At 42.1% G+C, this 135,911-nt stretch overlaps 2 protein-coding genes across 3 annotated transcripts; one reads left to right on the plus strand and one right to left on the minus strand.

The window, feature by feature from the left end:
- Nucleotides 1-29,997: 29,997 nt before the first annotated feature.
- Nucleotides 29,998-32,120, plus strand: LOC125384305 (glutenin, low molecular weight subunit-like). Its single transcript, XM_048403189.1, has 2 exons — nucleotides 29,998-30,090; nucleotides 31,530-32,120. The coding sequence occupies exons 1-2, from the start codon at nucleotides 29,998-30,000 to the stop codon at nucleotides 32,118-32,120; spliced, it is 684 nt and encodes a 227-aa protein (XP_048259146.1).
- Nucleotides 32,121-53,442: 21,322 nt separating this feature from the next.
- Nucleotides 53,443-121,385, minus strand: LOC124140702. Of its 2 annotated transcripts, XM_046508395.2 has the most exons (5): nucleotides 121,012-121,385; nucleotides 120,195-120,267; nucleotides 108,448-109,001; nucleotides 94,648-94,710; nucleotides 53,443-59,381 (listed from the first exon to the last, which is right to left on the minus strand). In XM_046508395.2, exons 1-5 carry the CDS (start codon nucleotides 121,273-121,275, stop codon nucleotides 59,259-59,261), a joined length of 1,077 nt encoding a protein of 358 aa, XP_046364351.1. In that variant the 5' UTR covers nucleotides 121,276-121,385; the 3' UTR covers nucleotides 53,443-59,258. The 2 variants fall into 2 exon arrangements, with proteins under 2 accessions (XP_046364351.1, XP_046364352.1); XM_046508396.2 differs by lacking the exon at nucleotides 94,648-94,710.
- Between the last annotated feature and the right edge of the window lie 14,526 nt (nucleotides 121,386-135,911).

The raw sequence follows: 135,911 nt of genomic DNA on the forward strand, positions 1-135,911 counted from the left end.
ATATGGACATTAACGACAACCATTAACTCCAATGATAAATATTACCTTCACAAAGTACACAGAATTCAGGGATAGATTTCAAAGATGAGTTTTGACTTCAATGAAAAGCGTAGACAGCAGCGATTTTCATAGCTTCAGTGACTATCCTATAATGCCGAAGATTTCAATGACAATAATAAACTTTAAAGTCAACATTTTACGGCTTAATAACGTATATTCTCATACCTAGTGTATGATGGTTTTATATCATGCCATGACAGATTAACCATAGTAATATGAATATTACTGCATCCATATCGGCCTAGGTACTGATGATGTCGGTCTGTTTGTAGTTTATGGTGCATTACAATGTTGTAGGGCCAGATTCTTTTAAAAGGCTAAGAAAAAAAATGTTAAAAAATAATGAAAAGCAGTGAATTTTTTATTCCGCCTACCAGCAATAAACAATCCGTTTCTGTTCCCCACCTTTATGAGGAAATACAAACATATTTGAAATTGGAATTGTTTTATTTTAAACTTTTTTTCCACCTAACAACCTGATTTTTTGGACCAAAATACGTCCACCAAAAAATAATTCTGGCCTTTGTGAAATATGGTCCTGACACGACGGTCTGAGAGTGCTGCAATGTGTCTTGTGTCTTACAGCGAGTGATCGCTGGCCTGAAACAAAAATGGAAGTGTACAATGACCTCCACACATTTAATTCAATTGAATATGATATTCATTGTTGTTCATGTCTTGGTAATGTAGCGTGTACTAAATAATGACACTATGGTATAGAGTTTCAGTTTTTCTGCTGTCTAATAGCCAGTGAAAGTATTCCTTACACATGGGTCAACTTTACAGTTTAAATTAAGACACGAATATATGGTGCCATACGGATCTATGACAACTACCCGTAGATCCCTATTATGTACACATATCCGTAGACCCTTATCGTGTATACCCGTAGACCCATATCCCTTACCTTAACAATATCGGAAATGCATCATATTACTGCGCCGTAATGACTTCGTATCCCCTCCCAATGCTGATCCGGGGTAGAATAGGTCTTCAGCAACCCATACTTGTCTCCCCCCATGCAGATCCGGGGTAGAAAAGGTCTTCAGCAAACCATACTTGTCTACCCACATGCAGATCCGGGGTAGAATAGGTCTTCAGCAACCCATACTTGTCTCCCCGTGAAGATCCGGGTTAGAATAGGTCTTCAGCAACCCATACTTGTCTCCCCTCATGCAGATCCGGGGTAGACTCGGTCTTCAGTAACCCATGCTTGTCGTAAGAAGCGACTTACAGGATCGAATGGTCAGGCTCGCTGACTTGGTTGATGCATGTCATCGTATTCCAATTGCCTTAGATTGATGCTCATGATGTCAATCACTGGATTGTCTGATCCAGGTTATTTACAGACCACCGTCATACAGCTGGAATATTGCTGAGTGCGGCGTTAAACAACAAACACACACATCGTATCTCCTGATGCTGCTTCGCATACGATGGACAACGTCGGGTTTCATCCACCGGTACATCCGCAGAGGTTTGCATTCCCGGGCAAAAGACCCCGTTAAAACTATTACATTGGAATCAATTCTATGGAAAGACTTTCTTTGATTCTGAGTACTTTTTGTCCTAATTCTAAGTTGTAAGCTGACCAGGCTGCAGTTCCTGGCAGAGCTGCAGCTGACGGACAATGTAGCTGGGAGGCATCAGGTCGCTTGTTTGAACGCTGACAGTTTTTTGTAGACATCGATGTCAGCTCGTCATCGCAGCATATAAGCATGTCAAGGCCGGTGTTGAGATTAATCCATCCCTCCCTTCAAGGCGCTATCAGTGGGTCGCATTCAGCAGGCACTGACTAACACTATGTTTATTTTATGTCATGCCGGCGAGTAATTGCCCAGAGCTGTGGGGAGGTCTCAGAGGATCAACCTCAGAAACCGTTATCTGTCTTTCTTGAAAGTTAAAGTCATTCGTGCAAATGTATCTCACAGTTGCTGTAAGAAAATGGAAATTGAATTTGACATTTGATTCGAGGAAGCAGATGTGTGGATTACAGCGAAATAAATTTCCATGGAGGAGAAGAAGAGTTTTTAGTGGACAAAGAAGAAGGAAGATGAAGCGAAATCCGAAACTGATGCAGGGGAGGGTTTAGATCATACTTGAAGAACTGGGGCAGGAAGGGAGAACAGATTCGGAGTGAGTGAGTGAGTTAAATTACGGCGTGTCAGTCGATGTGGAAAAACAGCAGATGCGGAAGAGGGAGGGAGGGAGCCAATATTGACGGAGGTCACATTATTTAGGGTCAGAGAAATAGAGATGAAGGAGGGAGAGGTAGGATTACATATTGAAACAGAGAAGGAAAACTAGACCTGCACAAGTCTCTTAGGCAGTAATTATTAGTTTAAATCATAATTTCGAGATTATGTTAATAGTAAGAACAAGTTGTCTATTAGAGGATAGAATTACTTCACATCCATGGACTTTTCTTTCAGTACAGCTTTGGAGGAAGGCTAAAGGAAGACAGGAACATGCGGATCCGATTCAGGATGGGGATGGGTATAAAGTTGGGGATAGATGAAGAGAGGGAGGTGTCTTAGCTTCATACGAGACCGGCAAAAATGAAAACAAAAGCGCTTCTGGTACTGCAAGGATTCTGCACATAGCAGAATGATGGGATGTTAAGAGAGGTAATATTGTGATTATGATTATGGCCAAAGGAAAATAGTTAATACAACGTTCCAAAAGAACTCCAACACAATAACAATTTCTTCTGGCAGGTCTTTGCCCTGTCACGTGTGTGACGCAACCCATGTGTGGCACGCAGTAGAGCGAACAGTGTAACGATGAGAGTGTATACACGACCTGCTGAACACCTTAAATATTGATAGTGACGGGATAATCAACGCGGCCAATCTCCGCGGTACTGGCCGCCGTGAAGATCACACCTCGGTTCACGTGCTAGGCTGTACCATTGTAGCAGTGCTGCCTAAATATCAACGTTGAAAGGAAAACATTTAATTTCTTCTGCAAATGATTCCATTTAGTGATAGACTTGTTAACATTTCCCAACATAAAAGCAGCTTCGATAGACTAAACACTGCCACTACACACCAAGCGGGGAGTTTACCCAGCTGCAATAAGTGCATGAATGTTCTAATGGTATTACCATATTGAAGATTTCATATTTTGCAGATTCAATTTAGTGGCTGATAATTAACTTCTCAGCTTATATAAGTTTTCAAGATTTCTTCTTCAGTCTGTCAACATATATTCTCCGTTAAACGTCAATGTAATTACACTATGATGAGGGGCTGGTGTAGATGTTCCTAGTTCCAGTTCCTATGTACAAGCTATGTGGAGCGGTGGGGTAGCTAAGTGGGTAAAGCGTTCGCTCGACACGCCGAACACCCGGGTTCGATTCCCCATATGAGTACAATATGTGAAGCCCATTTCTGGTGTCCCCTGCCGTGATATTGCAGGAAATTGCTACAAGCGGCGTCAAACGTTACCCATTTAAGCAATGTGACTCTCAAACACCGTGAACAGAGGGATTAACGGGGTAAATTTGACTTGAAAGGAAAGAAACAATCGCATTTTATAAACATGCAAGAATTGAACACAACTGTAGCCGACGTGACCTTATTCAGTAATGTAAACCTAATCAACATCCCCGCTGACAAAGTAGAGACAATTAATGGATGCCAACTTGATGCGACGTTTTGGTTTTGATCCTTATACCGTTGTCAAGCAAGGCTGTTGTCATTATGATGTTAGATTTTGTCATCAGTAAACTCCTAATTAAGTAATGCCGATCAAACAATTCAACGTCCGCATTGTTCTCTGGTGTCAACCAACTTGATGTTTTCTGTTGTTGTTTGTTTGTTTGTTTAACGCCGCACTCAGCAATACTCCAGCTATATGACGGCGGTCTGTACATAATCGAGTCTGGACCAGACAATCCAGTGATTGACATCATGACCATTGATCAAAGCAATTGGGATAAGATGACATGCATCAACCAAGTCAGCGCGCCTGACCACCCGATCCGGTTAGTCGCCTTTTACGGCAAGCATGGGTTGCTGAAGACCTGTCGAAATTCGAATAATGTCTATCGCCAACCATGAACCCGCTTATGGAACTGTTGATGTTTCTTCATTCATTATATCACCCTACTGATCGCCATAACCCGAAACCCACAGCGATACAACACGCTACAGGCCGCGACTCCACCAGCAAGATTCCCACGGTCCTGTGTTGACCAGCATCTCATCCGGGGGGTTGTCCATCTCTCCATCAAGTCCCCTCAATACATCCATGACTTCTTGAATACGAACACCGCCAACCCTCTTCCGTGGCCAGCACTCTCACCCAACTGAACCCAACTGAACATTTGTAGGATCATCTGAGGCGTCAGACCCGAAGACGTCCACACCCACCAGCAAACCAGCAACAGCTTGCCGACGCTGTAAGAATTGAATGGAATCGGATTCCCGATTACGTCATCAGGCGGCTGACAACATCAATGAGGCGGCGAGTTTGGGCGTCCATTAGTGCTCACGGTGGTCATACTCGTTACTTGGCGTACCAGGTATCCGTTAAAGACTACAAACGTATCAAGACAGTACCTGGTTGACTCTGGTCATCCCTATGAACTGTGATTTGCCTACCCTCATGTTCATGCTAACGTCATGAACACGTCACCTGTTTTGAGTTTCGCACTGAAATTGTGCATGGACCATCGCATGTGACCCAATTAGCGAATAAACTATCATTGAATAACATCGTCTTGTTTGTTTTCATTTTATTGACCACCATCATGGGTGTATACTTTCTTTTGACCACTAGTTTAATACACTATTGGACCCGTGAAGATTCCGGGGTAGAATAAGTCTTCAGCAACCCATGCTTGCCGTACAAAGGTGACTATGCTTCTCGTAAAAGGCGACTAACGGGATCGGATGATCAGGCTCGCTGACTTGGTTGATGCATGTCATCGATCCCAATTGCGTGGATCGATGCTCATGATATTAATCACTAGATTGTCTGGTCCAGACTCGATTATTTACAGACCGCCGTCATATAGCTGGAATATTGCTGAATGCGGCGTTAAACAACAAACAAACAAATAATACACTATTGAAGCCGTGGCGGAACCTGTATCTAGAAGGGTCAGTATTTCCTAGTTCACACTTGCTGTTACCCCAGTGCACTGGACGTGCTACTGATATAATTAACGATGAGTTATTTGGTAGGTAGTTTCAAAACTGCGTTAAGTTTATGTTACTAGCACCCTCTGATATATTTGTTCAAACACAGCGTTTTAACATCGAACACTGAACATTTACTGAACCTTTAAGTGTTTGGTTTAAGTTTGCTGGAGTAGTCTCCGTTTTGTCATACACACATGAAAATAGAGTCGGAATTTGTCTTAAATACCGTAGACTGTTAACTAAACCTGCCGGTCAAACGAAAGTACACATCCATGTTTGATGGTGGCTAAACTGAAACAAACAAGAAATGGTTGTTCCATGGTGGTGTGTGATATACGGGTATCATAGTTGTGTAGTGAACCTGAAGTTTGCAGTGTTCGGCGACTGTTTTCAACCTAGTGACGTTCATCTTCCCGAGGCAAGGGCGTTAACTGACTATAAAAGTCCAGTTTCCATCCTTGCGTGGAAACGGGACTTTTACAGTCAGTTAACTCGGGAAGTTGAGTGGCGTTTAGATAACGTTTGTAATCTTTTGGTCAAATCCAATTTTCAAATGTACACATATCTTTTGCCTGGTGATTTTTATGCATGGGAATAAAACAGTATTTTCGATTTTTTATATTATTTTGTTTATTTTACATTGGAAACATGGTCTGGTGCCAGTGTAGGGATAGTGTAGTTGGCGAATTTGTCAGGACATATCATTAGAACCACGCACTACAGCGCTGATGAATGCCATTTTGAACAGCATTTCGGTATTTTCATAGTGTTTCAGATTAGGGAGGAACTTCGGAAGAAAGGCAAGATGCAGACGTTTACCACTCGAGTGGTGCCGAAAGACCATGGATCATTTTCGGGGAGAATGTGGGATTCGAACTAAAGTGAGCCCAAAGATGACGTATTCGACGTTGTAAGTCAGCGATGGCGTCGAGGGCTCAATGAAGACGAATGACGTTACGTGGTCACTGATGACGTCGAGTGGATAAAATATGTTTAAAGTTCCACACACAATGACAACAGCAGACCTCCTAAGAAAAGAACAACGCTGCTCCTGTTATTTAATGGAAAAAATCGGTTTGGACAACACATGCGATTACAAACCCAAGTCCGTCACACCGAACAGGTGCAGCTGTTGAAGGCATTAACGAAGTCATCATAGTGGGACATTGGACACATTTTAATGACAGCTTTGTGAATATTTGATTTTTCTGTTAGATATAGATCCTATTATAAATACGCGATAATGTCTTAATGAAAACTGACGTAGAACAAAACCATCCATCTCCCCGGCGAAAACCCATATTGCCATCAATAGGGCGGCAAAGATATATATTATTAAACATCTCGTTTCGATTGATTTACATCACGTCAGAACTCCTCGTTAGTTTCCCAAATGAATTCATTAGATTCACGCCATAAGTAGCATCAATAATAATTGACCTGGTTAGAAATAATACATATATACCCCATGGAGCCTCCGTGTAAATATATACCATCTGTGTCACAGAAATCCAGTAATTCAGCATTAGAATCCGGATGGAATGTGGGTCATCCTGGCTTAATAAGCCGATGACCGACAACGACGGTCGTGGTGAACGACATCGCCTCCGCTGACACGCATAGTGGTCACTTACAACTAGCACGATCTTCGGAATATGTTGCCGGAATCAACGGCAAAACTCCCGGAAATCCAATTAACGGAAACTTTAATCTCAGTTGTGACTTGAGTCCGCAGTGTCACTGAGTCCGGTGTGACCCCAACCACACAACGTGTGTGTTAAACCTCACTACTGGCTAGTGGGTAGATGGCGACACAGAGGGACATGCGCATCAAATTGATATATTGAGTAGTGGTGTATATGGACAGTTATTATGCTTCATCTTTAATTTAGAGTGACGGTAGTCGCTGCATCATCATCATTAGCTGCAGCATCTGGGCTGTAGTAGAGGGCGGGGTGCTGGCGTCCACAGTAGCGGTATGAGAAGGGACCTATCTCCTGTATGTAATGGGGAACGAAACAGCTGTAGAAGTGGTGATAATGATGATAATGCTTTCACTTTGGTCTAGTACTATTATCAGTGCTAGAAGTAGTAGTGGCATTAGTAGCATTAGTAGCATTAGTAGTAGTAGTAGTAGTAGTAGTAGTAGTAGTAGTAGTAGTAGTAGTAGCAGTAATAGTAGAAGCAGCTGTAGCAGTAGCAGAAGCAGTAGTAGTAGCAGTAGCAGTCGTAGCAGCAGTAGCAGTAGCAGTAGTAGTGCTAGTAGTAGTAGTAGTAGTAGTAGTAGCAGCTGTAGTAGTAGCAGTAGTAGTAGCAGTAGTAGTAGTAGTAGTAGCAGCTGTAGTAGTAGTAGTAGCAGTAATAGTAGTAGCTGTAGCAGTAGCAGAAGCAGTAGTAGTAGCAGTAACAGTCGTAGCAGCAGTAGCAGTAGCAGTAGTAGTAGTAGCAGTAGCAGTAGTAGTAGCAAAAGTAATAATAGCAGCAGTACTAGTACTAAAGAAGTAGCAGTGGTAGTAGTAGTAGTAGCAGTAGTGGTGGAAGCAGTAGTAGTAGTAGAAGCAGCAGTCAGTTTCGATCGTCACCTGCTGTCTTTTCATATGGCATTTACTAGTATTCAAAGTGACAGCATCATTAAAATGCTTTCAAAAGTGAAGTATACCCGTGTATGCGCCTATCGCTGTTCAGCAGCCCTCACGAAACACCACCTTGTCCCAATTGACTAAGACAGGAAGAAGAAGGCCGCCAGAATTACTCATTAGTTGAATTCTCCACATAACGGTACTACACGGCCTGCACGTGCTACAGATAAGGGGCCCTTTCATGTTGCCCTTACAGTTTGCGTAAAACAAATACTTATATCTTACACGTATATTACGTCACTGGTGTTCAAGCCTTCTCATCAAGGCTCATCAAGCGTTACTTCTAAATATTAATGTGTTTCAATCTATATTTAGCACATTAGTATCTATATTATCTGTCGGTAGAGCACATTTGGCTCACGCCCTTGCAATAGCGTACAGGCCCAGTCAAAGTGGGCAATAGTGATCGGTTCAATGGTATTCCAAACGATCTGAAGTGCTCTCCAGTAACAGAGGTGAAGGAATACAATCATTCAAACGTTTGTATTCGGTCAATTTGTGTTAACAAGAGCCGCGCCAGGCACAATATGCCACCCTACTCACCCTTTGTCTGACGTATATAGAATAGTTTACCATATGATCGTTGTGATACTATTTCTTTAACAATAATAGCAATAATAATAATGATGATCAAAAGATCAAAATATGTCAGTGTTGAAAAGGGAACAATAATCTGGAAATAAATGAAAGCCACAAATAAATACTGAACCGCAAAAGAAACGTCACCATGGATAGATATATGAGAAACCTTATTTGTCCAAACACTGTAAAACATACTTTGACATATTAAAAAGATGAAACTTTGCAAAGCTGATCATCAAGGTTGAAATTAAAGTATCAAATGTTCTTAAAGTGAAACACAACACTGGTCGCTGAGAAAATGGAATCACAAGTCAGTATCTCGTGTGTCCGCCATGTGCATTGATGACTGCCGTGCAACGTCTATACATGGAATAGATGAGGCGGTTGATGAAGGCCATAGGCACTTGAGCCCACACTCTGCGGAACGCCTGACGCAGTTCAGCTGCAGTCATTCGTCATTTAGCCGTCTTTGAATCTCGTCCCACAGGTGCTCAATGGGATTTAAATCGGGACTGAGGGCAGGCCACAGCATGGTTCTGATGCCATTCTGCTGGAGGAAGTCTCTCGCAGTGTCGGCACGGGACCAGTGGGGCGACCCTCTGTTCAAGACCAATTCCACCCCACACCATGATGCTCGGACCACCACCCCACGAGTCTCTCTCAACAACACAAGCATCCGAATAACGTTCACCACGACGGCGTCAGACTTTGTTGGCGCAAAATCTGACGATCCTGACGTCGGGTGGTGACCCTTGGTCTTCCACTACGTGAGTGGTTATCTGTAGTGTTGGTGGTCTGGTACCGTTGCTGGAGCCTGTATATGGTCCTTACGTGCATTGGCTATTTGCCGGACTGTTTGTCCAGCTTGCAATCGTCCAAGGGCTTGGTGTCGCTGATTTCTTGTCAATCTTGGCATGTGGTAGCAATTCAATAACGAATGAATGTTATCCGATCTGGGTGGATTTTTATAGGCAAGAAATGGGGGAACGCATGTGCATTTCAGTATGCACGGAACTCACGTGCATCGGGTTACCATAGCCGTTGTCGTGATGCGTTTGGGCGATCGGTTTTATTGTCATCTGCTTTGTTTCTTTATCATCAAATTTCATTTTTCCGGACAAGGTAATGTTAAATTTTGGAACCTTTGACAAAAATTACCAGATGTTTAAATGACAACTTTTCGTGCAATGTTACTTTGGGTGACGTTTCTTCTGCGGTTCAGCATATATCTATAAGAGTCCATTACGCGATTCCGACTATGAATCACTGGCGGCACCCACCACAAGCACATGCATGCATGTCGAAAGTTCACATGAAAATATACAGGATCAAATGGTACAAGTCAGAATAGGGAAATGCATCGGACATAATTTTTATCACTGATGGGTCAAGTTTAGAAATTTCCTTCACATTTGTTCCACGTTTTAAAAGCTTCACTGGGGTCTTGAACGTTGTAACGCTGATCAAGCAACGTTTGAGCAAGAGTCGTATGACGATGCTTCAAATCATCGTAGAAAGAGCATGCTCGGTTGTATCTGGCAGGCATATGTAAACGTATACGTTAATCAAGAGGTATGTTTTACAAAGCTTGATATTATCTCTGAGCACGGCTGGAACGCTGATCTGCATGGGTGTTTGGCTGTGAAAACATTTCAGGCAGCAAGAATGAGATCAGTGTGATAGTATCAGTTCTCAGTGCTTGACGACCAGTGGTTCAATACAATGGAAATATTCTGATGACAAAACACATTAATAAATGGAGTTTTTGGAATTGATTCTACAGTAGTGAGTGATTTCCGTATTGTCATCAAATGACACATATTCTCTAAAGTTGCCATTAGCATTTTGCCAGGCACGTACATGACAGAATATTTGACAGACAGGAATCTTATTGTCGTATTATCTGGATATGAAAAAAACCCAACAGAATTATAGCGGTTATATCTGGTGCGAGCTCCCCCAACTATAACACCAGGTCACAAATACACTATCTCGCTAGCCACAATCTACTCGCTCTATATCCTCAATACGCTATCTCGCTAGCCACAATCCACTCGCTCTATATCCTCAATACACTATCTCGCTAGCCACAATCCACTAACTCTATATCCTCAATACACTATCTCGCTCCCCACAATCCACTCGCTCTATATCCTCAAAACATTATCTCGCTAGCCACAATCCACTCGCTCTATATCCTCAATACACTATCTCGCTAGCCACAATCCACTCGCTCTATATCCTCAATACACTATCTCGCTAGCCACAATCCACTCGCTCTATATCCTCAATACACTATCTCGCTCGCCACAATCCACTCGCTCTATATCCTCAATACACTATCTCGCTAGCCACAATCCACTCGCTCTATATCCTCAATACACTATCTCGCTAGCCACAATCCACTCGCTCTATATCCTCAATACACTATCTCGCTCCCCACAATCCACTCGCTCTATATCCTCAATACATTATCTCGCTCGCCACAATCCACTCGCTCTATATCCTCAATACACTATCTCGCTAGCCACAATCCACTCGCTCTATACCTCAATACACTATCTCGCTAGCCACAATTCGATTTATCTATAATCCTTGTCAACTATCTCTAAATCCACAATCCATGTTCATAATCCACTAGAACCACTGGGGCCACAATCTACTATCTTTCTATCTTTACGTAAGAGGTAACTATTCATGCATTTCATCGTATCCCAATTGCATAGATCGATGCTCATGATGTCAATCACTGGATAGGCTAGTCCTGACTCGAGTATTTACAGATTGCCGTCATATAGCTGGAATAGTGCTGAGTGCGGCGTTAAACAAGAAGAAAACTAACTCAATTATCATCACATGCACATTCCACTTGCACTCGACAGTCACACTTCGCATTCACTACGTTACAATCCACAATATCAAATTCACAGTGACAATCATCTCCTTCTACAATCACAATCTAAACTCTCTTCCGTCGCAAAACACAAGCCACTATCCACTGACTCTCAGTCTAGATTGTCTCAGCTCTAGTATTAAGCATTGTTCTTGGATCCATTTGGAATTTACTTCCAATTTTGTAGATATATATTTATAAATATGATATCTTTATTTCTGGGACAAAATGTCTAGCGCCATACCCGTTTTCGTGGTAAATTTCTACTCGCAGAGTCCTTTAGGGATTCGTCGATAATGAAACTGATATGAATTAACTATTTCCAAAACCGTAGTAACACACAACTCACTCACTCACTCACTCACTCACTCACTCACAAACTCACTCACTCACTCACTCACTCACTCACTCACTCACTCACTCACTCACTCACTCACCCACCCACCCACTCTCTCACTCACTCACTCACTAACTCACTCACTCACATCATATTAGGTCGGGGGGTGAGGGAGTCGAGGTTAAGGGGATGTATCGTCGGGACACCCAGGAATGATTTCAGCATTCTTGGAATACCAGGATTCAGGGAGTGTTGGGGGCGGAGACAGCTTCCCGTTGTTTCTGGTAATTTGTCAATTCGTGCATGTGCTGCACGTGTTCCTAGGTGGGAAAAACATGAGGCGAAGAGAATACTTCCTCTAGCAGTGAGATGATATTGTCTGAGGTGGTATTGTCTTGGGTGGCATTGTCTGAGGGTTGGTATTGTCTGAGGGTTGGCCATGTCTGGGGTGGCATTGTGTGAGGGTTGGCCTTGTCTGGGGTGGCATTGTCTGAGGGTTGGTATTGTCTGGGGTGGCATTGTCTGAGGGTTGGTATTGTCTGAGGGTTGGTATTGTCTGAGGGTTGGCCTTGTCTGGGGTGGCATTGTCTGAGGGATGGTATTGTCTGGGGTGGTATTGTCTGAGGGTTGGTATTGTCTGGGGTGGTATTGTCTGAGGGTTGGTATTGTCTGGGGTGGTATTGTCTGGGGTGGCATTGTCTGAGGGTTGGTATTGTCTGGGGTGGTATTGTCTGAGGGTTGGTATTGTCTGGGGTGGTATTGTCTGAGGGATGGTATTGTCTGGGGTGGTATTGTCTGAGGGTTGGAATTGTCTGGGGTGGTATTGTCTGAGGGTTGGTTTTGTCTGGGGTGGTATTGTCTGAGGGTTGGAATTGTCTGGGGTGGTATTGTCTGAGGGTTGGAATTGTCTGGGGTGATATTGTCTGAGGATTGGTATTGTCCGGGGTGGCATTGTCTGAGGGTTGGTATTGTCTGGAGTGGCATTGTCTGAGGATTGGTCTTGTCTGGGGTGGTATTGTCTGAGGGTTGGTATTGTCTGGGGTGGTATTGTCTGGGGTGGCATTGTCTGAGGATTGGTCTTGTCTGGGGTGGTATTGTCTGAGGGTTGGTATTGTCTGGAGTGGTATTGTCTGAGGGTTGGTATTGTCTGGAGTGGTATTGTCTGAGGGTTGGCCTTGTCTGGGGTGGCATTGTCTGAGGGTTGGTATTGTCTGGGGTGGCATTGTGTGGGGTTGTATTGTCTGGGGTGGTATTGTCTGAGGGTTGGCCTTGTCTGGGGTGGCATTGTCTGAGGGTTGGTATTGTCTGGGGTGGCATTGTGTGGGGTTGTATTGTCTGGGGTGGTATTGTCTGATAGATTGTATTGTCCGTTGGTTGGTATTGTCTGATAGATGGTATTGTCTGTTGGTTGGTATTGTCTGATAGGTGATATTATCTGAGAGTTGGTATTGTCTGGGGTGCCATTGTCCATTGGCTGGTATTGTCTGATAGATGATATTGTCTTTTTGTTGGTATTGTCTGATAGATGGCATTGTCTTTTTGTTGGTATTGTCTGATAGATGGCATTGTCTTTTTGTTGGTATTGTCTTATAGATCGTATTGCCTGTTGGTTGGTATGGTCTGATAGATGGCATTGTCTACATGGTATTGTCTGAGAGTTGGTTTTGTCTGATAGATGTTGTTGTATGTTGGTAGGTATTGTCTGAAGGATGGCATTGTCTGAGAGTCGGTATTGTCTGGGGTGGCATCATCAAAATATTTTGGTTTCTTCAGTGTTACATTTCAAACATAGGTTTTCTGCAGCCCCAGACACCAGGGGATGTGTGTCGAGGCATCCATGGCTTTAAACATACGGTGTGCCGGTATGAAGTGCGTGGGACCGTGGGGAACTTACATGATAGCTCGAGATTGAGGAGTTAGCACATGATCACTGGAAGGTGATCTGTTGATCTGTGGAGCTGGCGGCAGGGTGAATAGACCCTGATAGAACTAGATTTTGTTTAAAGTTATAACGTCAGCATAAAAACCCACGTCACGTGTCACTGCGATCCTAGCGGTACATTCGTCACCCCTCTCCCCTTTACATACAGACTTACTCCAACAGCTGTGTGCGTGCATTCGGGCTGCAGGGACGGGGTTTTGTCACTTCCATTTTTCTTGCCAGAGATGAGATTTTAAATATCTCCATGGCACTGGCGGATAGATTCCGAGATATACAAGCACGGCATTATTTGGTAGATTGTTTTGTCAGCCACACGGGTCCTAATTAGCAAGCCGTGGATACCACGGACGCATATTCGTGCTGGTGACGTCACGTTTTCCACTGTCAACTGGTTGCCACTGATGGGGGGTGGAGGTGATAGGGGGTGGGGGTGGTGGGGTTATGACATAAACAGATCTGGATACACACTGCTGAGCAGATCCAGGCTTGCATTGCAGGGGGGTGAGGGTGGAGGTTGGGGGTGGGGGAGTGTACTGCTGTTAATGGTTTAATATTGTGTTTCTTGAACTCCCATATATCAAAGACTCGCGACACAAGTGCGACTCTCACTCTCGCTGATTTTCCAAAGGCTCCAGATGAAGGACCTCGCCGACATTTATATTGATGTACACATCTGGAGATGTCATTGTCTGTGTGTCGCTGTACTTTTAACAGTCTCGACACATTGCACTTCTGGAATGAGGAAATTATCATCAAGTGTTTTACGAGACCAAATCGGACAAAAAGGTTGTTCAAACAGAAATCTTAACGGTATCGCATCAGGATTTAGGGTTCTTTAGATAGCACAAAAAACATCAGGCCACGTGTATGTATAAGTTACGAGGTTTGTGGCTGGGTTCGCGGCAAACAAGACCCACGTGGGAGGGGGTGGGGAGGGATGGGTGCAGTTGGTGCGCACCGCCATTTTTGTCAACCTGGAAGAGTCAAGCCATTTTGTTAGAGTGATTGCGTGATAGGTTCTACGCCGCCTTTGACAATCGGCCAGAGATATGATGTGAATGAGGTTCTATACGGGTTTACCATAATCTAACAGTAAGTTTTTTTTATTACGGTACGGCTGTAATACAAAATACAGACACCAACATACATGCATTACGCTATGACGTCGAGCAACACGGAGGATAGTCTTGCATCATGACTGTAGAATATATTTGTTTATTAAAAAGAAAATCTAAAGAGGTATCCAAAAGCAAGTCTAGTCAGCTAAAGCTAGTTCTAGTCTATGAAATCAGCATCGGGAAAAGTATTTGTTTAATTTTAGATGCGTGAAGAGTGTTGTGTTATATAAGATTTCATGGACTAAATGTTAGTTTACACGGAGGAGTGATATTGCTTGTAGTCGGAACCGTCCAATGGACTCTGCCTTCAGCAGATATGTGTAATGAGTATGGAAATAGTTTTGTTAAACATTAACCACATATTATTCAAACATTAACCAATGTCGGAAGTCTTTGACGTTAAGTGAATGCGCTTTGACAGTTGCCCCTTAAAACTGAAGCTCCATTACCGAACACTGTACACGGCATGAGGAATGTACACACGAATACTGACTGACCGACGTTCGTGTTGGTTATATGAAACATTGGTTCCTGCAGAATGCCCAATGTATTTTGACTTTTAAACATTCGAATCTGGACAAACGTTTGATATATAAAATATTAAAGGAGACATTTGTTGCTTTGTCGTCAAGACAAGCAGAACTAGCTAATGCGCTTCACGGCTGCTGTCGTCAATTCCATTCAACTGTTATATGGTTTCATGTAGAAAGAAGGTTTTTGAAACTCCTGTTTTCAGCGAATGATAACGATATGTCTGTTTTTCAAGCTGTGAAGCAGTATATTATCATAACGTAACACATGTAAGTGCACGAGCTACACGGGCAGCACGTGCAGACCTGTGTTTCCCGCCATCATTGCATCCTGCCAGATGGCATTCTCGCAACTAATCTTACAACCCTGTCCTGGCGTCTCGCTTCAAACACAAAGTCTTCTGATGACTCAGCAGAAAAAGGGAGCCTCTTTCGTGAAATGTCAGTTCGTCGGCCTGCATACCCGAGGAGGTCGCGCTGACCCGTTACGTAATACATGCACCAGGTCAGGCCATGTGTCCTTTAACCAGGGCGGCACCCTTAAACACTTACATCCTCCCAGCATTCAATACACACGTGTATACTACCATGGCATTCAATCTCAAAGCTTTGTAGACAGCACAGGCGAGGAGATTGGCCTCGGGTTATCTCGAGAACACATGTGTGAGCATGTTCCATTGTAGCTGGGGAGGCACATCTGCAGGCTCCATATCTTGCTGCTGATGCAAGGAATCGAAAAGGAACGGCATTCTCTAAGACTGTGTCATTGTACGGTCTCTGACACAACTCAGTGTGTCACATTTTGTAATATTCCCGCTGTATGACGGCGGTCTGTAAATAATCGAGTCTGAACAAGACAATCCAGTGATTGATATCACGAGCATCGATCCACCCAATTTGGATGCGATGACATTCATCAACCTAGTAAGCAAGCCTGACCACCCGATCCCGTTAGTCACCTCTTACGACAAGCATGGGTTACTGAAGACCAACGCACTTCTAACCAAGATCTTCTTGGGGCGTTAATTGTATCTCTGCTGGGAATATGCAGTGTGTGAATTACTACCAGTCATTAAGCCATTTCTAACCAGCCTCGATTATGCAGCGTATATGGTGATATAATGCAGATATGAAACAACAGACAATCCATGATGTCTTGGACCGTCATGATAATTATCACGATGACGTCCTGACATGGTAGTTCTCATTCAAAACAACTCAATTCCATAACACAAAGATAGCAAAGACATGGGTTAACACATGACAGATAAAACCCTTAAGCACAAAGGGCGAGCACACGGTCGACAGTGCCACCCAGTCATCAAGCACCTTGATTTTGTTATCCTACTGTCACGCTGCAAGGCATGATTCAAAACCATTCTTGGAAATCTGTCCATTTAATGCCTCAAAGCGATGCCAGCCTATTATATACGATGGACGAGATATCAGTGACAGTGACCACTGTCTTATGGTCTCGGTGGAAAAAGCTCACCCATTGTCCGCGATGTCCAGTGCGGACACTAATGTCCAGCAGATCCAATCAAGTAGGCCCCAAGAACATTGAGTAGCAGGTTCATTATACGTCTAAGGTTGGACTAAATAGTGGCTTGTGGAATCAATCTTCCCCATCGCGGATCTATCTCGCTATAGCCCGGTAATCCAGGCCTCAAAGAGCTGGGTAATCCTGGTAAGTCAGGAGATGCAAGTGCTTGACTATAAGGGGCGAGCTGAACCAAACACGCTCTCCCGCTGATGCTGGCTGATGAAGATTGCGTGTAACGCTGGAGAATTGAACGCAGCGTCCGTAGCAGAGACATGGTAGACAAGAAACAATATGTGTGAAAACGTAATTTATCGCATTGTAACAGGAATTTAAAGTGAACACAATTAAGACTGAAATGTACTCTAAATACGTATTAACCTTTTTGTACAATTGAAAACGCGAACGCCTCAGAATAATCAGTCTCGATTATCCACCCAAACAGATTCCTTTGAACGCAAAAGGCAAAACACTGATGAAAGTTATATGAGTGAATCACTGAAAAATAGTCTTGACACCAGGTGTTCGCGAAAAGGGTGAGCGTGTCCTGCGCTCTGTAACACAAATGAATCCGGCTTTACGCAAGCCTGGGTTGCTGAAGACCTATTCTACCCAGGATCTTCACTGGTCCCTCGCCTAGTGGATGGTACTTATTGTTACCCTGGCTGTCGGCATTAAGGGAATAGAACAAATACTTGTAGGATTGATAAGGTGGGCTAGCACTATAAGCGCACACACACACACACACACACACACACACACACACGCACGCACGCACGCACGCACGCACGCACTGTCAAACACCGTTCACCTCACCGCCACCGATTTTATAACAAGGAATCTTCAAGTGTAAACTGTAAAAGACATGTCAATATCAAAATTCAATATCTTGTATTGTATTTTGAGCTTCGTTGTATTTGCCGACCTGATTTGATTTGAAATGAGTTTTCCTCTTGACGTGGTAATCACATGATCTTATTGTGTGCCTGTCAAACCTCGCGTCACAGATAGCGGTCAAAGCAAGACCATTTCCCATTTGAAGTTGGATTTAGATGTGGAATGACTACTAGAACATCCCACACAACCTAGACTTCTATACACCTACATTCTATCCACATGAAAGTACATCACGGTCGTGAAAAGGATGAAGAAAGAATCGGCCCACAACGCCTGGACTGCCATCACGAGTTGTGCTCCTGTGACTCGGAAGGTTAAAATGAAGATGTTTTGACATCTTCCATTGATAAACGTGGTCGACGGCTGTGACGGGGTAGTTGGGGGAGATGTGGCCGCCGACCATCTGTCCTGAACACCTCACGCTCAGCCAGGCGACACCACAAGTATCTCTGATATCAAGCATCTTTCGGAATCGTCGGACTGAAACTCGGGGAAAGTGGTTGAGGTCGTCGGCGTCAAGGACGTGGGCGTCAACCCTGGCACCTGAATGTGTGAGAGGTCTCTGAGGCGGAGTATGTCGTACAGTGACACTGAGTGTGACAGGCGGCTGTGGGGGTGACCATGCATCACGTGACACATTCATCAGGCACCACGGGGTGGCAGGGTGGAATGTGCCCCACGTACACCGGGAAGAAGAGATTCAGCCGGGTCACAGGGTGTATGGGTGCTACATAACCAGTGAGGGTGGCGCGTCTGTGTCTGTGTGTATCTATGTGTCTGTCTCTCTGACTGTTTGTCTGTGTGTGTGTCTCTGTGTGTCTCTGTGTGTGACTATTTGTCTATGTTTGTGTGTCTGTGTGACTGTCTGTGTGTGTTTCTATATTTGTGTTTGTGTGTGTGACTGTGTGTCTCTCTCTGTCTGTGTGTGTGTTTGTGTGTCTGTCTGTGTATGTGGCTGTGCGTGTGTCTGTGTGTGTCTGTGTGTCCGTGTATGTGAGTGAGCGGGATTCATTCTCTCTCGGATTCATTCTCTCTCTCTCTCTCTCTCTCTCTCTCTCTCTCTCTCTCTCTCTCTCTCTCTCTCTCTCTCTCTCTCCCCTCTCTCTCTCTCTCTCTCTCTCTCTCTCTCTCTGATAGGCTGGGTAAACATATGGAGCAGTGTGTTTTACACAGTGTGGTAGATATACTCTGATAGATACAGGGTGGGTAGACATATGGAGCAGTGTGTTGACGCAGAGGGATATACTCTGATAGATTCAAGGCCGGGTAGACATACGGAGCAGTGTGTTGACGCAGAGGGATATACTCTGATAGATACAGGGTGGGTAGACATATGGAGCAGTGTGTTTTACACAGTGTTGTAGATATACTATGATAGATTCAAGGCCGGGTAGACATACGGAGCAGTGTGTTGACGCAGAGGGATATATTCTGATAGATACAGGGTGGGTAGACATACGGAGCAGTGTGTTGACGCAGAGGGATATATTCTGATAGATACAGGGTGGGTAGACATACGGAGCAGTGTGTTGACGCAGAAGGATATATTCTGATAGATACAGGGTGGGTAGACATATGGAGCATTGTGTTTTACATAGTCTGGTAGATTTACTCAGATAGATACAGGGTGGGTAGACATATGGAGCAGTGTGTTTTACACAGAGGGATATACTCTGATAGATTCAAGGCCGGGTAGACATACGGAGCAGTGTGTTGACGCAGAGGGATAAACTATGATAGTTTTGAGGCTAGGTAGACATATGGAGCAGTGTGTTTCACACAGTGTGGTAGATATACTCTGATGCGTTTCTCGCTATGAACTGATGCATGTGTTCGACCAGCTGCCTTGCCGAAGCTTAGTCAAATATAAATATTGATACCATAAATCCGGGCTAGCGCAAAAACAGGTGTCTGTCGAGGTATTGAATTATTAAGCAGTAATTAATGATACGCGTTACGCAAATAGCTCGTGGCAGCAGGAGGAGGCAGCGAACTGTGGCCATGTAGGATGCTGGTTTTCTCAGTAAATACAGCGACGAGACTCATGTTGAACAGATTGTTCTGCCACAGCTAGACTGATCTTAAAGTTACATCATCCTCTGAGTGTTATACAGACATCGGGGAGATTGTACTGCCACAGCTATAATGAATGAGCTTAAAGTAACATCATCCTCTGAGTGTTATACAGACATCGGGGAGATTGTACTGCCACAGCTATAATGAATGAGCTTAAAGTAACATCATCCTCTGAGTGTTATACAGACATCGGGGAGATTGTACTGCCACAGCTATAATGAATGAGCTTAAAGTAACATCATCCTCTGAGTGTTATACAGACATCGGGGAGATTGTACTGCCACAGCTATAATGAATGAGCTTAAAGTAACATCATCCTCTGAGTGTTATACAGACATCGGGGAGATTGTACTGCCACAGCTATAATAGACTGACCTTAAAGTTACATCATGCTCTGAGTGTTATACAGACATCGGGGAGATTGTACTGGACCGTGTGCGAAATACGCATCAGTCGGAAAGCGCACGTTAAATCTCCAAAGTAAGTAAGTGGACATCTCGGTGAGCTGGGGTACGGTATTGGGAAGTTAAGAAATCTGCTGCTGCTGGGTGAATGTTGTTTTGTGGCGGCCTGAAAACAACCGAGACTGGAACATACAGACCCGTGATAACAAAGCAAACAACCGAGACTGGAACATACAGACCCGTGATAACAAAGCAAACAACCGAGACTGGAACATACAGACCCGTGATAACAAAGCAAACAACCGCATGGGTGGTGGGTGATGGGTGTAGGGTGATGGGTGATGGGTGATGGGTGATGGGTGATGGGTGATGGGTGTAGGGTGATGGGTGATGGGTGATGGGTGATGGGTGGTGGGTGGTGGGTGATGGGTGATGGGTGATGGGCGATGGGTGGTGGGTGATGGGTGATGGGTGGTGGTAGGTGGGTGATGGGCGATGGGTGATGGGTGATGGGCGATGGGTGGTGGGTGATGGGTGGTTGGTGGTGGGTGATGGGTGGTTGGTGGTGGGTGATGGGCGATGGGTGGTGGGTGATGGGTGATGGGTGGTGGTAGGTGGGTGATGGGCGATGGGTGATGGGTGATGGGTGATGGGCGATGGGTGGTGGGTGATGGGTGATGGGTGATGGGTGATGGATGGTTGGTGATGGGTGGTGGGTGGTGGGTGATGGGTGGTGGGTGATGGGTGATGGGTGGTGGGTGATGGGTGATGGGCGATGGGTGATGGTGATGGGTGGTGGGTGATGGGTGATGGGTGATGGGTGATGGGCGATGGGTGGTGGGTGATGGGTGATGGGTGGTGGTAGGTGGGTGATGGGCGATGGGTGATGGGCGATGGGTGATGGGTGATGGGTGATGGGCGATGGGTGATGGGTGATGGGTAATGGGTGATGGGTGATGGATGGTTGGTGATGGGTGGTGGGTGGTGGGTGATGGGTGGTGAGTGATGGGTGATGGGTGGTGGGTGATGGGTGATGGGCGATGGGTGATGGTGATGGGTGATGGGTGGTGGGTGATGGGTGATGGGTGATGGGTGATGGGTGATGGGTGATGGGCGATGGGTGGTGGGTGATGGGTGATGGGTGATGGGTGATGGGTGATGGGCGATGGGTGGTGGGTGATGGGTGATGGGTGGTGGGTGATGGGTGATGGGTGATGGGTGGTGGGTGTAGGGTGGTGGGTGGTGGGTGATGGGTGATGGGTGATTGGTGATGGGTGATGGGTGGTGGGTGATGGGTGATGGGTGATGGGTGATGGGTGGTTGGTGATGGGTGGTGGGTGGTGGGTGATGGGTGATGGGTGGTTGGTGATGGATGATGGGTGGTTGGTGATGGGTGGTGGGTGGTTGGTGATGGGTGGTGGGTGATGGGTGATGGGTGGTGGGTGGTGAGTGATGGGTGATGGGTGGTGGGTGATGGGTGGTGGGTGGTGGGTGGTGGGTGGTGGGTGATGGGTGGTGGGTGATGGGTGATAGGTGATGGGTGGTGGGTGGTGGGTGATGGGTGGTTGGTGGTGGGTGATGGGTGGTGGGTGATGGGTGATGGGTGATGGGTAATCTAGTCTAACCCTCACGGGAGACAAACCCAGATGGACGATTTATATAAATGATACCTCATCATAAACGTACGTGATCGTTGAAATCCATCTGTATATGGTGACCGGCCTCTCTATTTTCAATCACCAGTGACGGAAACAGGGAATAACCGTACTTAAACCTATATGATGACGTCACGCTATTGTTCTTATAGTTGTTTAAGAGCCAGGAGCTCACTGGCAATTCTGGCAGTGCATTTTGAGCAAATAAACTAACGCAACGAAATGTCATTATTCAAAATCATAGAGAAACTGTATATCAGCATATTAGTATGTGTCGATTCCGGAAGATGAATCAACGAGAAATTTCTTCATGGCTGCAACCACATCATGGCGTCGATTTGAGCATCGAACCCGGGACTGCTGCGAGGCGGGCGAACACTTTAACCACCGTGTACCCTGTGGTACATTTTAAGCTGGTCCCCGATGGGCGGATTAACGGCTTTTTGTCCTGTGAAAGATGTTGGCAGCAATGACTGACAAGTTCCGCCTGCTAGCTCGGTTGACATTTCTGAAAACAGCTTCATCTGTGGAATGAGCAAAGTTGGAATCCTATTCTTTTTATCCAGTGTTTACAAATGTTTTGTCAATCTCTTACAGCAATACATTCTGTGAAAGCAATTGTCTCATTTTTGTTAGGTAAAATACTTGACACTCTCGGAAAACACCCAGGTTTATGTCTTATGGGAAAAAACTCGAGGAACACACATATGAATTACTCCCGCGTGCTGTGTCATCTGCATGAAGGAGTTGTTGCCGAACCCCATCACATGAACAACGTTGTACAATGCACGGAGGAGACAATGGCGTTACGGATGGATTCGTTATAGACGTATTAGCAGACTTCGGGACATCCGGAATTGTTTATTATGTACATAGATGACGTCAGAGCCATTGTATGATAGGTGGTTCTAACACGGAATCCATATACGTGGTACAATATAGAGATTACGGGGCCTGGGGAGTCGTGTATTGTGACATACTGTGGAAATGCATTAGGATCATTAGTAATATTTCGGAATAATGCTAACTGTTGCGGTCAATCATATGCAATAACAGACCTAATTATGTCAATGCGTGTTTTTATGGACCCAACAAAATCAATATTGACCGAGGACGGTGTCCATAAAAAAATGTGTTGACTTCCATAATTGTTTTATTATATACTTTTATTATATACTTTATTATTAACAAGTACGGGAACACCCATTTTTTAGTATGGGACACAAAACGACAAAATACAATCGACAGAAAGTCATGATTATAATAGAATATACATCGAAAAGCGAACAAGTATGGACGTCGGGTGGTCACATCTGTGTACAAGGTAACAAGGTAACCCAGATGACGCATTAAAACGCATTAGTGTCATTTCATAAAGTCACAAACCTGACAAGGGTGTCAATAATGTACACACCACTGGAATGGACGCAGTCTCTGCACCGCTGTCTCATGGACCTGCCAAGAGTCTTGGAAGTGGCCTGAGATATTGCTTGCCACCCAGTGTGCTGGTACTGGACGAGTTGTTTGAGGTTGACAGGACGTCGTCCCAGTTGGTTGCCAGATCTGGGGATCCCAGCTTGGTTGATAAGGATTGGAGAAAACACGCTCACGAGGTTTTGGTAGACAGAGCATGCCCTGGGGAGAGGGAAAAACCAAGGGGGCGAAGGGGAGCGACGACGACTTACATTTTGTTACCCAGTCTTCATTCACTGTACACATGACATTCAATTTTAATTACTTGTAGTCATTTTTTCAGTTACTTGGTTAAACCTGGGATTTGAGGTTTTACATTCAAAGTAAAACCTCCAGAACGAAAATAAAACCTCATAATAGGTTTTACTTTGAAAGTAAAACCTCTTAATAGGTTTTACTTTGAAAGTAAAACCTCACAATAGGTTTTAATGCCTATAGAAAGAACTCTCTTACTTAATAGAGATCCCAATGAATAGGCTTATAAAATCAGTAACCACGCGGACTCTGCGGGGCCGAGCATCAGCAGGGAGAACAAGTGGCCAAAGAATTTCGTCACCATAGTGAATACCTATAAGATTTTCAGGTGGGCTTCTGTGTTTGTTTGCTTTTGTTTAACGCCGCACTCAGCAATATTCCAGCTATATGACGGCGGCTGATTCAAACTGAAGTCTCCCATACCTTCACCGAGCCTCCACCAAACCTGTCCCGTTCCCTGACTGTGGCATCTTGAAACTGTAGGTTTTCCTCAGCAGTGAAACACTCACGCGACCAATGAACTGCATGCAGCAATGTGACTCGTCTGTGAACAAATCATGCGACCACTGCTGCCTGTCCAGCTGCGATGACCTGGACACCATGCAACACGTGAAGTTCTGTGACGTGCGAGTAGAGGTGGTCTTCAGCTGGACGCCAGGAGTTGATACTAGCTGCTCTGGGGCGGTCCCTGATTGTCTGTGTATTGACATTCGTATGCGTGGCAGTCCTCAGTTGAAGTCACAATGCCCCTGCTGCTGTGAACCTTTGGCGTAAAGTTGTCCGAATAACGGTCCCCAGCTCTGGTGGTTGATCTTGGTCTGCCTGAACGAGGTCCATCCTTGATGATTTCTCCATGGTTCTGGAACCTGTGCCACAGACGATGGATAACAGATGGTACCTTTTGGAGCCGTCTGGCAATTTCACAGATGGCTATTCCATATTGTAGCTATGCGATGTCCTTTCCTCCGTCCACTTGGCGTGACGGTCGTCTTGGTGCCATGGTGATTAAACCAACCCAAAGACAGGAATCAGCAGTGTCAACCTGTATACCACTGTGTGCAGCACATTCACAGACATAGAAAGCATGTACATTGCTGCATTTAGGTGATGCTTCCTCCTCCAAACACTCCCCCAAACACCCCATCAAAATACTGGCCAGTCAACAATCATATAGGATTTTGAGGCATGTGACGTCCAGTGTTCGATATGTTACCTTGTGTTTATTTCAAGAAATACAGCTACGTGAATGTAGTATGGTACAATGTGTAGCTGTTTGAATACGTGTTTGAATACGAGGATTTCAGTGTACATGGAAACATATTGAACCAATTAAGCAATTTCGATAAATGAAGTTTTGTATGAAAGTGAGTGAGTGAGTGAGTATGGTTTTACGCCGCTTTTAGCAATATTCCAGCAATGTCACGGCGGGGGACACCAGAAATGGGCTTCACACATTGTACCCATGTCGGGATTCGAACCCGGGTCTTCGGCGTGACGAGCGAACGCTTTAACCACTAGGCTACCCGATCGCCCCTTATATGAAAGTATTGAAACGGGTTGCTCTATAACACATATATAAGAAAGCCACAAAGGCTGATTCAACATATCCAAATATGTTAGCGACGTTAACTTTAGGAGGTTCCAACAAACAGAGACATCTTATTGGCCACGGTTTGAGGAACACTACTCCCATGTAATACTCATTCTATTTTTAGTAACTCAAGCCAATACCGTAAATCATCAGACCTGACCTTAAGTAAATATGCGTTTCTGTCGCATAATTTCTCGGCCAATGAATATTGCGGAAGTATTTGCATTATAAGGAATACCGAATAATGCTTACTGCTGTGATTAATAACACTTCATATACACATTGATGAAATGAAGCCATTTTATAGACATAGACAGTTTTCAAAGCCCATATCACAGGGATATGATAACTAGAGCCCCATTAAACCTATTGGCTGTATCATGTTTCCTTTACTGGTATCGGTCCGGTCATTCAGAGTAATCTCCCTTGGTTGCACAGTACTGTGATCGTCTGCTTGCGGAAGTCGGAAGTGTCGCTATGAGCGCCAAAGAAGGTGACATAGACGTCTCGGGGTGATATAGGTGTCTTGGGGTAATATAGGCGTTTCGGGGTGTTCGAGGTGTCTCAGGGTGATATAGGCGTCTTGGGGTGATATAGGTGTCTCAGGGTGATATCGGCGTCTCAGGATGTTGTAGGTATCTCAGGGTGATATAGGCGTCTTGGGGTGATATAGGCGTCTCAGGTTGATATCGGCGTCTCAGGGTGTTGTAGGTATATCAGGGTGATATAGGCGTCTTGGGGTGATATAGGCGTCTTGGGGTGATATCGGCGTCTCAGGGTGAAATAGGGTGTCACAGGGTGATATAGGCGTCTTGCGGTGATATAGGTGTCTCAGGGTGATATAGGGTGTCTCAGGGTGATATAGGCGTCTTGGGGTGATATAGGTGTCTCAGGGTGATATAGGCGTCTTGAGGTAATGTAGGCGTCTCGGGGGTAATGAAGTGTGTGGTTTGAAATTTGACAGCTATGGCAGGGTAAAAAGGTTGAAAGTACTCACCCATGGTTGATAGTAGTCTCCATTATCTCCGTAATCTCCAGTAACCTGAAAATAGTGTCGCAACTTGCCCTAATTACCTTACACCGTTAACTAACAACCCGCCAGTCAAACAGAAGTACACACCCATGTTTGATCGTACATAAAATGAAGCAAACAAGAAATAGTTTAACGATGCTGGTGTATACACGGGTATCATATTTGTGTTTCAGACGTAACTTTGCAGTGTTTCGCAGACTGTTTTCAGCTTATTAACTAGTTGATAACGTTCGTATTTTGGGGTCATATCCAATTTTAAAGTGTGTACTTTCTTTTGTCCGTTTATATGACCTTTAACTATCTTGAAAAAAATATAATCGATGATAATATGTGCGTTGATCAACATTTACATTTTTGTGTATTTTCAGTGTTTAAACGAAATCCTGCCACGCAAAATGCCGCCCCTCTATATGTTTCCGGCAGCATCTCTGGTAGATATTTGCTGCTGATGATACAAGAGGGTATCGCTACATATCAATATTGTCTGGCACCAGTGACAGACCCGGGTTGCCCAGGGGGAAGTTTTTTGTAGTTCCAGATTGAAGATAGCGCCGTCGATTAGAAATCCGATACAGTGATTTCTATGAGTGTCTACCTAGCGCCTTCGCATTGTAGACCAGTCAACTACTAGGTTGATATAAAAGTGGGAATACGTCTTCAAATAGACCACTGCAGTTATTTACGTTCGGTTTATTTTAGGATGCGTATTTTGGTTGCTAATTATTTCGAAGGTAAAAAGTACCAAACTCATTTCCAATTACTACATACTTGAAGGTGGCAGGCACGTGGAAATCACATGTAGCCAAGGTGTAAATTATTCAAGGTTGCTGTAGTACCTTGGACATTGACACACACGTGGGGCTGCTCCAAGGGTCAGCGTGACCTTTCAATCCATCACGTGACAGTATCCATAATGAAGGATTACCAGTTCTACATACTCGGCAAGAAATATTCAGACGGGTTCATTTTAAATACAATCGTCATGGCCTTGGTATTGGTTCCATTAATATTCCATGTCACTCTTTATGCACCCGCAGGCATGATTAGATATTAAGATTATCCTGCGCCTAATCACCCTGATCTCGCTTTGGGAAAACGATACGATTGTTGTAAGTCGGCCAGGTGTGTGATTCTTAATGATCCCTTTAATAATTAACCTATTATCTTAAAAGCCATGTTGAAGTAAATAGGATTCGATTGCCACGTAGTCTATTTTCAGAGTGACGTAGACCTTAGTGTTTCCGCTCGGGTCTCTGGGCCCAGGTAGGAGGACGTGGTCAGCCACTACACGACACCTGGCAACGTTGGGTCAGGCCCCCTCTGACGACAACAACCTTGGGGATAACAGACACGTCATTAAACATGGATATATGACCCCGTGTTGTTGCCGTATGTTGGCCGGCGAGCTGTGTTCATTGTGTTGTTATTATCAGGTTACATACTTATTATTATTAATCGCTAAAAGTGGACCTGATTGCACCTTTTGACCAGTTATTATATTTCCTCGAATCTGTTATAAACCTTTTATAGTTTTATGGTCTGTGTACCTGAGACAGAATGTAGATATTTGAGACATGCATACAGAGATCTGAGACATTGAAACATGCATACAGATATCTGAAACATGCATACATATATCTGAAACATGCATACAGGCATCTGAAACACGTAGACAGACATCTGAAACATGCATACATATATCTGAAACATACATACAGCTTATCTGAAACATGCATACAGATATCTGAAACAGGTACACTGGCATCTGAAACATGCATACAGATATCTGAAACATGCATACAGGCGTCTGAAACACGTAGACAGACATCTGAAACAGGCATACAGAGATCCGAAACATGCATACATAGATCTGAAACATGCATACAGAGATCTGAAACATGCATACATAGATCTGAAACATGCATACAGAGATCTGAAACAGGCATACAGACATCCGAAACATGCATACAGACATCTGAAACATGCATACATATATCTGGAAATTACATACAGCTTATCTGAAACATGCATACAGATATCTGAAACAGGTACACTGGCATCTGAAACATGCATACATATATCTGAAACATGCATACAGCTTATTTGAAACATGCATACAGATATCGGAAACAGGAACACTGGCATCTGAAACATGCATACAGATATCTGGAACATGCATACAGATATCTGAAACATTCATGCAGACATCTGGATCATGCATGCAGATATCTGAAACATGCATGCAGATATCTGAACCATGTATACAGACATCTGAAACAGGCGGAGAGACATCCGAAAGAGGCACTCAGAGATCTGGACCAGTCATACCGAGATCTGCAACAGTTATACAGAGATGTATGTATAACAGTTGCGGGTGAATGACCACAGACACTAAAACTACTCAATGGTGTACAGAATCAATTAATACTCCCTAATTGTGCAGGGTCAAAGTACAATGTTGCGCGATGCGGCCCATGATGACGTCAGCACTGAGGACGTGTGAGGCGGCACAGTCGATCGAGTGATATACTTACAGGTCTATGTGGAGATCAATACCGCGGGCGATGTGACGATTAATGTAAGAGGGACAGAAGCTGTTTACAACCTCGTGTCAGGTCGTGCCCTCAGATTCCTCCATTTATGTGATTGACTATTGTAAATCTCCGTTAACAGACTAACTAGTGTCACAGCAAAACGCATTAGTCAGAGAGAGCCCCTGCACTCTGTCCATCCCTCAATATAATCTAACAATTTATAAGCTCTACTTTAAACGTTTCATTCTCACTGTCAATATTGTGGCGTCGCCGTCAACAGCACTTTCGGGTGATTTAAACGCGTAACGACCGACTTGAACCGGCATCAGATGAGATAGCGCCGATTTAATCCAAGGCCAGACGATCAAGGAGATGGTCCAGGAGATGTAGTGTCAGGTTTGTAAAAGTAATTCCTTTGTCTGGTTAACGTCCTATGTTTAGAATGTTTGGAATATTGTCCGAGTTTGGGTTAGGTGAGACTCATTCCTTGTACATTCGAGGAGAGGATGATGAAGCTATGTTGCACAATGTTACACACATATGATACAGTGGAACCCCTTAACTCGAAGCATGGTGACCAGAGATTCTATAACGTGGTATCCGCAGTGTGACTGACTGAATATGGTTTTACGCCGCTTTTTAGCAATATTCCAACAATATCACGGCGGGGGACACCAGAAATGGGCTTCACACTCCGCAGTGTGAGGCAAACGGAGTGCCGGTATTGGGCTAAGGGAGTTGATGGAGTTTCATGTGTATTTCAGATGGCGTTGCCAAAGACCATTGGTGCTGGTCTCCGAGGCTGATTTATCTCTATTCCATTCTTCTACACTCTGGGTCATCGGAGGAGTTATGCGCATGTACGGGCTCACACCTAGGCATGGCGGACATTTTGTACATTGCAGTAGGCTTTACTCTCATAAAGCGATTTGATGCTCCGGTTATCGTTTCCCTCAATGAGGATATATATCTTCTTCTGCCCCGTGCTTAGTCATAATACATCAGACGTAGATTGCTCTGTTGTAGATGATCATGGAAAAATGACCTCGACTACATGTCTGACGAGCCAACGGTCATACCCAGGGCAGGGCAGTGCACGGCAAACTGCAGTGCTTAAGGTGACAGGGCTACCCGTGCCTTTTTTAGACACAGGTCACTATCCGGTCATGACAACAGGATTAACTGTCATCGCCCAGTGTTTGGCATCACATGAAATGAGGAAGGAATGGCAGCGTCGTCGTAGGTGCAAGCAGTTGCGCCATCGGCGTCACGCGATGTTATTTGGCGTATGGAGGTTTCTTCTCGACTTCACAGATGGCTGGTCGTGTTTGGAGACGTGTTCTTGAGCGCCATCAGCATTGACCGATGTGGTGGGGACTCGGTGACTGCACGGGCTGGCATCACCTATAGCAAAGACGTGTATAGATCTATATACGCCTTTGCCTATAGCTACAGGACAGGGATTTGTGATATGCTGCTAAAGTTTTAATGTATCTATATACGTAATGTTTCCACAGAGGGTTACACGTTCCGCAAGTTGTCCATTTTCCAAAGGGCATAGAACCCTTACTGACTTTTCACAGCGAAATCATTTACTGAGTTGGCTTAAGTGTTGGTAGATATACCTCTATGACATCATGTAATGTCAACATCAGAAGGGTTCACCATAACGTAATTCCTTGTAAGTGAGGCTTAGAACTCCATCAACCGTCGCACTCTCGTTCAAGGGGGTGAACATATCTATAACGGATGGCATCCATTTATTACTATTCTGTTTGGATTGCTATCATCGCGGATTAATAAGTTAATGTTGACCATTTTGTGGAATTTCTTTGAAGGACTAGCCCAAAAACTTTATTATTTAATTCGCACTTACACAGTACTGATTACCAGAGACGTTTCAAAATTATCCATATCTCACAAACGGTTACTTCTTAGTGATGTTAAAAAACCACAGGATGACAAAGCTAAACAAATAAAAGTGTTAAGGTGGAATCAAGTGGAATCAGTGAAGTATTCTGGAGATTAACATGAAGTGAAATACAATCTCTTCACACGTATACATATTAATGATATATATATTAGCTCTGTAATTTGACTCACTGTCATCAATTTCTAAGTATGTCATTGGACTTGCTTATTGTGGAAGGGTGCAATATAGAGACATACTGGCCTGTAGACAGTCAGAGATGAAGCGACCGAAGTGATGCAGATCCGAGGCGATATCCGACGATAGCAATGAGGCGAAACTAAGAATCGAACAACGACTGTGGGAATGCGGCCCCTTGGACAGTAAGCAACGCCTAATCCATGGACGGCCAGCAACCCCCCTCCCATTGACAGCACAACCCCCCTCCCATTGACAGCACAACCCCCCCACCCACCCCCACCCCCCACCCCCAATTGACGGCCAGCAAACCCCCTCCCATGGATGACCAGCAAACCCCCTCCCACTGACGGCCAGAACCCCCCCCCCCCCCCCCTTTGACGGCTAGCAAACACCTCCCATTGACAGCAACCCCCAACAATTGACGGCCAGCAACCCCCCTCCCATTGACAGCAACCCCCTCCCATGGACGTCCAGCAAACACCTCCCATGGACAGCGACCCCCTCCCTGTGACAGCAAACACCTCCAATTGACAGCAACCCCCTCCCATTGACGGCCAGCAAACCCCTCCCACTGACAGCAACCCCCTCCCATTGACGGCCAGAAAACACCTTCCATGGACAGCAACCCCCTCCCACTGGCGGTCAGCAAACCCCTCCCACTGACAGCAACCCCCTCCCATTGACGGCCAGCACACACCTCCCATTGACAGCAACCCCCTCCCATTGACGGTCAGCAAACCCCTCCCATTGACGGTCAGCAAACCCCTCCCACTGACGGCCAGCAACTCCCTCCCATTGACTGCCAGCAAACCCCTCCCATTGACGGTCAGCAAACCCTTCCCACTGACGGTCAGCAAACCCCTCCCATGGACGGTCAGAAAACCCCTCCCATGGACGGTCAGCAACCCCCTCCCATGGACGGCCAGCAAACCCCTCCCATTGACGGTCAGCAAACCCCTCCCATTGACGGTCAGCAACCCCCTCCCATTGACGGCCAGCAAACCCCTCCCATTGACGGTCAGCAACCCCCTCCCATGGACGGCCAGCAAACCCCTCCCATTGACGGTCAGCAACCCCCTCCCATTGACGGCCAGCAAACCCCTCCCATTGACGGTCAGCAAACCCCTCCCATTGACGGTCAGCAACCCCCTCCCATTGACGGCCAGCAAACCCCTCCCATTGACGGCCAGCAACCGCCTCCCAGGGACCGTCAGCAAACCCCTCCCATTGACGGTCAGCAACCGCCTCCCAGGGACCGTCAGCAATGCCCCTCCCATTTACAGCAATCCCCTTCCATTTGAAAGATGTGACCAGTCCATTACATCAAACTAAATATCAGAACGAGCACAACATAACTATATAAAATATATAATAGATAATGATCGAGTTGTGATGTTGTGGTGGCAACACAGAACTTGACATCCACCCCACCCCACCACACCACACCCCACCCCACCCCACCCCACCCCACCACACCACACCACACCACACCACACCACACCACACCCAGTTGTGATGATTACTGTCACTTCATGGTGGCAACATGGCTTGTACCCGCGTGAAGACGATAGGTGTGAATATAATGTCTGTATCAGCCGAAAGACTGGTGTCACAACAGCACTGAGCTATATAGAGACTGTACTTTAGTGCCGTTATAGTTATCTACTTAAAAAAGAAGTAACTGTTCATTCCGACAGGTTTCTCAGCACAGAGCAGCAACACCTAAAAACTACTCAACTATTTCCTGCGAGGTTCTCACGAAGAATCCATTGGAAATCCTCATTTTGATGTATTGCAACAAACAGACTCGTGTTTGTTCAAGTCACGTTAACAAAACCATGCAATGTTGCTTAAACTTCCGCGCATCACCTTCCAACGGTGAGACATTTCTGTGTATCATTATACTCTAAGCAAAACCGACAGTTGAGTCTTTTTGTATGCTCTGTGATTGATGGAACAGTTTTACAAGCAAAGCCCTTCTAGTGCTACCCAAACTACCTGGAAATGGATGAAGATTCTCGTTGTGGTCCATTGCCCATTCTACATGACCCCTGTCCGTACAGTAGAAATCTGTCAAAGTATTTATGGGAAGATAACCCTACCTTGTACCTAGCACTATACGACCCAAATACCCACCTGGCACAATCCGTCAAGATAATCCTAACTTGTACCGAGCACTATCCCTCACAGACAACGCTACCTGACACTATCCCTCACAAACAAACCCTACCTGCCACTATCCCTCTCAAATAATCCTACCTAGCACTATCAGACCCAATACCCTACCTAGACCTCGCACTATCTCTCACAGACAGTCCTACCTAGAAATATCCGTCCCAAATATCCCTACCCAACACTATCCGTCACAGACAACCCTACCCAACACTATTCGTCACAGACAACCCTACCCAACACTATTCGTCACAGACAACCCTACCCAACACTATTCGTCACAGACAACCCTACCCAACACTATTCGTCACAGACAACCCTACCCAACACTATTCGTCATAGACAACCCTACCTGACACTATCTGTCAGACAACCCTACCCAACACTATCCGTCACAGACAACCCTACCCAACACTATTCGTCACAGACAACCCTACCTGACACTATTCGTCACAGACAACCCTACCCAACACTATTCGTCACAGACAACCCTACCAAACACTATTCGTCATAGACAACCCTACCTGACACTATCTGTCAGACAACCCTACCTGACACTATCCGTCACAGACAACCCTACCCAACACTATCCGTCACAGACAACCCTACCTGACACTATCCGTCACAGACAACCCTACCCAACACTATTGGTCACAGACAACCCTACCTGACACTATTCGTCACAGACAACCCTACCTGACACTATCCGTCATAGACAACCCTACCTGACACTATCCGTCACAAACAACCCTACCTGACACTATCCGTCACAGACAACCCTTCCTGACACTATCCGTCACAGACAACCCTACCCAACACTATTCGTCACAGACAACCCTACCCAACACTATTCGTCATAGACAACCCTACCTGACACTATCCGCCATAGACAACCCTACCTGACACTATCCGTCACAGACAACCCTACCTGACACTATTCGTCATAGACAACCCTACCTGACACTATCTGTCAGACAACCCTACCTGACACTATCCGTCATAGACAACCCTACCCAACACTATCTGTCATAGACAACCCTACCTGACACTATCCGTCACAGACAACCCTACCTGACACTATTCGTCATAGACAACCCTACCTGACACTATCCGTCACAGACAACCCTACCTGACACTATCCTTCACAGACAACCCTACCTGACACTATTCGTCATAGACAACCCTACCCAACACTATTCGTCACAGACAACCCTACCCAACACTATTCGTCATAGACAACCCTACCTGACACTATCCGTCATAGACAACCCTACCTGACACTATCCGTCACAAACAACCCTACCTGACACTATCCGTCACAGACAACCCTTCCTGACACTATTCGTCACAGACAACCCTACCTGACACTATTCGTCACAGACAACCCTACCCAACACTATTCGTCATAGACAACCCTACCTGACACTATTCGTCACAGACAACCCTACCTGACACTATCCGTCACAGACAACCCTACCCAACACTATTCGTCATAGACAACCCTACCCGACACTATCCGTCACAGACAACCCTACCTGACACTATCCGTCACAGACAACCCTACCTGACACTATCTGTCAGACAACCCTACCCGACACTATCCGTCACAGACAACCCTACCTGACACTATCCGTCAGACAACCCTACCCGACACTATCCGTCACAGACAACCCTACCTGACACTATCCGTCACAGACAACCCTACCTGACACTATCCGTCACAGACAACCCTACCCAACACTATCCGTCACAGACAACCCTACCCAACACTATCCGTCACAGATAGACCTACCTTGTACCCAGCTGTATCGCGTATTACCTAGTAGTAGTATTAGTAGTAGAAGTAGTAGTAGTAGTAGTAGAAGCAGTAGTAGTAGTAGTAGCAGTAGCAGTAGTAGTAGTAGTAGTAGTAGTAGTAGTAGTAGTAGTAGTAGTAGTAGTAGTAGCAGTAGTAGTAGTAGTAGTAGTAGTAGCAGTAGTAGTAGTAGTAGTAGTTGTTGTTGTTGTTGTTGTTGTTGTTGTCACAGATCATCTTATACCTTACACAGAAAACCCGTTTCTTTGGATACGTTGAAATGTCGCATGCGCAATTCAGTTAATGCTTGAAAAAAAGTGCAATTACTTCATGACGCGACCGATCGATATTCTAATTGATACCGATGTCAGTGTTAGCGGTCGTAAAGCATGGATTACCATGCATGCAGTGAAGTTTAATTAAACTAATGTTTTGACATTTTACTTGATGAAGGACGACGTAAATAACATACAAACACAGTACCAGTCAGATGTGAATATACTTGAATTCACCTGTTTGAGTTGACCACGTAGTATGCAAGAAATAATAGTTTACTGACTTGCCCATCAAGTCAACTCCCCATATTAAGGAGTCGGATACAGCGAACATCTACCATAAACGTCAAAATTCTGAAAAAATAACGAAACGATTCTGCAAACGACACTGCAACAGCAGCAGCAGAAGTAGTAGTAGTAGTAGTAGTAACAGCAGTAGTAGTAGCAGTGGTAGTAGTAGTAGTAGTAGTAGTAGTAGTAGTAGTAGTAGCAGTATAGAAGTGGAGGTAGGAGCTGTAGAAGCGGTAGTAGTAGTAGTAGTAGTAGTACTTGTTGTTGTAGTAGTAGTAGTAGCAATGGTAGTAGTTGTAACAGTGGTAGTAGTAGTAGTAGTAGTAGTAGAAGTAGAAGAAGTGGTAGTAGTAGCAATGGTAGTAGTTGTAACAGTAGTAGTAGTGGAGTTAGTAGCTGTAGTAGTAGTAGTCGTAGTAGAAGTAGAAGAAGTAGTAGTAGTAGCAATGGTAGTAGTTGTAACAGTAGTAATAGTAGTAGTAGTAGTAGTAGTAGTAGTAGTAGTAGTAGTAGCAGTATAGTAGTGGAGGTAGTAGCTGTAGAAGCGGTAGTAGTAGTAGTAGTAGTAGTGCTTGTTGTAGTAGTAGTAGCAATGGTAGTAGTTGTAACAGTAGTAGTAGTAGTAGTAGTAGTGGTTGTTGTAGCAGTAGTAGTAGAAGTAGTGGTTGTAGTAGTAGTAGTAGTAGTAGAACTTACATTTGCACTGACCTCAAACACACTTTTTTTAAATCCCTGTCTATACAATACATATGCATATATTTGGACGTTTTGAAATGGACTATTGCAGCGTACATTTCTTGTGTGCAGTCGAATCTACATGTGCAGGGAGCATAGCAAAGCTTCAATGATGTTGATGACGATACTTCGCAATATCGGGGAAGTAAAAACTTGACAAACTACGCATGATAGACACAGCGGGCCCAGTATCAAGTAATCAGGCCATATGCAATTGTACATCAGCACTGCCGCAGCCTGTGGGGGATGTTTTTTCCGTTTACATTGGAGTAATTTATTTAAAACAAAGCAGAATATACAATATACATATGTTACCAACATGTTTTCTTTGTGCATCTATGTACTTATGTTGTTTTTATTTCATAAATAAGGTAACATAATTATTACCTGAATAATACCTGTTTAGTGTCTGTATTTCCAATATATGTTTATTTTGTCTAGATGTTTGTTTGTTTGGTATTTCACGCCGCCCACAGCAATATTACAACTACATGACGGCGGTCTGCAAACAATCGAGTCTGGACAAGACAGTCCAGTGATTGACATTATAAACATCGATCTACGCAGTTGGGATACGATGACATGCATCAACCAGGTCAGCCAGCCTGACCACATTTTTTCACATCCGAGTCGCGTTTCACTGCTAGGGATTGGACTTAGTCGTTTTTTCGACGAAAAATGAAAATCACGGAGAGTTTGGATGCAGCCCCTGTATTCTATATGCTCCGATGCGTTTCCTATGAATAATCTGAGTATTGTATAGATGTTGCCACTGTATTATTTACTATAACCTCCAGATACAATACACACTGGATGTAGACATGGATGAACTTCACAGTTTTGTATCCGATATTCACGTTTCATGTTCATCTCGTGTAAACGTGACTGATCTTGGCAATGTAATGTGCAATGGAATCCCCTGTATTGATAAGCCAGGCTAATCTGTGGGTGAGGGGACGAGTGTGTGTGGTGCCCCCCACGTGGTTATATCTAGAACCCCGGAGGAGGTGGGGTATAACGTCAGGCGGAATAACAGTAAACATACACATGGTGTATATCTGCACGTGGTCTCATGTTTGTAATTGCACAATCGAGATACGCACATTTTTTTCTTTCTTTGAAACGACACACAACTGTCATCGTCGTATGATGCACTGCAACTTATCTATTTATTGCGCTCCGTGAGAATCTGTTCGTGTCTGGAACAGTGCACACCTACTGAGCACTAGGCGTATCACAGTGGGGGTAGGAGCAGTATTTGGGGCGCTTCACAGTAGGGACAGACGCAGTACTGGGGGCGCATCACAGTAGGGGTAGACGCAGTAAAGGCGGCGCATCACAGTGGAGGTAGGCGCAGTACTGGGGGCGCATCACAGTAGGGGTAGACACAGTACGGGGTGGGGTGCATCACAGTAGGTGTAGACGCAGTACTGGGGGCGCATCACAGTTGGTGTAGACACAGTACGGGGTGGGGTGCATCACAGTAGGTGTAGACACAGTACTGGGGGCGCATCACAGTTGGTGTAGACACAGTACTGGGTGGGGTGCATCACAGTTGGTGTAGCGCAGTACTGGGTGGGGTGAATCACAGTAGGTGTAGACACAGTACTGGGTGGGGTGCATCACAGTGGGGGTAGACACAGTACTGGGTGGGGTGCATCACAGTGGAGTAGACACAGTACTGGGTGGGGTGCATCACAGTTGGGTTAGACACAGTACTGGGTGGGGTGCATCACAGTGGAGTAGACACAGTACTGGGGGGGGGGGGGTGCATCACAGTGGAGTAGACACAGTACTGGGTAGGGTGCATTACAGTTGGGTTAGACACAGTACTGGGTTGGGTGCATCACAGTGGAGTAGACACAGTACTGGGGGGGGAGGGGGGGGGGGGTGCATCACAGTGGAGTAGACACAGTACTGGGTAGGGTGCATTACAGTTGGGTTAGACACAGTACTGGGTTGGGCGCATCACAGTGGAGTAGACACAGTACTGGGTGGGGTGCATCACAGTTGGTGTAGACGCAGTACTGGGGGCGCATCACAGTTGGTGTAGACACAGTACGGGGTGGGGTGCATCACAGTAGGTGTAGACACAGTACTGGGTGGGGTGCATCACATAGGGGGTAGACACAGTACTGGGTGGGGTGCATCACAGTGGAGTAGACACAGTACTGGGTGGGGTGCATCACAGTGGGGTAGACACAGTACTGGGTGGGGTGCATCACAGTTGGGGTAGACACAGTACTGGGTGGGGTGCATCACAGTGGAGTAGACACAGTACTGGGTGGGGCGCATCACAGTTCGGGTAGACGCAGTAAAGTCGGCGCATCACAGTTGGTATAGACACAGTACTGGGTGGGGTGCGTTACAGTAGGGGTAGACGCAGTACTGGGTGGGGTGCATAACAGTAGGGGTACACGCAGTACGGGGGGCGCATCACTGTGGAGTAGACACAGTACGGGGTGCGCATCACAGTTGGTGTAGACACAGTACTGGGTGGGGTGCATTACAGTGTGGGTAGACACAGTACTGGGTAGGGTGCATTACAGTAGGTGTAGACACAGTACTGGGTGGGGTGCATCACAGTGGAGTAGACACAGTACTGGGTGGGGTGCATTACAGTAGGTGTAGACACAGTACTGGGTGGGGTGCATCACAGTGGAGTAGACACAGTACTGGGTAGGGTGCATTACAGTAGGTGTAGACACAGTACTGGGTAGGGTGCATCACAGTGGGGTAGACACAGTACTGGGTAGGGTGCATTACAGTAGGTGTAGACACAGTACTGGGTGGGGTGCATCACAGTGGAGTAGACACAGTACTGGTTGGGGTGCATTACAGTAGGTGTAGACACAGTACTGGGTAGGGTGCATTACAGTAGGGGTAGACGCAGGACTGGGTAGGGTGCATTACAGTGGGGGTAGACGCAGTACTGGGTGGGGTGCATCACAGTGGAGTAGACACAGTACTGGGTGGGGTGCATCACAGTGGAGTAGACACAGTACTGGGTTGGGCGCATCACAGTGGAGGTAGACACAGTACTGAGGGCGCATCACAGTGGAGTAGACGCGGTACTGGGTGGGGTGCATCACAGTGGAGTAGACACAGTTCTGGGTAGGGTGCATCACAGTTGAGGTAGACGCAGTACTGGGTGGGGTGCATCACAGTGGAGTAGACACAGTACTGGGTTGGGCGCATCAAAGTGGAGTAGACACAGTACTTGGTGGGGCGCATCACAGTAGGGGTAGACGCAGTCAAGGCGCCGCATTGCAGTTGGTCTAGACACAATACTATCTCGGACGTATCACAGTAGGGGTAGACGCAGTACTGGATAGGGCGAATCACAATAGAGTAGACGTAGTACTGGGGGCGCATCACAGTAGGGGTAGACGCAGTACTGGGTGGGGCGCATCACAGTGGAGTAGACACAGTACTGGGTGGGGCGCATCACAGTGGAGTAGACACAGTACTGGGTGGGGTGCATCACAGTGGAGGTAGACGCAGTACTGGGGGCGCATCACAGTGGAGTAGACACAGTACTGGGTGGGGCGCATCACAGTAGGGGTAGACGCAGTAAAGGCGCCGCATCGCAGTTGGTCTAGACACAATACTATCTCGGACGTATGACAGTAGGGGTAGGCGCAGTACTGGATAGGGCGAATCACAATAGAGTAGACGTAGTACTGGGGTCGCATCACAGTAGGGGTAGACGCAGTACTGGGTGGGGCGCATCACAGTGGAGTAGACACAGTACTGGGTGGGGTGCATCACAGTAGGGGTAGACGCAGTACTGGGGGCGCATCACAGTGGGGGAAGGCGCAGTACTGGGGGTGCATCACAGTAGGGGTAGACGCAGTACTGGGGGTGCATCACAGTAGGGGTAGACGCAGTACTGGGTGGGGCGCATCACAGTGGAGTAGACACAGTACTGGGTGGGGCGCATTACAGTGGAGTAGACACAGTACTGGGTGGGGTGCATCACAGTAGGGGTAGACGCAGTACTGGGGGCGCATCACAGTGGAGGTAGACGCAGTACTGAGGGTGCATAACAGTGGAGGTAGACGCAGTACTGGGGGGCGCATCACAGTGGGTGTACTTGAGTGAGGATAAGTTTCATTCCACACAATGGAACCATAGCACATCTACTTTAGTGTGTAGACGACGTACATTAATACCTGCTTCCTGAATTGTTGACTGCATGTCAGTGAAGTGAGCGCTATCGTCACGTGGCCCCATTAGGACTTTATTGAATCTTGGGGGAATTCGTAATTTTAATGAATGTTCAATGTACGTCTGTTGATTCCCTTTGTGGGTTGGCAAATAATTCCAATAAGACATTGATCCTTGTTTGCTGATAGGATGTTTAGATATTTTATATGTTATTATTCATAAGAATTGGTAATTAATTCACATAGAAACAAATTCAACCCATTTAAACATAACACAAACATACGCAGGTCCCCTGGCGTGACACAGGCTGGCGGGCAATGAAGCATATGCGGTAAACTGTGAGGTGAGGAAAGCTTGTGCCTTTATTAAACCAGATTAAAGATGCTATCCTGTTTCAAAAATAGGAAAAGGTGAGAAACAGCTGCGGCAAATGAGGAAATAAAATCAGCACGACAACATATGTGCAAGGAAATATTAAGACGCGTGTGTGACAGTCGCTGTTGGCGGGGAAGCGGAGGGCTGACAATGCTAATGCAAAATGGCTTATACCACATGTACCCTCGTGTCGATTTCAACAAGTCACGGAGGCGCTCTAATTAGATCCACTAGACTGCAATTACGCCAGTCACATTTGAAATAATTGTCACAACCAAGGTTTATGAATGCCATTTTTTAACATGGACGCAAATGTTTCGGGGCGTGTTCGTACTGTTTCAACTCTTCCAACCAACGTTTTTTAATGCAAGCAATTAGCATTACATGAATGATCCATGGTACGATGACTGTTTTAACATGTCCTCTTTACATGCATGTTCTTTAATGTATTTTGTTCTCGGTCATACAGACACGTGGTCATCATTGGTGATGGTGGGGGAGGGGGTGGGGGGCGGGGGCACCATCCTTCAAACACATGGTCATCAATGGTGAGGGGGGCACGATCCTACAGACACATGGTCATCATTGGTGTGGGGGGCACGATCCTACAGACATCTGGTCATCGTTGGTGTGGGGACACGATCCTACAGACATCTGGTCATCATTGGTGAGGGGGGCACGATCCTACAGACACATGGTCATCACTGGTGAGGGAGGCACGATCCTACAGACATCTGGTCATCGTTGGTGAGGGGGGCTCGATCCTACAGACACATGGTCATCACTGGTGAGGGGGGCTCGATCCTACAGACACATGGTCATCACTGGTGTGGGGGGCACGATCCTACAGACACATGGTCATCACTGGTGAGGGGGGCTCGATCCTTCAAACACATGGTCATCAATGGTGAGGGGGGCACGATCCTACAGACACATGGTCATCACTGGTGAGTGGGGCTCGATCCTACAGACACATGGTCATCACTGGTGAGGGGGGCACGATCCTACAGACACATGGTCATCACTGGTGAGGGGGTTCGATCCTACAGACACATGGTCATCATTGGTGTGGGGGGCACGATCCTACAGACATCTGGTCATCATTGGTGAGGGGGGCACCATCCTACAGACACATGGTCATCACTGGTGAGGGGGGCTCGATCCTACAGACACATGGTCATCACTGGTGAGGGGGGCACGATCCTACAGACACATGGTCATCACTGGTGTGGGGGGCACGATCCTACAGACACATGGTCATCACTGGTGTGGGGGGCACGATCCTACAGACACATGGTCATCACTGGTCAGGGGGGCACGATCCTACAGACATCTGGTCATCGTTGGTGAGGGGGGCTCGATCCTACAGACACATGGTCATCATTGGTGTGGGGGGCACGATCCTACAGACATCTGGTCATCGTTGGTGAGGGGGGGCTCGATCCTACAGACACAGGTCATCATTAGTGTGGGGGGCACGATCCTACAGACACATGGTCATCACTGGTGAGGGGGGCACGATCCTACAGACACATGGTCATCACTGGTGAGGGGGCACGATCCTACAGACACATGGTCATCACTGGTGAGGGGGGCTCGATCCTACAGACACATGGTCATCATTGGTGAGGGGGGCACGATCCTACAGACACATGGTCATCATTGGTGTGGGGGGCACGATCCTACAGACACATGGTCATCATTGGTGTGGGGGGCACGATCCTACAGACACATGGTCATCACTGGTGAGGGGGGCTCGATCCTACAGACACATGGTCATCATTGGTGTGGGGGCACGATCCTACAGACACATGGTCATCATTTGTGTGGGAGCACGATCCTACAGACACATGGTCATCATTAGTGTGGGGGGCTCGATCCTACAGACACATGGTCATCATTAGTGTGGGGGCACGATCCTACAGACACATGGTCATCATTAGTGTGGGGGGCTCGATCCTACAGACACATGGTCATCACTGGTCAGGGGGGCACGATCCTACAGACACATGGTCATCACTGGTGAGGGGGGCTCGATCCTACAGACACATGGTCATCATTGGTGTGGGGGGCACGATCCTACAGACATCTGGTCATCATTGGTGAGGGGGGCACGATCCTACAGACACATGGTCATCATTAGTGTGGGGGGCACGATCCTACAGACACATGGTCATCACTGGTGAGGGGGGCACGATCCTACAGACACATGGTCATCACTGGTGAGGGGGGCTCGATCCTACAGACACATGGTCATCACTGGTGAGGGGGGCACGATCCTACAGACATCTGGTCATCATTGGTGTGGGGGGCACGGTCCTACAGACACATGGTCATCACTGGTGAGGGGGGCTCGATCCTACAGACACATGGTCATCACTGGTAAGGGGGGCACGATCCTACAGACACATGGTCATCACTGGTGAGGGGGGCTCGATCCTACAGACACATGGTCATCATTGGTGTGGGGGGCTCGATCCTACAGACACATGGTCATCATTAGTGTGGGGGGCACGATCCTACAGACACATGGTCATCACTGGTGAGGGGGGCACGATCCTACAGACACATGGTCATCACTGGTGAGGGGGGCTCGATCCTACAGACACATGGTCATCATTGGTGTGGGGGCGCGATCCTATAGACACATGGTCATCACTGGTGAGGGGGGCACGATCCTACAGACACATGGTCATCATTAGTGTGGGGGGCACGATCCTACAGACACATGGTCATCATTAGTGTGGGGGGCACGATCCTACAGACACATGGTCATCATTGGTGAGGGGGGCACAATCCTACAGACACATGGTCATCACTGGTGAGGGGGGCTCGATCCTACAGACACATGGTCATCATTAGTGTGGGGGGCACGATCCTACAGACACAGGTCATCGTTGGTGAGGAGGGCACGGGTGGCCCAGCTGTCAATGGCGCCACGATTCGCTGTGCAGAGTTGTGGCCATGGGCACACCAGAAACCAATGAGAGTGGGTTTGAATCCCGGTTCGCCCCGTTTATGTTTCTAGGTTTCTCAGCACCATACCCGTGCTCGTGGGTTTCACCGAAGTTGTAAACGTCTGAGACCTGCATCACTTCGGGCTTTCCTTCAACATCAAGCTGACACGCCGTGATATAACTGGAATACTGTTAAAAGCGGCGTTAAACCAAATTCACTCACTGAGTCACTCATCGGTGAGTGAGGTGAGGTGAGGTGAAATGGGGTTTAACGTAGCGTCCAAGATTATGGCTGCTTGTACTAGTCCGGACTGATGCCGATTTATAGTGCTAGTTCACTGAGATACCATGCCGCAGTTTAACGGGAATACCCCACTCAGACACAGTATACTGACTCCGAGCCGACCAGACCTTGTTTTAGCCCCTTAATGCCGAGCGCCAGACAGTGTAACAACAAGTACCATCGTCTTTTGGTATGACGCGGCCGGGGATCGAACCCCGGGCCTTCCGCTCTCCGGGCGGACGCTCTACCACTAGACCACGGAGGCGGTCCATTAGTGAGTGAAATGAGTGATGGTTTGTTTTACTCCATTCTTAGTAATATTGGCAGTGGGGAATGGAAACCGTGGTGTGACAATCAAGCTACCGGGATCACTGGAAACTACAGCCACAAGCAGAGACTTCCCCTTGCAGCACTCAGCCACTTGTTAATAACCTCGTGATGATCGTCTTTATGTCAGTACACCAAAATTGAACTGACCCAAAGAATGGTTTTAGGGTTTTGTATGCTTATGAACTAAAAAAAGTTAATCCAAACAACATTTCTTACATCACACACGCTATCTTCCCTTCTCAAGCTCTGATGAGAAACCCATAGATGTGGATTGGTAAGAAGCTTAACGAAGAACGCCTTGACACCCGTACACACGGTGACAACTGAAACAACATGCTTGCTCCTTCTGAAGCTGTTCTGGCAGTCATACATCAGTGCATCTGCATATATTCCCACTCAGCGAACGGGACGACGCAGATCTACTGACCCGTGGACGCTGAAGAAGCGTGGACGATGTAGCCGCAACGTGGGTGTAGAAAACATAATGAACCAAACACACACTCATGGGGAAATGATTATCAGGAATAAACGCTGTGTTGTCTGTCTTTATGGAATATCTATCTCAATCATCTTAGCATGGTAAATGCTTTTCGAGTGCCTATCTTGCATTTCGGTGAGAACCGAGGTTTGTTTTGGCAACACGGTGAGCTTTGGCATTAATAACACAGGTTTTTCGTCAGCTTCGTTGCAGCATGAAGATAGAGCAGCCATACTCCCGTCATATCATAACAAGAATGTTTTAAGCATGTTCATCCATACGGTAGATACAGATAAATTTGTTATTTCTTTTCAGTTCACAGTGATGGTGTATATGCTGCACTGGCGTGGGTCGAGACTTGTGTTAACATGACAGGGTGATACCAGCCCGGGGGTAGTCCAGACGTCCCCACCATCACAACGAGAGCCCCTAGATGAGTCATTAACCTGCAGATCCCCCCCATCTCCACCTGACGATAGGCTGTCTAACAGACCCTGATACAAATATATATCAAATACAGCCCATGCAAGTCTATAATGTTTGGCAAGTCTAGATCACTGCAGTATGAAAATGAAGAGAGTCACTGGGCTCCTTTTTATTATATTTTTATTAAGATAACTGAACAACTGTTTTTTTATGTACGATATGTTCATTTCAGAGACTAGATGTTAGTCTACACCTGACGACTGTATAGTGTGTTAGAGTCTCCATCCTCCTATTACCATAGGCACGATTGTGTTGGGATAATAAAAGCGACAAAGCCCTTTCCATAATCAAAAGGAGTCTCTGCTACAAGCAGAGTCCACGCTACGATTCCCACTATACCATCAGCATGTGCCTTTGAATCACATATAACGGATCAATTGAACCACTGATGTGCAAACTGTATGAATCCACGTGGATTCAAACAAAACTTTGTACGGCAAGAGGCGCAACTGCAACTGTTCCGAATCAGAACAAATAGGTCAGGGAGAAGGCGGCCGTTTCAAATGACATGGCCAGTAACCGCCAGGTTCAAACATTTGTTTTCTGAGAACTGGAAGATAGAGTTGGAAAATGAGTTGGAAATGAAATTCGATGGCATGAAATTTGTGGAACTTAGATTGTACGATGCCGGTGTTTGTGCAGTGCGTGGGGAAGACAGCAATATTGTTTTGTTGTTGGTGTGTTTGATACCCCAAAAAAACACTAAATATTACTAGTCCTGTTAACTTCTTGATGATACAGGTGACAGAAAGATGTTTCACTCGACTGCTATAATCAGTGGAATTCCCGACATTCCGTACGGCGGCGTATGTAGTGATGAGGTGAGGTGAAATTGGGTTTAACGTCGCGTCCAAGATTATTGCACTTATATAGCGACGTGCATGCACGTGTGTGTGTGTGGCTGCTTGTACTAGTCCGGACTGATGCCGATTTATAGTGCTAGCTCACTGAGATTCCATGCCGCAGTTAACATGAATACCCCACTCAGACACAGTTTACTGACTCCGAGCCGACCAGTCCTTGTTTTAGCCCCTTAAGGGCGAGCGCCAGACAGGGTAACAACAAGAACCATCTTTTAACGTCTTTTGGTATGACGCGGCCGGGAATCAAACCCCGGACCTTCCGCTCTCCGGGCGGACGCTCTACCACTAGACCACGGAGGCGGTGCGTATGTAGTGATGAAAGTAGTCCGTTGGCGTGGCTTGTATTTTATATGTATTGGGAAATGAGTGCATTAACTCGTGACGTATTCACCTGACCAGAATGCAGGAATTACAAGGAACACAACGAAATTTTAATATCAAATAGTGATCATACGAGGTGTTTGCAAAATGGGAGCGTATCTCACCGGTTGTCCCCGTTACAAACACATGCAAAGGCACGTCAATAGTTCACTTGAAACATACACGTCAAGTCAAAATAAGGAATTGCATCAGACATCAGTTTGTCTCTGATGCGTCAATTTTTGAAATGTCCTTCACATGTCTACATAACAACAGAAACAAAAAGGTTTTCGTCGCTGTGTATTTACTAACGCCTTGAGTGTTGTAACCCTGATCAAGCAACTTTTGAGCATGAGTCATATGCTGTTATTTTAATTCTTCATAGAAAGAGCATATGCTCGACTGTACCTTCAAAATTGTGAAATGCATGCACCAAAGGCTGGAGTATATTGCACGGCGTAAAGGGCAGGCTGAAGTCATCCTTGTGGTCTCTTGTCATACAGACATAAGCACAACCAAACACTAGCGTTGGGTGCACTATACTCTGAGAGCATAAAGACACAAGGGGTATGTTTGCTTTCCTGAGTGATTTCTCAGATTCAGATTCTATGTCAAGTGCCGTCGACATTGAGATCACTCCATCTGGCTGCTGAGTGCGGTGGGGCCCAATGCATGCATTCAGTAACGGGATAGGTGTCTATCTGTGCATGCCCATTCTTCATTTCGGGTGGAACAAGTTCAAACGTAGAGGTTCGATATTTCCAGGCCACGTTTGCTTGTCTAGATTTCAGGTTAAGCAATTAAGAAGGACGTTTCCACGCGCTTCCACAGCCCAGACTTCAGCTTCATCATCGTGTTTCAGACAAAAAGCATGAGATGTCGTTGTTGGTGGACACACCAGTCATCAATTGCGAATATTGAGTTTAAGCTATTGCGTCACAAGATTTTCTGTACAATCACTTGATTGTCTGGTTTGACGACAGGCCGCCATCGCCAGGCAGGAGTACTGCTGTTTGGCAACTTACACATACTGTTTATTGTAAATTGTGAGGTGAGGTGAGGTGAAATTTGGTTTAACGTCGCGTCCAAGATTATTGCACTTATATAGCGACGTGCATGCACGTGTATGTGTGTGTGTGGCTGCTTGTACTAGTCCGGACTGATGCCGATTTATAGTGCTAGCTCACTGAGATACCATGCCGCAGTTTAACATGAATACCCCACTCAGACACAGTATACTGACTCCGAGCCGACCAGTCCTTGTTTTAGCCCCTTAATGCCGAGCGCCAGACAGGGTAACAACAAGTACAATCTTTTAACGTCTTTTTGTATGACGCGGCCCGGGATCGAACCCTGGACCTTCCGCTCTCCGGGCGGACGCTCTACCACAAGACCACGGAGGCGGTCTTGTAAATTGTGAGGGGCGGGTGCTGCCGGTAGAGCAGGACATGATTATCCTTCTCACGAACACCTGGTGTCATCACTCAAGTTTAATGATCCATTCATATAATTTTCGCTGCTACTTTGCCTTTAAGCCCAATGGAATCTGCTTCGGCCAATAATTGAGAGTTTTTATCATCTGGCGCTGACGTTATATATTAAGTTTGATTGCATTAATCAAAGTAGCTAACGGAAGCACGCCGGTATTTTAAGTCACTTAGTCATCTTTAATACTTCGACTTTCTCCCCTGACCCGTGAAGATCCGGGGTAGAATAGCTCTACAGCAACCCATGCTTGCCGTTAAAGGCGACGGTGCTTGTCATGTCGTAAGAGGCGACTAACGGGATCGGGTGGTGAGGCTCGCGGACCAATTACGTCGATAGATGCTCATGATATCAATCACTGGATTGTCTGGTCCTTACTCGATTTTTTACAGACCGCCGTCATATAGCTGGAATATTGCTGAGTGCGGCGTAAAACAACAAACCAATCAACTAACCTTCTCCCCTACAGTTATTGCTCACATATTAACTATACCAGATCATAGCACAGAGACACACAGTATGTACTGTATGTTCTTGCAAAGAGTATGGTGAGGTAATATAACTCATATTACTACGAGTTAGAACGTCGCTTGAGGCGATCTGTGAGGTGTTCTCATACATATTACTACGAGTAAGGGCGGCCGGGTAGCCTAGTGGTGAAAGCGTTGGCTCGTCACGCCGAAGACCCGGGTTCGATTCCCGACATGGGTACCACTTCTGGTGTCCCCCGCCGTGATATTGATTGAATATTGCTTAAAGCGGCGTAAAACCATACTCACTCACTCACTTACTACGAGTAAGCACATCATTTGAAGCGATAAGGGAGGCGTTACCGCATATTTTACCATGAGTAAGCACATTATCTGAGGCGTTCTAGCTGTGACGTATTATCACAGATTTTACTTAGAATAAGCCCATCATTTCAGAGACATTGTGTAACAAATGTTATCACACGTTTTACGGTAAGCCTACCAATCATTTGGTCTATCAGATTACATAAAGTGTAACATAAAGACTACATACCTCAATGTCACACACTTGGTACAAGAAGTATGAAATAATGCATCTATCATTTTTTGTTGGTTAATCAACGTGTTTGAATGTTTATGCTTTTCTACCGCATCCTTGTATACATAATATTTATTGAATGTATTGATACAATATAACCGATTGACCCCGGTCAACTAGATTTTATTGGCTTGATATCATATGACATTATAGCGTTTATTCCACCTGGATGGTCACATTGAGTCGTCAATAACACCACGTAAAGATTACAATAGCTCGTGTTTAACTGCACTCCCTCAGCAGGGAGCGGCACCTGGCCTAAATAGCGATAAACCTGTCCTCCTAATTATAAAATCGAAGTCCTTTCACGTGATACCACAGTATGCTATTTGGACACAATGGGGATGAAAATAGCCCTTATTGTCTACAAGCGTTCTACTTGGAACGGCTAATAAAACATTACTCCTCATCGGTTTATTCTCCAAATACTGAATAATTGTGATGGCGACTTGTTCCTAGATTCGGAACATTGGTGACCGATACTTGTCATTTGGCAAAATTGACCATGTGCAGCGGGCCAGACTAACATCTAGTCTCTGAAATGAACATAATTTTCAGAAAAAAAGACCGTTGTTAAATTATAGGTATAAAATATAATTAAAAGGAGCCCAGAGACTTTCTTCATTTTCAGACCTGATATTGCAGTAATCAAGACTTGCCAAACATTATAGACTTGTATGGGCTGTATTGGATATGTTTGTTTCAGGGTCTCTATGACAGACTAGCAGCGGGCCAACGCAAGTGTATCTGTTCCTGTACAGAAACGTGAATGGTGCTACGGGACGTTCCCCCACAGTATCCAGCACATCATCGTGACGTAAGTACCGAAGGTGCCAGGGCAGAGTGCCATACAAAATTATATAAAATAAGGTGGGTTAAAGAGAAAACGGTTCAAGTAGAAAATTAGGCAATGAATAAATATAATATAGTGTGACGGAAAACATAGCTACAAGTTATAATCAAAGTCAAAACGGTTGCAGAAGTGACACAGTCGTTCTTCTTCGTCTTCCTGTTTCGATCATTAAGTTCTGACAGCCACAGCCGAATCTGATAAATGTCTACGCATATATCGTCACTTGGCCAATGGTATACACATGCATAGGACCACCTGTTAGAATAAAGAAAACTACACATATATGGACAATGACACCGTGTATACAGTGCCTGTGGCCCATAGAAGACCGGCCCATGAGCGTCGTGTATACATTGCCTGTTGTCAATAGAAGGCCGCCAATAATACTGCGCCGTGTATACAGTGCCTGTGGTATATAGAAGGCCGCCAATAATACTGCGCCGTGTATACAGTGCCTGTGGTATATAGAAGGCCGCCAATAATACTGCGCCGTGTATACAGTGCCTGTGGTATATAGAAGGCCGCCAATAACACTGAGCCGTGTATACAGTGCCTGTGGTATATAGAAGGCCGCCAATAACACTGCGCCGTGTATACAGTGCCTGTGGTATATAGAAGGCCGCCAATAATACTGCGCCGTGTATACAGTGTCCTTGGTATATAGAAGACCGGCCCATGAGCGTCGTGTTTACAGTGCCTGTGGTATATAGAAGGCCGCCAATAATACTGCGCCGTGTATACAGTGCCTGTGGTATATAGAAGGCCGCCAATAACACTGAGCCGTGTATACAGTGCCTGTGGTATATAGAAGGCCGCCAATAACACTGCGCCGTGTATACAGTGCCTGTGGTATATAGAAGGCCGCCAATGACACTGCGTCGTGTATACAGTGCCTGTGGCCCATAGAAGACCGGCCCATGAGTGTCTACAGTGTCCTTGGTATATAGAAGACCGGCCCATGAGCGTCGTGTTTACATTGCCTGTGGTATATAGAAGGCCGCCAATAATACTGCGCCGTGTATACAGTGCCTGTGGTATATAGAAGGCCGCCAATAACACTGCGCCGTGTATACAGTGCCTGTGGTATATAGAAGGCCGCCAATAACACTGCGCCGTGTATACAGTGCCTGTGGTATATAGAAGGCCGCCAATGACACTGCGTCGTGTATACAGTGCCTGTGGCCCATAGAAGACCGGCCCATGAGTGTCTACAGTGTCCTTGGTATATAGAAGACCGGCCCATGAGCGTCGTGTTTACATTGCCTGTGGTATATAGAAGACCGGTTTATGACAGTGCGTCGTGTATACAGTGCATGTGGTCCATAGAAGGCCGCCAATAATACTGCGCCGTGTATACAGTGCCTGTGGTATATAGAAGGCCGCCCATGACCGGCCCCATGAGCGTCGTGTATACATTGCCTGTTGTCAATAGAAGGCCGCCAATAATACTGCGCCGTGTATACAGTGCCTGTGGTATATAGAAGGCCGCCAATAATACTGCGCCGTGTATACAGTGCCTGTGGTATATAGAAGGCCGCCAATAATACTGCGCCGTGTATACAGTGCCTGTGGTATATAGAAGGCCGCCAATAACACTGAGCCGTGTATACAGTGCCTGTGGTATATAGAAGGCCGCCAATAACACTGCGCCGTGTATACAGTGCCTGTGGTATATAGAAGGCCGCCAATAATACTGCGCCGTGTATACAGTGTCCTTGGTATATAGAAGACCGGCCCATGAGCGTCGTGTTTACAGTGCCTGTGGTATATAGAAGGCCGCCAATAATACTGCGCCGTGTATACAGTGCCTGTGGTATATAGAAGGCCGCCAATAACACTGAGCCGTGTATACAGTGCCTGTGGTATATAGAAGGCCGCCAATAACACTGCGCCGTGTATACAGTGCCTGTGGTATATAGAAGGCCGCCAATGACACTGCGTCGTGTATACAGTGCCTGTGGCCCATAGAAGACCGGCCCATGAGTGTCTACAGTGTCCTTGGTATATAGAAGACCGGCCCATGAGCGTCGTGTTTACATTGCCTGTGGTATATAGAAGGCCGCCAATAATACTGCGCCGTGTATACAGTGCCTGTGGTATATAGAAGGCCGCCAATAACACTGCGCCGTGTATACAGTGCCTGTGGTATATAGAAGGCCGCCAATAACACTGCGCCGTGTATACAGTGCCTGTGGTATATAGAAGGCCGCCAATGACACTGCGTCGTGTATACAGTGCCTGTGGCCCATAGAAGACCGGCCCATGAGTGTCTACAGTGTCCTTGGTATATAGAAGACCGGCCCATGAGCGTCGTGTTTACATTGCCTGTGGTATATAGAAGACCGGTTTATGACAGTGCGTCGTGTATACAGTGCATGTGGTCCATAGAAGACCGGCCCATGAGTGTCTACAGTGTCCTTGGTTTATAGAAGACCGGCCCATGAGCGTCGTGTTTACATTGCCTGTGGTATATAGAAGACCGGTTTATGACAGTGCGTCGTGTATACAGTGCATGTGGTCCATAGAAGACCGGCCCATGAGCGTCGTGTTTACAGTGCCTGTGGTATATAGAAGACCGGCTTATGACAGTGCGTCGTGTATACAGTGCCTATGGTATATAGAAGGCCGCCAATAACACTGCGCCGTGTATACAGTGCCTGTGGTCCATAGAAAACCGGCCCATGAGTGTCGTGTATGTATTATACAGTGTCTGTGGTCTAAAGAAGGCCGCCAAAAGATACTGCTTCGTGCATGCAGTGCCTGTGGAATATAGAAGGCCGACCAATGATCGAACTGCGGCGTACCTATGGTTAATACTGACACAGAACCTTTTTGTACTCTTGTATCTCTTTATATGCATCATGAATGTTTAATTTCGGAGTAAATACTACTGCATTCTAGCGTTTCCTTATTAAATGTCACCAGCCTATAAACCGGTTTTGTCTTGTTAAACCACGCGGTATCTCTTACCAGTAGCGCATTGTTAACATATATGTGGTATGAATATATCCGGACGCTGCAAGTCAATAAACTGAAGTCTGATAATTCCAAAATTTGCCAAACTAGAATGAGGAATGTCAATCTTTAAAAGCTAGTGAGAGAACGGGTGTTGGAAGCATATTGGGGTCTGGGGCTAACGACCCGTAGTCAGTGTCGAGTTTATGAGCGCCATCTGGGGACTTTGTTAAATCGTGGTCATCTGTAGATCTGTTGAGATGTTGTACCTACAAGAAAAGTTTCCACCTCTCATTTCCATACCCAAACCCTAGCCGTGGCCGAATTTACAGAGTGAAATCCAGTGTCTTTTCATAACCGATAACTTCTCAAGTGTTGTATCAGATTCATTCAGTGGTAAACCTCTGTATATGTGTGTGTGTGTGTGTGTGTGTGTGTGTGTGTGTGTGTGTGTGTGTGTGTGTGTGCGTGTGCGTGTGCGTGCGTGTGTATGTGCGTGTGAACCTTCGCTCATTACATCTGCCTCAACAAGGCTCCATCATTATGTAGGACCGCCGTTGTGTAGTTGTGACATTGCTGACTTGGCATTAAACAGCATCCACTCATTTCTTCAAGTGCCGGGGTATTGCAGTGTTATTGGTTAACATACAGACCTACAAACATTCCTGTCTTCAAAGTAAAACAAACAGATATTCACAGATTAAACTTTTATTCACAGTAAGAAAATCTCATCTCTTTCAGTCGCGTCCGTGCACTCGCCCTCCTTCTTCGATACAGTATACAGAACCTTCGCCTCCCGTCAATACAATAGACAGAACCTAGTTTGAAACATTTCAAATGGGACTCCCATCGTGTCTTCCCAAACAGCACTCACAACCTCTCTCGCGATCCACTCTCTGAATGCACGTGCAAGACGTGAACATGGGCATTACACAACGTTGTACATGTCCATAAAACCAAGTGTACAGACTCTCTCCAAAAATATCGACTCGTACAAGAACTACCATGAACAGTTGTATTCATAGTAATTATCAACACAAAAAGTTTTAGTTGCCATGGGAACGTTATCATTGGTTCCCTGGCAACCATTATAACATCATCAAGTGTCAACAAAACACTGGTGTTCTGTTGACGCCAAGAGGTAGTACGATGAGTGATGCATAAAAAAATCTGTCAAATAATTCTCAAGTACTCCCGTATACAGATAAGGCAAGTTTCGTCCTTCTACAGATTGGACAAGGTTACACTGGAAGAAACATGAGGGAAATTGTGCAAGGGGAACTGTGCCTGGAGCCTATGGAAGTGCTAGTTTAAACATTTTACAGGAACATTTCCAATAATGGTACAGGTTGGATCAACAACAGCATCAACAGAATTAAACTGGCAGTTGATACACGAGGGATAGGGAAACAATATAGTTAAGCCAGGACCATAAATGGGTACCCGGTAGTCAGGGGCAATTATAGCAAACACATTGGTCCACTGACCACATCCACTCACACCACCAGTAAGTTTAATCTACATACCATGGGACTAACAATAGTTTCCGAACCAAAAATCCAGCATGGCCAGGAATCAATAAAAACATCTCCTCACCAGGAAGTAATCACCTTTAAAAAAAACGTCATAAAAATCAATGTGGCACTGGCTGCCAATGTTACATGATGAAAGTAAAAACACAGGCATTGAGAATATCAATCTTTTCACCTCAACACCGATCCACAGTGGACTGGCACTGGTAAATTGGGAAATACAAGGAGTAACTGCTTGCCCTTGGGCAACAAAAATGGGCAAAAATAAATTATTTTGAATGGCGCAAAGATGAATATTGATTGTGTGTTACCTCCAGGTTACTTGCCTTAACAGACCAAGTTTCTTTCAATATAATTGCCTACCTATTGTCAGAGACCACCAGCTGTAATGGTTCCTTGCCATCATTTTGATCACAGAAACACGATTCCATCACATTTCCTTCAAACTAGATCCTTTGTTCAAAATTCACCCTGACTTAATCATCAAGTCTAAGATCATGACGATCAAGATGCAACCTAGTTACTGAATTCAGAAACACAGTAGATTTTTTCTTGAATTTCAACTTGGAGTAAAAGCATGAATTATATAGCAGAATGTGCTGCTGCTTCCTTAGCCGGAAGGGAGGAGGTGGCTTACCACACTGAGATCACACATACCTGAGGACCGAGGTATCAAGAAATATGAGGTCAGACATTAGTTCAGCAGCAAGACAAAGAGCCTGGAGGACATTCAGAGACTGAAGCCATGTTGGACATTACATCTTGGTAGATTCAGTGGCCAAGATGAGTCTTCAGAAAAGATACATAACCTTACATTGCCACAAAATTAAACTGGTTTGAGTAATCTGATTTATATTTTTCTGAATTGGCAATATTTGTATCTGTTTCTGAAACAATGTGAGGTGGGCCAATTTAAACATGGCCAAACAACCCAAGATGAAGAGGTCCACTCAAGACCCCTGACTTATGTTTGGAATACATTATCACAGATTTAGTGAGGAACCTGAGGGAATCCAGTCTCTGGTGAACTTGTAGTACTAGCGCTACCTATGTCACACTGGACTATTGCCGCCATTTGATAGTCATGTGACTGAAAGTAACCATGGCACCTCCAAATGCCAAAAAATAGTTCAAGAAATTTGCTAACAAATTGCCCTGAAATGATCTCAAAATCAAATTGAGCCTGTGAAAAGCACATGTTGAAAGTTGCCTGGCATCACTCCCTGTTTTACAAAACATTGCCACTTCCATATGCTTCATAAAGACGAAATTATTAGTCAGATTTATAACAAAAATACTGACAGGTCAAACACTCATATCTTGCTGAAACAATTATGTGAAGTTATTCATGACAAATTCAAAACATTGGTACACAAACAAACTGCTTTCAGAAACTGCTCTTCTTTAACATGTGTATTTCAAAATATGAAATAAATATTTTCCAAGCACAACCTTTTTGTTGTGAAACACTGTGATCACATATATTGTCAAATTGCTTGTTTATCTTAAGAAACAGTTTCTGAATAAATCATACTAGTTCATGTTAAATGCACTGAATGAGACACAGAAAGATTCCCACATAAATATCAAACATTCAAATAAACCATCCATTAACGTTACACATTTCAGGGTAGTATTTCAGGATAGTATTTCCCATATTGAGTAACTCTGGCAAGTGAAGGTTAAGCCACACTGTGCTCCATTGCCAAGGGCCATTTCCAGTGGGTAGTGTCACTGCAATCAGTGTTATGTGTCAAACTGAAACACTGTATCTGTGTGGTCTTAAGGTAATAATTAATGCCCCCATTGATAATAAGATGTGAATTTGCAACATGGGATTTGAATGATTTGAATCAACTTGTGAAGACTGCAAATTGGCCCAAGGGTAGGAGGCTCCTCGTTAAGATAGGTACTATTATGAATACATTAGCACAATCTTAATGACTTTGTAAAGCCAATATGAGGACTGATCATAGTGTTAATGATACAATGTTAACAAACACGATTTCCTGGTGTGCAAACATTGTAGACAGTGCAAATCTTTAGAGGTAGGTGAGCTGCAAGGTCTGCCCCACAAGGGACGTCCAAATTGTTCACGATCTTACAAATATAAAATATCTACATCCCCTGAAATTGAGGCTTTTTTCAAGGATAGGTCTGTCATGCTGCAAAATGCTTCACCTAACTCAAATAAAAGCAGTAAGTGTTCAGTATGTCAGCGTCGTGACCATAAAATTGATTTGGTGGCCATAAAAACACGGGTTCTATATAAAGGTTGTCTTGAAATTGATTCTGTCTGATCACGTACGTTCATATGCATCAAGGTGACGCCCAAGGTGCATATTTCCTATAAACAATTTACATTAGATGTACCATAAATTAGACAGCTTGTCATGCTTAACAAAAGCTAACGTGGAAATAGAGAAACAAATTTGCAGCATCTGTTCTCCTATCATAACAGGATTTCAACACTTACGCCTCCACTCGCCCACCTTAGCTTTACCAAAATCTGAATAACAACTGTAAATTCTTCAATCAAAACAATTCATTACATAGTCTATTTTTGTATACATAAAAAATATCATAACAGTGTTTGTCCAAAATGCATATTCATATATCCTAAAAAAGACTCCACAGCTGAAGAATAGATCACTGAAAATCTACATACCATAATAGTACATGTACATGATCATGTCATCAATAACAAGTGGTCGGGAAAAGAGATTCAAGGGAACGTTCATCCAAAAATGTAAGCAAGCAAGCTGAAATCATTTTTGAGATGGCCATAAAAAGTAAAAAATTAATAGTGACCAAAAATAATGACGTAATTTATTACAATGTCTTCAAACCATGGGGAGAGTGATGAATTTTTTATTTTTTTTTAAGGGGTACCAAAATTACTAGGAGAGTTATTCTTAAAGTACAGCCCTAAGTATAATATATCTTGTCTATTCACCCCCACCCCTCCCCTCAAACAGATTAAAATAAACTTCACTGATTGATAAGTCAATTACCCCACAAAGAACTCAGTATTTGCCAATAAATTAATCAAAATTATTTCAAACATAAATAGCCAATTCATCACTGTCAAATATTCTATGGCAGTAGGAACAAAGTAGCTGATCCTATGGCTTTGAAAAGAGCAAACCAATAGAATCAATTCTGGCTGTACATTGAATGTGGTAATAAAACTGTAGTTTAACAATGTTTTACTCAACAGCTGTGGTCCTATACATAATGAAGCCCTTCAATAGCTTCTTGCCATTTTGTGTAGTGCAAGCTGCCATTCTGCCAAGCGACATAGTGTAGTGGAAGTAGGATTACAGTTGAATCTTCAATGTACTAACAGGACACATGATCAACAGCTGCCAGGAAGAACATCTCTGTACACAGGAGAGCACAAGTACACTGTAGTTCATGTAGCTGCTGTAGTGATGATGTTGATGCTGTTACAGCTGCAGCTGCAATATTACCTGCTCAGGCTAACCTATTGCCGCAGTATGCTGTATGGTAAAGGTGTAACCATGGTGTGATGCATGATGGGACATCTGCTGGGGTGATGCATGATGGGATATCTAGTAGGGTGATGCATGATGGGACATCTACTGGGGTGATGCATGATGGGATATATACTAGGGGGATGCATGATGGGATATCTACTAGGGTGATGCATGATGGGATATCTACTAGGGTGATGCATGATGGGATATGTACTGGGGTGATGCATGATGGGATATATAATAGGGTAATGCATGATGGGACACCTACTGGTAACATGTATTGCTTGCTAGTACATCAATCTTGCAAAACAAAGCATATGTTACAGAACAGTCTTTCGATAATATTCAGTGAGGGTTCACCTTCTACCATGATATATGTTTGATGAAATGATAATAACATTTGTCTGTCACATATCTGCACAATCTGGTTTTGTTGTTCTGATGTCCATGAGCAGCATGTTTTGCAAAGTCCGAACCATCCAAGAAGCTGATGCCTCCACTGGCTCCCATCTCTGGCAGTTATTCGAACATGGTCACAGACTCCCAAAGTCATCATGTCTTTCCCTGACCTTACTCCATGCTAGCCATATATCTTCATATCAGCAGTTGTAGCCATAGTCCTGTGGACCTGTTCACAGCATGGAGTAGGCATGCACAGACAGACCTCCGGCCACATGTAGTGTCACTTAGCCACTGAGCGTAAACAAGATGCTAACCAAGCATGCCTCAGCTCCAAAACATCAAGCATGCAAACTTTTCAAAAAATGGGAAAAATATAGAAAAATGTCTGTGGAAAAAAACCAGCCTGTACACATCCTCAGTAATAATGATGACAAAATGTATATATGCCTGCCTGAGTAAGCGTTGAGTGTTGAAGCAAGCGAGTTCATCAATCGGCCATGTGAGTCGGCACCACTGGGCTATCTATCTCCACAGTCGCTACTTCTAGCATTAAATATATAGTCTATAATGTAAACAGTCTTCAATAGATAAAAAATCACAATATTGATTGACTTATGATAAATGGCTGACTGAATGCTGAACAAGCCGACGTGCACTACTAATGATACACAACAGCTTCAAGGTCAACTGAATGAATGCAGTAGGCAGATGCTTGTTTCTACAGTATAAGTTAATGGTATAGATGCATGTCCTAGTTGCCATCAGGCTTCGTCTGTGCGTACATACATGCGTAGATCTCCATTAAGCACTGAGGGCCTCCATATACAATCTCCACCTTCAACCACTGGGACTCACTCCTACAGCACAAAGTCATCAGTTTTCTCTGAACACAATACTCCAATGATGGAAGTCTTCAGCACCTCTATTGACCTCCCCATAATCTAGAAGCCTCGTCCGCAGATTAGGGGAGATAATCAGTTCTGTCCCCTCGGGGTCACTTCTTTGGCCAAAAAGAAGAACAGTGGCATAACTGAAGCTCAACGTTACAATTATCACGTGATACTGGTAACTTCTTCAGTATGCGCATGATGGTTCTTCCACTGGCGTCAGGGGAGAGAACCCACTGCTGATAGATCGGAAGGAGAAGACAGCAGGATCTGATAAACACTTCGGTCCTCTGCTATTTCCATTGATCGTCTGAAATGAAGAAACACAATCATTAATGGAAGGGAAATGCAACAGTGTTAAAGACAGTCACACTCAAATATTCTGTTATAATTTTGGTTTGATTACAACAACACTACGGTGCCAATGAAGTTATGTATTTAACAAAGAATATAAGTGGAAAGTACTGTTTTCTCAATCATTCAAATGTCTGTTTTAGAACAGTTATCATCCAAAACTGGCTCAGAAGGAGATATGGCTTGGGTGAGATCAAGCGATGTCTACATTGTAGATATTGCTGCAATGAAATTGCATCACAATGCTTTGCAGAAGTTTGAAGAATGATGTTTGATGATTAATAGAATCTCACCCTCGTGTCTGTTGATATCAAATATATCAACACACATCAATAAAAGTGGAAAAACTCCTTGGCAAGCCTCAGAGTTTTTCCACTTTTATTCACTCATGTTGATATATTTAATATCAAAAGACACTTGGGTGAGATTCTCTATATATCATCCAGTTGAATTATTGAATATTAGATTTAGCTGGACATAGGACACATAAAACAAAGAGCAAAGGATATCATTTGATAACTGCCGGCTCCTATTTTATTCACACCATGTAACCCGAAGATAATGGAATACCATCAGACCATGTGATAACAGCAATATACCCCATCACACAATACCAAGATTCTTATCTAACTTCAATTTCATCCCCTTTCAATCCCAGCCCAAGTTCCCTGACAACAAGTGACATTATCAGTGTTGAAGGACTATCTCATTACAACTGGCCATCACAATATAGAAAACAATTTCAAACCATTTGGTTGAAAAAACAGGTATTTTATTAATGGCTTAGAAAGCCTGATATACAGACAACCGCTATCCATTTTCCTACAGTATTGATAGCAACAAGCTTCAATCTCACAAAGTTGGCGAAAGGCCAAGTATTATAAAAAACTGAGCTGATATGCTGCCTAAGAGAAGAGAGGGAGAGGTGATGTATTTATCCTTCATCTTCAACTGTTGGTAAAAACCCATAGTGTAGCATCCATGTATTTTTGCAAGGAACCTATACATAGAAACTTTTCATTGTATAGCCGTGAGAACTCAGAGCCGTGCCAGTAAATCTCTTCTACCGCTTCGTGGCTTTTGGCGCCATCTGGCAAGTAAAGAGGTAATGCTGCCAAAAATCTGTCTTTTACGTGCATCCAAGAGCTGCATCCTTGTGAAGACTGCATGCCCATCAAATCAATTTACATCATTCTTGGAACCTGCAGAGCCATGGGAAATTTGTTTTCGCCTTTTTATTTTTTGAAATTCTGGAGCCATTTTGCAAAAGTAACAGATTTAAGAAACAAATGATGAAGAACTCTGAACACCTTGTGTTCCTTAAACTTTGATATCTTCCAAGAAAATACAGGGGGGTCCAATTAAGAGTACAGGTAATCACCCAGATTCATGACTCTTCCACAACAGAATCAGGATTCTGTCCTTTTTTGCAGTTGTGAACGGCAAATACTTGTCAGTCGAAGAACAGGATAAGAATTAGGATTGGCGTAAGACATGAGTCTCGTAAGACATGAGTCTCGTAAGACAAGAGCCTCGTAAGACAAGAGCCCCGTAAGTCATGAGCCTCGTAAGACATGAGCCCCGTAAGACATAAGCCCAATAAGTCATGAGCCTCGTAAAACATGAGCCTCATAAGACATGAGCCCCATAAGTCACGAGCCTCGTAAGACATGAGCCCCGTAAGACATAAGCCCAATAAGTCATGAGCCTCGTAAAACATGAGCTTTGTAAGACATGAGCCCCGTAAGACATAAGCCCAATAAGTCATGAGCCTCGTAAAACATAAGCCCAATAAGTCATGAGCCTCGTAAAACATGAGCCTCGTAAGACGTGAGCCCCGTAAGACATAAGCGCAATAAGTCATGAGCCTCCTAAAACATGAGCCTCGTAAGACATAAGCCTAATAAGACATGAGCCTCGTAAAACATGAGCCTCGTAAGACATAAGCCCAATAAGTCATGAGCCTCGTAAAACATGAGCCTCGTAAGACATGAGCCTCGTAAGACATGAGCCTCGTAAAACATGAGCCTCGTGAGACATGAGCCTCGTAAGACATAAGCCTCATAAGACATAAGCCTCATAAGACATGAGCCTCGTCATCATTCCTCTATTGAACAAACAAGCCAGGACAAGTTATTTTTTCCATTTTTGAAAGACAAGGAATCTTGACCAGGATAAAAAAACAAAAGGAAGAGAGTTTTATCAAAAATGCAAGTGGAGATTCACCCCAGGATTGGGCCTATGGACGCAGTCTATTGTGTGGAGATTATGACATCACCATCATCATCATCATCATGACATGTTTATCACAAGCTACATTATGAATGCCGTCTTCATCATCAACATCATCATACCTGTGTTTGATGTGACCTAGATACCTGTGTTTGATGTGGTCTAGATACAGGTGTTTGATGTGACATTGATACAGGTGTTTGATGTGGCCTAGATACCTGAGCTTGATGAGGCCTAGATACAGACGTTTGATGTGGCCTTCATACAGGCATTTGATGTGGCCTTGATACAGGTGTTTGATGTGGACTTGATACAGGCATTTGATGTGGCCTTGATACAAGTGTTTGATGTGACCTAGATACACATGCTTGATGTGACCTAGATACACATGCTTGATGTGACCTAGATACACATGCTTGATGTGACCTTGATACACATGCTTGATGTAGCCTAGATACACATGCTTGATGTGACCTTGATACACATGCTTGATGTGACCTAGATACACATGCTTGATGTGACCTAGATACACATGCTTGACTGCAACTGCATCTTTACCCACAGCTGCAGCACAATCTGATACAATCTACCCCATCAACTCCCACAGCAGGAAGTGCTTCACCTCTCTTCCTGCCTCTCTCTCCACTCACTTCATCTCCTCTGTACACGCTAACACCTACATGCTCATTTATGAACTAGTCCTAGTGGCTATAAATGTTTGGAGCAATTAGCTTTCAAAGCTTTGAAAAATATGCTATCAACAATTAATTTGATATTTAAATGTTTATGTCAGCAAGCATAGGTAACTGGGTATCCTTTCTTATTTGAAACCTTTCTCCAATTACCAAATAAAAACAAACAAATGTCCTTTTGATCTCTTACTTGAAAAAATGTTCCCATGAAATCTTCTCATTTATTTTTATGCAGGGCATTTTTCTTTTAATGAGTACTGAAAGCATGGCTTATCATAAAGTAATGTGCTTTCAACCTGCAAAATGGCAAAATCCATTGTTTAACAGCTATTGCTTCAATAATTTATCCACGTAACATATGACATCTCCTAATGCCTCCTGTATTTACAGCAATCATCAGCACCTGACTACAACCACCATCTGAATCCAATCTACCAAACAGCCACATGGCGGCCACATGTTGACCATTGACCTTCACTGACCAGGTCTCCTGAACGTGACTAAACTCACCTGTCTTTGATCTGCTTAACGATATCTATTGTTACCTGACAGGTACACAGGCACTGACACACCTGATATGTATGTGGCATTCCTCTCTGTGACAGCCCTGACAAGGGACATGATACAGGGTGCCGGAGTCTGCATCTAGGCCTCTTGCCATGGCCAACTCTTGTACTACAGTGTGTAACGATGAGGAAATCTAGGCAAACTGTCTTCAACAAATATCTTTGACAAATGGAGCATGCTTGTACATTCTGTAGTTTTCTTGTATGTAATGTACTACACATATTTACAAGCTTTTCCTACATGAATTTCCGCTTAACCTTTGAAGCATGTCTGCTTTAACACATCCAACATGCCACCTTTTCAAATATTTTTGGCACTGGCATCAAAGTCATTAATTCCCCCAAACACTAAGGCAGAATGTTAAACCAGGGCTCCTGAATGCTTTTGGCAAGTCTAACTTCTCATTTACATCATATGGGAAAATACACCAACAAAAACATATTATTTGTTTCTGGAAACATGATCCTTGTGGAATACAGTACAAACTATTTCGATACTAATCAGTACAGTGTGTAGAATGCCAGGATGTTACCTGTAGTTAGATCACATGACCTGATTTGGAAGGGGGGGGAGTGAGAGAGATAGAGACAAGATAGGTGACCTACAGGAGAGGTAGAAGATAGCCATCTAAGATTGGCACAGACATGGAGAGGATCAATGTGGACTTTAAGAGTTGCTTTTACCCATATAAGTTGTTGGACCAGCTTCAACCTAAACAATCAGTCTTGTTATAATTTGCAATGTGTGTCTGATGCCTACTTCAAAGGCATAACTAAATATGTGTAAACATTTGTCTGGAATATAGTGTCAAGTATCACCTCAAACTGCCCATTCTGTGGTGGGCTTTTAAGATAGCTCTACACTTAACAACATAGTAACTGTTATTGTTGCTTGGGCAACTTTCTTTACACTATCCACAGTGGAGGAGCACCAACAGACTTTTCCTTACACTATCCACAGTGGAGGATGACTAACAGACTTTTTCTTACACTATCCACAGTGGAGGAACACTAACAGACTTTTATTTACACTATCCACAGTGGAGGAGCACTAACAGACTTTTCCTTACACTATCCACAGTGGAGGAGCACTAACAGCCTTTTCTTTACACTATCCACAGTGGAGGAGCACTAACAGACTTTTCCTTACACTATCCACAGTGGAGGAGCACTAACAGACCTTTCCTTACACTATCCACAGTGGAGGAGCACTAACAGACTTTTCCTTACACTATCCACAGTGGAGGAGCACTAACAGACTTTTCTTTACAGTATTCTTGGACTCTTCCCAGCTCAGAGTCAGGTGTTGGAACATATTCCTGGATATACTTTAAAGGGGATTTCAGGCATATTACTCCAAGCAAGTCTGTTACAACCTCAGGCTGGTTTAGTACAAAACATTTTTGATAATGTCAATAATGGGCAAATGAATTTTACATATTTAGTTGACACAATGCACAATGGAAATAAAAACATAATAAATAGTGCTGATCAGGTAATGATCGATATCAAGCTGTATCACAATCAGAAGAGGTGGCGATAGCATTTGTAAAGACAACCATCTTTCATTGTACTACTTGACAGCCATGTGACGGGTGGCAGCTTTGGGCCTGTATACATTCACCTATTCACAAGCACCTGCTACCATGATGATGTGATACCAATTCATAAACACATGCTAAAGATATAGTCAGAGACATACAATGGACTCTGCTTTTAGCAGAGGATTCTTATGATTATGGAAAAAGGTTTTGTTGCTTATATTCTGAAGTCTTCAAAGGTTCTTTAGTAATGTTATCAAACATATTTCAAGATGATTAACAACATGATTGCCATAGCATCAATATTTGTATATCCAAAATGACAAAATCAGAATTGACTCATGAATGTTGCAAGGACCATACAGATCACAGACATTTAATGCATATTACCCTTTAAGACAAAACTACCTTCCCTCAATACCATTCTTGCTCAGCTGCTTCTACAAGACAATAGTACATGACCATGAGTTATTGCACAGCCTGATTTATGATGCCAGTCTCTGTATAGGTAATAAGGACCATCATAAAACCCGAAAAATAGTCCACAGTAATATAATATTTTTGCTCCTTTTTGTGCAGATGAACAATGACATTCTCCAAAGCACAAAATGGCTCTAGCAATTATTGGCCAGTGTACAGGTAGGTTACTTCCTGGTCACGCATGGATCAATAATCGACAGCTGAAGTGGAACACAGCCATTATCAGATGAAAGAATCAATGAATCCTTGGAGCCTTATATCACCTCATGTACACATCCTTTATTCCACACATGGCGGAGCTGAACCAGTATAAACACCGTGGATATTAACAGAAAGAGGGAAACGCCTATTTTTAGCAGGTAGTTGTTAAAAATGAACATTGGTTCTATTTGTTGTTGCAGCTGTGTTCAGAGAAAATGACGGTGTTATCAATATATCATGCTTCATGGTCTGCTGGGTAATTGACAATTTCATCCTGATAGATACAAACCCTGTACTTGAGGCCATTAGAACTAAACTACCTGTGGGGCCAACTGTGTCACATCCCTGTCATGCTCTGCCTATCTTTAACAATGCAATATTGCCACTCTCTCAGGAAACTCCAACTTGCCAGGCAATTAAGTTTTATTATCAATATCAATTTTGTAGTCACTATGGCCATAAGTCATACAGTTTCAATATCATTAATTTCTTGCCTAAGACAGAAGTATGTACTCCATTCTAAACTGATTATTTCAACAATTCAATGATTTCCCCAAGGTTTTGCTTGATGTTTTCATGGCAGATGTTACAATCTGCCATCAATCATGTTTATCTTAAATCTCAGTAGAAAAATAATAATTAATCCCAATGACCGATTCAGACCTACCATTGTGAGCATGTTAATAAAAGGTCCACACAGATGTTCAGGTTAATTTGTTTGTGTTTGTTATTGGTATGTTTGATTAATAATCTGCCCGAACTGGTTGAACTGGTGTCATGGTGCGAGCCCACTGCACTGCCCAGAGAAGCAACAGATGTGGTCTAGATGTAAACCTTCAGGGACAGGGGTCAAGCAGCAATCAGGCTATTTATTGATAGGCATCTAATGAGTGTTTCATAAATGGACTTTAAATCATTTACACATTTAGAGAGAAGGTGTTCTAATCTGGCCATCTGAAGCAGTAACTCTCCCCTCCAAGGATAATGATATGAAGCAGGCCTCGCCCACATATTATCACCATATCTGCTTTATGGGACCTGTGATTGTGAAGATTATGGCAATCTGGAAACCGTTACAGCCAACATACACAGGCCAGGTTGTTTACCATAAACACACTGCATACAGGATGTGGGATCAGAGTTGACAATGAAAAAGTCCTTCTCACTTTTACTAGCCTGCTATCCCAGTTTACTGCCCTTGGGATAAGATGAGTGAGTGAGTGGGAAAGTTTAATGCCGAGCCATATTTCAGATATATCACAACGTGAAGCTAATGGTGCACAGCCCTTTCTGGCATGATAAGGTGCAGCAGTTCACATGGTCTGCACATGGAAAGATAACCATTTACTTCTTTCTAGTTCAACGCAGCTAATTAAAACTGAAATATTAAAAAGGCGACAAACACTTTACACATGCTTGTACAGTCAACACCGAATATAACTGATATTTCAATAGCTCCCTTATGAGAAACATACTACTCTCCTAAAAACAACTAAATATTAGAACTGTTTTGGTTTGTTGTATCTGACAGTCATAATAACAGGACTTCATTGACTGTTATTTTGAATGAATGAAAAATATGTAGAATAACAACACATATTGTCGTATGATAACAAATATATTGATTTTTGTTGGGGTGCCTTACAGGATCTACCCCCTCTCCCCATCACATCCGTGTGTGAGGAGGATTAGGGATGAAATGTAGGAGGCAAGTAACTAACAGCTAACTGCTTCCCTGCTTCCATTTCAGGCTGCTTATTGAGATCTAACGTCCCTCATAAACTGATAGTGGCCTACCTGTACAAAGTTGGGGGATCCCACGGTCATTACTACATACTCTCCCACGGTCATTACTACATACTCAGGTTATAACCTAATTACACCACACGTAACTGTATCATCTGTTATACCTCATCTGATAACCATAAGCAACTGGGGAAACATCGTATTTACATTCTTCTCCAAATTACCAAACTTGCTGAAATATAACAGGTTGAGGTTAATTGATGGGGATTTATACAGTTATAGCTGTCTTTCACTGATTTGTAGCAAGAGCAAAAATACCTATCTCAATAATTAAACAATTACTTCTTCAGAATTAGTTGCCTTTTTCAAGTTTAACATTGTTTATTAACATCACACACTTTAAAGAATACCTCCACCTGACAGGTGCTAAAATGAAGGAACTGAAACAAACCATTGCCAATCTGTGCAACTCAAAAATGTTAAAGACCACCCGATTCTTTTATATCAACATAATCTGTCACGGTCCTTAACTTTTTTTAGGAGTAATAAACCGTAAACATCTGAAAATCAATTACTGGAAGCAAAATATGTCTAACGAGAGAGGCCCTTGAGTACTTGTGTCATCATATTCAAAGTAAACAAAAGACCCTATGAGTCAAAAATACAGCCCCTATAACTTTGATATATGTCTGAGCTTTCCATCTTCAACATCTAAAGATTCCTATCCTGATTTAAAGAAACTGTTTCAAAGGCTGTGCCAGTCATATCTTACATCTTTGATGCTTCCAGCTCAAAGAACAGGGAACAAAAGCAGGATACAACTGACTTTCCAGATAGCGCTTTGCAACCTCATACATGCTACATACAGGATATATATTACTCCAGGGAAGTTAAAGTACACCCAGTTTTTCACATGACTAAAATTAATCTTGTCATGGCATTTACTATAGTCTTATGAAAAAACATACATGATACATGCTATATACAATTTAGACAATGTTAAACATAATTTCATCAGTGATTAGTGCTTGACAAAAGAAATGGTGTCCATAAAATAGAAATAAAGGAACACATCACCTTGCTTCGTAACAAGAAGTAAGACGCAAAGGTAATATACATTAAACCTATGTTCCAAAGTGAGAATCACCATTTGGCTCCAAAAGCAAACAACACATCTTACACCAGGCTTCAGTGATGAAATCAGAAAATATAACCTTAAAAAATGGGATCAATTTTCTACTAAAACTTGTCAAATTGACTGAACAATCCACTATTATAAATGGCACGAGTTAGACACAGCTACAAAAACAAACAGTCCATGGGTATAATTCTGCCTACTTCCACAATGACACATGTGTTGGAGTGACTTATGCAACCAGTCAACTAGACCTGCACAAGTCTCTAAGGCAATAATTATTAGTTTAAATCATAATTTCTAGATTATGTAAATGATAAGAATAAGTTGTCCCTTAGTACTCTCCACATATCTAGACTTGCCTATAAGGGAGATAGAATTACTACACAAACATGGACTTTTCTTTCACTACAGCCTTGGAGCAAGGCTACCAGGCAACAGACTAAATTCCATGCAGGACACAGGGAGCACCTGCTCTGAAGTGTATAATGCTCACTGCTGGTGCCTCCGCCTTACATATTTATGACACCTTCCTGTAATGACCTCATTAATAATTCATTTTCAACAAAACATGCTGAATATATTGTTCATTATATATGAAGTTTGTGTTTTGGTTTATCCTCCATATAACAATCCAATCCAATCTCAATAGACATGTTGTTTGTCTTCCATTACCCTGGAGCAAGCGAGGAACAAGACGGTTTCAATATCTGTAGCAAGCAGTGATTCGGGGACATGGATACAAGTCTCTGTATAGATTCCTACTTGGGGAATATAGGTAACACTGAGTACTGAAACCTCATCCTGGTCTTGGATCAACATCCCCATTCCCCCTTCAGGTATATAGGTAATTCACAACTCGGGGCCCTTTCCCCAAGTGGGATCAACATCGGTGATTGAACCACTGTTTCTATCCTGGGTTGTGGTGATAGTTTCCGCGTGTTGCGGAGAACAAAGAAAGTGTAATGTTAACGGGTCTCCTTGTAGAGGCAAGTCTTCAGTTGGATGTGCATGTGAGTTTGATTTGATTTGCAAAAACTGAAACATTTCGGAACATCAAAGAGCTTAAATGGAGACTGTGTAGGCTGAACACATTAACATTGTTAGACGATTCTGGCAGCCAGGGCGATGTCCTTGCGGACTGGCAAATTACAGCCCAAATACATAGAGATTATTAGCCGAGTGTGTTCTTATGTTGTAGATAAAATTGTATTATGAGAACCTTTAGAGAGCAAAATACATATTTTTTATACCTAAGAGAGGTGAGGTGAAGGTGAGGTGAAGGTGAGGTTAAGGTGAGACTAAGGTGAGGGGAAGGTGAGGGGAAGGTGAGGGGAAGGTGAGGTGAAACGGGTCTTAACATCGCGTCCAAGATCATAGCACTTCTATATTATTCTTGAACTAGTCCGGACTAATGCTGATTTTATAAAAAGTGGTAGCTCACTGAGATACAATGCCGCAGTTTTACATGAATACCCCACTCAGACACAGTATAGTGAGTCCTTATTTTAGCCCTTTAATGCCGAGTGCCAGGCAGAGAAACAACAAGTGCCATCTTTTAACGTCTTGGAATGAGCGTTATGCAAAGATGTTTAGCAGGATGGCATCGCAGCTTTCTAAAGGGTTTTGTTAAAAATAGAAACGGATAGATGACCTCATTTGCATTTTTATTGAATCACGATACCAAGTTTATTGGACTGGCTCATCGCATCGATAACACTATCCATTATATGATAAAGCTCTTCATCTCTACGATTGTTAACAACAGACACAAGATGCATTTTTATCTCACACATTCTCATTTATAAGAAGTGCCATGATGGAGCAACTGTTGGATTAAAATACATTTCATAAATTATGTTTTTGTAATGGGCAGGCAATAAGGTAAAGCGCTGAGTCAGAAAGAAACCCAGAGCCCAATACAATCCATGTGTAGTCACCCCTACAGACCCTGAAACAAACATACCTGTACCATACCTCAAGCAAGTCTGCAATACTTTAGCAACACAATCCTACTTCGGTCTCAGGTAAAGGAAGATGGCATGTATTACATATTGCCTGTATTACATATCAATCTGTAATATTGACATTAAAAAAAAAAGAGTTGTGTTTGTGTGTGCTTACAGGTATGTATGTAATCATAATGTTTTGTCATTTAAAAGATTGCATCTGTTCCGTAATGGAATGCTTTCTGCAATAAATATTATCTTATCTTATCTATCTCAAGGGTTGCAGAAAAAAATTGAAATATGTTCATTTCAGAGACTAAAAATAGGTTAGCCTGAGCCTATGTGCTGTGTGTCATGCCTCTCAAGAATATCCTCAAATATGTAAATGTGACTTTTCCACACAACCTGGCCATGAAAAACTCATAAATCTTGACCACAAATCATCTCACCTGTACCCATTCTCTGAAGCTCACAAATGTCTTTCAAGAAAAACTACCACCTTTAGAAATGGCCGTATTCTAATGCATTATTCCTGTGAATGTACATACCAAGATACTCTTTTAACATGCAACAAAGGTGACTCCTTAATAACACACAGCTCTAATCAGATGTGTCGATGGACAGTGCTGGCCTGAGTCAGGGCTAGAACGGACTTCAAGCCTATGAACAGCTAATGAAGCCTACTTGATGTGTTAAAGGCCCGAGTCTGGCCAAATCTCAGGTGCTAGTTAGGTGGTGAAAAATAAGCTGTTTTGCTAAAGAGGAATAGAGGAAAACATCAAACGTTTAAACATGCTGAAGACAGAATCTTGTAGGTTTGATTGGAAAAAGAGAACCAGTGCCCATTTGTACTTGTAGACTGTTATTTGGCTGTGATGATGGGCTAGTGCACTAGAAGTGTTGAAGGATACACCTGGCCTCTCAATAGGAAGAGGCACAAAATATATCCACTGAGAGAGCATAAAGGGTGAAAATATTTTCATTTCCTATGCAGTTTAAATGTGGCTTCTGGTGTGATATATTACAGAAATTTATTTTGCTGTATCCCATTACGCTGATGTGAACTCAGTGCAAGGGACGCGTCTTGATAGAACACTTTTCCTAAACAACCCAAAAAATACATCCTGCATACCTTAACTATAGCTTATCTCCAGTTTGAAGGGTTGAGAGATGTTTCACTAAGTCTTGGCAAAAAAATGGAAATAAATTCTATGCCATCCTGTTCTAGAAACATGATTACTACTGCAGTTAAAAAATATGAAGAGATAAGAATGTTGGCAAAATTTCTTTAAGAAAGTGCATTCCTTCATTTTCATTTTTATCGGAATAATGCCATGAAATGATCGGAGATCAAAAACAACACGCTACTCAATTAACAATAAGGATCGCAGGTTATTCATAATTTCAATTTCTTTCTTTTCTTTTCCAGCTACATAATTTTAAACAATCTGATAATCTTTCATAGAGAATATTTAGAACTATTACCAGTATTTCGTTTGTTTGTTTGTTGTTTAACGTCTCACTCAGCAACATTCCAGCTATATGACGGAAGTCTGTATATAATCGAGTCTGGACCAGACAATCCAGTGATTGACATCATGAGCATCAATCCACCCAATTAAGATACGATGACATGCATCAACCAAGTCAGCAAGTCTGACCACCCGATCCCGTTGGTCACCTTTTGCGACAAGGATAGTCGCCTTTTACGGCAAGCATGGGTTGCTGAAGACCTATTCTACCCGGGATCTCCACGGGTAACCTGTCTCAAGGAGAGTGGCAAGTACAATCTGATAATCTTTCATAGAGAATATTTAGGACTATTACCAGTATTTCAAAGGTCTGGCAAAATTCTCGTCTTATATGCATTTTCTTGTTCAATAATCTGCAAAAGGCAAATGACTAAAACTAAGATGGTTTTTTTTGTTGATTTGAGGTCAATGTCCTCACAAAGTTTCCATGAAAACAATATTTCAAACATACCAACAGAAGAACTATAAAAATCAACCCCTAACAATCATGTATCTTAAAACGGTTTTAATAAAACCTAATATTTCTACCAACCATCATCATATACATTCACAGCAACATCATTAGCCTGGTCATCCATTACCTCTTTTCAAAACATTGTCCTTCTCTTGGTTACATGCATTGGAGACACATAATGGATGACATTGTTAGCACAGAGACAATGAATACGTGTATGAACTGTTAGGCTTAGCTAGCGATCCAGCCCAATCCAACGTCATGCCTACAGAATACAACAGCTTACAATAACAATGCAACCTCCGGAATAACTGGCTTCACCTTTACACCTTCTACACAGATACTTTCCCTCGGCTAATAAACACCTTAATAACGTAATTCAGTTGTCATAAAGACCTGTAACAAGGCTGAAGTTACTGCCACCATTCAGCGATATCGTCAAAAGACTTATTATGATACAAATTACCTATTAATTACAGAGAGTGGCCATGTTGGCGACTGGCTGCAAGACTGACAGGGTAATTACACTGTAGCTATTTGTGTGAACTTAACAATGGTGTCAGACGACTGGGTCTATTACTGTCAGTTGGGACACAAGGTGTTATCACCTGGCGCAAGATGCTGTGGATGTGGACTCAACTCGGGGCACACAGCAGGTGCTCCAGCAGCCTCTACTCAGCCACCGAAAACACTCCAGGTTTACAAAATAATGAACAAGTTTCAAATTATCACCTCTGCTTCAAATAACAACTCTAGAGAAAAAAATGATCACTACAACGATGCATACTAATGACACCCATAATATGTAATTCTTCTACTTTATCTGCACCATTGTCAGAGTCGGGTGTATCTGACATCCAGTACAACCTTGTATTCATGTCGAGCCCAAAAGTGCCATTTACTTGGTTATGAATGTTAATGGGATTTTGATCAAATTACCCAGAAATCTAATCAGTTTTATTCTACAATGTATCCCAATTTCAAACACCATTATATCGGTGACCAATGTTCATTAGATCAATGAAATTCAATACCCATACCATTAATTCATGTAATAAATTTGAACACTTTTCCTACCAAGCATGTAATGATTGTATATTGTTACATAAAATCCTGTTATGACATCCAGTGCAAGTAACTACCTTTTCCATCTGCCACAGTATAAATTTTTAGGTAATAATAACACACCACTCAATAAAAATAGGACGACTCTTACATATGTGATAAGTGTTGTTTCCAGGCATTGTATCCCACGTAAATGCCAGCGTTATTTGTCTGCTCATGTACAGAGGCGCAGCCACATGTGCAGCTCATCAGCATCTGCTAGTTACTGCACCGACCGTACATCCAGTGCAAAGAGCCATGGTGAAGCAGAACACCCTAAGGTGAATTATCGACGAACTTATACGATGTGTTTCCCAATACTGCATCGTTGCACATGTGCTAGTTACTGCACCAACTGTACATCTAGTGCAAAGAGGCATGGTGAAGCAGAACACCCTGAGGTGAATTATCAACAAACTTATACAATGCGTATCCCAATACCGCATCATTGCACAAAATAGATATGGAAGAATGTGAATGTAGTGGTACACATATGCTAAAGTAATGACTTATTGCTACACTGTTTGTTTGATGGTTAACCCCTTAAACATTGTACCCACACAGCCTTGATCGTTGCTCATATTATCAATCACTTGTTAATCCAATCAATCATTAACACTGCACCATCATGATTGAGCCTGGACCAGATTAACCAGTCATAGATAACATGAGCAACGATCCATGCTGTTGGGGTACAATGACACACAACCAAGTCACCAAGCCTGACCACTCAATCCATTATGTAGCCTCTTACGACGAGGATGGGTTGCTGGGTACCTTTTCTAACCTAGAATATCCCCGTTGAGACACCAGAAATGGGCTTCACGCATTGTACCCATGTGGGGAAATGAACCCGGGCCATCAGTGTGAGAAGCAAACGTTTTAACCACTAGGCTACCCCACTGCCCTTATTACAAAATAGTATTTATGGCGTTGTTAACTCAGTAAAATTGGTAATTTCAAACCTATTTCTGTCCTTGTATTCTTTCACGTAGGCAGAATAACTATAAAAGAGGGTTCTGAACAAGACAAATATTCCCAAAGTGTCGTCTTCATAACTAACAATGTTATAATGAGTTGCTTTCAACTGAGCAGTTCCCACACTCCAGGCCTAGTGTAAGGTAGGTCTCTGGTAAGCCCATCAGGCAATGTATATGGGTTTATCTTATCCCGTGTGTTCAGGTCATCTCCACCACCATAAGGGGGAGTGGCTGCGGAGGTGGATTCCTAGTGCTGCTACATCACTAATTATACCCAAGCAAAGCACAACACAATGCTACTGAAGCCTGTGCCAAGTTCAGTGTCAGATCATATCAGCTTCATGCTGTCGGAATCATCACTCTGCCACCGGTTAATGCAGCTGTTAGTGTCATTATCAAAGACAAAAAATATGACTTGCCTAATTATTAAAAAAATAATAATGAAAGATAGCTAAGATGATCTTGAAAGAGAAATGTCAGCACTTAAAATGATGTGAATGGAATGTGATGGGTGCCATGGCTTGTCTACAAAGTGATCATTTCAAATTGTATCTGAAGGACTACATACAACGGCACTATGTTCCTACTGTCATCAGAGAGGGCATCTGTTGCACCTAATCGTGACATCATACAAGCACCTGTTTCAGGAATCAGGCCTACAGGGCCTCCATTAGTGACATCTAGGGCTCCATCGGACAACTTATAGATGCCCTGATGAGCTGTCTGCTAAAAGGGGCACTGTGAAATCCCATTGAAACCCTGGAGGACTCTCTCTGTTATGGGTCATCCTTGTCACCCCGTAGGGCTGTCCCAATACTGAAGCTATCACAAACCCATGAATCCAACAGAGACTTGACCGGCAACCTGTTACAATAGTGACTACCTTCTATAGCACCAACCGATGGCTACATACAATAGAGACAACCCCCTCAGAATACCCACTCAGTGTTATTGATACACACACAGACCATATAGCTCCATATCAGTACCACAGGGCTGCAGTTACTACAGAATCTACGTTAGAATAAATGTCTTACAAAGTGAGTATTGATTTACGCCACATTTAGCAATATTCCAGCAATATCAAGGCGCGGGGACACCAGAAATGGGCTTCACACATTGTACCCATGTCGGGAATCAAACCCGGGTCTTCGGCATGACGAGCGAATGCTTTAACCACTAGGCCACCAGACCGCCCCTCATCAAGTGGAAATGTTGAAGGGATTGAATAGTGAGCCGAGTGGAATCCCCGAAGGGCTATCTCCAACTCATCTTCTCTACCTGTCAAACCTGCTGGGACAGATACACCTAATATTCCAACACCAAAGAAGACATAAAAAATTGTTGCTTGTTTCATGAATTACTGAAATCTTTCATCATATCACAATATAACTCATTGACACATGTAATGTCTGTATATTAAATATATTCCAAAGGTCAACAGAGATATAATATTCATGGAAAGATTCAATATTGTTTACGAGCTTCTAAATCAGATCTGTATCAAAACCAAACAGAAACTTCAGTCTTACTTCCAAGACCTACAGTTATCTGAAGCTAGCAATAGATATGATATGCCTGCAGACAGATAAATAGCTGACTCCATGAGAAACAGTAGTGTGCTGAGTTTCCCACACAAAAAAACAAGTAATTAATGCCCATGATGTCATCCCCTGTGAAACATCTTAAACGTTCCCTTGCTTTTAAACGTCGTTATCTGACAAGAAGTATCACCATTTCAGAGCAAATGATTCCATTAAGTTGAACATCGCAGAGATGAGCTTGTTTTTACAGCATTACTGTCTTTGCAAGAAGCACCTTAGCTCATCGGAATATCCTCCTGCCATGGGAAGAGGGTGAACTCAGCGCTGCATGGCATGGGAAAATGAACATTTTCTGTTTTTCCACCAAATGTGTGCTACTCATCTCCTTGAAGGTGCCACATCCTCATATAACTATGGCACCACCAGCACCAGCAGATCATGAAGCAATCTGTGCTGCCTGGATCACAGACAGCAAACAGTCCATTCACAATAACTCAGGTTACAAATCTAAATAATTTGAGATGTTCCCTGCCAATACAATTACATGTATTACTTTTTTCAAGCACAAAATCTAGGTTATCACCTGTCATGAGTGAGTGAGTGAGTGAGTGAGTGATTTGAGTTTGTTGCTTCTTTAACCAGTATTTCAGACACATCAGGGCATGTTCATGGGGACGGAAAGCCATAAATGATCACTTACAGGTCCTGACAAACTAAGAATCGTAATAAAGAGCTACTCTGATATTCAAACCAGATATCAATTGGTCAAGGGACTTTCAAGGATCACAAACCCATACAAGAAATTGAAACTTCTGAAACCACTGGATTTGCAATGTTGAAATAAGTAAGAACATAGGCAGGTCATTAGAAAAAAATAACAAAATGTGTTTTCTTTTCTTATCAACATTCCTCCAAAAGACAAAACTTTATGAATTATTAATCATAATGTCCCTAGAACATATTCACTTAAGTATTAGTAAATATTTCAGTAGATGTGCAGTGAAACAAAAATTTGATCCTGGAGATTTGGGGTAATTGGGTTTAGAGATAGGACACTTTACATCAATAATGAAAATTTAATGTTACCACTGCTTTCATGGAATGCATACCTGGTTCTATTTGCTGAAAACTGTTATGGTCAATATTCAAGGTTCACAAACATTTTTCATCAGAAAATCTCAGAAATGTTTACCAACATTATAAATGCTGATTTTATATCTCACATATATTTTTCTATGTATATCAATAGCTCTCTCTACATCATATGTCTTTCAATTGTCTGTCTACAAATCTATTACAGGTAATATATTTATCTACATTGTATAAGTATTCCCCTGAAAACAATTCTGTACCAAATTCTTTTCAAGTTTTATCTGTTCTATTGAATTAGCCTTGCTCCAAGGCTGTCATAAAGAAAAGTCCATGGAATTCTATCCTCCTAATAGGCAATTCTAGGTATGTGGACAGTACAAGACTCAAGACTCTTATAGGGACAACTTGTTTTTATTATTTACATAATCTAGAACTTGTGACTTAGACTAATAATTATTGCCTAAGAGACTTATGCAAGTCTACCATTCAATGGACCTCTCTGAAGTATAGGCCTCTGTATCAATGAACAATGAGTGGGCAGCGTGCCCTGGGGGTAACAGTATCTTGTGGGGGCGGCAGTATCAACAACCAGGAACACTTGTGGGACCATGTGGTTCTGATGTACCAAGGACATGGGTATCCAGCAGTGGTCCCTCTGAACGTATAGTCCAATGCATGAACTGGTCTCATAAAAGCGGCAGGCTTTTGGCACCAAAATTCAAAGATTACCCGGACGTATCATGGGTTTCATCAAGGGGCAAGAAAGGTGAATTAACATTCCCCTCGCACCCCTGCACATAATACAATGAGGGAAATATGTAGATGTGATAGAGAAATGGGGATGTGGAAGTACAGCACATGGAACCCATGTGGTCATCACAGCAGATAAACAAAATACCAGGTTTCGATGCATGTTGATTTAGGTTTCACACGGCAAGGAACTGTTTTCTGGCTAAAACAGCTTCAACAAGACAATACGGTTACATACATATTGTTTCAGGAGGGGGACATGAACCTCAAGATGGACACCGGTATGGATTTGTGGCGAAACTGAATTACCAGATTTGTAGAATTGTTGAGGAGTGCGCTTCTTTCCTCCCCAATCCCCCCTCCCCTATGACAAGTGGCTTGCCTCACCTCAACGAGGGAATACACCAGGACCATAAACTGAAGGCACAAGGAGCATTGCGTTAGAGAAGTTCACCTCTGAGAGCGTGGGAAACCCGCTCGCAAACCCAACTACTGGGTAAAAACGGCTCACCGACAGCTGTTTTGTATTTGTAGACATAAGCAACTTTATGCCTATTAGTAAGAGACAAGACCTTGGGTGCTATTTGTTTACTGTGCAGGGATGTTGGCGATGAGGCGGGAAGTTGGAGATGATGCTGGCGATGATCCTGATAAATCTACTTTGGCAAACTTTTTTTTGATTAAGTTTTACTGGTACACAATTAGGTAGCACTTGTTCTTGGCCCTACATGATTACTAGGTAAACGTTACATATTAGTAGAAACATGTCTCTTATGGAATCTCCGTACCATATACTCATGGAAGAAAGTAAGTACATGGTTTGAAAGAAAGCAAGTGTTTGTATTCACCTGTCAGATAAATAACTTTTTGGTGATATAGTGAACACACTAGATATAGAGACAATTCTCTCAGTGACTTCTTATAGACAGAAGAAGAAGAAGAATATTTATTGTACATAAACATCCACAGGGGGCAGGGTACAAAAAAACAATTAACATGACTAATTAAACATTGACATACACAATAGAATACAAATATTGCTATGATTATATTGCTAGGGAGGAGAGGCACATTTTCTTTGCATGGACATGGAGAATTTATTGTATACAACCATATATGATACTCGACAATGTTTATGGCTTATATACATTTTTAATAATAATGGCTTCATATCTATTTCCAACTCTATTGATCAAGGTACAGTCGGTGTACTATCGCTACATTGATGAGTGAGCTGGGCTTAACGTAGCTTTCAAAAGTAGTCCCGTTATCTCATGGACTGTCAGCTTAAAGTGGGAAGAAAGCCAGAAGTGATGTAGGTTACCACTTTGGTGAAACCCACGGGTATCGGTATGGTGCTGACAAGCCTAGAAACATAATCCGGCAACTGGGATTCAAACCAACAATCCTAGGTGTTTCACAGTGAATTGCTGTGACTAAGACGACTGAGGTACCCATGGCCCCTGTCACATTGATGATACAATTATGCATGTAACATTTCAAACACACGTTCCAGTCCCCGAAATATATGATCAGAGTTAATGTCTGTGTGGTGTCACTATATTAACCAACCTGTATCCAATGCAATTTCTAATAATTGAAACAACACATGGTGCGGGTTACTTTTGCTGTATTGACTAGAAATAAAAAATTTCATTACAAAATGTAATGATGACAATAAGGATTAGCATAACCTGGGTCTATAGTCGGTGCGTTCTGCTCTGGGCTGTGCCGGGTGTTCCTGTCTTGGGTGGACCCATCTGTGCCGTGCGCTACCAAGCCAAATCGGCGCGTCTCATTTCAAATGGAGTTTGATTCAGGCCCACCAGGTAATGTGGTAATAACGTTAGTGTATGCTTTTACCCTATCACAAGGAGTATTATCGATAACAACTTCTTTATTGTATAAAGTGATTCTGTAATAGTGGTGGCAGTGGTTCTGTTATAATGGTTCTGTCATAGTGGTTTCAGTGGTTCTGTCAAAGTGGTGGCAGTGGTTCTGTCATAGTGGTGGCAGTGGTCCTGTCATAGTGGTGGCAGTGGTCCTGTCATAGTGGTGGCAGTGGTTCTGTCATAGTGGTGGCAGTGGTTCTGTCATAGTGGTGGCAGTGGTTCTGTCATAGTGGTGGCAGTGGTTCTGTCATAGTGGTGGCAGTGGTTCTGTCATTGTGATTTCAGTGGTTCTGTCAAAGTGGCGGCAGTGGTTCTGTCATAGTGGCGGCAGTGGTTCTGACATAGTGGTTGCAGTGGTCCTGTCAAAGTGGTGGCAGTGGTTCTGTCAAAGTGGTGGCAGTGGTCCTGTCATAGTGGTTGCAGTGGTTCTGTCAAAGTGGTGGCAGTGGTCCTGTCATAGTGGTGGCAGTGGTTCTGTCATAGTGGTTGCATAGTTCTGACATAACTTGAGGCAGGCAATGCCTAGCCGTGACAAGGACAAGCTATAAGGGCGCAGTGGTCCTGCCTGAGAGCTACAGTATGCGTCCTGGCCGACTAGCGGCATGTGATTGCTATCAGTGCCAGTGTCAGCCTACCGTTACCAGTGAGGAGTCTTTGGTAATGAAGCCAGCCACACAATAACTCACAAAACATCCTTATCAGTGCCATGTGGGGGCTACTGTTACTCTGCTCACACTGGGGCCAATGTTTGAATTGTTTCAACTGGCTCAAAGTGGGCATGTATAATATACAATATAACTCTTATTATTTTACCAACAAAACAATTAACTTCCATCTGCTGTGAAATTCCATGAGACAAGATAAGATAAGATAATATTTATTGCAGAAAGAACAAGAACAGTACAGATGCAATCTTTTAAATGACAAAACATTTTGATCCATCCATCCATCCATCCATACAGTGAACACAAAGAAATGCGAAATGACCAAATACAGGCTTCTTTTTAAGAAGACATTTCTCACCATAATGCACATAACATTATCTTTCTTATCAAGTTAGCCCACCATGTTGAAGACCCTGGTTTAAAAAATCCCAAGTGGGAATGTGTGAAGCCCATTTCTGGTGTCTCTTCCCTCCCCCCCCATTGGTATAGTTGGAAATTGGAGTCGTAAAACCCAACACACTCAGTCTGCCTGGGCATCAACCAAACACCTGTGAGTATGAATGGTTAACCAGATGCTTATATGTCACCCTAACTATCACCAACATGGACTCAAGCAATTATCTGAAGTATATGGAATAAGAACGATGTTTTTATGATCCATGAAATCCAACTCCAGGTAATAACTGGCCACTTTTCCCCTTGAGCATGGCCTGCAATCACAGAACCGGGCAATACGCATGTATAACCACCAAACACACTTTCAGTCATCTTCGGTATGTTCATCACCTTCCAGAGAAGAACTCTTGAGATAGCCAGCATCAATTCCAGCAACAATACCACCCTGAGAAATGGGTTATCGGCTAGGTAGAGTAGCTGTAAATGTCGCTTCCTATTTCATAATGGGGATGAGAAGCCGGCACATTTTAACAAGATGCCTACATCAACTCGCTGAGAGATGTTATCAATATGTCAGTATATAATAAATATTTACTCTAAGCATATTTCCCCCTCATAGACCACAGGCATATAACTTCTTGAAAAAATACACCACTGCTCATTAAAGAACAGAAGACCAACACTCTGGTCAATATTACAGGCGAAATAACAAACGTTATCATCTCCAAAAATATACAATTATTTCTCCTGCTGTCTGAACCTGACGAGAAGAGACTGACTATGATGGTGGATGAAAGGTCAAGCAGCGACACCCATACATCGACAACCATACATCGTTTACCTTCCATATCATGGCGCTTTCTGTTTTTGGCCTCACAAGTCCTGATACTATCAAACTTAAATGAGAAAGTTGTCATCTAGAACAAATGCCAATAAATACTAAAACAGCTTTCTAGAGCTTGCACTCTTACATTATTTATCGAACAGCTTTCTATAGCTCGCACTATACATTATTTATCCAACATTCTTCCAGGTTATAACAGAAATAAATACCAGTAATTAATCACTTATGTATGTTCATTTTGAGGTGCATTGTAAATTCATCTCACAATGTAGCATCGTGCTTTTGAAAATTCACAAGAAAAAACAGTGTTAAAATATTTACAGTATCATATGAGAAATACCAGCTGTATTATCAGAATTACCTACTGTTGATTCATTGACATGTTTGGATTAAGTTTATTGCTTTTGTCAAGAAGGTTTCTCACCAACACCGATGCCATATATAAGTTGATATCAAATATCACAGCTGACAGAGGGTGGGTGGTTGTTACGAGGGTGTATTCCCTCATTATGTCGTATTTTTCAATGCTGGCAGTAACAGCAAATTAGCACCAAATTACCGAAAATGTCCAGGAATACTGCCCTATAAATAAGCCAACTCCGGAAATGTTACACTAGAGCAACATGCTTCCATCTTTCCAGAGCAAAGCAGCACAGAGCTCATTCTGCCAAAGGTGTATCTGTTCTGATACTGGGCTAACTCAGCAGATAGATTTTATCCAGTTGTTGGCTGAATGCCAATATAAACTGACCAATTAGTGTTGATGGATGATTGTCCCACAACAAATATGATAAAAGACAAAGATTACAGCGGTGTTAAACTTATCACCATCATTCCAATGGGTCAACCTTGCCAGCGGGGGCGATCACCCTGCCTCCCCTCTCTCCCACAAGTGCCATTAGCCCCAAGCCCCCCCCCTCCCCAATACTCAGAAGCTGTTAAAGGTATCCATAGAATCAATCCCAAACAACAGTCACCTCCTTGACAATGTGCTGCAACTAATGCTTCAATAAAACTGTGTGCCAATTTGACAAAGGCATTTATAGCCCAAAGCCATGGGTCATGTTACTTGTAACATAAGCCAATAATCGATCACAATCAATTATCACCTGAAACTATTTATTAATGTTTATGTGTATGCAGCATGCCATCTACATGTCATCTAAATATGACATCTTAACCTTCCTTGATGAAGAAGTAACGTGTTTTCTACCATGGACTTGTAGTTGTTTTGTTGGTTAACACTGTGCTCAGCAATATTCCAGCTTTATCAACACAGCATGTAAATAATCAAGTATGTAACCAGACAACCTGATCCATTTGGTCGCCTCTTACAGCCAGCATGGGAATTCCCACACTAGTCTGTCATACAGACCGTGACACACATATACCCAATACAGCCCATAATGTTTGGCAAGTCTAGATTACTGCAGTATCTGAAAATGAAGAGAGTCTCTAAGATCCTTTTCATTATATTTTTATTAAGATAATTACAACTGTTTTTTTCTGTAAGATATGTTCCTTTAAGAGACTAGATGTAGGTCTATCCTCATCCCATATGGGACCATGGATTTGACATCCTCCTCCAAGATACATACCGGTAGTTATTTTTACACCTTCATGCAGATAGTTTCGAACCTCAGTTTTGAACCAATACATTTCATGAACTACTGAAGCCTGATTATCGTACGGCATTCCACAGATGACATTTCAATAGTACATTACGTTCCTGAATTGAAATTATCTTATCTTTTGCACTTAATAAATACAACATAAACTAACATTTAAGTTCAGGTCAGAAATAGATATTTCATAAGATGAAGAAAGAATGGCTTCCGTTCCACCAAGCCACCACATGAATAAGAGAAAGAAATGGAAATGTCAGTCCTGTAGCATCATAACAAGTACTGCAGGTCACCAGGTTCACATTAAAACAAAGTACTGCACACAGAGAAGGTATTATTACACTGGCTTCCAGATAAGCTTACGTTTGGTCATGGTCGGTGTAATAGCCCTGGTCACGTTTCACCTAATAGGTCAGCTTGAAGGCGGGTAGGATTGGGTAGGATCGGTTTTCAAGGTCCTGGGTCCAGCCTGTTGGGGGCAGCTAGTGCTAAAGTGACCAGGAGACCTTAAGTCTTTGTCAGGCTTTGCTCACCCATGACAGATAAGGTAAACATACAGCAACCATCTCAAGTTGGGGATCATTCAAATGTTTCCTCCAGTAGATGCCATTGTACAAATATTATATGCCGAAGGAAAGAAACAAAGGAATACGCAAATTGCGGCACTGTCATGACATCAGATGTAATCCTATACCTCAACATAGATGTTTCTAGGCTGTTGTCTCTATACACCTGATAAAATGGGGGGCACTGTTGTGACATCAGGCATAGTACTATACCTCAACATAGATATTTCTAAGCTGTTGTCTCTATACACCTGATAAAATGGGGGGGGGGGGGGCACTGTCATGACATCAGATGTAATCCTATACCTCAACATAGATGTTTAGATGTTTCTAGGCTGTTGTCTCTATACACCTGATAAAATGGGGGGGGGGGGGCACTGTCATGACATCAGATGTAATCCTATACCTCAACATAGATGTTTAGATGTTTCTAGGCTGTTGTCTCTATACACCTGATAAAATGGGGGGGGGGGGGGGGGCACTGTCATGACATCAGATGTAATCCTATACCTCAACATAGATGTTTCTAGGCTGTTGTCTCTATACACCTGACATATTACCACTGCTGTGACATCACACACGTACTCCTATATCTACACTCCTATACTCCCATAGATGTTTCAACACTCTCCATACATCTGTTAGGTATCAATTTCCAAGTCATATTTCAAAATGTTTTTCAGAGAGTGCTACTACCACAGCCTTAACATACTGTTTAAAGCTTTCTCCAAAATGTTCATCTATAATTGCAAATTCAGAGCACAACATGTCTTAACTGAACATGCCTGGCCCCAGGCGTCTCTGGTGTATACATAAAATTAAACCATTTTATCTTAGACTTACAGCAGACAAAGTGCTGACATGTTTCGTACACGTGGGCCCTGATAGTTGAAGACATGAAGTAAGGAACAGCATAAGTTACACAATGTTGTCAAGGTTACACCATACAGTCTTTACAGTGGACTTGGATGATTGTTGCTGTAGACAATGAAGAAATCAACTTTCATTCTATACTATTCAACATTTGCCGAGGACCAAAATAGTCATCTTAAGTCAAAGGTGTGGTCCTTAGCAAATGTTGAGGAGTATAAAAGACTTGTAGTTTTGCAAGAACAAGTCTATGATGAATGTTTCCTGTTTTCCTCAACCACATTCACTGCTAACACTGTCGGTGATAGATCACATATCACCCTGGAGAATTATCAAGTTTACCCATGCAAACAGACTATTCCTTCTTATCCTCATACGGCAACAAAGGAAGGCTATATATATCCCAAAACAACTATGCAATAAAGGAAGGCTATATATATCCCAAAACAACTATGCAATAAAGGCAGGCTATATATATCCCAAAACAACTATGCAATAAAGGAAGGCTATATATGTCCCAAAACAACTATGCAATAAAGGAAGGCTATATATATCCCAAAACAACTATGCAATAAAGGAAGGCTATATATATCCCAAAACAACTATGCAATAAAGGGAGGCTATATATATCCCAAAACAACTGTGCAATAAAGGAAGGTTATATATATCCCAAAACAACTATGCAATAAAGGAAGACTATATATATCCCAAAATAACTATGCAATAAAGGAAGGTTATATATATCTCAAAACAACTATGCAATAAAGGAAGGCTATATTTATCCCAAAACAACTATGCAATAAAGGAAGGCTATATATATCCCAAAACATCTATGCAATAAAGGAAGGCTATATATATCCCAAAACAACTATGCCTATCAACCATGAATGACGCTTTGTTAAGAAATTCATGTAATTACAAATTTAATTCTCTCTCACACACTCGGTCTACACAGAACACACCGGCAAGGTGAAGGTCATTAGACAGAAATAATACTGGCATTTACTCGCCAGTGGCAGCGGGAACTCATCATGCAGTGCTAAGCACACACAGCCCAGAGTGAAATCACACCCCACACATTGTCAGCTTAAAGGTTCAATATTTTGTTGTCAATATCAAATGTGTTCACAAAAGGAAAATTTCATCACTTTGTTAATGCTTTTGTAAATGATTCTCCTTTCAAAAATATTTTCCTGCCTTTAATATTGGATGTTTACCAAGGCTGCAAAACAGCTTAGCAACATCGTCAACAGACAGTGTGATTTAGGAAGACAGAGAGAATATTAATTATAATCTATCTACCCACGATCTTGCCTCTGTCACAATGACTACTGAACATGTCACATACACGCAAACTTTTAAGCCAAAAAACTCGACACCTATTTCCAGCAAAATGCCCTTGACTGAGATTACTATGGCAGGGGCTGTTTTGTAAGGTACAAAAGCAACATTAAAAGAAATTCCTGAATGATTTCTTGGCAGCTACATTAGGTGCAATAAAAAATTAATGGACTGTTTCAGGTACCAAAATGCAGTCTTAAGTCTTCTCTGCCAACAAAGCAAATACCACTCAGTGCTGTGTTAACTGATGTGTGTGGTGAAGGCAAGGTCACTTCGAGGAAGAGGAGGAGGAGGAGGAGGCTGCTGTTTTGCATCCTTATGTCAAATAAGTTAACTTCCAAGCATACAAACATAAAATTCATTAGGAATAATTTATGAATACCAGTCTGACAGTTAACAGTAGGCTTTTGGTTTGAAGCAGCTCACTATCATCAAATGAAATAATAACCTTTTTAATACCATCCTGGCAAATCCTCTCATTATCCAGTCTCATAAATGATACAATGTAATAAAACACCAAGAGTCAACATGAACAAACCTTGGTATCAAATCTCTAGAGACCGTAAACTGACCAATATCAAAGATAAATGGTATTTTTGTGATGTTTGGTATGAGGATGTCAACTTTATTTGGAAATAAACACTACTTTACAACTGTTTATCAGTGAATATATCTGCATATATCCATAAAGTCAAATTCACCCAAAAGAGACTAAGTGCTAGCTGTTTATTCTAATAAGGAGGTTTACCCCATCCCACCTGATAAAGAGGTCGAGTATGTTTTATTGGCAGAGCGTTATTGAGAGAAAAATAAATCTATAAAGCCATATTTCCTATGATTGTGAAAAGTTGCTATGGTGAGGAAATGCGACGACCTGAAAATTGGGTCAACTCAAAGGGGCTGTAAATACAATGAGCTCTTGGCAATCCACAGGTCATCTATTCAGACAACTTATGCACAGTACGCTAAAACCACTTTCAAGATCTGGAACACTTTTCAAAAAGGAACTGTTCTTGGGTTGTTGAATCAAACAAAGAGCTTGGTCGCCCTTGGCCTTCCACGTGACATAAATCTGCTGAAGTTACAACATCCCTCACAACTGATCATACTGCACTCCAACATGTGCAGAATAGTACCTAGGCCTCCATATGTTAAATACCAGTATAAACAATTCATGAAGGTATTGTTGATGTCAACAAACAACTTAAACCACTGTAACTTGAGCACTCACCCACGCACTGGTGGATTCAACTACTCATGTCTTATAAATCATACATATAATTAACACTGACACACAAGAAACCAAACTTACCGATTCCTTTTTTTTATAATTAGTACCAAGGAAAGTAATGAGGCTTCTCCACAAGGAACCAAACTTACCGATTCCTTTTCTTTGTAATTAGTACCAAGGAAAGTCATGATACTTTTCCACAAGAAACCAAACTTACCGATTCCTTTTCTTTATAATTAGTACCAAGTAAAGTTGTGAGGCTTCTCCACAAGGGAACAAAATTACCGATTCCTTTTCTATATAATTAGTACCAAGGAAAGTCATGATACTTTTCCACAAGGAACCAAACTTACTGATGCCTTTTCCTATATAATTAGTACCAAGGAAAGCCATGATACTTTTCCACAAGGAACCAAACTTACTGATGCCTTTCCCTATATAATTAGTACCAAACAAAGTAATGAGGCTTCTCAAGACCAATTTCAGGCTGAAGGTAAGTTTAATGGCCACAGGACAGTGGAGAGTTCCTCCTCTGGACTTGGCCAACATCCGGGGGATGACTACGGAGCAGGGAAGTGGGTGGGAGCTTTGTCCCACACTGACTCCAGCCACTGGGACAATCAAGGCAATGAACCTCCCGTGTCCATCAGGGTGAATCCAGGACCTTTTGCTGATCAATTGGACATGAAATTACTTGGGGCATTGGCTTGCTGAGATTTTTAGACCCTCTGGCCTTGTCTCTTGTGAGGAGGATTTCATCCTATTATGTTGTCCGATCTAATTTAAATTATGACTATCCAACAACAGTCGTGTCAAGCTCTACCGCTTCTGTTGTCATCCCACCAACTGTCGCGGGTAAAATAATGCACTTAAAACATCTCATTAAAGAGACAAGACTGTACTTATGAATTTCAAATTATTTAGGTATGTTTGAGGTTTTGAAAGACTGACTGGAAAATATTCAACACATCAATAAACCCTTTCAACAAGTACAACATTCATGAAATCATTATCCTCCACAAAATCCCAGTTGTTCCGGGGTTAAAATGTCTGATAGTTGAAGCTGAAAAGTAAAATGTGACATGCCACTGCTGTTTTCATTGAACAAAATATCTGGTGATACAAGCAAGTCGATCTAAATTATACATGCTTGAGAAGCTTCATTGCCACCCAAACACATAAAGGACGGTCTATTGTAAGACATATACAAATGTGATACTTCATGGACAAGCAAAACATATAGTGGGCCAGAAAAGATTGCTGTCCATGAATATCATGATGCTGCAAAAGATATTTCAAATCAGCATATTTGGGACGTCAATAAAATTATAACACTATAACCAGATACTCCCCTACTTGAAATATTTCCTTAACTGAAAACGACATTAATAAATATGGCGGTAATTTATCGCAGTATTCAATGATGCTCGAGATTCCCATTTGATACTCGCAATAGCTGACATAGATATTACATGGCCGTCACTCCATCACAGCCCTGACAAGAGATGTGAATACAACCGGTACTATGTTGACAGTATTGATTATGGTGCAATTCGCCGACATGCTCAGAGAAAAAAACCTGAAAAACATGTTGAAGGTGGGACCCACGCATTTAAGCAAATGTCCAGAGAACAGGTGTTACTGGAAATCAGTTACGAAGAATTGACCGGAGTTATCATATTCTGGTTGAGTCACGGTGCTTCAAGGGCATAAGGAAACCTACACATGCCACAGGCCTCTGTTGCATATGCATAATTACATACAAAAAGAGGTTTTAAATAATGAATATTGATTCTAAAAATATTGAATAAAAAAAGTTAGGGATCGTGACTATTTTGGGGGATATTTTTATGAAATTGTATGCTCATTCTTCAATCAATCCCCAAAAATATTTATTCCCTAACTTTTCTGTTCAGTATATATGTTGGTAAAGATTATAAAAAAATATGTGTGTAAAAACAATATCTCATTTTGACAAATGTGCTCTTTGAGAATAAACAGACTATAGGTAAACTGATAAGTACAAACACTTGCCATATTGCAAATAGCTGCAGGCACGACATAAAGAACTACCCTTCAAAATCGGCAGTGCCGAACACAAAAAGAAGGCACTTGTTGTAGCAAGACATTTATCTCAGAAACATTTGAACATGTTCCAGATACATATTCTCGTGCTTCAACATTTAGCTTGCATAAAATGGTGCACAATGGAAGCCTGCACATTTATACAGACAGCCAGGTTGTCAGACATAGACTTAAAAAACGTATGTAACCAACATATTAGCTAATCTTGGTTGATTAAAAATCTTTGCGAATTTGATCAAGTTTTTATTTGACATTGTTTGGGCCATGACTGCATTTAGCAGCTGAAGGCATAGTATATTTCCATTAGTTTCTATTCCTCTTCATCTCATCCCAGGAAGGATACTAATAAATTCTAAATTTTCATTTACTATCTTGTCAGTGAGTTTTCTCTTGGGGCCAGTCATCCTTTAACAATATTTTTTAAAGTATCACCAGAGTTTCCAAGCTCCATGGGACTGTTCAATCTGCCATATTAAAGAGCTAAATCCTCCCGCTTGGACACACTGACATCCAGCCTGATTCGCATTCAGCCGTGGACCCTAACTTGGTGCCACTATCCAGACAACTCATAGCAGACTGGGGTTCTCTGAGAAGCCACTTAAATAACTACATGTGAGTCAAAATGTCAACAATGAGATTACAAACTCCATACAAATTTCTTCGTTAAAAAAAACTTTTTTTAAACCTTCCCATCTTTGATAAAAATGTTCAAATATTTACAAGGAAAAAATACAAAAAAAAACATTTTTTCTTTTTACAGGAAGCAGCTAAATGCTGACACCGATGCATGCATGCATGTATGTGTAGGTTTTCCTGATCACATCTGGAACCCACCATGAGCTGGGCAGTGGAGGTTACATTAAGAACACCTCACACTAAATACTACTCCTGCAATGGAGGTTACCCTGAGATACAAGAAACAAGATTATATTCATCTATACATTCCAAGTAGAAACAGTGGCAACATTCTATAAACTATATAAACAGATACATAAGTCAGGATAACAACACAAAGTATCAATACAAAATAGTATGTTATGACCTTGGGTTATCTATAATAAGTACTTCAGATTCATTTGAAGCTGTATATACTTCTTTCCCTGCTTAATGCTTACTTTCATATTTGACATTCACGCCAAATTAAACTTATTGTCATGCTTCTGAAATGATAACAACAACGTATTGAAAGAAGCGTGTCTGATTAGGGTATATGCACACGCACACACACAAAGACACGCACACACATTCATTCTGACATTTCCACACAAATCCATACATACCTCCTTAATAAGACCCTAGGAAGGAAGACATACACAACTACTGTGTACTTTCATTAGATGTCAAGAAAAGGCTGACTTTTCTACAATTAGTTCCACGGTTATTGCTTTTTCTTCAAGGATATTAGCTTCTTATGTTCATCATGACGTCCCTTAGGGTGGTGGGTATATTGCTTAGGATGGTGGGTATATTGCTTAGGGGTGGATGTGGCTTAGGGGGTGGATGTGGCTTAAGGGGTGTAATGGGGGATAATGTAAAGATAGTTAATGATAGGAGGGTCCCACCCTAGAAGTGTAGGAGACCGGGTTTTCAAGAAATGAGTGATCTTAGCACTGCGACGATATTAGCACTGCGACTATCGTAAGCCTGTGTTAAAGTATTGGAGATACGATCAACATAGCGCTAAGAACACTTTGTGCACGTGGGCCCAGATCTTGAAGGGTGTTATATTGCTTCTAGCAAACAATGCAGGCACATCTGGCAAGTTAACCTCACAAACTGTACCTGAGGAGAGACAAGCAACTACACTACCCACTTAGTTATCGCCTTACCCCGTAAAAAATGAAGACATGGGTAAGGAGAATGGGTGAATCTGATGCAGAATGCATCGTAAACAGTCATGTTAGTAACTGCACAAATTCTCATAACACAAAAATAGATACTCTTTAGATATGTTTTAATTGCATAGCTTTGTGCCTATTAGAAGATAATCACACATAGAACAGAAAATATTATTTGTATAACTTTAAATAATATTGCACATTTTCAAGACACAATTGAGGCTTTCTTGGAAGGCTTTTGTCCAATCGGGTAGTGATTGGCAAGACACACTGGCCCAGCCCAGCAATGCCATGTTGAGTCTGGGCTGCGCCTTCCATAACTAGTATGTACCAGAAACTCCTCTTGGGGTCAGGAACCCACCATCGTCCTTCACGTGGCAGTAATCACCATGTCAACACAGCCTTTTATTTTGCCAATACGTTTCTCATCAAGCCAATCAACAAACATTAGACCTATAGCCCAAAATACACCCTCAAAGACTTGTAATAGACTCAGTCCATGCACCTAGACTCATTGTGACCGGTGGACATGCTGTCATTTCCAAGATGGCTGCTTGATTTGGAAGAGAGACCTCACAGCAAACAAGGAGCCAAAGTCAACATAACAAAGGGCTCCGGGGTGGTGCACATGTGATTTGCTTGGCACAATATTTCCGCTTTCTTGAGCTGGGTTCATGGCACAGTACTTGTGTCTGTACTATCATGCAACTGTGAAGCGACCTCCAGCAATTCCAACCATATTTGGTGCATGTTTGTCATGATACAATCATTACTGATTGTTTGTAAATCTGCTGTCTGAAAACAGCAAGATTGGATATGGAAGTCCTCTGATCCTGGGGCAAACACTCACCCAATGTCCTTATCATCACTACGCCTTGTAAAGTCACCAGCTTTCATGGTTTACTTAAAAGAAAAAAATATCAAATATTCCCCAAGATAACAAAACAAAAAAGCGACAGCAACAAGTTGTATTTCCCCATATTTCTATTAATTCCAACCTGAAAGCTTTATCATCTCTTCTGCCCCAATGGGTGGTCGTTTCAATCACTCAGGTTTATGCTTATTAAAGGTTTAAAGTATAAAGACCGATTCTCAATACTTGTAATTCCAAACCATTGAGTATCAGCTGCCGGTGTAAACGTGTATAGCATCTACCCTCGTACAGAGGGCCATTACCATAACATTAGCCCTGACAACTTAAAGTGCAGTGACGGAATGGAGAGGCGGACTGCCCTCCTGACAGCCATGGAAAACCTTGCATTTCAACACATAACACAAGCTCCCTTCTATATCACCTCCCCATAAACTTAATTTTTAAAAAGTGGGTTTGATGGAGACAGAAACTTGAATAGAGGGTACGGCAGCTGGTACGATGGGCCAGCCATGTGTCTATTACATTAGGAGTGTGGTTGCAGCCCATTCATTCTCCCCTTTGAAGCTGGCACACTAGGGGGCGCTGAAACCACGTAACAGAATATTACCCCAGTATGCAAGCCCGAGAGCTTTAATTAGCTACTTTCTATCCTCAGCTTTACCTTACACAATAAGAAGTCTTGGCTAAACACCTCCATGAAAACACCGATGCAATGGTGTTTGATGAGGACGCCCCCATCAGTCATGAATAGGGACAGTGTCCTTTCAATATTCCAAACTCAGGCAGCACATCAGTATGAAAGAGCTGGGAGTTTATGGCCGACAACCTCTTTGTGGGAGAAATGGTCCACCGTCCAACCTTGTTAGGCTGATGAAACGTTTGTCCCCCATGTGCACAGCAAGAGCACCGGAATGGATTATTTTCAAATTACATCCTCCAGTAAACCACTATCAAACACTACGAATAATACCTGTAAAATTTACTCTCCAAATCAGTAAAATCTGTGTTCATAATTGTACAATTCAAACACAAGGGATGTCTTAACTTTGTAATGGAATCTCGTTGTGAATCCATCCTATACATTACAAAGAAAGAAAATATGACATTGTTGATTTTAAAAATTGTGATTTTGAACAACCAGCGACCACCAAGCACTGTCTCAAACTATTTGTGTTCCGATGTTAAGGGATAACTGACCTTGGCACAGTGCCAGTATTTGACGCTGCAGCATCAACAGCACTAAATCCATATGAATTGAGGCGACACCTGGCTCAGCGCCAACAGTTACAATCGCAGATCACTGCGGAATCAATTATCGGTGATGTTACATGACAAAACAGGCAACTAGCGTGTAAATCATTCCAGGTCTTGCTACGTTAAGGGAGAAAGCAAACATAGAGTCACTACCTGTAACTATAGTACAGCTACCTAAATATTGATGACCAAATTCTTCAGCTACAAATCCAGAATAACAATCTTTATTGAAGCTGCTTGAATGGAGAATTCATTAGCAGCATCGTAAGATACTTTCTATGGAAAGTAATTTCCTAATTCAAAAATAATTGATTCTTGACTGATCCTAACATTGAGTTAAACTTAGCCACATCACACAGTTAAAAAAAGTTCACAAATTGATCTGATATTGCATATCTAATTATTTAATGGATTAGATGATATGAAGAAACTTTCACCTGTTTATCTCAAAATAATACCGCCAGGGACAGAAAAGTGTTTGTTTTCGAATGCGCACTCACACAATGTCTAGGTTTGCAACCTAAATACTAGTGATCTATCTTACAACTCAGTGAATGTCATTTCGCCATGAGCTACATAATAAGTGGTTTCAATGTAGAAAGTCTGTCTTCTTACTTTTCATTGAGACCCTTTACATCCTGTTCAGTTTCTCATCTCCAGGTGTACTTTATGAATCCACAGTGCACTACTCTGATATATTTATAAACTAATCTCCAATGTTTGCACAGATTACTTTTGCAAGAGAACATTTATCACCAGCTCTGTATAATGTATATCATTACAAGGTATTTTTCTAAAAAAGATATGATTTAAGAGTGCCCTTCAAACACCAGAACTATTTTAACTGCCTTTACGACTTTGAAAGCCAACTGGCGCTCTACTACAAGGAATTACAAACTCTTTTACTTACATGTGAGCTCAGAGGAATTGCTTTTATTTAAAAATTAAAATATGAGCTCAGAGGAATTTCTTTTATTCAAATATAGTTACAAACTCCTACACTCCAGTATCAGCTCTGTATGTATGGCAACTGTAACATGGCAACTGTAACATGGCAACTGTAACATGGCAACTGTAACATGGCAACTGATACTACTGCCCTACAGCAGAACAACGATGAAACAGGAATGTTGTGTATGGTGCGGAGTTTCATTTCACATCAAGTCAGAGTGTAACATCAACAATGACTACAATGACTCTGGAGCTGTTTATATAATGGCCACCTGGCCACTAGTTATTTTCTATGAATAATGGGAAAGCGTCACAAAGGATGCCATCCTATTTTCAAGGGCTAGCTTCGCTGCCATGAGTGTACAGATACCATATTTGTTTGATCGGGATCAAGACAACAACAAAATGTTGACATTTAACATGGAACAATAAATCTTTCACCACACAACCAAAAAATACCACAGGGAAAACAGGCCCCTAAAATCGACAACCATCTGAGCAGGACAAAAATTCACCATGACAATTGGAACAATTATATTCATATTCCAGCGGATCTTCAGAAAGCGTTTACCTGAAGCGTCTTCAGCATTTGAGAATCTCCCAAGCAGGACTCGGCATGTACAAAACATGCTTTGCATGCCCGCGCCCACTGCTGTCATCAAAAGGCTAACGCAGTGTCGAGCCTAGACAGATGAGACAGTATGTCCAATATGGTCGATCAAGGTCACAACCTTTGTACTGGAGGACCAGCTACATCACAAACTCCTCTACGTTACAACATCGTACACTTACCCGTATCTTCACTAGTTTGGGCCGGCTCAAACTATGGACACATGGCTTCTTCACAGATGTTTTCTGAAAAAAATTGAAAATATGACTTTGCTGTTTCACGTTGAAATGTGTAGGCTAGGCTAAGAAAGTTGCATATTTGGGGATTATTGATTTGTGACTAAAATCTTTCATATAAAACATCAATGCCAGAGAAAATCAGTGTCAATTATCTGCCTAAACAGATTCCACTGGGCCTTAAAGGCAAAACTGTGATGAAAAGATTGTGAATGGATCACTGAAAACCAGTGATGACTCTAGGTCTTCACCAAAAGGGTGAGCATGTGTTGTCCTTCCAGTAGCACCTACCACTCACACATTTTAAGTGTTTGTTGCCTGTTGCCGCACAGCAGTACTCATATCTCATATCCAATATGCCAAGAGATATGTTGCAAAAAAATATATAATCTTGTCTAGATTTTTAGAAGATAATATGGTTATTTACTCAAAAAAATTTGTTTGTTGTTTGTTGCTTAATGCTGCACTCAGCAATATTCCAACCATATGACGGGGGTCTGTAAATAATCGAGTCTGGACCAGACAATCCAGTGATTGACATCATAAGCATCGATCCATGCAATTAGGATACGATGACATGCATCAACCAAGTCAGTGAGCCTGGCCACCCGATCATGTTAAGCGCCTCTTACGACAAGCATAGTCGTCATTTACAAAAAGCATGGGTTGCTGAAGACCTTTTCTAACCCAGATCCTCACGGGTTTTATTTTTATCAAAAGATGAAACTCTTGAAATAAAAGATTCACAAAAAAATATTAAAGAAAGACCTACTTTAAACAAACACTTATAATATATATTATAATTTATTGTTTCTTTAGAGTAATCAGATAACAGAAAGGCCTGGACTTAAACTCTAAATAAATCATATTAGTCATTAGAGGACTACCAGGCCAACATTTTTGATTAGGTTCTACAGTGTCTTGAAGCAGAATTCAATCATTAAACCTGTCTTGTTAAGGAAAATATCAGTGCATGTATTGGAATCACAAATCAATAACATAATAACAAGGCAAATGAATAAGTTACCTGATTGGTCAGTACAAGACAATCTCAGAATATTGGAGAAGATTTACTATCTATTTATCCAGGCTGTAATCTTCTAAATGGCCAAATATTTGGTATATGGATCGGTCAGTAACTGCAATAAACTCCTGCTTCTGCCGACTGATCAGAAGACGAATATTTATCTCTAAGCATTTAATAAGACATGCCGGAATCAAATTTGTAGTATTTCCCTGTGCTGTTTGTTTATTGCATTAAGCCACAGTGTTCACTTATGTCAATCATAATAAGAGGCAATTATGGCCTTGGTAGTAATGTAGCTTTCCATCCAAATCCTACTCAAATACTGAACAAGTATTCATAAATAATGTTCCCATTTACAAGCTTGCCAAAGAGGGACCAAAACTCCATCAGAATCAGTTAGCCTGATTTCCAGTACTGCTGGTTTATAGGGCCATAATGAACAGGTCAAGAATTCCCCACAATCTCCCCGCTCCCCATCAGAAGCAGACCTCTGTCCCATCTCGTTAGCTCTGTCAGCTTCATTGCCACCCAGCATTTACAGTCTCTGATATCTAAAGCTTGTAGTACATGTACTACCTTCTCTGTAGGTGGCATCAGCCTGGGTTACAGTGCCACTATCACAAGTTTGTGTAGAGTTCCGTTCCGTAGGCTGCAAATGCCCTGTGTCACAGTCCACTAGACTCAGTCACAGTGTGACAGATTTAGAGAGAACACACTGTGGTATAAGCAGTATAAACAACAGTAACAGTGTAACGGATTCTGAGTATTCAGTACACACTGTGGTATAAGTGGTATATTCAACAGTAACAGAGTAACAGATTCAGAGACTAATCAGTACACACTGTGGTATAAGTGGTATATTCAACAGTCACAGTGTCCTGCATGCTCTGTGGACTAGTCTGGGAAGTCCCCTCCCTCCCCCCTCCCTCTTGGCAAGCGGCATTGTTGTGTCCCGCTTATAAGTAGCTGGTGACAAAAACAAGGCTCTCCACCATGGAACAGGACAACACACATTACACATCAACTTGTGTCGCTCTCCTGGCAAGCAGCCAACTTAAACTGTTTCACAAAGACTCACGTACAAAGATCAAATGTAAAATCTTTACAACAGACAGGAATAACATTTTAACAGAATTACCACACTGGTGTAACTTGACTTCCTTGTGTTGTTGTTAAAAGCATATTCCCTTGCTTGTTTAATAAGAAAGAAAATCTAAAACGTGCTCCGATTCGAGGGATTGTGACCAGATTTGTTTGTGCTTTGTTGCTAAAAAGATATAAAAGTGTCATATTTCTGGGTTTTTTTTGTTTAGTTGACAAAGCTTTAGGAATTATGTTGCCAAATGAAAGGATAGAATCTTCCTTGTATTCATAAAAATCAAGATTCTTCAAATAACTTTACCCTTGATTTTCAGTGATTCATTCATGTAATTTTCACTGCAGTTTGGTCTTTTACGCCCAATGGAATCTGTTTCGGCAGATAATCGAGACTGATTATTCCCTGGCGATGACATTATATATTTCTACAAGTTACTGACATTCATTCTAATAAAAAAAGAAATTCAAACAATCAGTCCTTGAAACATTTTATACATACAAAAAAAATTACAAATCAGATAAACTAGTCCAACTTTCTATATTTAGCTCAATTGCTCACCATAGGAATTGTACATGTAAATATCATCTATTCATCTTCAAATGGTTGTCGTAATAGCCTCATAAAAGTCAAACATTTTATTCCATTTCATAAATATTTATATGTCGTACTGGTTGTCATTTGAAATTCTGTCAATTTGGATGAAACCGCCATCGAGATGCAGAAATACTGCTACAGCAAAGATAAACATAAAATCCTTCATTTTGAAAAATTCAATATTGATCCAATTCTAATATTAGATTAACTTAGGACCTAAGGAGTTGGCATGGTCTAGATTTCAAGCCTTCAAGATTTCTTGTTTGTGTTCAGCAATATTCCAGCAATATGACGGTGGTCTGTAAATAATCGAATCTGGGCTATTCAATCCTTGAGCATCATGAGATTGACATCATGAGCATCGATCTATGAATTGGGATATGATGACATGCATCAACCAAGTCAGTGAGTCTGACCACCCCCATCCTGTTAATCGCAAGAGAAATTAAAGAAATGAACAATTTCTGTTCCAAACATTAAATATACCCATAATACTCTTCTGTTCAAAGATTTTCTCAGACATGAAAATGATGCAGCATACACTGTGTGTCTTGTACAATTCCATCAAATGGTTTCATGTTGGGATGCTGGTGATTATTTCTTCAAGAAAGTTCTGTAGCATAGATACCCTCAAAAATTCTGATGGGGTCCATGCAGGTAGCAGAGGTGCCGGAAGTCCCCATTGTTCCTTGTATGGTGGCCTAACTTTGGTTGCTGGTGATCTACAGCCCGTTTTAATAATGTATTGTTATGTTTAGTGATTTCTCTTTATGGTTACGTGCTAGTTTTAAATAAAATTCTGTGATAATCTTGTTGTTTTATAGATTGTAAATGTATTCATTATTATTACTAGTTACCATATGGCTGACATGCTGCCGATGTTACTAAATCACAACTCACTCACTCACATTTACTAAGTAACAAAAAAGGATAATATTTGGGGGCATTTATCTGAACATATGGGCCTCCCAGACTACAGAGCTGCTGTCGAACCCATGATTAGTGAACACTTAGACCACTGGGCTACTCAATAACCTACAAGGCCCTCCCAAAAAGTAATGACAACAGTGTAAGAACCCGAAGACACCTGTATCTGCATAAGACATTGCTTTTGACATTGATGCAGCGATGAAACCCAGCATTTGATCCCAACCTCTTAACACAGAGATTAGCTTTACCATCAAGAGAAGTCCACAAACATTGGGGTGTTGACCAAGATGGCCAGCAGTGACCTATCAGTGGTAATTATCACCCCAGGGGCAGCATAATTGAAAGGACCAAACAGCCAGCAGAAAGTCCACCATCAGACCCTGTCACACACAATGGGTCATCTCGTCATTGTCACAGATAGTCTCATTGGCCATCTATTCCTTGTCACCAGTAGGCCATCTTTTCATATCTACTGAAAGGCCATCTATTCATTGTCACCAAAAGGCCATCTTTTCATATTTACCGATAGGCCATCTATTCATTGTCACCAATAGATCATCTTTTCATATCTACTGAAAGGCCATCTATTCCTTGTCACCAGTAGGCCATCTTTTCATATCTACTGAAAGGCCATCTCTTCATTGTCAAAGATGGCCTATATACAGAAACAGTCAGTTATTCCATACATATTTGGTAGTGGATGTCAAAACTCATTTTGATGAATAGGCTGATCTACTTTTATTACAATGAAGGGCAAATAGCACCTATTTTTAGCAAAGGGCTGTTCTACCCTACATTGAAGGAAGGAGCTGTTCTACCCTCTAACAAAGGACAGGCATGTTGTACAATATAATGAAACAAGGGCCGGTCTAACCTTTTTTCCAGAAATTGTCTGGGAGCCTTCCACATGTTTGATTCAACTAAACTGTGACCGAGGCCCAAGTTGTCCCCTAATCCTAGCGGGTTAACAAAGCTGTTGTTACGGCTAGAAACAGAGTCCATTCAAATGTAGGGTTTTGTTTGTATGCAGATCCGCAGTGTGTGAAAATGACCTTCGCCAACATGTCAATATTTTCCTGTTCTGACCACTAAAGGGCCTGGTATGTTATTTGTCCACTCAGTGGTTAGCTATCTTGGTCTGACGAGAAAATAAACCTAAACGCAGGACCATCATGCAACACTTACTGTTTCTTTTCAAAGACGCTCTATACCTGTGAAGATCCGGGTAACAATTGGTCTTCAGCAATACATGCTTGTCACAAGACCCGACTTACGTGATCAGGTGGTCAGGCTCATGCATGTCATTGTATCCCAATTGCGTTGATCAATGCTCATAATGCCAATCTCTGGATCGTCTAGTCTAGATTCAAATATTTACAGACTGCTGTCATATAGCTGGAACATTGCTTAGTGTGGCGTTAGACCACAAACAGTCACTCGATACAAATGAGGGCTCATCTAACATATCACAGAAGTATTACATTCACTATACATAGAAGTTATTAGCATTGTGTTTTAGTTTTGGTTTGGTTTGGTTTGTTGTTTAACGCTGCACTCAGCAATATTCCAGCTATATGACGGCGGTCTGTAAATAATCGAGTCTGGACCAGACAATCAAGTGATTAATATCATGAGCATCGATCCATGCAATTGGGATACGATGACATGCATCAACCAAGTCAGCAAGTCTGACCACCCGATCCCGTAAGTCGCCTTTTACGACAAGCATAGTCACCTTTTACGGCAAGCATGGGTTGCTGAAGACTTATTCTACCCCGGAATCTTCAGGGGTCGCATTGTGTTTTAAAGCAATATGGGCCCTGCTACTTACATCTTGCTAGCTGAAAGTTCATCTGAAGCCGACACTGGATCATGATATCATGATAACCGTTGGTGACCTTTACAAGTATACTTAAAAGCACAGTACACATAAATGTATGAAACATTAATTGAGATCTGTCTGCCAATATATACACATATACAGACATACTTGTACACACAAAGAAATCACTTTTCTTATCAGTATTACAGATTTGATGATATACATAAAATGTCATAGGTTGATTGAGATCAATGCGTGTTTATTGCTTGAAATTATACACATGGAAACATATGCAGCTGATGTCGATGGCTTCATTATTTGAGAGAATGTAGCGAAATAATTTGCTTTTGTGATTGTCGACATTTACATTTTGTGAGGGTAGGTTTCCCAAAGAGTATTTGTTTCTTGAGTGTGTTTGGTACAGGGAAGTAGGTGGTATTTTTCATCATCAATGGCTGAAAGTGTCCCTGATGTAGTTGGGTGGATGGCTTCCTATCTCTTCCAAGTGTGTTTAGGAATCACTATCACATAAATAGTTATATTTATTTCCATATGTATACTACTCAAAAGAAGTTAAGAAACACCTGATTTTTTCATATGACTGTACTTAATCCATGGCCATGTCAGATTATCTATGTCATGAGAAAAAAAATCAGGAATTCTTTAACTTCTTTTGAGTAGTATAGATAGTTATATTTATTCCCATATGTAGATAGTTTGTACTCTGCCCTAAGAGGGTGATCTGTACAATAACAATTCTTGAATCTTGATTCTATAATAGTGATAATACAGGGTGATCACGAGAAGATGACCGTATCCTGCCGGTAATGTTTGAACAATTTGAATTTAATTTCCCAGGAGTGCCAGTTGGTCAAGGCCTAGTCCCTCTTTCAAATCAGTGGGTATACAAGCCACCTTCGCAAAGCCCCTAGCCCTACGAGACATGATCTGCTCCTTTGCACCCTCTGCCGCCCACGCAAATGGAGCCTGTCTCATACCCAGCATTCCTTGCAGCTCTTCCTGTTTGCTGAATGTTGACCACGTATGGCATGTGATGACTATCTGCCTCTTGCTGACCAGTGGAGACAAAGGTGAATGAAGGCTCAGATTGACAAATGTGAGCCCCTATGAATATTAAAGGAGACTCAACCAAATATTTTCAGACTTGGAATTTGCGATGAACCTGCGCTTTAAATTATTAGCTACCTAAGTCTATGGCATAGGATTGAATCTACAGGCAAATATTTGACAACTGACTAATACTAGATTGTAGTCAATCTGGCAAAACTTACAAGACAAAATGGCCAAAATTAAGAACAGTACTTACTACTTATAAAGAGAAATTAAGAGGTTAAACAGTGACATGGTTACTTAAATGTTTGATGCTGCCTGTCAAAACATTTTGAGAAAAATATTTTTACAAAAATGGTTTGGGTCTATTTGATGTTTACAAGAAATGTTTTTTCTTATAAATGATATATTTGGGATAATGCTTTCTTAGTAAAGTACAGATTCTAGTACTTTTTGGGGTTGAGTCCCATCCGGGATTCGAACCCACACCATTAGGTGCCTCACTCTGGCAATGTGGGTTCGAATCCCGTATGGGACTCAACCCAAAAAAGTACTAGAATCTGTACTTTACATCAAAAGTGTTATCCCAAATGACATTTGTTACATTTGACCACTTTCTAAATGTCATTGTGTGTTCATGTTGTTTGATATGTTTATTCTTGAGTTTACATTAGAGTGAGTGAGTTAATATTTAACGTCACATCCGCAATATTTCAGCAATATCGTGACTAGAGTTTACAAGAGAGAATTATGCAGACCTTAACATGGTCATCAACTGGACATGAGGAATATTTCGATGTGGGCCGGCAGGATACCAATAAAAAATATTTTAAGGCCAAACACCACTGTAAGTGTTGAGTTCCAAGATCATCCAAAAAGGAAATTGGGAGAGTTAGTTTGAAGAAAAACAGTTAAGATGGTTGCAATGGAATGGTGCCGATCAAGAATCGGTCTTGGCAGGGTATTTCAAGGACAAGGCAGTACTATAAGCTGTAGTTATTTCTGCTGGTGCGAGATGGAGAGGCAGAGAGGCATCGTGGCTGGACTGGTCAGTCTATCTGACCACATGGAGGTGATCAATCCTCCAGCCCAGCCCTGTCTGGCATGCTCCAGACACTCAGCAATTACCTATCACTAACATTACCTTCTATATCAACAAAAGATATGCCAAAGCAATGATGAGCTCTTTCAGATAGCTTCAATGCCCACTTGATAAATCTTTTAAAGAGAGGAACAAATGGTGGCTGTGCATGGGGAAGAGGCACAGGAATAATATCCCCAAGCCCTGACATTTGGATGCTTGTTTTACAAGGTCTGTTAGTCCTGCACCATGGCTGGAATTTATATTTTATAATTATACAATTACACAATAATCTTCTCAACTCTAAAATTAAACAAATAATTTTCCCCGATGCTAATGTAATATTGGAATAGAGTTAGCTAGAGCTGGCTAGACTTGCTTTTGTATACATATCTAGATTGTTTTTTTTTCGCAAAATAAATATATTCCACAGTCATAGTGCAGGACTATAAAAGCCTAGGCAAGTCTAGATAAAACTAAACCAAGTCTAGTTTCTTTGATTCCACATATGAAAAAGGGGGAGAGGAGAAAATATTTTACAATTATTTTAGAGAAATGTTTTCATGGACTACGTTTTGTCCAAAGGTTTGTGTGTAACATGTAGCATGGCTGGTACTGAGTGTTTGTCTCCCCTAATATCAGAACACTAGTTATCCAGCGTTTGAAATTCCTTGAACCAGGGTGACAATGTCATGGTTAAGGTGGCACAGTCAACAGTTCCTCTTTCTTGAAGGGCACATTTAAAAGTTACATTAAATGACAAACTCTTGCGATGATTTATGCGGTAAGTTTTTTTCTCAAAAGTGTTCTGGGTAAACGTGTAAAATAAACATACAAACATGCACTGATCATTAATAAAATAAACCTAGGGATTCAGGAATTGAATGTCATGGTTAACAATCTCAACAAAGTAAAAGAAACAAACTATCTAAATCCTATCCATTTGTTATCTATCTCGTGGTGAAATGACCTTCACCAGGCATGCGGGTGGGGTAAAAGTAGTCTTGTTGTTGGTACTTTCAAGGGCATTAAATATGAACATGAGTTTTGTAATAATGCTTAATGTTTAAAACTAAAATAACTGATAGAAGCTGGTAGTTTCATACATTATACATTATATATATATTAATAAATAAGGTATTAAAATAAAATAGCACTGCAGTGTTTTAAATATTAAACCATAAATACATTGCAAGGCTATTTTATTTTAATACCTTATATATAATGCCTATGATAGTACGCTAAAATTCCAAAGGGGCAGTCGGGTAACCTAATGGAATAACTCGCTCGTCACACCGAAAACCCGGGTTCGATATGAGTACAATGTGTGAAGGCCTTTTCTGGTGTTCCCCGTCGTGATATTACTGGAATATTGCTAAAAGTGGCATAAAATCAAACTCACTCAGCCACTCCAAAGGGCACACTAAACATCTAAACACACTTGAAAACTTACACTTCTTATACTGTTATCAGACTCCTACTATTCCACTAACGAAAGGTTTGTGTTCATTAAACTAGTAAGCATTCTACTACACATGCTACAAGCCCACATGACTCGTGTAATTTATCTCTCATGCATATTCTCATATTGCCTGATATAGAATTATTCATCCTATAATTTATTTTGTTGAAAAAAAACTCAATACAGTATTTACCATATTTAAAGAAAATATGAAACAAAGGATAGGTTTTTTACATATGCAGAATAACAACAATTTTCATATAATGTGTTGGCTTCCTGCAGGGTAAATCCCATGGATAAAAACAATATCCATTGAGGTCAAATATAAACATGGATAAATATACAAGTATAAACATGATAAAAGGTCAGGTAGGTACTACTTTTAGTGTTTCCAAACAAACATGGCACCGACCTCGTGTATTTGGTGATCAAATCAGAATTTACGATCAGGGATTTGTACAAATTACTGGGATAATTGCAATTAGTATCAAAATAATAGTCAAAGATACAGGAAATTTGTTCAAATGGGGCACATCTGAGCCAAGGCTCACTTAATACAATATTTATGCCTAATACAGGATATTTACCATCCCAAAACACACATTTGCATGATAACCATCACATCAGCATTTAATTCAAATCTTTAATAACCATGGTGTTTATATCACAAATAAACCACTCAGTGTTATCTACATAACAATACAGTGGACATGACGGCGGTGAATATCCTCCGTATACTTCAATGACACATGTAATATACACCTCATATCAATGGAGTAAGTAGTACAGGTAAACAACTCCTTTGTCTGATATCCAAACAGCTGATATGGGCATACAATATGTCATTTCCGGCTGCTTTTGTGTACGACACAATCTGAATGTTCAGGGCATGCTGGCCAGTGAAGGAGAAGGATTAATTAATCAATTCCGTCAGCGTCAGGTGCAATATGCATGTCGCTGAGCATGTGCAGCGCGTATACCACTGCCCCTTAAGTCAATACATCGACTAATATTGACTATAGGGCTGTTCAACACCAATGAAACATGAGTCAGTATCAGTCTCACATGTCAAACTCATTGCCTGATAATAATAACCAGACAGGATAGACACCGATGGACAAGTCCAACCAGTCTGCCGATCATTTCAGTTGTTGTTTAGTTGTTTGTTGTTAAATGCTGCACTCAGCAATATTCCAGCTATATGACGGCAGTCAGTAAATAATCAAGTCTGGACCAGACAATCCAGTGATTGACATCATGATCATCTGGGAGAAGATTACATGCATCAGGCAAGTCACCAAGCTTGACCGTCTCGCCAATCGCTGCTTACGATAAGCATAGCCTCCTATTAGGGCAAGCTTGGGTTACTGAAGACCTATTCTACCCCAGATCTTCACAGGGAGACAAACATGGGCTGCTGAAGACCTGTTCTAACCCGGATCTTCATGACAAGCATGGGCTGCTGAAGACCTATTCTAACCTGGATCTTCATGACAAGCATGGGCTGCTGAAGACCTATTCTAACCTGGATCTTCATGACAAGCATGGGCTGCTGAAGACCTATTCTAACCTGGATCTTCATGACAAGCATGGGCTGCTGAAGACCTGTTCTAACCTGGATCTTCATGACAAGCATGGGCTGCTGAAGACCTATTCTAACCTGGATCTTCATGACAAGCATGGGCTGCTGAAGACCTGTTCTAACCCGGATCCTCACAGGGAGACAAACATGGGCTGCTGAAGACCTATTCTAACCCGGATCTTCATGACAAGCATGGGCTGCTGAAGACCTATTCTAACCCGGATCTTCATGACAAACATCGGCTGCTGAAGACCTATTCTAACCCGGATCTTCATGACAAGCATGGGCTGCTGAAGACCTATTCTAACCCGGATCTTCACGGGTCTGCTCATTTCGGCTTATTTTGGAGTAGTAATGTTTTTCTGGTCTTATTATTAACACTGTAACCACTATATTTTTGCATGACAAAAAAAGTGCCAGTGGGAAAAACATAGACTAACATTGAGTCCCAGAAATAAAGTTATCTTATTTAAAAATAAACATTTACAAACTTAAAAATAAAATCCAAATTGAGCCCAGAACAATATTTAATTTCAGAGATGAGGCAACCTAGACTTGAGTAGGATTCATTTTTGAATTTATTCTCTAAGGTCTGGGAGACTTGGATAAATGTGACTTGTAGAAATATTCCAGCAGAGTCTAGGAGGGAGCAGAAAATGTAGACTTCAGTCATAGTACCAATGTTGGAATCAAACACAGGTTTGGAGCACATGAAACGCTGCAACCACTGTGCTATAACTCTCTGACAGCTGACAAAGACCAAAGACAACCTGGGGATAGGAAAACAAATCACTTACCCAAAAGAGATTTTGTTGTCAAAAGGTAAAAGTGCCTGATTGTTTAAGGCCTTATCATGTGTGAGTAGACACCACTTTTATGACTTTGTCATCCATGTGTCAACAATAACGTTTTAATATTTATTCATGAACACATACTTACAATGACTCTTGATTGCTTTAGAACCGCTCTTTACACAGCAACAATGATGTAGATCAGTTTGTTTACTAAATAATGCCTCGATAGGCAATATCACACACCAGGATAAACATGGGACAACGCTCAAACCGACATAATAAAGTACACTAAAACCCTACCCTGCTATAAAGGGAGCTACATAAACTACACGATGTTCTCTTTTATGCATTGGCACATCCTGTGATGTATTAGATGTGTCAGATCAGTTAACGGGTAATATTTTACACAAAAGAAAAAAAGTTTATGGGAAAATTAATATTTTAACTTTTTGTACCATGTTTGTTTCCATGACTAATAGAAAATCCATACAAATAATTCATGGATATGTTAAATTAAATATCACATGTATAGGCCTTATCAATTCAGTATCACATGGATAGTCAATATCATTTAGCTATTGCAGGAACAGGCAATATCATTTAGATATTACATGGATAGGTACAATCAATACGGTATCACATAGATAGACAATATCATTTAGCTATAACATGAACAGGCAATATCTTTTAGATATTACATGGATAGGTACAATCCATATGGTTCACAAGGATAAACAATATCACTTGAAAGTCCATGGATAAACATCAGCAATAAATTTGACACTAAACATAATACTTAAAAACAATGGTCAATTCTTTTTAACTTTTTATAGGATGTCTGTTTAAACAAGGTATGCCAGATATCTGGATCACAAGCACGTATCTCTCCAGCCATGTTGAGCAGCTGGCTAAGTCAGCACATGGATATCTTTGAAGATGAATCCAAACAAACATAGTATGCACATGCAGAGTCCAACTCGGTGATCAAACATACAATAAAGGGATCTGGCCCCACTAACAGGGGGAATCGACCCCGAAAGAAGAACCCAGCAATCTATACAAAGCTTTTTTTCATGTTTCCATAGCCTGTGAGTGACCCGGCATCATCTAAATAATCCTGGTAAGTAAACGCACAAAGCCCAGAGGCAGTCTGCCTGACCAGATATCTGGCTATCTGACGGACATGAGATCGAGGTATCCTGTGGACCATCTCCCCAATGTCAGGGTAATCTGTGCCCATTATCTCACACTGTTTATTTGCAAGTACAACCAGTCCCAGTGATTTAGACCCCAGGATTACCTAGTGCACTGCCATCTGACACTGTGCAGCAGGTGATTCGGCTGATTGTACCAAGTCTTGAATCCGTGCCTACCTTTTCAGTAACCTTGATGGTTATCTGTTCCACATACAAACTGGGAGCCTTATCTCTGGCTGGGCAACATTAAGTATACCATCCAAGTTCAAAAGATCAGTCATCAAAAGATGTAGGCCTGTAACTCAATCTTACATTATTCAGCATGACCCAAAAGACTTGTTGGACTGTCTTGATGTGGTTAACAAGTGGCTATAAAGACTGTCCTCTCTCATGTCCTACTCACATTGAAGAGAGAGACTACTCTGCTGATGTTGTTTATGGGGTTGATACGTGATGATATGCAATACACAGCTGCAGCTGTGATGCAATCATTTACAAGGTGGAATTGTCACAAACTATGATAAAAGGTAAATGTAGACTGTCACAGTTTGAACTGAAAATATACCACAATGTTTGTGTACTGTAACATAAATCTTATCACATATGTATAACATCAGAATCTGGACAATGCAGTATGCATCGTATCAGAATCCTGATTGTACAATATGCATCATATCAGAATCCTGATTGTGCAATATGCATCATATCAGAATCGTGATTGTGCAATATGTATCGTATTGGAATCCTGATTGTACAATATGTATCGTATCAGAATCCTGATGCCTCAATATACCTCGTAACAGAATGTATATCAGAATCATCTAATATTTACCATCTGAACTGCTAGTGAAGCTTTGTATAGCAAAGACAACACTAATATTACAAGAACCAACAGCAATACAATTGTAAAGTACATCCCATAATTATGTCTTGTGTTCATGTGTTAGATTGTGTGCTTGAAGTGTGATGTAGTGTTTGGAGTCCGATATAGTGTTTGGAGCATGATATAGTGTTTGGCGCGTGATATAGTGTTTGGAGTGTGATATTGTGTTTGGAGAGATGCAAATATAATTATTATCATTACTCACCTGCATTTTTTCAAAGTCGAGACAGGGCCTCTGAATCACAGTTTTGGGATCCAAATCAGTTGGACAATCAGAGGTAGAGAGTTGTCTGTGCCGTTTCCGTGGCGATATGGCTGCCACCACTGCTGTGGGACTCACATTGGCAAGAAAGAACTTGGCCTGTGGTGAGGAGTGGAGTTTTTGAACACCCGAGGGTGGGGAAGCACTGAGTACAACCGGTTGAGGTTTAAGGAGTTCACGCACTTCTTCGTCTGAGGATCCAGCACTGTCACCAACACTCCCACGATTCACTTGTGACCACTTCCTCTTCTCGGCAACACCATCACGGTTATTTATTTCAATAAGTTCCTCTTCTGAGCTATGTCTTTCAAAATCCCACCCATGTCCATCTAAGTCTGAGGTGTAGCTGATCGAGTCCAAACTATTGACAGTAAGTTCATGTGTTCTCATGCCGTCCATCTCCCCGAAGCCCACTGACACCGGGCTGGGAGGATGGTTCACAGGGGACGCCGACCCGTAGCTGGACGTGTCATGATGGGTCCGGTCCTCGTCTAAATCTGAAGGAGGCAAATAATTTCAAAATAATTGTCAAAAATTGGGAGAAATTCTTATAAAAACTTTTCACAATAGATGATGCAATACCCTAATTATCACCTTTGGATCCAATTATACAATGAGAATTCTAGGGATGGATGAAAGTGACGAAAAAAATAACAGTCTGCATGTGTGTGCACGAGATATTGTTGGCTGCGACGATTGTCAAACAGTAACAACACTTTTGGCCATATTTTGGCTGTGCTGGTGGAAGTGACGTTGAGTGGTGCTGGTGAATGTGTGTTGTGAGATTGCTCATTCCTTCTACACATTCACCATTACAGTGTCAACACACCACTATGTCTTCTTCAAGTTTTCAAACTGGCCTTAAATTTTTTAAATACAAACATGTCCCTCCGTATGTCCCCTTTTATTGATAAATCCAAAGAAATAACTTATATACGTAATTTCTCAATAAACCAAATCATTAAAATTGTATCGCAATACATTAGGGCTGTATCGATTCACCAATACCTACGATATCATCGATACTTAGGTACACATGATACTTGAACATCAGTTTGTGAGATCGCAATATGCTATAAATAGAACAGGAAGTAACAGAGTGACCTCCCATAATAGCAAAAGTAGTATTGCACCACCTGTAAGCATGGCAGAACACAAGGACGTGGTAGCTGAGGACGTCCCGACTAACTGTTACATGTTATAACCATCCTTTCATTTACTGTTTTGTTCTTGTGGTTTTCTTTTAGAAGTTTTTGAGATATCAATACATAAATGTATGAAGAAAGAGGTTTTAGAGCTGTACTTCAGTGATTTCATCATTTCATACTATTTGATGTAGTGTATCGTGATACCAGCTGTATCGTCAGTCCGTATCGTGATACGATTCGTATCGCAAGATACCAGGCGACACTCAGCTCTATAATACACATTAGTATAGGTTTGTATCACTGTTCACCAGTGTACCACCAATACCATGCAGTCTTATTGAGGACCCAACTGAACTAGAACTTTTTGCAACTTTCATATAGTAATCATCTTAAATACCCTTTTTACCCCGGATCTTCAATATTTCAACAACTTTATCCAGCTTTAGGACAGATATTCCTATGACAGAATGATGAATATACTAAACTAGGAAAGGGTATCTGGCTATTCACTGTTTTAATCTAGGTGGGGTGGTGGTATGGTAAAATCTTGATTGCACATTTCTAATCTAGTGGCTGAAGGAACTATTGAGACAGTCCCTTACAGGTCTCATAAACAGCATGAAGCATGAACAGAGGCTTAAATAAACACATACATCAAGTCCTTATATGTATACACTGACAAGCCAATCTCCTATTTGAGAGTACAATGCATCCTTTCTTTGTGTCAGTGCATGGGTGTGACTGAGCAATTATTATGGTTCATTGAGGAGACCTTCCGCATGTTCAGTGAAAGAAATGTTATTCATTATTTATTCATATTCGGAGGAAATGTTTAAAGAAAACCCAAGCAGTATTGGACTGCTCCTGCCTTTGATTTATAACACCATAATAATGTACTTAAGTCTATGTTGCCTCAAATGGCTGTCAACAAGATGACCTGTCCCCAGGCTGAATGGGAATGTTGGAAAAAGGTAGCCTTTCCAATCAATAGACTGCACAAGTCTTCAAGGAAATGATTATTTGCTTAAACCATTCCTAGATCATTTAAATAATACGAACAAGTTGTCACTATAATAGACTGGCGTCCTTTGAACTGTCTTCTTATCTAGACATGCTTATTATAAGAATAGAATTACTATACATCCATGGATTTGGAACAAGGCTACTTTTTTTACAACACTGATCTTTATAGTGGTAAAACAATCTGATTCCTTTCCTGCCAATTGTTATAAATAAGAGCTCTGTCATGAATGATTAGAAAAATGAAAGGAATACTGTTTTTGTAACAGCACTTGTATGAATTATTAGTAAGTTAATAGAACTTGATACCAATGGCTTACTTTTCATGGATTGTTTTTCAGTGTAGAAAGGAGATAAGTTTTCACAGCTGCGTATTTGCAGCCAAAGGCATATTTTGTCCTTTTGATATAGAAAATAATTAGTGTCATGTGTCCAACATAATGTTTAAATGATAAACACGAACGTTCAGTAGGGTATTCGGTTTTATATCGCTTTTGGACATCCAGAAATAACAACAAAATTGGCTTCAGAAATATACTCCTGGGGAATCGAACCCAGGCCTTCAGTGTGATGGCTACTACTTTACCCACTTTGCTACCCAATAGGGCAATAGCCAGCTGCACTGTCAATATTCTTAATGAAGACCAATGTTTCCTCGGATCAACAGTCATTGCGGGAAAGCCAAAGGCTACATGCAGTAGCAGCACTGGACAACACAATCAGGCTAGTGTAAACCTGGCCAATTTTCCCCAGAATTATTGCAAATCACCATCTTAAGAGGAAGTTTCCCCAAGAGAAAACACTCAAATTTCACTCCTTGATAGTCTTTGAGTCAGCTCAAACTCAGCTGCAGATGCAATAAACCCATCTTTATTTCATCATCTCTTTAAATGTAATAGCGAGGATCGGTTTGTTGCTGTGTTTGCTTATTAATCCGTAAGTCATCCTGGAGCTGCACTCACAACGAAGGACACTCAAGCTAAATGACACAAAGTGATTGGCTCCCGAGTGTTCGCCTTTAACAATCAATATCGTCAGGCTCCCCTCATCCCTCGTCTTGTCGGAGCCTTAAAAGGAAGTTCTTTCTTATGACAATTTTGCTTCCATTAGAACGGCAATGGCGTATTAATACAGGCCTTCTCCAGCTTCTTTTAATTGATGTGAATTGGGAATGCCTTTTTCCTTTGCAATATTCAGGACTGTATAAACAAGAGAGGACTTTGACTCATGTAGAGGCTGACAAGGGGCAGATATGGGATTTCATTGTTTGTCCATCATGAAGGCAAGATTTGGATATGGATTACTCGGCCTTGAGATACAAAATATTGGGATTGTCATAGCGGTATGATGGTGTTTATGCAACTTGTCACACAACTGCCTCTGATCACTGGCCTTCTTAGTCACAATTTATATAAATTTGTTTAGGGATCGGACTCTTAAAGGATAAAATTTGTAAATTGATGCCCATGTGCTCCCTGTTGTGACAAACTCACAATGTGACAGTAGTCAATCACCCTGAGGAGGTCATTGACCTATAGGTTAACATACGTTTTCGCTGTACATCGTTTTCTATTTCATTTAGTTTGTTTGTTGTTTCACGCCACACTCAGCAATATTCCAGCTATATGATGGCGATCTGTAAATAATCAAGTCTGGACCAGAAAATCCAGTGATTTATATCATGAGCATCAATCGACCCTATTGGGATACGATGACATGCATCAACCAATGGTATATGACTATATACCATATTTTCTTGAGTATCATTCGCACCTAAGGATAATGCACCCACCTCTATGGGCTTCAGTGTTTTGTTGTTGTTGTTTTTTTTTTTGGGGGGGGGGGGGGGGGAATCATAAAAAAACCCATCAAAACTCATTATGTCATGCATAATGTGTGGTAACTGCAGCATCAGCAATGAGGTGTTCAAACTTAAACATGAAAATCAAGTTGTCCCTGTTATTACAACCCATATGTTAAATTTCCTGGTATACTATTGAGGGGGGTTTGTAGATTCAAAAACTATACTACTCAAAAAAGTTAAGGGCCACTCCTGATTTGCTCACACTACTTAATGTCCGGGCATATTACTATACTACTAAAAACAAAGTTAAGAACCACCCGATTGTTTCTTATAACTATTACTATCTGTCATGGCATAACAGACTATAGTAATATAAAGGAGTCGGTGGTCCTTAACTTGTTTGGAGTAGCATATGAGTCACCTAAGTACCCGCTTCTTTACAAACAGGGGCCATATAGCAACAGAGCAAATTCAGCGAGCTATACTTTGACAAATGCATAAATTTGTAAAGCTGAAGTTTCCAAAAAGAACAATCTCCAAGCAGTTACTTTCACCATAAGGAAAGTATCCAGTCCACACAGGGGAGGGGGTCTGTTTGTCCCCGTGAAGTAATGGCCTGGTCAGCAGAGGGTTATTTAGGCCAGGTGTCGGCAATAAACAGTACATCAACTTGTGCAAACACACGCTAAACGCACCACATAATGGGACACTTTCCCCGTGTCTCTGAACAAGTGGCCATTGCTGTGCTCCAGACTTTGTCCTTACACAATGTAAATGGAGCTGGTTTTGCTTTGGGTCGTAGGAGAGCACACAACAGCAAACACACACACAAACACTGCCTCTCTCTCACCTCATAAACAATCAAACATACACCACAACAAAATATTTTTTATGGGTTAAAAACATGCTAGGTACATTTGAAAATCACATTGAGCACTTTAAAAAGCTTGCTTTCTTCATTTCACAATGTTACCCATTTTTCATACCATTAGCAGCAGCAGTAGGTTAATTCATGGACCTTGAAATTGTGTGAGCCTTATTTGTGTGTGTTCTATAGTAATGAATAAGACAATTAGTGTGTGTTGTTGAATTAGCCTCACATATACATAGCATTTCCTTGGGAAAATAGCATTTCCTTGGGAAACATATATACCATATGTTAAAAGTTCAAATAATTATTTGGTTGCTAACTTATAGGATAAAACAAGCAAGAATGATGTCACGAGTCTTATTTTGTAAATGGAAAAAAAAGAAAGAATTTATTTAATAGCAATCTTCTTAAACTGAAAGTATATTCCTTCAATGTCCACCATTCCATAATCCCGAACAAGGTGGCACACACACGCACACGCACTCACAAACGCGCACGCACGCACGCACGCACGCACGCACGCACGCACACACACACGCACACACACACACACACACACACACACTCCGACTCTGAATTCCTGTCCATCAGAAATGTTGGGAGCGTGCCCAGAGGCTGGGGTTGGCGACACAAGGAGTCCACTGAGATCTCTCCCTACAATAAAGATTTACACAATAACGTGTGGCTGATGCCTAGTCGGTAGTAGCATGCCAAGATGCCATCAAAGGCACTGCTGACCATTTACTATATCGGCGGTGGAGAGCACTGTTCCCAGAGGACCAACTAGCACTCCATATATATAACAATATCAAACACTAGTATTCGTGCCTTCCTAACATACTGCAGAAACAAGAACACTTCATCACCGTAAATATTGCTTTGGTTATTACTTGATCATATTCATAAAATTACAGTGAAAAACACAACCCAAACGACAAAACACCCAATTCTTTTAAATTACATAAGTTAATCAATCATGGCAGATTAACCTCAGTAACATGAAAGAATCTGTTCTTTAACTTCTTTTGAGTAGTATATATGGGTGTGTGTAGTGGTTGTCTTGTCTACAAATGCCTTGCTTATCACGGCCTGCAAGGCTATTTTCAGCTTGTTCTTGCAGCTGCAAAACAGTGGCAACAGGAAATATTCACCATGTCCCTAAACTTACACAAACAGGCTGTATAAATAACTGGGACGTATTAACGCAGTCGATTGCAAGCCCAGCACCTGTTGTAAAGCCAGCCATGTCACACCCACGATCAAATTGCAGTTACTGTCATAAAACTGTGAACGACACTCCCATGCGTCAAGGTTATTTAGAATCTTAATTGAGAAATTGCACACAATCTTTAATGGAGAAAAACGCTGAAGTATTTCATTTCGCAAGGCTGTTATGTCTTTTATGGATTTATTGCCGTTTTTTGCATTTTTCATGAATTTACAACTTCCTGTTGCTTGCTGCCCCTTTGATGTCCTTAATGAATGTATTAATGTAAGACATAGTAAAGTACTTAATTAGGAGAGGAAGTTCTTTGCCCTGTTCATTCACAATTAATCCTTACTTTGCTGGAACACGGACAGCAGTTGTTTATCAGATGTGACTTCTTGAGTTAGCTATTGCATGAGATCAAAGTACATTGTAATCCACTCACCAGGAGAAAATACATTGCACTCCATATACAATCTGTTCCTTATATTTTTTAGTCTCTTTTGTCTCAACTTTCCTCCTAGAATCATTTGTGTTTTAAAATGGACTGTTACTAGCTGGGATGACTAGACCAAACACAATTTTACTAGACTTGGCCTTCAGACAAGCGACTAACATCACATTCTGCACACATCCTTAAAACATACATAATCTCTTTTTACAAAACATTTGTGGAAGGCGACTCCATACAGCTATTGGCAATTCTATTGGAACATTCAAATAGTGATTGGACAACAGTGCTAAACAATAGTACAAGAGATAACTATGGCTGTATAATACTTGCTGTGCCTAAGTTTATTCCATGACTGACAAAACGAAACTGTTTTGTCATCCCATGTCGGCCCTGGTCTATTTGTTACAGTTTTCTGAAAGGACTATGGGACTTATGGGTAATTGAATAGAAAGTACATGCATTTCTATTTTTTGTAACAATTGTTTACAACATGTCACATTTGGTCTTCTTGTTCTTTTTTTTCATCAGTAGGGGTATTTAGGACTCATTTAGCCCATCATAATGAAACAGTGTTACACACCTTGCCTGAAACTGACTATAACAGAGAACATATTGCAACAAATGTATACAATTCTCATAGGTTAAATATCATGCAGTACTTGACAATCATATCACCCCATCAAAATATGTGTAGTATCACTCATTCAATGTAGCATCCCTCATTCTAAAATGTGGCACATGTAGTACATCTATGTATAAATGTATATGACCCTACATGTAATAACCTACTTTGTACAATCTTTGCTAAGGAAACAGAAAATCTTATGTCTTATTCATTATGGTCAAAACTGCATGGTCGTCCTTCCTTGTGCCACAACAAAAGAGAAGATATGTAGTACATAATTGATATATCTTCCTGCCACCATGCTGTCTGTTGGAGCGATATACTGATTAGAGCCTGTGTTCTCCTCCCATGTAAGCTGATCAGATGGGAAGGAAGTGTCTTGCGTTCTCTGTAGCCGGCCTTTGTGTTACTTGTAGGCTAAACCATTTAAGTACACCATGACCTAATCTTTCTAAAAGTTGCTAGCTTTTATAGGGGCCTGATAACTAATAATTAATCTGTATATTGGTAAATACTTAATACATGAAAACAATTTCATTTGGGTTTTTTGCGTATCTCCATGCATTAAAAATCAATGCCTATAATATTTAACATCTTTGTGTTATATGTAGGCTAAACAATTTAAGTACACCAACACCCAATCTCTCTACAAGTTGCTATCTTTTTATAGGGGCCTGATAGTGTATGCAGCAATAATTTATCTGTATATTGGCAAATACCTAATTCATGAAAACAATGTCTTTATAATAAAATCAATTTCATTTGTTTTCATAAATGTAATAAGTAATGCCTGGCATATTTAACATCTTCACTGCTATTAAATAACTGATTTTCAATAATGTCCTTCTCACTTAATCTACTTAAATAATACAAAGGTGACTTTTATTACACAACCATCAAATGTGCATCACTGAAATCAGTTTAAGATACTCTGGCAAAGATCGCAAGTGAAATGATGCACACAAATCATTTGTATGGTATGTTATCAAACACACAGGCCACATTTCAACCCAACTTACTCACTAACTCACCACAATCCAGCATTCAAATAATAATTCTCTATTTGAATATCCTCAACAGTGATATATTTGCCAACTCTAAAATCGTTGTCATTTTCACCAATAAATTATGAGGCTTTTGATGGGAACAAATATTTATTAAATTATATTCAACATTTGTACATCACATGTTTACAGTAATAAATAAAACATATGTTTTACTGAAAACCATAAACACAATAACGTTCAACTATTTACTAGAGCATACATATGTGCTGCAAGTTCTGGAGCTTGACACATACATCAGATGCTTTGTGATATGTACTGTTAGAGCATGTCACAGTCCTCACAACACCTGGTCAGAACGTACATTCGTATAGGATATAGTTCATGATATATAATACCCGGTCTGAACTTAAATTTGTATATTACATAGTATAATAACTGGTCAAAACCTAAAGTTATATATTACATAGTATATAGGTGTAATTTATAATCCCTGGTCTAAGCCTAAATTTGTATATTACATGGTATATAATATATAATCCCTGGTCTAAGCCTAAATTTGTTTATTATATGGTATATAATATATAATGCCTGGGCCAAGCCTAAGTTTGTTTATTATTTGGTATAATATATAGTCCAGGGTCTAAGCCTAAATTTGTATGTAACATAATATCCCTCGATTGCATGACTATTTCATATTCCCTAAGAGCATAAGGATTATTTGTTACGGCAAGCCTGGGTTGCTGAAGACCTATTCTACCCTAGGATCTTCACGGGCACAATAAGTATGAAACCAATACTGATGATAAGGTGAAATGGGGTTTAGCGTCGTGACCCAAGATTATTGCCCTTATATAGCCATGTGTGTGTGTGTGTGTGTGTGTGTGTGTGTGTGTGTGTGTGTGTGTGTGTGTGTGTGTGTGTGTGTGTGCGTGTGCGCGTGCATGCGTGTGTGTGTGTGTCTGCTTGTACAAGTATAGACTAATGCCAGTTTTGTAGTGTTAGCCCACTGAGAAACTGTAGTTTAACATGAATATCCCACTCAAACATAGTACACAGACTCCCAAGCTGACCAGTCCTTGTTTTATCCCCTTTATGCTGAACCCCAGGCAGGGTAACAACAAGTACCATCTCTTAAAGTCAATAATAATGAAGAGCCTATGTCGTTAAGGTGTCAAGGGTTTAACTACTGTTTTTGTCACATGTGTGAATCAACATCTCCTTTCTTCACAGTTAACACGAACCTCACACACACTATCCTGATTTTAAAAAATTTACAAATTAATCATGTAATGGCAATTCAACCTAGAGGGAATATATGTTGGCATAAATGAATACCTCAGATATGGACTATGGACATAATTTAATTATTGAATGAAACAATTATTACAAGAAATTCAATGTAATCAAACGTAACAATTATGAACAATGGATGTAAACAGTGGCCGTTACACGCTACAAGGAGAGGTTGGGCAAGCCTCAAAGCCCAGAGGCTCAGGTATTTGAATTCGGTCAGTCCACCGACTCCGAGGAGCTTGGCTGGTTGCCAACTTGGGAGCTGATTACTGAGCAAGGGGACTGTGCCTTTGTGTACTGGCTTGTGGGAGCTCACAGCAAAAATATCGCCCTTTTCGTATCATTTTAACTCTGTATTTCCTATGTCAGCCAATTCCCATAGCTGCATATGTTGTGTTTCTTCTTAATAGCTCAAGAATAAATATAATGATAGGCTATTCCCTGGTTGCCAGTATAGAAAGGTAGGTATGGGCAGGTTGACAGTGTGGGGGTCTGAGCTGGTGGGGGTGGGGGTGGGGGGAAAGAGGCGTGAGTCATTGCTTCACATCTAGAAGAAAAATCATTTCTCTGACAACATTATGAACTGGTATTTGACAAGGTATGATGTATATTTCTAGAAGTACTTCTTTCATGCATTTAGTGTATGAATATTTATTTAATTGATAAATGACAAATTCAGTCTAACAGGTACGCTGCATTGTCCAATTACCACAGTAGGTACAACATAGTCTTACTGTCTGTATAAACATATATGTCATGGTTGATACAAAGTACACTGGTCATTACTCCATGAGGTCCAATACATCACTATGATTTTGCATGTGAAGAAATCTCGAAATTTCCTGTCATACACCATGTGTATGTATATATGAATAAAAGATTATAAACTTCATAAATCCTGACTTTTATCACAAACAAAGGTTGTGTATTTCACTTGATTGAAATGACCAAAGCATGAAAACAGGAAAACAGTGTGAAATATCATGCTTGCCACCAAACTGTGACAGTGCAATACAATGTATTATCATTCCCTTGCATCCATCACCACTGCAACTAGTGCAACATGATGTATTATACACCTGCATCCATCACTACTGCCACTAGTGCAACATGATGTATTATACACCTGCATCCATCACCACTGCCACTAGTGCAACATGATGTATTATACACCTGCATCCATCACCACTGCAACTAGTGCAACATGATGCATTATACACCTGCATCCATCACCACTGCCACTAGTGCAACATGATGTATTATACACCTGCATCCATCACCACTGCAACTAGTGCAACATGATGTATTATACACCTGCATCCACCACCACTGCCACTAGTGCAACATGATGTATACTACTCAAAAGTATATGCAGGTGTATTATACATCATGTTGCACTAGTGGCAGTGGTGGTGGATGCAGGTGTATAATATACTACTCAAAAGAAGTTAAGGATCACCCGATTCTCTCATATTGTTAATGTTAATCTGTCATGGCATGAGAGATTAACTATTGTAATATGAAAGAATCAGGTGATCCTTAACTTCTTTTGAGTAGTATATTATACACCTGAATCCATCACCACTGCCACTAGTGCAGTATGATGTATTATACACCTGCATCCATCACCACTGCCACTAGTGCAGTATGATGTATTATACACCTGCATCCATCACCACTGCCACTAGTACAATATTACGTATAATCCCCCATCCCCAGCAACCATCTGCCACTGCCACCAATGCAATATGATGGATGTAAAATCCCCCAGCATCCATCTGGTACGACAACTATTGCAATATGGTGTATTGTCCCTTCGCATCCAGAAAATATTGATTGTATCAGCCACAAGCACCCATTGCATAAAACACACACAGCAGGTGGTCCCTCCACAGAAACACGTACTTTCACTTCACCACATGGAAGACTGCTCACTGTGGTGTGTACAGTATGGAGGCTTAAACCATCCAGTGTGTGCACAGAAAAATCTAAACAGAAGCTCGATGATTCCATTCTATCCAGCCAAGGCAAGGAAGATACGCTACCTTCATTTTCACTCAAATAACATTCCTCAGGAATCATAGCTGATTATTCTTACAGAACTCACACATATGTATGCATGGTCCACATTCTGACATTCAGAGTAGGTAAGTGCACTGGTACTGTCATATTGACTTATCATGCACACTGGGGATAGAGTTGCACAGCATAAGGGCATGTCATACAACACGTTATCACTACGACATACAACTGTTACTTACTGTCCTCGAGCTCCTCGAATTGTGCGTTTTCATCATCCGACTCGGTTCCGGAATCCTTGTCCTCCTCATCCGTCTGTTCAACAAAAGAGGAGGAAAGGAGGATGACACCAGCAGATATTGCCTCACGCGCAGTCTCACCCGCGCTGCACGTGCCAGGGCTGGCAGACGACAAGGATATTATTTTTTTAATCCATTTCCACAATACTCTTTGTATAAGTGAACATTTCAAAAGGGCAACATTACTGGTAGCCGAATAACTCGGTAGGCAATTATCACTGTCATTGGGACGGAACTTACTACAGTTCATGCAATTGCTGTACGTCAACATGTCTATAAATAAAGCTGATAGACGCGTTTATAAGGACAAGTGGTCATAACAATTGAATAAAGACGCTCCAATGCATTTTATTAAACTGTCATCTTGTAATGTAAATAAGCCTAGCCTGCACAACAGGCCGCACCTCCCATCTAATATAAATAGTATATTTACCGAGAACAAAGAAAGTGGTCGCTGTCAAAAAGTCGTCTTACCAGGTGTCTAACTTGAATAAATTTCATTTCCCCGGGAATGACAACTGTCTCTAACTACGCCTATACAGTATACATACAATTCCCAACAGGAAACAAAACACATGTAACATCTACTACTCCACAATTCAGCGAAAACCGCAAATCACATAAAATACGTCGACATCAAAAACGTGCCGCACACTCGTAGTAGTAAGCGTATCAAGGTTCTCGTAGCGACGAGGCGGACTAGTTCATTAACAACAATAGGGGTGATGGGTGTGCATAGTTTGTAAAATGCGACACTCACCTGCCCTGGAAATGGTTGAACTTCATTTATAGACTGAGATTTAAGCTTTTGAGTTAGAAACCGTAGCATTTCCGCGGAAGTCATGTGTAATATCCAACTAATGTGGTCCTTTCCCCAGATCAGCTCCTGGGTTCTGACTCTCAGACGCCCCTTCGCCAGCTCGGCCACCGCTCGCCTCAAAGCGATCACTGACTTCCCATAGAAGCGGAGAAGTGACACCACTCGTGTTGCCACGTAGCTCCTTTGAGAAGACGGATAAATCATATAGAATTGAAACTCATCCCGGAAAAATATTAAATCCGTCCCATGTTTCTTTGAGTTCAGTCAGTTCTGCCTTCTTGCGAGCCTTACTCGTCTGCAGCGAGTGTGGTGGGCTGTTATGGTCTATATTGAATGGTGGGTTTCGGTATTTCTCTAACAGGGGGTATGGGTTCCAGAAGAAATAGGTCAAACGTGTGAAACACCAATACCAACAAAACGAACAACAGTATTCAAAGTGGCATGCCCCTAATCAATATAAACAGCTTATTTCGTGATGGATACTTGACAACAAGAAAGTTTGATTTGTAATTTTCCGTAACTGTGTCAAGTTCGTCCGCATGGATAGTTAAGCTACTCCTCCTAAGTATATGGACTGGTCTGGGAGCCGTGTAATCTGATTGGTTAATCGTAACAACTCTAACATCAGCACCGAAGTTGCACATGCCATTTCTGGCAGGTTGCCAGCCAAGCCGGGCGCGGGGAATGTTTATGAATGTATAGCGTAAGCCGCTAGTTACTCGTAGTTTCGTGGCAACTACGACAACGGTAGACTTGTATGCTCGATAAATCCCTGTGCGCGTCTTATCAGATCAGCTGATAAAACAGTACATGTCTTCGTGTTTTGGGGAAATGTCACGGGTGGGATGATATTTCTCCGTGCAGCACGTGCACACATGATTTGCATGCAACGTGAAGCGGCAATCTGAGAGTTAATTGGTTGAACATTCTCGCCGTCATTGACATCATTGCTCTTTGTAAAGTAATTAGTCAAGGTGGATGTGGCCAATATACTCTGACCAACTGCGTCAGTTGACTCTGTCCAGAAATAGTCTTTTTCAAGTGTCCGTGCTAGAATATAATACATATATTATTTCTCAAGGTCAGTCCGTTTCGTTTTCCGCAGTTCACTTGTGGCACAACCAGTTACATATATGACACGTGTCCTGTTTATATAGCCTATTTCAAGATTAGCTACGATATAGTTAGTTTAAATATCGGTTCAATTTCGCCAAATAAGGTTAGTCGTGACATTATAATGGTATCTGGTTCACGAGTATTCACGAGTATTTACCATCAATCAGACTACTACTACTACTACTACTACTACTACTACTACTACTACTACTACTACTATATATCTACTACTTCCACTACTACTACTATATATTAGAGATCCGGGTCAGAATAGGTCTTCAGGAACCAATGCTTGCCGTAAGAGGCGACTTGGTTGATGCATGTCATCGATCCCAATTGCGTGGATCAATGCTCATGATGTCAATCACTAGATTGTCTGGTCCAGACTCGATTATATACAGACCGCCGTCTTATTGCTGGAATATTGCGGACTACTGTTGCCTCTACTACCACTACCACTACTACGACGACGACGTCTACTTCTACTACTGGGACGCGGGCTGGCGTTCCAGAATATGCTTGTCACATGTTCGAATCCCAGTTTGATTCCAATAAAAACGGCCTTAAAGAGAGATTCTCTAAGTCACACTTCCTGAGTGAGAGTGTCTTAGTAAGAGTGAGTGAGAGGGTTTTAGTGCCTGAGTAAGAGTGAGTGCCTGATTAATAGAGAGCCTGAGTGAGTGAGTGCCTGAGTGAGTGAGTGCCTGAGTGAGAGACCCTGAGTGAGTGCCTAAGCGGGAGAGAGCCTTAGTGAGTGACTGAGTGAGTGAGTGCCTGAGTGAGTGAGTGCCTGAGTGAGTGAGTGCCTGAGTGAGAGAGCCTGAGTGAGTGAGTGCCTAAGTGAGAGACCCTGAGTGAGTGCCTAAGCGGGAGAGAGCCTTAGTGAGTGCTTGAGTGAGTGCCTGAGTGAGTGAGTGCCTGAGTGAGTGAGTGCCTAAGTGAGAGAGCCTGAGTGAGTGAGTGCCTAAGTGAGAGACACTGAGTGAGTGCCTAAGCGGGAGAGAGCCTTAGTGAGTGCCTGAGTGAGTGAGTGCCTGAGTGAGTGAGTGCCTGAGTGAGTGATTGCCTGAGTGAGTGAGAGAGCCTGAGTGAGTGAGTGCCTAAGTGAGAGACCCTGAGTGAGTGCCTAAGCGGGAGAGAGCCTTAGTGAGTGCTTGAGTGAGTGCCTGAGTGAGTGAGTGCCTGGGTGAGTGAGTGCCTGAGTGAGAGAGCCTGAGTGAGTGAGTGCCTAAGCGGGAGAGAGCCTTAGTGAGTGCTTGAGTGAGTGCCTGAGTGAGTGAGTGCCTGAGTGAGAGTGAGTGAGTGCTTGAGTGAGTGAGTGCCTGAGTGAGTGAGTGCCTGAGTGAGAGAGTGCCTGAGTGAGAGACTGCTTGAGTGAGTGAGTGCCTGAGTGAGTGAGTGCCTAAGTGAGAGAGCCTGAGTGAATGAGTGCCTAAGTGAGAGACCCTGAGTGAGTGCCTAAGCGGGAGAGAGCCTTAGTGAGTGCTTGAGTGAGTGCCTGAGTGAGTGAGTGCCTGAGTGAGTGAGTGCCTGAGTGAGAGAGCCTGAGTGAGTGAGTGCCTAAGTGAGAGACCCTGAGTGAGTGCCTAAGCGGGAGAGAGCCTTAGTGAGTGCTTGAGTGAGTGCCTGAGTGAGTGAGTGCCTGAGTGAGTGCCTGAGTGAGTGAGTGCCTGAGTGAGTGAGTGCTTGAGTGAGTGAGTGCCTGAGTGAGTGAGTGAGTGAGTGCCTGAGTGAGAGAGTGCCTGAGTGAGTGCCCGAGTGAGAGAGTGCCCGATTGAGAGAGTGCCCCAGTGAGAAAGTGCCCCAGTGAGAGAGTGCCCCAGTGAGAGAGTGCCCGAGTGAGAGAGTGCCTGAGTGAGAGAGTGCCCGAGTGAGAGAGTGCCCGAGTGAGAGAGCGCCTGAGTGAGTGAGTGCCTGAGCGGGAGAGAGCCTATGTGATTTTACAGAAGCAGTAAATGTATCATCCGGTGATTGGTATGGCATATCTCACCCCTAGAAATTCCTCTCTGATCTGGAACTCATGTTACAATACACAAACAAGTTTTCCCCCCATTGCTTGACCAACTGCGCAGACACAGTATGGCACGCACACTGTGAGGATGTAAGTCACTAACATTGCTTGAAAATGGTACAATAGTGTATATTACATCCATATATGGTTCGTATAGCAGCACATGTTGAACATAAAACACCATACAAAGTTCAGAGTATTACAAAGGTCGAAACATCAAAACATTTTAAACTTGTTGCATTTCTCTCTGTGAAGGGCGACATCCTGGACAGCATGCAAAGACGTCATAGTATGGTTCACTTTATTTAAATGTTGGTTCCACTTAGTAACCCATGCCTTCATGTTTAATTCATTCATGGTAGAATTAGAAGGTAAACACACTGTATTTTCAAAGCAGAGCTGTGCTCTCAGCAGATTGACAGCGCTTCATTTCACTGTCTTGAACTAGGACTCTACCCCCTTATCTACACAGTATTAATCAAAATAGCAAATTTTAATCACCATGTCTGTTCTTCCAAAAACATAATACTTCAGAACGCTTTTACAGAAAGTACATATTTGGTGAAAAAAACGATTAGGATGGGTTTACCAGCTAAATATATTCTTAGGAAAACACAATTTGAGTATTTCAGCTTTCCTATCACCAATATTCAAAGAGACAATCAAATCTAAATTCAACTCCCTCTTCAAGGAATCTCTTCAAGATGTAAATTCAACAAGAGGCACAGGAAACAAACTTAGGACATATAGGATAGTTAAAAATGAAATAAAATTAGAACCCTGTCTCAGTCACTGTAAAGTAAAAAGATATCGAGTTCACTTTTCTAAACTAAGATTAAGTAACCATAAATTAAATATTGAACTTGGAAGACACACAAAGCCACCAACCCCACTACATCAGAGGCTATGCTCTACATGTTCAACCATTGATAACGAAAAACATTACTTACTTCACTGTATTAAACACACTCTAGAAAGAAATATACTCTTATATTATTATATAGAAAAATTATCCAGACAAAATGTAAATGTAAATGTTCACAGTCATGAAGATAAATTATTTCAATACATCCTGTCAAATAATGAAGCAGTCAATATCAACTGTATTTGTTTCCACAACTATAATTTCAAACAATAAATACCCCTTCATAATCAACCGTTGACATTTTATGTATAAAAATATCATTAAATATGTAATACTGATTATTTTGTTTTTGTATGTGTCTACAGGAATGTAAATTATGTATGTCTGTATATATGTATATATAAATCATAATGTCTTGTCTTTTAAAATTGCATCTGTCCCGTAATGGAACGTTTCTGCAATAAATATTATCTTATCTTATCTTATCTTTCACATTTAAACCTCTCCTTGCACACTTGGTACCAAATTCAATTTATCACTGGCAAATCTACAGGTAACATATATGAAACATGAACATATATGAGACCACTGTGAAGATTTCTGTGCTTCTGTGTGCTTCTGTTTGCTTCTGTGTGCTGTGTTGACCACGTGGTCTAATGAAGTGTGACAGCCACTTGGTGCTCTCCAGTGACAAGGACGTGGTGTCAAATTACATGATCTTACCAGAATCGCTACAATTGGCCAAGGAGTAGTATAGCTCGAAAAAGCTGCTGTCTGATTGGCTAATGTCTTGTTGGACATTTAATTGGTCGGTCAAAGTTCGCGAGAGGTCGTTCTGACGTGACCTGTAATGGAGTGTCCTCACGGGGTCAAGAACCAAGATCTGATTTTAATGAGATTGAGGGGGTCTCAAACCGATCACATGCACGGTTAGGTAATAACTCACATGCTCCTCAAACCTATAATACGGATAGTCGTAGCACAAAGATCGTTGGGGGATCTCAGCCTTTTAAAATAAATAACAAGTCACTTATAGAGTAGAATAGGTCTTCAGCAACACATGCTTGTCGAAAAAGGCGACTGACGGGATCGGGTGGTCAGGCTCACTGACTTGGTTGATGCATGTCATTGTATCCCAATTGCGTGGATCGATGCTCATGATATCAATCACTGGATTGTCTGGTCCAGACTCGATTATTTACAGACCGCCGTCATATAGCTGGACTATTGCTGCGTGCGGCGTTAAACAACAAACAAACAAAAAACAAACATAAGCAGATGTAGACTTGGGTGTTTCAGTACACAACAGTGAAAAAACAGCGAAGGTGCATGACTCCCTAAAATAATATTTGTTGGCGCAGACCTGGTCTCAGCGAATTCTTCTAACAATGTGTTTTGAGACTGACGTGATATTCCACTTTCTTACGTGCTGTACATTATACCTACATTACCGGTTTGCAGTTTCGTCATTCCTAAACACCTTTCACAGTCATCTGTATCAATTCCAGGTTGGTGTTTCGCGCAGTGCAAGTGTTGGCCTAGACTTGCACAAGTCTCTAAGGCAAAAATTATTAGTTCAAATCATAATTTCTTGATGATATAAATAATAAGAACAAGTTGTCCCTGGCGAGACTGGCGTCCGCATATCTAAACTTGCCTATTATTAGGATAGAATTACTATACACCCATGGACTTATCATTCAGTACAGCCTCGGAGCAAGGCTAGTGTTGGCACGCCACACGACGCAATGGCTCTTCACACTAGAGTCTGTCGGGAGCTTAGCTCATTCGCCCTTGTCTGCAGATTCGACTGTATATTTTGCATCGCTTCAATCAAAGCTTTGTTACGTTGATGCTGAGTTTGAGACTGTAAGCTTTGGCACATTCGTTGTTTGGCTACAAGTAGCTTTAGGTTTAACGATGACTGGATCTTCCTCTTTTATGATGTACAAACGAGGGGTTTTGTACACGTGTTCTTACACAGCTGTACCGGTCACGCCCCAAAACACACAAGAACATAGCATATTTCGCATATCTCAAAATACACGTTTCCCTAGAGTAATATCCCCCCACCCCCCTAAAAAAATGTAAGAAAATATTATAAATTAGAAAATATGAATCCCGATTATCTCTCTCTCTCTCTCTCTCTCTCTCGCTCTCTCTCTCTCTCTCTCTCGCTCTCTCTCTCTCTCTCTCTCTCTCTCTGAGAGGTGCAAGGTGAGGTGGTCAAGCACTTGCTTCATGTAGAGGAAATCGATGTTAGGTTCGGGGAGTTTACCTTGTGCAAGAAACATCGTGATAGTAGACCTCCACATCGCCATGTTACCTGGTTTGACAAGACCACTTGCCGATGGTGTATGTGTGTTTATAAAAGCCCATTCTTTCTCCCTGTATGCATGTACATGTAGCTGTACATGACTACACGAGCTTTCGGCATACATGTCCTAATTGTCCATTTTATAACATTCTAGTCTGTTATAATAATTAAAACTATTTCAAATTGTATATACACATATATCCTTTTGATACCAGTTGCCATGTCATGAGTACTTGTTAACGATCCAAACCACGCACCTTTATACAAGAAAAACATAAACTACAGGGCAAAAAAAGTGAACACTTAAAAATTGGATTGGACCAAAGAAATTACAAATGTTATCAAAACAATAGAAGGCTGAAAACATTCACCAAAACACTACAAACATAAGTAACAAACCACCACAATGATACCCGTTTTACATACATCACTATCTTTCTTTTTTAAAACTTTTTTTACAAACAAAACACGTGCTGAATTTACATGTTACGTCATGTCGACATTAGTGACGCGTGATACTTGAATGACCTAAATTAAAAATATTTAACACACGTTTTTATCCGACATGCAGTTATTTGGGTGAGTGAATATGGCTTTGCGCCGTTAGCAATATTTCAGCAATATCAAGACAGGGGAAACATGTAACGAGCTTCAAACAGTTGCGTCCCTTGAGCACGCCAGGATCCTATGATTGCCTGTTCGATTCCTGGTTCGCCCCGAGTATGTTTCTAGGTTTGTCAGCATCATACCCGTGGTCTTCGGTTTCACCGAAGTGGTAAATACATGAGACCTGCATCACTTCGGGCTTTACTCCCACATTAAGCTGGTACGCCCTGATAAAACTGGAACACTTTTAAAAGATGCGTTAGAACCCAACTCACTCACAGTCACTTCACCCATTGTACCCCGATGGGAACCGAACCCGGGTCCTCGGCGTGACGAGCGAACGCTTTGACCAACAGGCCACCCACCGCCCCCAGTTATTTGAGAGAAACGATAATTTAGCCTAAACGTTCAATCCCACAGACATGTGTCTGCACGCTCGAGTACACCTGCACTGATCGATAACTGTGGTCACGACAATACTAATGTATAGTCTATGAAATTATTTATTAAACAATACAGGTCTCTAGTATCTAGTCTAAAATTATCTCTCTTTTTTATTTCATTGAGTTGTTTAAGCTTGCTTTTTTATAGAGATCAAGATATGTTTTGGTTTGATTATTTACATAACTGCTGGAAAAAGAAAATATTCACTTAGGAATTGGATTTGACAAAAAACAACAACATAAAAACCAACGTTATCTCTGTAAACAGTCGCTTGTTGTGAGATATTTATTGATATAATGCATGAAAAATTATACCCATATTAAATAAATCTGATTCACCATCGAATAACAATTTCTTGTTTGTTTTATTTTTAGTCACCAGCAAACCAACATGGGCGTATACTTTCTTTGCCCGACAGTGTATATTCCACAGCCATAGTGCCGAAGTAGATAATCTCATATGACTCTGATTATCCAGAGATTGCCTACGGTCTAGTGAAAGTTGTATCAAGCAGTCCTCCGGCTTAAATACTAAACGAATTGACAGCCAGTATTGGGAACATACCAAATCACTACAAGCAAACAATCGATCACAATTCCGATTTCTCTTGTCCCGACTGGGCCGCCGTACCCGTCAGCATACCCATGGACGGTCTTGAAGTAATTAGGCCCCGCGGTGCGTCGTTCCCCTCACCCCAGCGTCGTGTTCGTGTCGTCCGCCGCTGTCCCGGGGCATCAATAAGGACAATGAGATAGCGGTCATCCCTAGATTTACACAAGTCTCTAAAGGCAAAAATTACATGTTTAAATCGTAATTTCTAGATTGTGTAAATAATAAGAACAAGTTGTCCCTATAAGAGACTGGAGTCCACATATCTGGACTTTCCTATTAGGAGGATAGTATTACTACACACCCTTGGACCTTTCTTTCAGTACAGCCTTGTAGCAAGTCTAGGTCATCTTTGGTAAGTAGCACCGGAGACCCACACCTGGGGAGTTCTTGGAAGGAGGGGGATTGAGTTCGGCGTTGGAACGTGCACCGAAGACACGGGGCAAGGTCACCGGACCTACGGATACAGTAAGGGAGGGGTTTGCCCGTATTTGTATGGCAAGACCCCGGAAAAGCCAAATTCAGCTAATCTTAATATGACTTCATATTAACTACTGTACACTTGCAGTTCTGAATCTGCTGCTGCCATGATGTATGATGTTTCGACTCTTGGAAGCGAGCATAGGGCTCATCCTCTATATAGACCGTATTCTCTATACAGGATATGTGTTAACGTATTCACTATATAGGATATGTGTTAACGTATTTTCTATATAGGAAATGTGTTGACGTATTATCTATATAGGATAGGTGTTAACGTATTCCCCACATAGTATATGTGTTGACGTATTCTCTATATAGGATATGTGTTAACGCATTCTTTACATAGGATATGTGTTAACGTATTATCTAAACAGGATATGTGTTAACGTATTCTCTATATAGGATATGTGTTAACGTAGAGCGAGAACCTGAGGAAAATCTAGACTTATTTCATTTAGAGATTTTGCATTACAGAAAGGGCTGGGCGAAGGGAAATAATATGGTTCAGGAACTGCGAGACGGACAATGTTACAGCACGTGACTCGCCTAGCAAACTCACGGTGACCATTATTTAACACTGAGAGTTGGGTTTCAGCTCTTTCCAGTACTAAACACTAAACATCTTTTCGTAGTTATTCCATTGCACACCTGGCCTTAGACTAACAAGTAGTCTCCCAAATGAACATATTTTACAGAAAAAAAACAGTTGTTAAATTATTGTTATAGATTATAATAAAAAGGAGCCCAGAGACTTTCTTCAATTTCAGAATTTTCTGATACTGCAATACTCTACACTTGCAAAACATTATAGACTTGCATGGGCTGTATTGGATATATTTGTTTCAGGGTCTGTATGACAGACTAACCTGGCCTCTGTATCTTCATCTGTGCCAAGAGCTACGTTGGTCAGTTTATGGTAAAGCAGTCTATTAAAGCGTTTTCTGGTGTATTTGAGTGTTTTATAATTAACAAATGTGTTGCAAGTGAAATATATATGTACGTTTCCGAGCGAAAACGTATATAACGAACAACGCATATAACGAACTGATTTCTCCGGTCCCTTGTAGTTTGTTATATCCGTGTTCTCGTGTATGTTAGTTTGCATGGCCTGATATACTGGTATAATGTAAGTGTTTAGTAACCTGATCCACTACTACAGCTACAACTGTCCTTGACATTTACTGTTAATCCTTCAGGCCATGTCAGGCACCCATTACCGCACCCCCCACCTCTCATCTGAATCCAAACAGCCCCGTCTTCCTTCCGGCAGCACCCACGTAGAGAACCCAGCTGTCCCCGCCTTGCTGCCTACCACACACTGCGCATGCCCAGTACCTAATACATCGCTACCCACTGGTCATTTTCATCCTCCGACTTTTCTATCCATAAAGTTGTACGTTTCTCTTAATGAACTTACCAACCCCCGGACAACCCACACAGGAGACAGGTTCTCGACTAGACTAACATCTAGTCTCTGAAATGAACATATCGTACAGAAAAAGCAGTTGTTCAGTTATCTTAATAAAAATATAATAAAAGGGAGCCCAGTGACTCTCTTCATTTTCAAATAGTGATACTGCAGTAATCTAGACTTGCCAAACATTATAGACTTGCATGGGCTGTATTTGATATATATTTGTATCAGGGTCTGTAGACAGACTAGTCTGAAAATGAAGAGAGTCACTGGCTCCTTTTTATTATATTTTTATTAAGATAACTAAACAACTGTTTTTTTATGTACGATATGTTCATTTCAGAGACTAGATTTTAGTCTAACAGACTAGTTCTCGACACGCTGTGAATATAGAGGTCGACACTTTCTAGGTCAGCGCATATTGAAATCATTTTTATCAAATTGGGATGGTGTTTCCATGAACATAATTACATTTTGCGTGTGAGTACAATGCACTTATTCAAACCATACCTCAATTGAATCTCCACTATCTCTGCTGCCTTATACCATCTATGGATATGTTAACGACCAGTGTGTAAATAGCCGGTTTTATCATAGTTGGTCGAGTTAATACTCTGGGATATTTACGTTTACAAACAGCTTATCAACTAATAAATACTAATGGAGTTTCAAACATATATGATGTACGTATTTTACTGGGCTTGTTATAATGCTTTGAAAAAGAAAATACATTTTTTTTAAAATATGCCTATTCTGTAATGGAATCCTTTCACTATTAGAAAAATACATTTAGTTTATTTTTATCAGAAATGTTTTGCTGGTGTGATGTTGTTTGTATAACGATGCCTCATTTAACATTGTAACAACCTGATGGAAGTGTGGCTGGCTGACTGGGTGCCTACATATCTGTGACTGAAGGCGCAGTCTGTTGCCGACTGGGACAGTTCAAGATGGCTAACCGCTCTGAACGTTGGGCAAAACGTCGGACTCACTCCCCCGTTTCAGTATGTGGGAGGGTGGCGAGTGGGACCGTGAGGGGTGTAGTGGTGGGTGCGATGGTGGGGTCGGATAGTGTCATGGACCAAAGACGTATATATATTGTATATACGTCCGTGCATGGACAAACCTTTTTGGAAAAGGTGTGTGTCTGTTTGTGCGTGTGCGCGTGCGTGTGTGAGTGCAGAGACCAAATACCATATTCCGGTATATGATCTCTGATGATGCGTGTGTGTGTGTGTGTGTGTGTGTGTGTGTGTGTGTGTGTGTGTGTGTGTGTGTGTGTGTGTGTGTGTGTGTGTGTGTGTGTGTGTGTGTGTGCGTGCGTGTGTGTGTGCGTGTGTGTGTGTGCGTGTGCGAGCGTGTAAAGGTGCGTTTGTGTATGCCTCTGTGTATGAGTGCGCGCGTGTCTGTGTATGCGTGCGTGCGTGCGTGTGTGTGTGTGTGCGTGTGTGTTGGGGGTGGTGTATAGTAGTCGTGAACTGAACACACAACATGCAAGATAAATGCAAATAACTCGCGAAACCATTAGCGTTTCGTATCCCTGTTAACATTGTTGAAAAGCCCCCGTTTGGATCTGCGTATGGGTTTAACATAAAATAAGTGAAACACGTGACTGAAGGCATATGCTAAATGGGCAGTGTTATAACGAGGTTGGTATGTGTACAGGTGGCTACTCAGGGCATGTCACAGATTGGGTCACACATGTCGTACAGAAGGACACTTGCTAAGTATATACATATATATTCCTCAAAAGCCGTGCCGGCCTTTCCCCACGGTAAGAGTTTGTTCAAATATGAAACCGTATTATGAAGAAGGAGTCGGTGATGATGTCACAGGTCAATATCTGTGTACAGAAGTTGAACGTAAACAAGATGCGGAAAATGAAACTTGTGCGGTTCACGGTGACCTTGACCTTCGGAGACGATAAACAACCCCCCAATAGTATTTGCGGGTTGGTTTATGACCTTTGTCAAGATGTAGTTTTAAAATTTTAAAAATGCTTTGTTGCCTTTCATTTTCTGAACAAACAGCCCACCCCTCCCCCAACACCCCTCTCTCCCAACCCCCCTTCTCCTCCAATCCCCCTTCTCCCCCACCCCATTCCCCCTCTCCCTCAACCCACATGGCACTGTGCTCTTCAGTCAGTGAGTTGAAGCCGGGGCTGTTTGACTACTTTTCTCCACCGCCCTTCACCGATCAGCTGATTGCAGCATGTTTACATTTCACCAATACGTGAAACTTTTGCTTTGTGTACCAGTTCCATTATTGCAAGCCCCCCGGGGGCCATTCTGTGTGACGCTTGTCGTTTACCTGACCCCGGGGGTCCCAGGTCCAGATATACACTCTGCAGCATGTGTAAACTAAACATGTAATGTATACCGTGCAGTGATGTAATTTAATTAATAGACAAACATACGTGTTAACGGAAAATTAAGTAATTAAGGTACAGATATGTTTGTAAACATTGTCCAACACAGATTTTCTCATTCAGGTCGAATAAACCAAGTCATTTGATGATAATTGATTACATTGGAAAGGAAATCGGCAATATTCCAGCAATATAGCGGAGGTCTGTAAATAATCGTGTAGGGACCAGATAATCCAGTGATCCATATTGTGAACAACGATTCACACAGTCGGGGTGTGTAGACATCCAATTCAACCACGTCACCGAACATGACCACCCATTTAGACACCTCTTACGACAAGCATGTGTTGCTGGTGACCTGCGCTGGGGATCTGAGCTGGGGACCTGAGCTGGGGACCTGATTCATTCCCGGAATCCCCACGTGTTAGCCAGGTCATAGTCTGTCATGCGAACCCTCAAACAAATATATCAAACACGGCAAGTCTATATTACTGCAGTATCTGAATGTGAAGAAAATCTCTGGGCTCCTTTTTATTATGTTTCATAACTACAATTTAACAACTGTTTTTATCTGTAAAAAAATTTCTTTTCAGAGACTAGATGGAAGTCCAGCAATGGCATTGTCACTGCAAGGACAGACATGCATTAGCCATACAGGGTGCTCTCAGGAGAGGGGGTAGGGGTGTGTTTTTCGTCGCATGCAAACATTCATTTGTCATACATTTAGTTGTGGATTTAGTGCACTGTTTGCACTGTTGAGGATGGCTTCTTTAATTATTACATTTATGCAATTGTCATCACACACTTTACTTCCGGCTTGTGCTTGTCATGTAAGTAGACGCTAGTCGGAAGAGTTTCATAATGCACAATAGCAATATGTTGGTTTATTAGGTCAACTCACTGAACATTAATCGTGCCCAAGCGAAAAATGTGCAACAAACGTGTTTCCGTAAATTCATACTTAACCAGCGGTATGGAGTCGAAACTAACCGTAGGACATCATGACCTTCAAATATTGTTGATAGTATCAGTATGCATGTACAGTGCATGTTGCTAAGATTATGCAGCAAGGTCTGAAAGCGATCTTTATTCTCGAGTTGCTGGTCTGCAGATTGACAATGACTGCCTTGCTATGTGTGGGAGCTAGCGTACAGGCCATCGACGTGAAGATCGCCACTGTCGTGTAGTCTAAGAATAAAGCCGTGATTTATTAACACGATTCTCCTGCCTTTGACATAGACTGTTTCGCTTCCTTGACGTTGTCAAAGAAAGGGCTCACAAAAGTCATTTTAACATGAGAGGGTGAGGTGTTATTTTGAAATGTTATTATCCCCGCCACGAAGTGGAAGGGGATATAGGAATGGGTGTTGTCCGTCCGTCCTTCCGTCCGCCACGTTTCGTTTCCGGAGCAGACCTAAAAAAACATGAGAAATATCTTAACCAAACTTAGCACAGAGATAGGTCAAGTGGTAAACTGGTGCCTTTTGATAGTTTGGGATTTTTTGAAAACCATTATTTTTCTAGTTTCCATAGCAACGATTTTGACTTGAACTGAAAATGTCGGTAGTGCCCGTTTCCGGAGCAGATCTTGAAAACCGTACAATATTCCTTGCCTTGCACACAACCGGACATGTCATATTGGCGGGGATATGAGTATTTCAAGCTTGTTCTGAAACTATTTCTGTCAGTGTGGTGTGTTTGACAGGGCTTGTGGGATGAGAGAGTGAGTGCGCACTGCAGTGTATTAGTAATATCACAGCTTACGCAGCTAAATGTGTCACAAAAGCCTAACGAAATACAGTTGTTGACCATCTAAGTGAAACACACGAGGATGGCTGGGAAGCCCATACACCCAGAATCATAGCTGAACTTAGCTGAAACTGTTGTTCTGGACAAATAAAACCAAGTGCATGTGGTCAGTTATTCATTGCTAAAACGAATTGTATGCACGTGAATTAGCAAATATTATGTTTTATTTTATTATGGCTGGGTATAACATGCAGACAAATGTACGTGCGTTCCTGGACTCCACTGTGTAATCAGCTTCAGTTGTCATTGTCTGGTCTCTATAACCCACACAGTCAGTTGATTGTCAGTTCAAATATAGCAGTAAGCATGTGCTCGGTTTACAACGTGGTGTTCGCTGGTCCTATTTCTTGTCGTGTCCCAGTGGGCGATTCTTGACGTATAAGCTATCGATCAGTTGAGAAGAAATGCATAGGGTCCGCCCACTACCCGCATACTTGTCCTACAACCCTAAAGATGACGACATTTGGGCACTCATTCAGTTAATATTTTATTTATGACAGCGTCAACAGTTACGACTAAAACTGCACGTGACGACTTCATAATACGCAAGTGTCCCCGTCACTTTAAGCCATGGTGTCGATCTGCAGTAATTTAACCTAGATGTGATATATGCACCATACTTTGATTTACGTTTCGAGACAGAGAGTGAGGCCGAAGTGGGCGTGTGGGTGAGTGAGTGAGTGAGTGAGGGAGTATACTTTGTGATCAACACAGACACAGCAAGTATTGATAGACAGACCCAACAACACATCAAGTATTGACAGACAGACCCAACAACACATCAAGTATTGATAGACA

The sequence above is a fragment of the Haliotis rufescens genome, unplaced genomic scaffold (genome assembly GCF_023055435.1).
Source record: "Haliotis rufescens isolate VD_foot unplaced genomic scaffold, xgHalRufe1.0.p SCAF_3, whole genome shotgun sequence".
Taxonomy (NCBI): domain Eukaryota; kingdom Metazoa; phylum Mollusca; class Gastropoda; order Lepetellida; family Haliotidae; genus Haliotis; species Haliotis rufescens.

What these genes read in the sequence shown, in the direction of transcription:
- LOC125384305 (XM_048403189.1), top strand. Translation starts at nt 29,998, where the DNA reads ATGGAGGTTTCTTCTCGACTTCACAGATGGCTGGTCGTGTTTGGAGAC. An exon ending in ACCGATGTGGTGGGGACTCG is followed by an intron (nt 30,091 to 31,529) that starts GTGACTGCACGG and finishes TCCCATTGACAG; the next exon opens with CAACCCCCTCCCATTGACGG.
- LOC124140702 (XM_046508395.2), bottom strand. Translation starts at nt 121,275, where the DNA reads ATGATTTATCCGTCTTCTCAAAGGAGCTACGTGGCAACACGAGTGGTG. An exon ending in ATTCGAGGAGCTCGAGGACA is followed by an intron (nt 109,002 to 120,194) that starts GTAAGTAACAGT and finishes TGCCTCCTTCAG; the next exon opens with ATTTAGACGAGGACCGGACC. An exon ending in TCGACTTTGAAAAAATGCAG is followed by an intron (nt 94,711 to 108,447) that starts GTGAGTAATGAT and finishes AATTTTTTTCAG; the next exon opens with AAAACATCTGTGAAGAAGCC.